We start from the raw sequence: 144,179 nt of genomic DNA, 5'->3' as shown, positions 1-144,179 counted from the left end.
TCCAACCAATCAAATCGGTTAAACTGATGAACCAATAATTTGACTAATTCAATCATCAGTTCAATTCTAAAAACCTTGGTCCTACATGGCATCCATGGACTATAAAAGGAAAGGTGATTGGGCATTGTGGGAATATAATTTTTTGAGAGGATATGGAGATGAATAGTTACATGTATTGGTCTTCCATATATTGAGATATGTTGTTCAAGATCAAAAGGAATTAAAAGAGCAAAAAAAAAATACAATCATGGGTCAAAACCCTATTTTCTTTCTGGGCTGAATTATCTTCTTAATTATCTCTTTAACACACTCTTAAACACTTACCTAATTTTTTTTAAAAAAAAAACCCAACTTATCTACGTGATATTGTGCTTAGTGATTCTTCTTCCATTTGATTAAAGAATTGCCCCAATGGGCTTTTTATTGAAGATATATATATACTCTTGATCAATGTAGTTTGGTATCATTATCGGATATTGAGTAGTTAAGTCTGAATCTCACTTAGAGATGATAATAGAGTAGGGTGGGGGTGATTTTGTTAAATCTATCATCGTTCCTTAGCGGACATGTTTTACTCCACTACTAATTATGTTTCACTATTAATGTATAATCTTGATAATTATTACCACTTTCATGATTTTTTTATAATACATTAGTACGTTTTTACTATCTTAATAATTATATATATAAAGATAAAAAAAGGTAATTTTATATAGTGAAACGAGATGGGACAAACAATTATTATAATCGCTCTATACCCACTGTCCAAAAAAATATTCAACAAAAAATTTCACTCCATTCAAAACGAATCGGATCAAAATCAATCGAGCTATTTTGATTTTGTCATCCCTAAATTGTTTGTAGTCTAATTCATGTAGTTCCATGTTTTACCATTAGCTAGTACTTCCGCATGACTATGAGCCTTAAGCCGAAAAAGGACTTAATTTTGGACATAAAATGGATCCTCAAGAGATTGTTAGATGGGCCTTGGACATGGTTCTTGTATAAAATTTAATTTCTTCATCAATAAGGTCCTTAATATATTTATTTATAAAGTTTTAATTTAATACCGGTTAAGTATTAGTTCGATTTATATAGGTATTATCATCAATATAGGAGGACATGGTTTTGAATGCGTTGAAACGCATTATCCTCTTATTTAAGAGTTAGGATAGACTGTGAAAAATAATTTTTTTCCTTTTTTTTGATAAAAATGTAAAATATTTGTAGAACCATGTTTATTTAGTATTATTTTTATTTTAATAATTTGTTTTTAAGTCTTTTTGTGTCATTTCTAAAATGGATTAATTACACTCAATGTCACTAAATTATTAGTAAGTTTACATTTTAGTCACTCAACTTCAAAAAGTTACAAAATGGCCACTGAATTATTCGAAAGTTTTCATCTAAGTCATTGGACAATTAAAATTGTTGATGTATGACCTTTGCTCGCACCGCCTACACTAATAAAAAGTTATCCTTCCCCTTTTCTTTTACAGTCCAATTTTTTTCATGAAACAACTTTGAATGTCACGAATCTACGAATTAAAATTTAAACAACTTTCTTCTCCAATCTTCAATAATAGTTGTCAAATCGATTGGTACAAATCCATCGTACTAGTTGTTGAATAATTGCTTGGAGCTAGGTAGTTGTACTTAAAAAAAAACTTAACAGCCCAACAACTTAAATAAAAATATTCTTATTGTTCAATTACTTAAATGAAAACTTTTGAATAATTAAATGACCATTTTATAACATTTTAAAGTTGAGTGATCAAAATATAAACTTAATTTAAAGAAACAAATTTAAACACAATTTAATTTTTATTTTATTTTATTTTTAAAAAATGAAAAAGAAGATAATAAAATCCAATGGCATTGTTGATAATAGATGGTAAAGTAGTGGGCAATAGTTGAGAAAACCATAACCGAGGCATCCATTCATTCTATTCCATTCCCCAGTGGGACCCACACTTGCTGCTATCTTTTTCTACTTTAGAGCCGAAAGTCTTTCTTTTTCGCTTTTCCCCAAAAACCAAAATTCTCTACACCCGGGGGCCCGGCCCGGTAACAAAACATTTTCAAACTCGAAAAAGAATTTAAAAATCATTAAAATAAAAATATTTTATATTTTTTTATTAAATTTAAATTTTAAAAATATTTTTTATTGTTTAAATTGAACACAGGTCGAGTCAAGACATTAAAATCTGTTCAAACTTAACAAACTACCCAACCTATGAATAAATTTAATTTTAATTATTTACGAATTTCTAATTGGATTCAATCCCTACTTAGTATTTGTGTATTATGAATAAAAAATATATTTTTTGAATTTGAAAAGATAGTCAAATAATTCAGGGCATAATTCTATATTTGATTAGTCTATCGGATTTTAATTAAATAAATTATTAAAAAATATTAAAATAGTATAAAATTTTATTTAATTAACTTAACTATCGGTGCAATTAATTTACGAATTAATTAATTTTTATCCCTACTTTGGATCAATCGATTTAATCGATCAAATTTATCTGATTTCAACAACCTTTAAAAAAGAGTAAAATCTTCTTCTTCGTTTTTGTGAACCACTTTTTGGTAGTAAAGGATAAATCAAGAAAAGGTTCCTTATTATTCTTACATGAAAGAACAAAGTTCTTCCTAACTTTGGTTTTTGTTGGTATTGATTAAAATAAAAGACAAATATTAGTGTTATCTAATCATAATCGAGTTGAGAATTGATTATGGTATCGGTTTTGGGAGAAGGGACGAAGGTAAGGGCTAGAAATAAATAAAAAATTTATCTATCTAGCCCCTTGTTTTTTCCCCTGTTGGAGAGTGACAAAAAAAAAAGTTGACCCCTGAATCGGTATAAATCGATTAAACCAAGCTAAAAATTAGTTGAACTGAATTTTATTTATTTTTTAATAATTTACTTAACTAGATAGATCGATCGGATTAAAAGTTGGTGGTCTGATCAGTTTCAGCACTAACCGACTCCAAAAACATTGATTTTGATTGTCACCAAACTAACTATAATTACGGCAAAGGCAAGCGCACCTATCGAACAATAGTATAGCTATGGTGAGAAGGGAATATCGTATCCACGAGAACTACAAGTACTAGTAATTATTGTTTTTTCTATTATTTAGCCGATAAATTTGAGGAATTGTTTTAATCTAAATTTACTAATCTAAATTAACTAAGAACGCAATAGAGAGTGAATTGGAAAAAAATAAACGAAGATAACCAATGAGATAGACAATAGCCAGGAAAGAATCCACCTATTCTTCACTTATTAATCTGAATCTGAATTAAACGATTTATTCACTTGCGCCTTGATCCGTAGAAATCCCTAAATTATGTTAATATCTCTTTTGAGAATAAGAACAACTGACTTTAGTTTGATTAATTGAAATCTCTTTCTAATTAAAACTCCTATTGTCGCATTAACTCGATCTATGGATTCCCCTATTAGATTTGACTCTAATCCGATAGATTTATGTCGTACTATTTCTAAGATTGCATGCAACTCCACTCAATTATGCTAGATCTACTCTTAAATAGAGACTTTTACTCCACTGAAATAAGCACATTAAACATGAATTAATATCCTTAGATTATTAAAACATGAAATAAGCATACATAATTGAGAACAAAAATCAAGTATTTTTCATGTAAATCAAAAATCAAATAATAAGATTCATCATAGGTTTCATCTTCCTTAGGTATCTAGGGAGTTTAGTTCATAATCCTAAATAGAAACATCTTAGAGTTAAGATAACAACAAAACATAAAGAAACTCAAATAAGCTTCAAAAGAAATTAAATGGAGATTTTCAATCTTGAAGGAGATCCGCTTTCGAGATGATTCTGATGGCGTTCTTCGAGTCTTTTCTTAAATGTTCTCTGTCTGCCCGCTTAGGTCCTCTTCTAATATGTATTTATAAACTTTAGAATGCTCAAAAACCCTAAAATTTGGATTTTTCCACATAAAAGAGAAGCAATGAGCGAAATCGACACGAGCTGACACATGGGCGTGTGGCCAGCTTGTGTGGCTCACACAGGCGTGTGCCCAGCCCGTGTGGAAATGCCCAGGCCGTGTGGATCCTGAAAACAACTCCTTTTGTCCGATTTTGACTGTTTTTTGCTCTTTTCACTTCCCTATGATCACCTAAGTATAGAAACATGAATTTAAAGGATTATGAGCATCAAATTCACTAATTTACATAATAAATCATCCAAAAACGCGTCAAGAATGAGATTAAAAACATGTTACTTTTATGGTTTATCAAATTTTTATATGCACAAAAAAGAGAGATTGTTTGTGTGTTAGATGGTTAAATTGGACCAATTATATTTGTTGAATCAAGTAGGGTTTTTAAACAAAGTAAACAATTTTCTTAATTATTTAAAGGTTATCGAACTCTTTATCATAATTAATTTAACAAAATAAGAGGATAATATATATTTAAGCGCATTCAAACCCACATATTAATTATTACAACAACATCTCTGTCAATCAAACTTAGACTATTTACTATTTTTATTTTTATTTGTAAAATTAAGGAAAAAAAATTTTCCATGAGCAAACAAATAAATACAAATTTGTTAGTATTCCATCAATCATGCATGTGATTGCAATCACCTTTTTTCTTCTTCTATTTTGCTGACTTTTAAGATGCAAGGGGCATGATTTTCATTAAAATTGCATTTTAAAGACACGCAAATCTCATTACAATATTCAAATTATTGGTATCAGTATTGTTGTCAATTCAGTAGGACGTGGGTTTGAATGCGTTAAAATGCATTATCCTCCTATTTAAGGGTTGGAGAGGGACTATGTGTAGTTTTAAACATTATATAAAAAAAACGGATATGATAAGAACCTATAACGAGATTAATGTTCAAACAATTTAAGAAATAAGCTTACGTGATATAGTTATTTGATTGACGAGTGAATACCCTATATGGTAAGGGGTTCATAAAATAATTTCTCTTATTTTTGATATGTTCATAATTAATATATTTTAAAAGTATTAAATTGATAAAAAAATTTTAAAGCAAATTGATGAATCTCTTAATTTAGTATTAAAATAAAAAAGTCAAGATTTCATTTATTTATGTTTATTTAGTAAATTTAGTAAATTTTTTTATTTAATAAATTATTCTCATCAAATTCACATAAACATAAAATGCGAATTAGTTTATACTTTTTTAAATAGCTTTACTTTTGGTAAAATATATTTACTTTAATAATAAAATAAAGGGCTTTTATGAGTAAAAATCATAGATTAAGAGCTTATTTAACTACAAAAATAGGTTAAGGGCTTGTTTATTAAATAAAAAAGTGAGTTGAAGGGGAATAAAAAGAAAATAATAAATAAGGAGGGCTTAGAAGGCAATTAGCTAAGTTTCAACTTTATTGCCGCCACACAGGCGGCACCAATTCACTTTCAAAATTCAAAATGATAAATTTGCATATCAGGTCCTTAAAACTTTAGATCATTACATTTTAGTCATGTGCCGTCTATGAGAAAGTCACCTTTGGTGCCGCCAATGGGATACCCTCCTCCAGGGTGTTTTTTTATTTTTATTTTCGTAAATAAAAAAATATAATATTTTGGTATTTTTTTTATTTTTTTAATAATATTTTAGGAAAAATCTCGTCTTTTGATGCATACGATTGTGTAATTTCTCGATGTTTTTTATTGTTTAGAATTCTAACACGTCATATCCCTAAAATCCTGGATAGAAAGCATAAAGCTAAACAATGAGATGGAGATAGGATACAAGCATAAATAATATTAAAATTATCATTAAAAAAAATACAGTTGGAAGTTCTCCCAATATGTTTCAGGATTACTAACCAGAAATTTCTTAATTGTAGCAGAAAAACTCTGCAAAGCCTCGTCCACAAGGGATGATAGCTTTTGAGCAACTTCTTTTGACTCTTGGGCTTCATAAATAAGATTCCACATGGTTTTGGTTTCTTCATTTGAGGTACGGAGAGAAAGGAAAAAAAAGTATTTTGAAATAATTCTTTAGTCAAAAAAAAAAGTGTCACGTATCATCATTTAATTGGCTAATGTGCCACATCAACAATCCATTAGTGGATTAACGAAGTTTTTAACGATAATGATCAATTCGAACAATACTTTAATTAGAGTGACTAAATTGACAAAAAAATTACAGTGACCAAAATAGAAATGATGCTATAGAGTGACCTGCGGTGTAGTTTACCCTATATCTAATCGTATATATAATATAAAAAGAAGCTACGGAAGCATATATGAAAACATTGAGTTTTAGGATAATTCTTTGAGTTCCAAATATTTCCTTTTTTTAGTTATATTTAAAGTGGGTCCTATTTTTTAAATTAAATTTTAAATATGATTAAATGGGTCCTATTTTTAATATATATATACACAAAATATAATAGAAAGAACGAAATTACACGTGGAAACGTTAAGTTTCGAGTAATCAAGTTAGTTCTTTGAATTACAAAACACTTCTTTTTTTAGCTATATTTAAAGTGAATCCCATTTTTTGAATTAATTTTTAATAATAAATGTTGTAGGCCAATTTTAGCCCATTTACATCAAAACCCAATTTAGTCTTACCTAACCCACCAAAATTAAACCCAAAACCCAAAATCTTAACTACCCAAAGCCCAATTTACATCAAAACCCCAATGGCCCAAACCCTAAGCCCAAATCAAAATAAAAAACCTAGCCCACAACTTAAACTTTTCTCAACTAGCCACACCTTTTCCACCACCAACTCCACTAGCCACACCTTTTCCACCACCAACTCCACTAGCCACACCTTCTCCACCACCAAATCCACTAGCCACACTTGCTCCATTACCTACTCCACTAACCACACTTGCTCCACCACCACTTGTACCTACAAATGAAGACATAAACAATAAAAAAAATATTTTGTAAATGGCTATATAAGCCTTCTCATATTTTGTATATGGGGGAGATTTTTTTTGGAGAGTTTTTGGGAGAGAAAGTTATTGTAAATAATTTTTGGAGAGGTTTCTTTTTAAAGTAATCAAGGAGAAGAGTTGTTGTGAAGGCTAGTTTTTGGAGAAGCTAGTTTTTTTGGAGATTAATAAAAAATCAAAGCAAAAGAGGTTTCTTTGTCTATTCTCATTTTAAGTTCTTTGTTTACTTATTGTTTTCCTTTCAATCTTATTTTGTTTCTTTTATACGAAAGTAAAAAAAATAAAAGGAGGAAGCTTACCCATTTTTATCGAAAAAGTTTTTTTGAGGTCCGGCTGCCTTGTACGGTGGCGCCGGCGGCGGTCCGGCGACCGGACGATGGCTGACCTTGTGGCTGAAAATCGTCCACCCTCTCCCTCTCTCTCCTTTTTTGTTATTATTATATTTCTTAATATTATATTATATATATTCTTTTAATATATTAGGTATATTTTAAATTCTAGATTACGTATATATATATTATACTATTTTATGTATATATCTTTAATATTATATTATTTATATATATATTTTTTACATGTTATCTTATGTATATATCTTAACTATATTATGTATATTTTTAACACTATATTATGTACATATTTTTAATATTATCACGTATTTATTTTTTATATATGTACATATTGATGTAGTATTATTAATAGTATTGATTTTTAAACATCATTATTATTTCTAATATATATATATTATGTACATTTTTGTTATTTCTATTTTATTTTTTATTTGTCAATATTAATTATTATTATTCTAATGTTTTGATATTTTAATATTTTATATTTTATATATTTTATTATTCACATCATTATTCGCATTTTTTTGACAATAATATTCTTGGATTTTTTTTACTATCATTTTAAAAATTTTTTACATTTTAATTTTAAGAATAAGGTAATGTACCGATTTTAACATTAAGTCATCGATTTCATCGCTATGTTGGGTGAAATTAATCGGCTCGTGTCAAAAACGGGACCTCCTTCTAAAAAACAAAAAACTGGCAACTTCTCATTTCCTTCAATCGGATCACACTTAAATGTCAAATTGAATTCGTATTTTTGAAAATCAAGACAACATGTGTTTAATAAGATACCAATTTTGGGCGTCGCGAGGGTGCTAATACCTTCCTCGCGCGTAACCGACTCCCGAACCCTAAATTTTCTATGGATTTTAACGTAGACCTAAACTCAACCTTTTATTTGTTTTAATAAGAGATCTAATAGGTGTCTGATCACACCTAGGAAAAAGGATCGGTGGCGACTCCATGTTTATTTCAAAAATCAAACGTCAAATTTCAAACTTTTTTTCAATAAATCGCCACAATTAGCGACCAAGCTAAGCTAAAATTTTTACGTCGCTACAGCTGGCGACTCCACTGGGGAAAGCCTTTTTGAGAGTCGTGTCTGGAATTAAACACGTTTTGTCAAAATTTTCAAATTTCCTTGTTCAAAGTAAATATTTGGTCGTGATCCGAAAATCTCGTTTTCAAAATTCATGCATTTGTATCGTGCTGTAAATATTTCTTCTAACTTGCTTATTTGGTTGTTTTTCAGTTTTTAATTTTTATGGTTTTAATTTTGGTTTATTTCTTTAAGTGAAACGTAAAGGTTTATGAGTTGTTCCCCACACACCGTGCACTTGCATTTTCGCATAACATGAGCTCTCTACCTGGGCTCCGTCCGTTTAAGTGAAAGTAAGCGCTACGCCTTCGTGAGTTAACTCGTCCCTCCGCACAGGCTAGTGAATACTTTCGGGTTACATATGATTTATGCTTTCGTGAGTTAACTTGTCCCTCCGCATAGGCATAAGTAAATGTAACCCCTCGAATTGAACTCGTGAGCCTGTGATAGGCTATGACCGAGGCTCCGTGTTAATCTTAGTAGATGATAGTACGGGCAATTCGAGTACCTATCTAGAACCAAAACCGCATATAATAAACCATACGAGCCACCTAACTAGAGCCATGCTGAACCTCCGTCCGTTTAGTAGTCACCAAAATAAGTGCACGGGAGGAACGCCTCTTACCTTTTGCACTTTCGCTTTCTATGCAAGGGAATCGAGTCTATTGGACCAAGTAGCTTAATTTATTAGATTTTCCACAATTTTTCTCTGATCATATGTGTTTTGCTAACCAATGTTGTTTGTCTGTATTTCTATTTTTCATCATGCATCATATACATCTTGTTATGAAAGGGTTGATTAGATATTGGTTGCCAAAAAGGGGTTTCTGATAGAGGAGTCAATTACACGAGTGACCGAAACGTTGTGTAATAGACTCTTTTGATTGAGGAAATGCCTAAATAGGGGCTATCTTGAAATTAACACCAATTTCTTGCATTTCTTTCATGACTAACAGTCATTTGACATTCATGCATTCATTCATTCATTGCATATTCCATACTCGTTCGCTGAGGTTAAAACATACAATTCGCTAGTTGTGCATACCATACGGGAAACCAGGGACATTCCACGAAAAACTGCCTAGCCTTTAAGAGAAGAGTTCAAGGACTCATTGATACAGGTATCCTACGATTCGATAGTGCCATTAATGCAACTGGGAACCCATTCCCTAACCATATCGAAAGGGATGTGAGCATAGTGGGGAAAGTGGACGAATGGAAAGTCAGAAGATGTGTTTCGGAAATAAGGACGCCTCTGCAGAAAATCTGGGAGGTACTGGTTAAGAAAGGATTGCTTTGTCACCCCGATAGAATTCTCGGAGAAGAAGGTCAAAGTTTTTGCAATTTCCATGGAATTGTGGGACACGGCATTCAGTCGTATGAGGAATTTAAAAGGTTGCTTCAAGACCGGATGGATAATAAGGAGATTAAGATCCTTAACAAAAGGGAAGAGACCAATGAAAGAGAAGTATGCGCCTCTGATAGCCAGTCATCAGGTCCCCCTTATAGTGCTGATCGATCGTTGGTAATTTATTACGACGCGATGAGAGAGCCATTGAAACCACAGATGGTAATTGAAGTACCATCTCCTTTCCCGTATAAGGACAACAAAACAGTACCGTAGAGATATGATGTTAATATCGTTACACCGGAAGTTGAAAAGTCCAAAGCCATAACTGAAGATGTTAGGGAGGTAGGTCATTTTACTCGAAGTGGACGATGCTATTCTAAAGAAGTTGAACCGGTAAAGAAAAGTAGCGACTCGAAGCAAAAAGGGAAAGCAGTGATGCACGAGGTCGGAGTCGAGCAAGAAATTCCACCCGTGCAAGAAACTAAAAAGCCTGTGAATGAGGAAGAAGCTCAAGAATTCTTGAAATTTATTAAGCACAGCGAATATAGTGTGGTGGAACAATTGAGCAAGCAGCCAGCACGAACCTCAGTTCTATCTCTACTGTTAAATTCAGAGCCACACCGGAACGTTTTATTGAAGGTGTTAAATCAAGCTTACGTGGCCAACAACATATCTGTCGAAAAGCTTGATAGGTGGGTAAACAATCTGGATGCGGACAACTTCATCTCTTTTAGCGATGATGAGATACCTGTAAATGGTAGAGGTTCGGTGAAAGTGCTGCATATCACGACCCGCTGCAAGGGCTACATAATATCGAACGTACTCATCGATAATAGGTCAGCGTTAAATGTTATGCCATTGGCTACGCTTTCCAGAATACCGATGGATTTGTCCTACTTAAAGCCCTGTCATTCCATGGTAAGGGCATTCGACGGGACGAAGCGCGAAGTCACGGGAAAGATCGAAATCCCTTTGGAAGTGGGTCCCTACATATATGATGTCGAGCTCCAAGTCATGGACATTACATCCTCATATAACTGCCTTTTGGGAAGTCCCTGGATCTATTCTGCTGGAGCGGTCCCATCATCCCTCCATCAAAAGGTGAAATTTATCATGGATGGCTGTTTGGTCACTGTCGAGTGAGAAGAAGACATTGTCGCATCTATCTCTGCTGATGCGCCATACCTTGAATTGAGCAAGGACGTAGTGGAACGCTCCTTCCGATCCCTTGAATTCGTCAATGCCACATTCTTCACTGAGGGAAACAAAATTCCCGTACCTAAATTGTCGAGAAATACTAGAATGGGTGTCAAGTTGACTGTAGGAAGGGGAGCTCGTGCGAGAAGAGGTTTAGAGAGACATCTGCAAGGAATAGTGAGGGCTTTAAAGCCAGTGCAGCACAAGGCCCGATACGGTTTGGGGTTTCAGCCTGACATGCGCCAAAGAAGAAGACAGTGGAAGAAGGATCAAGAGAGAATAATTGCAAGAACTTTGGGCCGAGAACCAGAATGAGAACCAATAGAGTACCCTCCTTTGTCAAAAACATTTACATCTGCGGGAATGATGTACCCTGGACAAGATGATCAACGAAACATGCTGGGATTAATTGAAAGGAATTTTCAGAATGTCAGTATAAATGTCATTGACAAAGAAGCTGGTGCAAGTAAAGATGTCTCAAGGATACGCCCTTGCCCTCCTGGTTTTATGTTGAACAATTGGATGGCTGAGGAGCTTCTTGTAGTTTATAAGCCTTCAGAGTAATGCTAAACATCAACCTTCTATTGTGTCCTTAGATATAATAGAATTCTTTTGTAAGAGTTTGCATTCGCCCTTTATCGTTTAAATGAATATCAATGAAGATGCATTTTGTCACGATTTTTCGCATTATCACTAATTTCATAATCATTTTCTCATCCTTACATTTGCCTCATTGCCATGACATAACATTTGTTTGTTGTTTCCAATACTTGGATGTCCCCCTATAGCTTCCTTTTCCATTCAACTTTCAGGTGCTCAGATATTGACGACATGAATAAGCCCGTTACGAATCTTGAAATTGATTTTGAGAAGGCTGTTTGCTTAGGAGAATTTGAAGCCGAAGAAAATGCTGAAGATTATGTCTCGTCTTCTGAATTGTTAAGGATGGTGGAACAAGAGGATAAACAGGTTCTGCCTCATGAAGAATCTGTGGAAACAATAAATTTGGGCACTGAAGAGAGGAAACAAGAAGTGAAGATTGGGACTTCTATTTCAGAAAGTACCAGGCATAGTTTGATCACTTTACTCCGCGAATACAAAGATGTTTTCGCGTGGTCATACCAGGACATGCCAGGGCTAGATGAAGATTTAATGGTCCATAAGCTCCCATTAAAGCCAGAATGCAAGCCCATCCAGCAAAAATTAAGACGGATGAGGCCCGAAATGCTGTTGAAAATAAAAGAGGAAGTTAAGAAGCAATTTGACGCTGGCTTCCTACAAGCCTCCAAATATCCAGAATGGGTGGCTAACATAGTCCCGGTACCAAAGAAAGATAGAAAAGTACGAATGTGCGTGGATTATCGTGACCTGAATCGAGCAAGCCCAAAAGATAATTTTCCCTTGCCACATATTGACACGTTGGTGGACAACACAGCAAAACATTCATTGTTTTCTTTCATGGATGGATTCTCGGGGTATAATCAGATCAAGATGGCCCCTGAGGATATGGAGAAAACTACCTTCATAACAATGTGGGAAACGTTCTGCTACAAGGTGATGCCATTCGGGTTAAAGAATGCTGGGGCAACATATCAGAGGGCTATGGTGACATTATTCCATGACATGATGCATAAGGAAATAGAGGTCTACGTCGATGATATGATTGCTAAATCTCGAGGAGAAGAAGAACATGTGATGAACCTCAAGAAGTTGTTCGAAAGGCTGAGAAAGTTTCAGCTAAAGCTTAATCCAGCCAAATGTACATTCGGGGCTACCTCAGGAAAATTGCTAGGCTTCATTGTTAGTGAAAGAGGTATCGAAGTTGATCTAGATAAAATAAAAGCCATCCAAGAATTACCTCCCCCGCGCACACAAAAGGAAGTCAGGGGATTTTTAGGGAGGTTGAATTATATTGCTCGATTCATTGCTCAACTTACCAATCAGTGCGACCCAATTTTTTGACTCTTTTGAAAACATAACCCGGGAGAATGGAACGAGGAGTGCCAAGTGGCCTTCGATAAGATAAAACGGTATTTGTCTAATCCTCCTGTGCTAGTACCACCGACCCTTAGAAAACCCTTAATTTTGTACCTGACCGTGTTTGAAAACTCAATGGGTTGCGTACTGGGGCAACATGATGAGTCAGGGAGAAAAGAAAAGGCGATCTACTACCTCAGCAAAAAGTTCACTGAATATGAGGCAAAATATTCGTCCATTGAGAAATATTGTTGCGCTCTGGTTTGGGTAGCTCGGAGACTCAGACAATATATGTTGTATCACACGACATGGCTAATTTCAAACTTGGACCCAATAAAATACATGATGGAATCGCCGGCACTATCAGGAAGAATGGCACGATGGCAGCTCCTCCTTTCGGAATATAACATTGCCTATGTAAGTCAGAAGTCAATAAAAGGGAGCGCAATAGCTGACTTCTTAGCAACTCGAACGACAGAGGAATATGAGCCTTTAAGATTCGATTTCCCAGACGAAGACTTAATGTGCATCACAAAAATAGAATCCGAGTCATCAAAAGAGAAGTCATGGAAGATGTGCTTTGATGGTGCGTCAAATGCTTTAGGGCATGGAATTGGAGCAATCCTGGTACCACCAGACGGGAATCATTATCCGTTCACTGCAAGACTGAACTTCTTCTGTACCAATAATATCGCAGAATATGAGGCCTGTATCATGGGGCTTCGTGCAGCTATCGAACGAAACATCGAGATCTTGGAGGTGTACGGGGACTCAGCCCTAGTGATTTACCAAATCCGTGGAGAATGGGAAGTGAGGGACTCAAAATTGATTAAGTACAGCGATTTAGTGGCTGGATTGATCAAGGAATTCAAAGAAATAACTTTTCATTACTTCCCACGAGAAGAGAACCAACTGGCTGATGCCCTAGCCACTTTGGCTTCAATGTTCAAAGCAAGTAGAGAAGCAGAAATAATGCCCCTCAAAATGAGCATATACGAGGTCCCTGCACACTGTTGTAGCATTGAGAAAGAAGTAGACGGACGGCATTGGTTCCATGATATCTTAGAATATATCAAGAATCAAAGGTATCCCGAACAAGCGAATGAGAATGATAAAAGAACAATTAGAAGAATGGCAGCGGGATTTGTTCTTGATGGGGATATCCTGTATAAAAGAGGAAAGGATCAGATGCTTTTGAGATGTGTGGATGATGTTGAAGCCAAAAAAATACTTGAAGAGGTCCATGAGGGAATTTGCGGAACGCATGCTAATGGTTTCAATATGGCCAGAAAGATCATGAGACTCGGTTATTATTGGCTGACAATGGAAAGTGACTGCATCAATTTTGCCAGAAAATGTCACAAATGTCAAATCTACGGCGATAAAATTCATGTATCCCATTCACCCCTTCATATCATGACTTCTCCGTGGCCTTTTTCTATGTGGGGCATGGATGTCATAGGACCAATTTCTCCAAAAGCTTCAAATGGACATCGATTCATTTTTTTGGTTATCGATTACTTCACAAAATGGATTGAAGTCGCTTCGTTTGCCAATGTGACGAAGACTGCAGTGTGTAAATTTTTGAAAAAGGAAATCATTTGCCGATATGGTTTGCCTCAAAGAATCATTTCAGATAATACCATGAATCTGAACAATAAAATGATGGAAGAAGTGTGCGAGCAATTCCAAATAAAGCATCATAACTCCTCGCCCTATCGTCCAAAGACGAACGGGGCTGTTGAAGCAGCTAACAAGAACATTAAGAGGATAATTGGGAAAATGACTGAGACATATAAAGATTGGCACGAGAAACTTCCATTTGCTTTGTTTGCATATCGCACATCTGTGCGAACATCTACAGGAGCAACTCCTTTCTCTCTAGTCTATGGAATGGAAGCTGTGCTACCTATCGAGGTTGAGATCCCCTCTCTGCGGGTATTGATGGAATCAAAGTTAGAAGAAGCAGAATGGGTTCGACTCGATATGATCAGTTGAACCTCATTGAAGAAAAACGTCTAAGGGCAATTTGTCATGGGCAAATGTACCAAAAGAGAATGATCGCAGCCCATGACAAGAAGGTACGACCAAGAGAGTTCCATGAAGGAGAACTCGTTCTGAGAAAGATTCACCCAATACAAAAAGACCTGCGAGGAAAATGGGCACCAAATTGGGAATGACCATACGTTGTAAAAAAGGCATTCTCAAGAGGAACTTTAATCCTTACCGAGATGGATGGGAAGGAGTTACCGAATCCAGTGAATTCAGATACGGTGAAGAAATATTATGCTTAAGATGAAAACCTGAAAAGGGCATCTTAAAAAAAAAGGGATCAGGGCGAAAACCCGAAAAGGGCGTCTTGATTAGTACAAAAAGATTAGGATAAAAACCCGAGAGGGCGTCCTAATGAAACAAACCTGGCGGTCGAATGATAGGTCAAGTAGTGAGACTACAGTATTTGAAGCACTTCTGAAAGCTCGAAATTTTCTACGCAAGAAGCCATGCTCGAAAAGATTATTGATTGAGGAACGTGGAAGAGTTCATGTGTTGAATATCTAGAGCATTTGTATCCGTTGAATACGACCTTTTCTTTCTTTTTGACATTTTTACTCTCATTGGTTAACTTTCTTTGTTTGCCACATTTGAAATAAAGGAATATGAGATATCCTTTTTATCCCTACCTGACCATTTTCATGCATCTCATTATGTGTTTATTTAATGATAAATAGTGAAATGACATACTCTAAACAAAAGAAATGTCAAGCATTACCCGGATAAGAATTCGATAAGTGCAAGATCTTCAAAGCAAGAACAAAGTTTAACCAAGGGCAAAAGGGTGATATCTGAGAAACGTCGATTACTCGTAAAGCTCGAAGACAGGTATGAGGCCTGAAGAGAAGGTCGAGAATCAAAGCAATGAACGCAGATCCTCAACAATCATGGCGAAAATGACATACGACCAATATGCTTAAGGAGCACTGCATAATCATGTAGGCATAAAGGCATTTAAGACAAACATGTGCATATCATGATGACATCATGCATGGCATATACAGGTAATCCAGTAAAGCAAGAAATCTTGAATGAGAGTCGCACTGAATCAAAGGAAAAGATACCCGAGTTCTACCAAAGGACTGGTTTTGGTATTTTGATGTTTAATATTCATGCTTTCCAAGGAAAATCAACTCATATTGCGAGAGATGAGTTGAGCCTCAAGACACGTTGAGGTATTTTTAATTTTTTTTTCAAAATCAACTCATATTGCGAGAAGTGAGTTGAGCATCGGGGCACGCCGAGGTATTTTTAGTTTATGTTTTAAATTGACTCATATTGCGAGAGGTGAGTTAAGCCTTTTAATTTTTGTTTTTCAAAATCAACTCATATTGCTAGAGGTGAGTTGAGCCTCAGGACACGCTGAGGTAATTTCAATTTCTGTTGTTAAAAAAAAATCAACTCATATTGCAAGAAATGAGTTGAGCCTCAGGACACGCTGAGGTAATTTCAATTTCTGTTTTCAAAATTCAACTTATATTGCGAGAAATGAGTTGAGCCTCAAGACACGTTGAGGTATTTTCAATTTCTGTTTTAAAAAAAATCAACTTATATTTGCGAGAGGTGAGTTGAGCCTCGGTTTACATGCTGAGGTATTTTTAATTTCTGTTTTTTTTAAAAAATCAACTCATATTGCGAGAGGTGAGTTGAGCTTCAGATTACACACTGTGGTATTTTTTTCAATTTATATTGCGAGAGGTGAGTTGAGCCTCAGGACACGATGAGGTAATTTCAATTTCTGTTGTTAAAAAAAAATCAACTCATATTGCGAGAGGTGAGTTGAGCCTCAGGACACGCTGAGGTATTTTTAAATTTCTGTTTTTCAAAAATCAACTCATATTGCGAGATGTGAGTTGAGCCTTGGGTTCACATGTCGAGGTATTTTCAAAATCTACTTTTGCGAGAGGTGAGTTGAGCCTTGGCTCACGTGCTGAGCTATTTTCAATTTCTGTTTTTAATGTCTAGTTTTGCAGAGTCAATTCATATTGCGAGAAATAAGTTGAGCTCAGGATCACATGCCGAGTAAAGAATCAATATTAGAGCTGATTGAAGACACCAGATTTTGTCTCCCTGAAGTTGCAGTGGAGTTGATCGAGGATATCAGATCTTGCCTTTCTAAAGTGGCAGAAGAGAATACCCAAAACCTTATCTCACTGAAGCGATAGAAGAGCATATTGAATTACATTGGAACAGATTGAAGCTATAAGGCATATCTCCGAATTTGCAGTGGATTGAACCAAAGCTACAAGATGCGATGGACTGGAAAGGGACTACCTGGATGAGAAGAGCACCAAAGAAGTCCATACTTAGCAAGACCGGGCAAAATTGGCCGTTCTTTATATCTTTGCTCTATTCTCGTTACACGATAATAAGCAAAGAGGGGCAGCTGTTGTAGGCCAATTTTAGCCCATTTACATCAAAACCCAATTTAGCCTTACCTAACCCACCAAAATTAAACCCAAAACCCAAAATCTTAACTACCCAAAGCCCAATTTACATTAAAACCCCAATGGCCCAAACCCTAAGCCCAAATCAAAATAAAAAAACCTAGCCCACAACTTAAACTTTTCTCAACTAGCCACACCTTTTCCACCACCAACTCCACTAGCCACACCTTTTCCACCACCAACTCCACTAGCCACTCCTTTTCCACCACCAACTCCACTAGCCACACCTTCTCCACCACCAAATCCACTAGCCACACTTGCTCCATTATCTACTCCACTAACCACACTTGCTCCACCACCACTTGTACCTACAAATGAAGACATAAACAATAAAAAAAATATTTTGTAAATGGCTATATAAGCCTTCTCATATTTTGTATATGGGGGAGATTTTTTTTGGAGAGTTTTTGGGAGAGAAAGTTATTGTAAAGGATTTTTGGAGAGGTTTCTTTTTAAAGTAATCAAGGAGAAGAGTTATTGTGAAGGCTAGTTTTTGGAGAAGCTAGTTTTTTTGGAGATTAATAAAAAATCAAAGCAAAAGAGGTTTATTTGTCTATTCTCATTTTAAGTTCTTTGTTTACTTATTGTTTTCCTTTCAATCTTATTTTGTTTCTTTTATACGAAAGTAAAAAAAAATAAAAGGAGGAAGCTTACCCATTTTTATCGAAAAAGTTTTTTTGAGGTCCGGCTGCCGTGTACGGTGGCGCCGGCGGCGGTCCGGCGACCGGACGATGGCCGACCTTGTGGCTGAAAATCGTCCACCCTCTCCCTCTCTCCCCTTTTTTGTTATTATTATATTTCTTAATATTATATTATATATATTCTTTTAATATATTAGGTATATTTTAAATTCTAGATTACGTATATATATTATACTATTTTATGTATATATCTTTAATATTATATTATTTATATATATATATTTTACATGTTATCTTATGTATATATCTTAACTATATTATGTATATTTTTAACACTATATTATGTACATATTTTTAATATTATCACGTATTTATTTTTTTATATATGTACATATTGATGTAGTATTATTAATAGTATTGATTTTTAAACATCATTATTATTTCTAATATATATATTATGTACATTTTTGTTATTTCTATTTTATTTTTTATTTGTCAATATTAATTATTATTATTCTAATGTTTTGATATTTTAATATTTTATATTTTATATATTTTATTATTCACATCATTATTCGCATTTTTTTGACAATAATATTCTTGGATTTTTTTTTACTATCATTTTAAAAACTTTTTACATTTTAATTTTAAGAATAAGGTAATGTACCGATTTTAACATTAAGTCATCGATTTCATCGCTATGTTGGGTGAAATTAATCGGCTCGTGTCAAAAACGGGACCTCCTTCTAAAAAACAAAAAACTGGCAACTTCATTTCCTTCAATCGGATCACACTTAAATGTCAAATTGAATTCGTATTTTTTAAAAATCAAGACAACATGTGTTTAATAAGATACCAATTTTGGGCGTCGCGAGGGTGCTAATACCTTCCTCGCGCGTAACCGACTCCCGAACCCTAAATTTTATCTGGATTTTAACGTAGACCTAAACTCAACCTTTTATTTGTTTTAATAAGAGATCTAATAGGTGTCCGATCACACCTAGGAAAAAGGATTGGTGGCGACTCCCTGTTTATTTCAAAAATCAAACGTCAAATTTCAAACTTTTTTTCAATAAATCGCCACAATTAGCGACCAAGCTAAGCTAAAATTTTTACGTCGCTACAATAAATTATATTAATTAATAAATGTAATAAAATAAATATTATTTTTTGGTATTATTCATGTTTGTTTTACGGTCTAGAGTTTATAGTTGCCACTTTTAATAATGTCATCTTCAAAATTCGAACCCACGTCTCTTTGGGATTGCAATGTGCGTTACCATTGACATTTTCTAAAACAAACACATATATTATTTTATCTCGTTTTAGTTAAGAAAAAAAAATAGTGCAATTTTTGATAAAAACAAAAATTGTTGCCTCTCTATTTCATTTTTGCTAATTTACAATATCAAAATGATAAAATATATAATATTATATTATTATCTTAGGGAAATAAAAGTATTTTAAAAATTATTTAATTGAAATTCGAGTTAAGTTAGAAAAAAAATTAATTGATACATATTTAATAGGCCTTTTAATTTTTTACATTTATTTTAATTAAATCAATAAAATTTAATTATTCAATATACATTCACTTTTAATTTATTTTCATATTTATTTTAATTTAATTTATGGATTTATGGAATAAAAATAGTATTACTTTTGTTTATTTAGGTTATAAAGTTTTTATCTATTTCATATTGCAATAATATTTTTGAATTTTTTTATCAACATACTAATTTATATTTTATTTTTTAATTATTTTAATATTATATATTCAAACTAATGAAATGAATAATTTATGTTTTTGTGTTTTTTTATTATAAAAATTTAAGTAAATCACTTTAATTTAAAAAAATATTTTAATATATTTTAATTAATTCATATGATTAGCTCGTGCATTACATGGGTAAAACAAAATTACAATAACAAGGTAAAGCCTAAACAATAAACATAACTAGTGCGATTCAAACCCAAGCTACACCTAAGGTAATGAACACCCTTAACCATCAAACTATCACACGAGGTTATCTATATATCTATATACCTATATAAAAAAGGAAGCTCAAAAGACCTTCCTTGATTAGCACGTGGTACATAAACATTAGGTATATAATGTTAATTAGTCTAAATAGTTAATAACGGTAAGTTTTATCTATATATTTATAATGTTATTAATTAGTCTAAATAGTTAATAACGGTAAGCTTTTTTGATCAAAACATTAGGTGGTTATATATAATTTGAATATCGCAAGAGTCTTAGAGATTGATATGTGACATTCCTTTTAGGTTTGTCATTTTTTGACATTATAAGACAATGGTCAAATTTCAATTTTGACCCTTAAGAAACTTGAGATTTAATTTATATACTTTAATTTACGATACATTCGGTCATTCACTTTTATAGTGTCATTAATTAGTTTAAATAGTTAATATTGTTAACTATTTCAATTAAAATGATGGTATCAAATATTTACAAGAAAACTATTCCAACAAGAAAAAATTATCATGGTGATTTTGAATGAGTGTTTTTAGGGGAAAATCTTAATCAATATTTTCACGTTATTTTTATTGTTATATGGCTATCAAGTAAATATTCTTTAAATTTCAAAATATCGCACCAAAAAATTTAAGAATAATTTTAATAGTGGTGATAACTGGACGTGAATTTTTAAATTTAAAAAGTAAAAGATTATATTCTTAAAAAATAAAAAGCAGAGAGACTAAATTTTAAATGTAAAAAATGTATAAGTGTATAGGGACTTACAACATATTCTAACATTTAAATTTTTTACATTATAATTTGACACAAACAGATAATAAACCTAGCGGGAAGCGTAAGTTATGTCCAAATCAATAAGATCTTTATCTCTATATTTAATTTTTGACATAATTTATTAAATTTCAATAGTTATTTATATAATGCCAATAACCTCTTGCCATGTGGCAAGAACATTGCGGGTAATTGTATATATAATTTATCACAGTAATTCTACACTGATAAATATATTTTATTACTTAATTTATTATTTTATTTTAAAATTATATTATAAAGTGATTGATGTACTTATATTATGAAGTGATTAATTCGCCTACAGAACCGCGTGTCATGTTTTAATTTTATTACATTATATTTTTAATTTCAAATTATTTCATATTTTGCTAATTTATCTTAATTTAAATCTAAATTTATTTTCATAAAATATTAAAGATATAAAATAATTTTTTAATTGAATTTTTTTAAAGGCATTTAAATTGAAGATTATTCGGTATAATTAAAACTTTTATTTTTAATTAATTATTTAAACTCCCAACGTAGTGGGTATACAATCTAGTAATAATTAAATACACCTAGATTTTGTTCGTTTGGGTCAGAAAGGTTTAATCATGCTCCAGTCCTTGTATTCTTTAGACTTTTGAAAATTAATCCCTCTGCTTTTAATTTAATGAATTTAATCTGTTTGATTTAAAAATAAAAGTCCAATTAATAACTAAGGGCGAAGCCAAATTTTTTAGTTTGGGGAGTTGGGATAAAATTAAAAACATGGGGGGAACTTAAATAAAATTATTAATTTTTAAGAGGTGCCAAAATTGAAAATTTTTTGTTTAACAAACAGGGTATAAAGGATTAAATTGAATTATTATGGTTTATGGGGATAAAAATGCAATCAAACTATTTAACAAAGCAAGTGCAACACTAGAGGGAGTCAAAGGCCTAACCCCATAAAATGGAAAAATTATGCTTTAGATCCTTTAAAATCTAGAAAATTATAAATTAATACATGATAAAATATCATTTTGCTCTCCTAAATGATAAAGCTATGATTTAACCCTTCCGAAATTGATAAAGTTACAAGCTTACAAATGAAACAAATTGCATTTTGACTTTAATAAAAAATTATAATTTAATATTTGGTCAAATAAGCTGTTTTTTTCAAGATTTAGGGAAATAAGCCGATATTGGAGAGAGTGTGTGAAAACGCGTTTAGCTGGAAGAGTTTTCTACTGACATGTTAGGGAAAGCGCGCCTAGCTGGACGCGTCTTCTTTGGAATTTTTAGAAAACACTTCTACCTGGGCACAATTTCTCGACATGTCAGTAGAAAACTTGCCCAACTAAATACGCTTTCACACACATTCTCTAAAATCGATTTATTTCTTTAAATCTTCAAAAAAAACCTATTTAACCAATTAAAAAAATCGACATATATTACCTATCTAGCCATTATATCAGGCAAATAGAAAGGTCAAATCCCTAAAACTAAAAGTGGACTAAATTTCAAAATTCCATAAAGTATAGGGACCGACGACGGCAGAATTAAACCGATCAGAAAATAAAGCTACGTGGCACTATCGTAATAAAGCGAAAACATGAAGGGTAAACATTCTGACAAGTTGATATTCGTTGTCCTCCTTTATCTCACTTTATCAGTAACTTCTCCAACATGACACTTTCTATTTATTTTATTTTATTTTAATTTTCATTTTCCAATTTTGTCCTTCACTTGACTTTTGTCTTTTTGACCGTTGCTTTAATCTTTTTTTTTTCCACAACGTCTCTCTCTCTCGTTGCCCTCTGATCAGACCCCCAAAAAATCAAAACAAAACAGAGCAAAGCAAAAAAACTTCATCTTATTCCCGCCTACATTTCTTCCCAGGTACATTATCAATAATTTTTAATTTTTTTTTCAAAATTATAATATGAACACTCTTCATTCAACAATGAAATGTTTAAAACCCATTTTTTTGTTTGTTTTTTGGTTTAGTTTTTCATTCTTTTTGCTGCACTTTGTCCACACAGTATATGTTTTCTTTTTGGCAAAAGAAAGTTTTGTTTTACTGTAGAATTTTGCTGTGGGGTTTTTTTTAATGATGAATTTTCAGTTTTTCATTAGTTTTCGAATGATTTTTCTATTATTTTTCACTTCATTTTACAAGGATTTTCTTTTTGGAGTTCCTTCTTCTTTAAGGAAAAAAAAACTAATGTTTTTAAATTTTTTTGGTTATTTTTTTCCCTTTAATTACTTTTTCTTTTCTTTTTTGTTCCAAACCTTTAATTATCTTTTTTTTTTTTACATTTTCTCTATTTTATTGTATTTTTTAAATATTACATTTTAGTATTGTTTTCATTTTCATTTGTTCAATATCCCTTTGTTCATGTATCATAATCTGTGTTAAACCATAAGTTCTTTACATGTATGTATGTATGTATGTATGTATGTATGTATGTATGTAAGTATGTATGTATGTATGTATGTATGTATGTATGTATGGTGCACGCAAGTTTGATATGTTCTAAGGCTTGAAGTTTAAGGAAAACACAATAGCTTTGTATACTTGTTTCCTTTGTATATTAGCTAAAGAATCCATTGATAATGATTTCATTAAATTGGTTCAAGTTGTTGTTGAACTGATCTGTTTTTTTATGAACAGTTTGGGGATAATCCGTTGGAATCTGGTTGGAAAAATTCGGGAACACGTTTTTAGCTTTGGGTTTTCGTTCACATTGTTGAACTGATAAGTAAAAGAGCGGATCATGGGATGTTCTACATCGAAATTAGACGATGAAGAGGCGGTTCAGCTTTGTAAAGATAGGAAGAATTTCATTAAGCAAGCAGTAGAGCAAAGAACAAGATTTGCTACAGGGCATTTAGCTTATATTCAATCCTTAAAACGAGTTTCGGCAGCTCTTCGGGGTTATGTCGAAGGAGATGAGTGTCATGAGTTCTTGTTAGATTCGTTTATAACCCCCCCTTTTACGCCTGTTAAGAAAGGGAGTCCCGGTTTCATATCGATTCAATCTAATCCTAAGTCCACATTGAAGGTGAGTTATTTGAGATCAGGTGGTAACCCTGCTGTTGCAGTTGAGGAGAGACCTCAATCGCCCGAAACTGTTCGGGTTCAAGCTTACTCTCCAGTGCATCATTATGGCATGGATGGTATTTTCGCAATGCAATCTTCTCCAATGAATAATTCCTCATTTTTTACTTATTCTCCGAACAATAGGCCGAATATACTTCCCCCTTCACCTCAATCGTCGCAATGGGACTTTTTTTGGAATCCGTTTTCGTCTTTAGATTACTACGGTTATCCCAACCGAAGTAGTCTCGATCAGGCAGTCGTGGACGATGATGTTAGAGGACTAAGGCAGGTAAGGGAAGAAGAAGGAATTCCCGATTTAGAAGAAGATGAAACTGAACATGAAGAATCCGAAAGTAAGGTGAATTCAGTAGAAGAGAAGGCTAAAATACATACAAACTATAATAGAGAAGAAGTTACGGTCGAGGATGTTGATGAGGATGACGAGGATGAGGAGGAAATAGATATGGCTGAAACCGAGCACGATGTAAAAGATGTACAGCCACAACGGAAAGTGAGTGTAGAAGTAGTACGATCACAAACTGCTGGACAAGTAGAAGTTAGTAACAAAGAAACGGTAGTTGGAAGTAGCGAAGCTAAAGAAGAAACACCCGGTTTTACGGTTTATGTAAACCGAAGGCCAACGAGTATGGCGGAAGTTATCAATGATCTCGATGCTCAATTCATGGTAGCTTGTGATGCAGCGAGTGAAGTGTCGGGAATGTTAGAGGCTAGTAGAGCTCAGTACTCATCGACCTCGAATGAGCTTACAGGTCGAACCTCATACATGGCCAATAATAGGTATTTCTTGTCATTTAAATTTCAGCATACTGATCTTGAGCGTTCATTCTTGCAGGCATGAAAATGTTGAATCCGGTAGCTTTGTTGCGGTCTGCTTCATCACGGTCGTCCTCGTCGAGATTCTTAATGAATTCTTCGAGTTCCCGAGAGGCAGGTTATGAAAGCAGCAGCTCCGTATCTGAAGAATCCTGCATGTTCCATGGTAGTCACCAATCGACATTGGATCGATTGTATGCCTGGGAGAAGAAACTTTACGAGGAAGTCAAGGTATATATACTGCTCGAATATATATACATATATATTCACCTCGTGCTGACATTGTTCTTACATTTCCGAACAGTCCGGAGAAAAGACTCGAATTGCTTACGAGAAGAAAAGTAGGCAGCTGAGGAACCAAGATGTAAAGGGTGATGACCCGTCCGTAGTAGATAAAACGAGAGCAGCAATTAGGGATCTGCACACACAGATGAAGGTTTCAATACATTCAGTTGAAGCTATTTCGAAGAGAATTGAAACTCTAAGGGACGAGGAGTTGCAACCGCAACTTCTGGAATTGGTGCACGGGTACGCCGGTTCTTGACATATAATGTATCCTATTGTTTCAAACTAAAAACTTCAATTTGTAAACAAACAGGTTAGCTAGGATGTGGAAAGTGATGGCGGAGTGTCACCAGGCTCAAAAACGGACCTTAGATGAAGCTAAGCTTTTACTAGCTGGAGCACCTTCGAAGCTGGAAGCAAAACGACAGTCTTCTATCTCAGCTGCTGCAAGTCTCGAAGCCGAGTTAAGGAATTGGAGAGCTTGTTTCGAGTCTTGGATCGTTTCTCAACGGTCCTATTTACGTGCTTTAAGTGGTTGGCTCCTCCGTTGTTTGAGGTCAGACCCTGATACATCCAAGTTACCGTTTTCCCCTCGCCGGTCCAGTGGGACACTTGTAATATTCGGACTTTGCATCCAATGGTCAAGGTTCCTTGATGCAACTCGTGAGACACCAGTCCTCGACGGGATAGATTTTTTTGCAGCGGGAATGGGGTCACTCTATTCACAACAGCTAAGAGAGGAGTGTCGAGTCGGGTCTAAGAGGTTTGCATCAGGGGAAAATATGGAGTTGGTAAATATTGATGAAGTCGGAGATGTTATGACGACGGAGAAATTAAGCGATGTTGCTGTAAGGGTACTTTGTGCCGGAATGTCTGTTGCGATGAGTTCACTAAGCGAGTTTGCGATCAGTTCAGCTGATGGCTATGCTGAACTTGTATCTAAGTTGCCACAAACTTCAAATGGTTCCAGGATGTGATTGAATTTTGTGCTACGAGAATGAATGTAAGTAGAAATGTTGTGTAACCCCTATCACAAGGTAGCCGGGACCGAACTCGATCTCAGCCAACATGAACAAGCAAAAGAGAATTCTTCAAAGCCTTGCAAGGGATAGGGGGGAATATGCAATAGTCAAAAGATTTTTAAGGAGTTTTTTTTATAACTTAATGTAAATGCAGTTAGTATGGTTAACAAATATATACACATTGCAATGATTTTTGTGCAATTTAGTCCCATTGTTATGAAAGTTTAGTAATCTTATATAAAGGCTTAATATATAATTTGGTACTCGAGTTTGACATTTTTTTATAATGTGATATTTGTATTTAACAAAAGTTATGCATTTTAATACTTAAAGGTAACAACTAACAATACTAATTTTTTAGTGTTTAATTCGAATTTTAGAATTAATTTTATGCACATTCATAATTCGGGATCCAACACTAACTGGTGGATGATATGTAAAAAGGAGAAACACAAGGGCCTAACATCAAGCCCCACCTTAATTTTTTTTCCCTAGAGCAGATTAGTAATGCATGAATCATGGCCGGTGACTCGCTATTTTCGGGCCATTCCCTTTCAATTTTTTTTCTTAATTTAGTAATATTTTTATTCTATTAATTTTTTTATCAAGTAAAATATAAAATTTTTTATTTAATTAAAAAAGAACAAAAAAAAAGGAGTTGCAAAACAAGAAATTTTGTTTTTCTGAGATCACCATTAACAACAATTCTATCTGTAAAGCAAATTAAAAAAATCATTAAGAAAGGTAAATGAGTAATGACCCTTTTATTTGTTTTATTACTTCATTTCCATTTCATTTTTTTAGCATTTTACTATTCTTTATTGTTGATTATACTGAAAAAAACCATTATTGTAATCTAGTACTATGCGAGTAAGTTTAATCAAAACTTAGTATGTTATATTATGTATCATGTGCGTGTTCTGTTTAGATTTATTTTAGCTTAATTTCGTCTTGCTCGGTGTTATTCTTATCTAGATTGTCTAATTTTTACTTTTTAATGGATTAATTTTGCTTGTAGTGTTTTGGATGTATTAAAATAGATTTTTTTAATGGAAATTTACCATGAGGAATAAGGTGGAATATGGGTTCTGTCATCTCCTTGTTTGATTTTTTTTTTAGGTTTAATTAAAGTATTCTATATGTTTGTTTTATTGTCTATGAATATTTTTTTGAGTTCGTAGTTGTTTTTCTCAACAATGTGATATTTACTTTGATATAATAAATTCGGTCACCTTTTCAACAACAAATACCATGAACAGTGTGTGGAAGTCTTGTTGTTGTTGTACCTTTAGATTCTCTTACATGCAATAATTTACTCAATTAATGGTGCTAATTATGTTTCAGGTTAAATACTACATATACTTCTGGGCCTCAGCTTAACACTTGAAGGTCAAAAACATTATATTGAAAGCTTCATAATGAGTCTTGCAGTTTCCATGAGAAATTTAGATCAAGCTTTCCAAGGAGCCGGGCAGAAAGCGTATCCTTTCACGTCGGAAACAACATTTCATGTATCATCATAGTTGAAAATCATCATTTTTTGTTGTACATTTTTGTGCAAACATTTCATGTTTGGTTTTGAATGAGTTATTCTCCTTAACAATGTACAGTGGAATCGAAGTTTGGCGCATCGAGAACTCTCGGCCGGTTTCTCTTCCGACTTCGTCATATGGAAAATTTTTCACAGGGGACTCTTATATTATTTTGAAGGCAAGTATTGAGTCGGTTTCTTGCATGTTAAGTAAATGTTAAAGCTTTTAGGACTAATGCATTTGGCTGATGTAGTTGCTGCATTTCTATTCGTAATATTTAACTAGATTATGCTTATGGTTCTAGGGTCCAATATGTGTTGTTGTCTGTAACATTACTATTTGTTTGGCGCAGACATTTGCCTCGAAAAGTGGTGTGTTACGTCACGATATTCACTACTGGCTTGGTAAAGATACAAGCCAGGTAAACCTTTGCTGCCATGAATTTATATTACTTTCAGAAAGTAATAGATTGAATTTGGAAACGGAAAAAGAAGAAGCTTTAGATCAATTTGTGACCGCAAGTCGTTTAACATAGGATGAAGCAGGTGCTGCTGCAGTCAAAACTATTGAACTTGATGCTGTTCTTGGAGGGCGGGCTGTCCAATATCGTGAGGTGCAGGACCAAGAAACAAACAAGTTTCTTTCCCTTTTCAAGCCATGTATCATGCCCCGGGAAGGTGGAGTTGCAACTGGATTCAAACAAGTTGATGAAGACGAATATAAGACACGTTTGCTTGTTTGCAAAGGAAAACAATGTGTCCAAGTAAAAGAGGCAAGTCTTTAGACCTTATTGATCTTTTTCAAGGACTAATAAATTATCATTTGGAGTGTGATTAAATCGAAGTTTTCGACATGTATTATGGCAGGTTCCTTTTGCTCGATCCACACTCAACCATGAAAACATCTTTATACTGGATACCCAGTCTAAAATCTTTCAATTTAATGGTTCCAATACATCCATTCAAGAGAGAGCAAAAGCACTAGAAGTTGTCCAATACATTAGAGATACTTACCATGATGGGAAATGTGATATAGCTACCATTGGTGAGTGAATTAACTGATTGGATCACGAAAGGATAAGATGAATGAAGTAATAAGTGGCTAATTGTATAGTCTAATGGTTTCGGTCTAATTACTCTATGCAGAGGATGGAAAGTTAATGGCTGATGCCGACGGTGGAGAGTTTTGGGCATTATTTGGTGGCTTTGCTCCACTTCCAAGGAAGACTGCTGCTCGTGGTGAGGACACAACTACTGATTCTCATCCAACCAAGAAACTACTACGGTAAAAATTTGTCTCTCTTTTGCTTTTTTGGAACTATAGTTTTGTAATTCAAAAAACATCCTCATGGGTTATGTTTGCTTGTCAAGTGTCGAGAAGGGGAAGGCAGATCCTATTGAGGTCGATTCCTTGACAAGAGAGTTGTTAGACACAGATAAATGCTATATTTTGGATTGTGGGTTAGAAGTCTATGTATGGATGGGAAGGAATACTTCTCTTGATAAAAGGAAGAGTGCGAGTAGTGTGGCTGAGGTAATCGCAAGTGCTTTCTGATGAGGTTTAGACCAAGCTTTTTTATTTGGATTTCTCATGTACTTCTGTTTGTGGCACTAAACAGGAGTTACTTCGAGATTCCGATCGACCAAAATCTCACTTAATTCGTGTAATAGGAGGATTTGAGACCGTTACATTTCGGTCAAAGTTTGAGTCATGGCCCCAGACCACCAATGCTACTGTTACAGAGGAGGGTAGAGGCAAAGTAGCCGGTTAGTAATTGTAATATCTTGAAATGTTCTTTGTGTTTGTAGTATGAGTCGTCCTCGAGATTTTTACCATTTTAGCTATCAAATACAATCACTTGACAATGTTATCATTAATATATCATTAATGGTTTTTGTAGCACTTTTACAACGACAGGGGCTGAATGTCAAGGGTCTTTTAAAAGCTGCTCCTGAGAAGGAAGAGCCCCAAGCACATATTGATTGCACTGGAAATTTGCAGGTAACTTGAAATCTAATTATTATTAAACGGTATATGATTAGAGGACAATTAAATTTTCAGTTATATCTCTCTATGTGTATATATGTATTACTATATATGCTAACTATGATTGAATTCAGTTGCACTAAAGCTCTTCTCCATGCTATATGCATAATATATGCAGCAATATTGACCTCGAGTTTGACGCGAGTTTACTGATGATAGCATTGACTTGAGTACACAGGTTTGGCGTGTGAATGGCCAGAACAAAGTTCTCCTTTCAGCTGCTGACCAGTCGAAATTTTACAGCGGGGATTGTTATATTTTTCAGTATTCTTATACCGAAGAAGACAAAGAAGAGCATCTTATAGGAACATGGTTTGGAAAGCAGAGCGTTGAGGTGATTAACCTTTCTTTTTCACTATTTCTTGCTCTCCATTCCATTAAATGATGACCGCTATAATGCTTTCAACTGTAATCTTGGGGACTATCCTCACGAAATATCATTCGAAAAATGTTAGAATAGTTACATTTACCCGTGGTTTTGTAGTAGAATACTATCATCTTTATAGGCTAATTCGCTAGAATGACTAAAGACCGCAACCATTGCACAATTAGCTGTAAGAGTAAGAGAAGAAGAGCTAATGCTAGCTTGAACATATATTTATCTTGCTACTTTTTCTTACAATGCCTATGATCATTCATTTTTGCTACAGGAAGAAAGAGCTTCTGCTGTTTCTTTGGCAAGCAAAATGGTTGAATCGATGAAGTTCATGGTTGCACAAGTAGTTTACCTATACCATTGCTGTTCTTTTTATCGAAGTTGTTGTATGCATTCTTTTCGAATTTTATTCTCATTGTATCTTATCTTATTATTAGACTTGCATCCATGAAGGAAGTGAACCCGTTCTATTCTTTTTAATTTTCCAGAGCTTTATCTTGTTCAAGGTTTGGGGAGTTTTTAATTCGTAAAACATTTACTTCAATGGATCCTCGTACTTATATTGAGATTTTCTCTAATGACCAGTTTGATTATTAACATTCATCAGGGTGGTCTTAGTGATGGATACAGGAAGTACATCGCCGAGAAGGAAATCCCGGATGAGACTTACACTGAAGATGGTGTCGCACTGTTTCGAGTTCAGGGTTCTGGACCCGAAAATATGCAAGCGATACAAGTTGAAGCAGTATGTCCCCAATTTTCAACTTTTCACCTACTATATTTCAGTTCAGAACTCAAAACAAGTGTAATCATGTGTAAAACCATGAGACTACAAAACAAGTTTTTGATCCAATAGGTTGTTGCTTTTGTAATTTTAGTTTTTGATCCAATTACTTGTTGTTTACAAGATGGACTAATGTTGCTCATTCTTTTTCTTTACTTGTATCAGGTCACACCGTCTTTGAACTCTTCCTACTGTTACATATTACATAGTGGTTCCAACGTCTTTACGTGGGCCGGAGGCCTAACTTCCCCGGATGACCAGGACCTCGTCGAGAGACAGCTAGATCTCATAAAGGTTTGATGTGTGTGTTTTAAGCAACTTCCTTATCAGAACTCGATTTAGGCTTGATATAATGGAATGTCTAAATTGTTTGGAGCACTTTTATTTTGTTCTTATGATGTACTTTTCATCTCTCTAGCCCGATTTACAAACCAAGCCACAAAAGGAAGGATCGGAGTCTGACGAGTTCTGGGAGTTGCTAGGAGGAAAAACTGAATACCCAAGCCAAAAGATCTCAAGTGTACCTGAAGGTGATCCTCATTTATTCTCTTGCACGTACTCGAAAGGTATTAGTTGGTTACAAGGTTTTTCTTTCATAGTCTTTCGATTTTAGGAATGTAAAATGTTAATTTCTAATCCCTTATCTTTCTTCATTGTCATGGTTAATCGCTAATTGCGCTCAAATCTGCAGGAACTCTGAAGGTGCGTATCTGCTTTCATTTACTTTCTGAACACGCAATATAGGCTGTGCTTTATGTTGTTTGAGCCAAATTTATCGTGCAGGTGATGGAGATATATAACTTCACCCAGGACGATCTGATGACCGAAGATATATTCATCCTAGATTGTCACTCGGACATCTTCGTTTGGGTAGGACAACTAGTTGATACCAAGAGTAAATTGCAGGCCTTAACAATCGGTGAGGTAAGAACAACTGGTTGCATAGGAGGTTGCACTCGTAGAACTTCTAAAAAATGTGAACTTACATGTTCCTCATGGTTGGTCGTGTTCGGTTCGATATCGATTTAAGAATTTTGGAACGATTTGTGACAGGTTTTGCTAGATGTGCTCTGACTTCTTTTTTTCTTTTTGGTTGTCGTACAGAAATTTCTCAAGCAAGATTTTCTCTTTGAAAATTTATCTTGTGAAACTCCGATATACATAGTCATGGAAGGGAGTGAGCCGCCCTTCTTCACTCGTTTTTTTACGTGGGACTCTGCGAAGTCCAATGTGAGTATCTTTGCTGTTGCATGAAAAGTGATCATGGTTGATTTTACTTTGCAAGGATTTTAGTGTTTTTACCTTGCTTGCAGATGCATGGGAACTCATTTCAAAGGAAGCTTACTATAATGAAACACGGGGGTACACCAATAACAGATGTAAGGCTGTAGTTTACTCTTTTGAAATAGTTGAACTTTCTATGTCCTTAGTGTCGAGTTATCTATATCCAAACTTGTTGAGTGTTTGTTTCTCTGTGTCCTCTTCAGAGTGACTCATTGTCATATATATATATATACACGAAGCAAGTTCCACTAATATGTCGTGTTAGGGATAACTAGACTACACGCGTGATGACACGCACGTGTCCTAGTAAAGGGCTTGCCAGACCATAGGCGAGCTGTTGGGGAGCTATCTAGGTTGGTAGCGAGCAAGACCCTGGCTAGCCGAACCATACCTCACCAACTAGGAAGAGTGGTGAGCACACGTGTTGAGCAAGCAGGGTTTACATGGCATGCTTTATATTATTTGTATAACAAAGCCTAACTCGTAATTCACGAAATGCATCATTACTTCTACGATATACATGATAGATTTTGAAATAGAAACCATGTACACTACCTCGACATGTAGATATCATATTACGTATCCACTCTTAACTCATTTGTTCTTGTTAAAGACTTTTAACTATCCTCTTTAGTATTAATTCTCCGGTTTCACATTTGATTTGATGCTTAGAAACCGAAGCGGAGAGGGACTGCATCGATTGGAGGAAGATCTAGTGGTGCACCAGAAAAACCGCAACGTTCGAGAAGTGTGTCCTTCAGCCCTGACCGACCTCGTGTGAGGGGCAGGTCTCCTGCTTTCAATGCACTTGCATCTAGATTCGAGAATCCTAGTAGTAGGAACCTTTCTACTCCACCCCCAATGGTTAGAAAAGTATACCCGAAATCCGGGACTCCGGATTCAGGGACGAAGGCTGCAGCTATAGCAGCTCTTACTGAAAGTTTTGATCGCCCATCAGCTCGAGAGACTCTCATGCCTAGAATTATGAAGAAGGGTATGCATTTTCTTTTTCAATGTTTGGGTAAGTTCATGTTATTTTTCATATTCACGTGACATTATGTTTCTTCATCACGAAGCGGCAAGCCCAGCAGCAGCCAAGACAACATCACCAGAGCCTAAGACAAAGGAGAATTCCATGAGCAGCAGACTAGAATCCCTCACTATACAAGAAGATGTGAAAGAAGGCGAGACCGAAGATGAGGAAGGCCTTCCGATACACCCTTACGAACGTCTTACAACGTCATCAACAGATCCCGTCACCGATATAGACGTGACCAAACGAGAGGTATGATTTTTAACATGGTATTGGCTTATCACAAGGTTGTACCGTTGCTTCTCTGATATATTTCCGTGTTCGATACATGTAGACTTACCTATCAGCCACCGAGTTCAAGGAGAAGTTCGGGATGAAAAGGGTTGAATTCTACAAGTTGCCTAAATGGAAACAAAACAAGCTCAAAATGGGTCTTCAACTGTTTTAACTCCCCCTTTCCTTCGTGCATTTGCTTTTTCTTCAGATCCAAGCAAACAAGGTTGCAGGTTGAAGAAGACTTGCTTGCAAAATCTGTAAAAATTCTTTCTTTTCCATCAAGAAAGTTCGTTTTTTCTTAAGTAATACAACATTTAGTCCTTAAACTTCACAACTTTTTCCAATTTTGATCCATGTGATAACATGACCCTTTGATACCATGACACAATTTCAAAGTGCCACATCTTCCCATGAACAAAAATTGGAAAAAATTACCAAGTTCAAAGACTAATGTGGAGCAAAAAAGAAAAGTTTAGGACCAAATTGGAAAAAGGTTACCAGGTTAAGGGACTAAATATTACGTTATCCCTTTTCTTAAATAACAATTTGTGGAAAAGGGGGATAAGGCAACATTTAGTCCCTGAACTTGATAAGTTTTCTCAACTTGGTCCCTAAACTTTACAACTTTTCTCAATTTTGGTCCATGTGATTACGTGACACTTCGATATCGTGACACAATTTCAGAGTGCTGCATCTTCACATGAACAAAAATTAAGTTATTAAATTCAAAGACTAAATATTGCTTTATCCTTTTTCTTAAACAACAATTTGTGAAATCATTTTAACTAGACATTTTTCCTTCGGTTGCAGTGGGAAGTGAAAGTGATGAAGTTGGTTCAGCATGCAGCAAACTCGATAGCATGCAGGCCATGAAGACCAAGACATGCAGGAGCTGCTGATGCAAGCTTATTTTATTTATTTTGTAATTTCTAGTCAATGAAATGTAATCTTAGTTCATTTCTAACTAAGTTAGGTTGTTGACTGATGTAATTAGCTTCTGTATGAGCTGTAAACACAACTTTGTATAGGTTTACAAGCTAAAATTTCAAGTTTCCATGTAATTAGTGGGAGTAGATGATGTTTAGGTAATTATTTGCTGTTTTTGACAAGCTTAGTGCTTGGTTTATGTATTGGCATTATGCCATTATTCAATTTTCTGAATGAAGTTCAGTTTGTTCATCAATTTTTCTCTTCATTTCTCTTAGCTTTTCTTCCTTTCTCTTGCTCGAATTCTCTTGTTTGCTCAGCAAGTCTCGAGACTTGCTCGACAAGTCTGTACTGAATCTGTTAGTTTCAGTTACAGTACCAACAATTGGTATCTAGAGCCTATTTCTTAAGGGATCTGTTATACAAATACATGGCTTCATCAAGCTTTTCACCAGCTGCACCTCAAGTCTTTAATGGAGAAGGCTATCACATATGGGTGGTCAAAATGAAGACCTACCTGCAGGCATACGATCTGTGGGAGGCGGTCAACTTAGATGTTGAACCAGAACCACTTAGAGGCAATCCAACAGTGGCTCAGATCAGGCAGCATGCTGATGAGAGGACCAAGAGGCATAAAGCCATGTCTTGCATCCAGAATTCAGTGTCTGATGTGATTTTCACAAGGATTATGGCCTGTGAATCACCAAAACAGGCCTGGGACAAGTTGCAGGAAGAGTTTCAAGGGACAGAGAGGACAATGCAGCAACAGTTGCTAAACTTGAGGAGAGATTTTGAGAATTTGAAGATGAAGGAAGAAGAAACTGTCAAGCAATATTCTGACAGGATTATGGCTGTGGTTAACAGCATCAGGCTCCTTGGAGAGCAGTTCAATGAAGCTAGGATAGTGGAGAAGGTTATAGCAACTCTACCTGAGAGGTATGAGGCAAAAATCTCATCTCTCGAGGACTCAAGGGATCTGTCCACCATCTCCCTGACAGAGTTGATCAATGCTCTATATGCTCAAGAGCAGAGGAGAGCAAGCAGACTAGAGGAGCACCAAGAAAGTGCCTTTCAGGCAAGAACAAATACTGCCTACAAAGGCAAGAAGGCCTGGAGAGACAAACCAAAGAATGATGCTGCAAGGAGAGAAGGTCAGACTTGCAAGCACTGCAGAAGGGTTGGTCATCCAGAAGAAAAGTGCTGGTTTAATCCAGAAGCTGTATGTCAGTATTGTAAGAAGAAGGGTCATGTTGAGAGAGTCTGCAAGAGTAAAACCAAATCGAGGCAGAATCAGTTTCAACAGATGAAAGCAAAGGCTCGAGTAACTAAGGAGGACAGTGATCAAGAGGAGCAAGTCTTTGCTGTGTCATGCTCAGCTGCTCAGGAAAGGTCCTCATCTGGTTGGCTCCTAGACAGTGGATGCACCAACCACATGACACCTGATGCTGCAATCTTCAAGTCTTTAGACAGAAGCTGCAGAACTAAAGTCAAGATAGGAAATGGTCATTTTATTCAAGCTGAAGGCAAGGGTGATGTGCTGATATGCACCCTTACAGGTACCAAAGTGATTTCAAATGTGCTGTTGGTGCCTGAAATTGACAGAAACCTGCTCAGCATAGCTCAGTTGCTGGAAAAAGGTTATTCAGTTGTGTTTAAAGACCACCAGTGCCAAATCAGTGATCCAAGTGGATCCAAACTGATGGCAGTCCCTATGGCTGATAAGAGCTTTGTGGTTGACTGGACAAAAAAGTCAGACATTGCCTACACAGCCACTTCAGATGAATCCAAGCTGTGGCATCAAAGACTGGGACATGCCAACTTCAGATCGATGGCCCGAATGGTCAGAGAGGACCTGGCTGAAAATTTCATCAACTCGGTGGACCATGATGATGTATGTAAAGTATGTCAATTAGGAAAACAGGCCAGACTCCCATTTCCCTCGAATCAAGCCTGGAGAGCCTCTGAAAAACTCCAACTGGTGCATACTGATGTGTGTGGCCCTATGAAGACTGAGTCATTAAGTGGAAACAGGCATTTTATACTGTTCATTGATGATTTTTCAAGATATTGCTGGATTTACTTCTTAAAACAAAAATCTGAAGTGGCCTCAGTGTTTTGGAAGTTCAAGACTGCTTCTGAGACTGAAACAGGCTGTAAGCTGAAGACCATAAGGTCTGATAATGGGACTGAGTACACCTCAGCTCAGTTCCAAGCCTTCTATGATAAGGCAGGCATCAAACATCAACTTACCAACACATATACACCTCAGCAGAATGGTGTAAGTGAAAGGAAGAATAGGAGTTTGATGGATATGGCCAGGTGCTTGATGATTCAGAAGAATCTGCCTAAAGCACTATGGGCAAAAGCAGTTAACACTGCAACATACATTCAAAATAGACTTCCAACCAAGGCTTTGGATCAGAAGACTCCATTCGAGGCCTGGTTTAGCTTCAAGCCATCATTGGCTCATCTGAAGGTCTTTGGATGCATCTGTTATGCACATGTACCTGCTGTTAAAAGGGACAAATTGTCTGAAAGGGCTCAACCTGGTGTACTGGTGGGCTATAGCACTGTTAAGAAGGGCTATAGGATCTTGGATCCTTCAACAAACAAGGTGTCAATTAGCAGGGATGTGGTATTTGATGAAAGGTCATGTTGGAACTGGGAAAGACATGAACCTGAAGAAGTTTCTGAAGAACTAGTAACAGACCAAGCTGAGCCAGACCAAAATGTTCCAGAAATGGACATTGATGATGAACCAGTTAGAGGAACAAGGCCATTGACTGAGATTTATGAAAGGGCTCATGTAGCCATAGCTGAACCAAGCAACTTTGAAGAGGCTGAGGCTCAGCAAGGGTGGAAGCAGGTAATGGCTGAGGAGATCAGCATGATTGAGAAGAACCAGACCTGGGAATTGGTTGAAAGGCCAGTCAAAAGGAAGGTGATTGGGGTGAAATGGGTGTACAAAGTCAAGCACAATGCTGATGGAACCTTGAACAAACTGAAAGCAAGGCTAGTTGTCAAGGGGTTCAGTCAGAGGTATGGCCTGGACTACCTGGAGACCTTTGCACCAGTGGCCAGGCTCGACACCATCAGACTGCTAATTGCCTTAGCAGCACAGCTCGAATGGAAAATCCATCAACTTGATGTGAAATCAGCCTTTCTGAATGGTTTCTTAGATGAAGACATCTATGTTGAACAACCACAAGGGTTTGAAATAGCTGGCAGAGAGCATATGGTCTACAAACTGAAGAAGGCCCTATATGGATTAAAACAGGCTCCAAGGGCTTGGTACAGCAGAATCGATGGCTACTTGACTGATCTGGGATTCGATTGAAGCAAGAGTGAGCCAACACTGTATGTCAAAAAACAAGGGACACAAATACAACTCATTGTGTCCCTGTATGTTGATGACCTTCTGGTGACAGGAGAAGATCGAGTAGTGCTGGCTGATTTCAAGACCAAGATGCAGGAAGTGTTTGAAATGTCTGATCTTGGGGAGATGTCCTATTTTCTTGGAATGGAGGTGTCTCAAGTACAGAATGAGATATTTCTAAGCTAGAGAAGCTTTGCCACAAAGATTCTGACCAAGTTCTCCATGCAAAACAGCAAGGCAACTAAAACACCTGTTGCTGTTGGAGAAAAACTATCGAGCCAAGGTGATTTTGAGAAAGTATGTGAAACAACCTACAGGAGTCTAGTTGGTTGCTTGCTATACTTGACTGCCACTAGACCAGACATCATGTATGTTGTAGGATTGCTCTCAAGGTTCTTGCATTGCTGCAATGAGAAGCATTTCCAAGCTGCAAAGAGAGTGCTGAGATATGTCAAAGGCACTTTAAGCTATGGTTTGAAGTACAGCAAAGAAGGAAATCTGAAGCTGGTTGGCTACACTGATAGTGACTGGGCTGGCTCGATAGATGACATGAAAAGCACCTCAGGGTATGCTTTTAACCTTGGTTCAGCCATGTTTTGCTGGAGCTCGAAGAAGCAAAGTCTAGTGGCTCAATCTACTGCTGAAGCAGAGTATGTGGCAACAGCAAGTGCTGTCAACCAAGCCATATGGCTAAGGAAAATATTGGCTGACTTGAATGTGCATCAAGAGGAAGCTACTGAGATCTTCTGTGACAACCAATCTGCAGTAGCAATTGCTAAAAATCCAGTGTTCCATGGAAGAACAAAGCATTTTAGCATCAAGTTACATGTTGTTCGAGAAATGGAGCAAGCTCAGGAAGTAAAGCTGATCCACTGTAATTCAGAGGATCAACTTGCAGACATTTTAACGAAAGCCCTTAGTGTCACAAGGTTCGAATGTCTAAGGAAGAAGTTAGGTGTTTGCTCCATGCAAACTAAGGAGGAGTGATGAAGTTGGTTCAGCATGCAGCAAACTCGACAGCATGCAGGCCATGAAGACCAAGACATGCAGGAGCTGCTGATGCAAGCTTATTTTATTTATTTTGTAATTTTTAGTCAATGAAATGTAATCTTAGTTCATTTCTAACTAAGTTAGGTTGTTGACTGATGTAATTAGCTTATGTATGAGCTGTAAACACAACTTTGTATAGGTTTACAAGCTAAAATTTCAAGTTTCCATGTAATTAGTGGGAGTAGGTGATGTTTAGGTAATTATTTGCTGTTTTTGACAAGCTTAGTGCTTGGTTTATGTATTGGCATTATGCCATTATTCAATTTTATGAATGAAGTTCAGTTTGTTCATCAATTTTTCTCTTCATTTCTCTTAGCTTTTCTTCCTTTCTCTTGCTCGAATTCTCTTGTTTGCTCAGCAAGTCTCGAGACTTGCTCGACAAGTCTGTACTGAATCTGTTAGTTTCAGTTACAGCACCAACAGAAAGGGATAGCATCACTACATTATTAATTATTTAGCTGCTTCTCTTTCCAGGGAGCTTTGTTTCTGCATTGATGGCCATATATATCCAGATTTTTTTAATCAATTTTTTTTATTTTTTAAGAAAAATGGTTAAAATTAGAGCAACATTTAGGTGCTTGCAAATGCTGATAATTTAGGTTGTAAAAAACAAAGGATTAAAAAAGTGTGTAGAGAGCAGTGTGTAAGAACTAGTTCATTCATCATTTTGTTTTGGCAATAAAACATTATGATCATTTTTTCTGTTAAAAGTAAAATATAAAGAGAAAGAAAAGTAAATACACTAAACTAATTAATGGTGGCCAATTAGTGAGTTAGGACAAGGTTTAATAACGAAATTAACCCTCAAATTATATCGCTTTCGTTTAGATACTAAAAAAGTTTTTTTGGGTTAATATATATGGAGTAATCGAATTTAACAATTTATAGCTTTGACCCGAGGCTTTGAGAACTACCTACACCTGCACATGGAACAAATAATACGTTGAGCGATAAAGTTCAATGATACTTTCATGATTCAAGATAATATAGCATAAAATAACATTTATAGCATGTTATGATACTTATAATCTCGATGTCTACTAATACATATTTTATGTTTTAACATAAGTATATAATCAATTACATGTGAAGGTAAACAATTATCAAAGCAAACTAAATTCAATTATCATGACAAGAGAATGATCAAATCCAATTACATATACACATAATATGGGTTAGGCTCGGGTTTGAACATTCAAGGTCCGAGCTCGTCTCAACCCGTTCTAAGTTTATAATACTTTATATTATGTTATATATTATGTAATTTAGAACACATTAAAAAAATAAACATATACTAAATATATAATACTACTCTAATGTAAACATTAAAATAATGTTAAGATGACTATATAGTAATTTTAATAAATAAAAAATGTATGAAATTATTAAATATTAAAAAAATAGTTTTTTTTTTAATTTTTTTAAATAATATGGGCGGGCCTAAAAGAGGTTTGGGTTAGCCTTTTGCAAATATGGGCAAGCTTGAGCAAAATTTTATGTCAAGTTGGGCTTGGACAAACATACAGTATGTTAATATCGCTTAAGCCCGGCCCAAACTCAACCTGACCCGACCCGTTAGCACCTCTAATCATTATCATCTACTATCTACTATTTAAAAATAGTTTATTTACCATCTGACCCTTAATTACTATTTAAGTTCTCAAGTCTTTTTTTAATTAAAAATCTATAACGATTGAACTTTTACAATTTAATCCTTAACTTTAATTAACCACAATGTCGACTAAATTACTTAATCGAATTTCAATTCATTTATACACTAACTCTATAACTATCTTTATTTAATATTTACAGACTCGATTTACGAAAATGAAGTCTTGAAATTGTATTTTTCGTCACCACAAGGAATCAGATTGTTACAATATAAATTACATAATATATATAAAAAAAATTCTATTATAAACTTGTAAACAAGTCAAATTTTGCTCGAACTTTGGATATTTAAGACTATGCTCACGCTCTAATTTAACTAGGTTTAATTTTTATTTTTTTATTAATCCCATTTTTCAAGCTTCGTATTTTTGTCTAAATAAATTTCGGACGAGAGTTCAAATTTACGATTTCTTATAAATTTCACACGTGATTGTACTGTATAGTGTATATTCCAAATGCTTCCATATTAGGTATGGATACAAAACCCATTTATGCATTACCCATAACATGCAATCAACCATTTTTCTCTACTTTGATTTTTTGCTAAAAGTAAAAAGCAATTAGTGAGGACCAAATTCCCACTATATATTGTTTTCCTTTTAAGGTTAAAATATGCCGTAAGTCCCTTACTCTTTACAAATTTAAAATTTAGTCTCTGCATTTTGATTTTAAGAATTTAGTCTATCTACTTTTCAAATTTCAAAATTCAAGTCTAATTGTTAACACTGTTAAATTAATTGGTGTGACATTTTGAAATTTTAAAAAAAATACTCACTTGGTAGCAATGTAATTAAAAGGTGACATTGTAATGATCCTGAATTTAACAACATAATTTTTAACAATGTTAATTATTGGATCTGAATTTTAAAATCTAAAAAGTAGAGGGACAAAATTCCAAATTTACAAAGAAGATAGGGATTTATTACGACACTATTTTATACTTAAGACATAATCCGAATTGCATTAATTGGCTTGTGACTTTTTGAGCCATATATAATTTGAAGTCAATTATAGTATTTACTTCCTTTTTTATTTAATTTAATTTATTATTTTATTTAGTTTTTCACATAATGTTATACTATTCATGTGGACTTTATGACTTGGAAAAAAAATTCTACGTGTCGAATTTTCGTTGGTTGGTTTAGTAATTCACTAATAATATTAACATCAAATACCATAATAAAACACATATTGATAGTTCAAATATACTATATTGGACGTTTTCAAAGTATAAATATCACATTGAACATTTTATAAAAGTATAGGTACCAAATGTGATATTCTCCCTAAAATAAATAAATGAGAATATTTGAGTACACGTATTTTTTTGGCTTTTGTTGGTATTAATAGTGAAAAAGGCGCTAGCCTTAGGACGGCCTTAGTGCCTAGTAGACGTACAACCTTTTGGTTATAAGTATAATAATATTTAATTTAATTTTTTTAAATTAAATCACGTGAATTGTCATATTAGTACAATAAAAATTTTAACGATTTTTATTTAATAATAATTTGACTAAAATTTAAACATTAAAAGCTAAAATGGTTAAAAAAAACTAAATAACAAAAGAGATCAATATTAAAAACTAATTTTATTATTATACAAATAAATAAATAAAGCATTCAATACTGAAATTAAGAAATACAATGTGCCATAGGTCTTTATACTCTTCATAAATTTGGAATTTAGTTTTTATATTTTTATTTTCGAGAATTTATTCCCTCTATTTTTCAGATTTCAAAATTTTTGTCTAGCTGTTAACACTGCTATATTTTTTTGTTAAATTTATTGGTGCGACATTTAGAAATAAAAAAAAATACTTGGTAACAATGTGACCAAAAAAACGACGTTGTAATGAACTTGAATTTAACAAAATAATCTTACCAGTGTTAACAATTGAACCTAAATTTTAAAATCTAAAAATGTATAGGGACTAAATTCATATAAATAAAAGTATAGAGACTAAATTCCAAATCTATAAAAGGTACAAAGACTTGCAACATATTTTAACCAAAGAATTAATATTGCATATATTGATTTTAATATAGGGATAAATATCAAAATTATACATAAACTTCAATCCAATGTGCCATGTCATTCATGAATTTTGATTTTACACGATTTTATACATGAAATTATGATTTGATTCATTTTTTACAAATCAGTAATAATATTATCAAATTAGCGTATTTTTACATTGATATATTACATACACAAACAATTCTATTAGGCAAATATGAAAATAAATGTATGTATGCATTTCTTTAAATGTATACAATTGAATCAAAATCAAAGTTCATGTACCAATTTGCATGTTGGACCAAAATTCATGTATAAATTTAATATATATCCTTTTAATATAAGGTTAAAGCACTACTTAGGGCCAAAACTTGGCAACTTTTTTCACATTGGGGTCTGAACCTTTTTTTTTGTCCAAGTTAGGCCCCAAACTTAGCAATTGTTACCACATTGAGGTCTAAATTAGGCAATTGTTTCTACATTGGGGCTTGAGTTTTTTTTTGTCCAAGCTAGGCCTTGAACTTGGCAACAATTCCCACATTGGGGCCCGAACTTGGCAATTGTTCTCATATTTAATGTTTTCAAGGACTAATTTGGACCAAAAAAAAGTTCAAACCCCAATGTAAAAAGAATTGCCAAGTTTATGGCCTAACTTGGATACAAAAAAGTTCATGCCCCAAATGTGAGAAGAATTACCAAATTCAGGGCTTAAACTTGGATCAAAAAAAATTTTAGGTCCTAATGTAGGAAAAATTGTCAAGTGTAAGTCTCAAAGAGTAATTTAACACTTTAATAAATAGAATAATAAATTATTATTTTGTATCTGATATTGTGAGGTCCATAGTTAGAAAGAATTAGAGTATGATGGGATTGGAGGGAAGAAAATAAAGAGAGAAAGTAAGTACAAAGGGGAGAGTCATGTGAGGGCATTTATAGTGGGGATTTAGTGTTGGTTTTGTAGGATAGTGGCACATGGGATGAGAGAAGAGTCCCTTCTTTAGGTATAAGGTGTACAAAAGGCAAATTTGTAACATGTGAGACCATGTGCTCATTATCAAGTGTCAACAGCCCCCCTCCCCCACACTCTCCTCCCCCTTTCAATTTATTTCATTTCACATGAATCATTGGTGTTTTTATGTGCTTATTAGTGTAAATCTCATGTGCAGCTGTAAGATATATTATATTTTAAAAAGAGAATTCGAGTTTGAATATTAGAGACAGTATTGTTGAGAAAGTCGGATAGTAAAATTTTCAGAATCAAATCGATTTGTCTGCTTCTTAAATAAATCACTAAAACTTTTTTTTTTAAAATACTAAAAAGATAAATAAAAAAACAAAATAAAATCTATCCAACCAGTTTTTGTCTGGTTCAACCAATTCGTATTGATTCTTGAATCAATCGATATAATGACCTTCTTTGAATTGATACCCCGATAAATTTCCAATTTAATCGGTCTGACCAACCGGTCCAGTCCAATTCAAATATCATTATCTGGGCGACAATTGGGCCAAGATCTTCCCAAAATTTTGTTTTGGAAGTTCTCATTAGACCATTAATTTTTTCAAAACTTTAATTTTGGTCTCAATGTAGATTCTCAAGCCTTTCGAAATTTTAATTACACTTCACAATTTTTGTAAATTCACATTAAATCCCGCAAAAATTTTAAAATTTTTAGTTAGACTTTTTCAAAACTTAATGTCAAGATTGTAAAATAGACATGGAGGATATATTGATTCCAAAAAAGAAGAAGAAAAAAAAACTTTCCATCCTTCTCTTCTTATTACTACAATAGTAAATGAGTGAAAACGGATTGGTGATTGAACCAATAAGATTATTAGTTTTTGGTTTAAACTGTTAGTTGAAGGATTCAAATTTTAAAAAAATTATAAAAAAAATCTAAAATTTTCAAGAAAAAATCATAAAAATAAAGGGAAAAAATAAATACAAGTAAATGATAATAGAAACACAAACATTCATTTTACAAATTATAAAGTTAAAATTAAAAATTTTAAACTAATTTAAATTCAATTCAACCGATTTTTTACCAGTTCAATTTTCTTTTCAATATTTGGTACCAATTGAACTGAATTGAACTACCGAACTATTTTATCTGATTTCGACAATCATATTATTAATATTTGATATACCGATAATTTATAATATTAATGCAATAGAATCCTCATTAATTATACCTTTAGCTTCCGCAATCAACTCCTTAGTTTTGGCCCCTCTATTTTACGAACACTCAAATTATTTAGTGGGGGCTGATGAGTCCTTATGTCAAAGTAGGTTTGGTAAGAGCATTCAACCTTTTTTTGGTTAAAATACTTTAAAGGTCCCTGTATTATAAGAAACGGATCACATTAGCTTCATTATTATTAAATGGATTAATTTATTTTTTATTTACTATACAAAAAATGTCTTAAAAATAATTTTTTCAATTGTAGTTCAATTTCAAGCGAAAGGTTTGATTTACATAACCATAAAAAGTTTAAAAATTATTAACTCTGTTAAACAGTAAATGTTAACTCTATTCCGATTTGATCTTGTTTTATTTTTTTAATAGTAAAGAGACTAAATTAATGAGGTCCCTATAATAGAGGGACCTCTCAGATACATTCACCTTTTATTTTTCTTTTAGATGTATGTGTAGTGTGACTCACTTCAACTCAAATAAGAGAATCTAGTCATGAATTTCGATTTTCCGTTATATCGATATACATGATAATATTTTGTTACATTTACAATCACGATAAATGAAATATCCACCAATGACCAATCCGTTTTGTTTATAAATATATATATATATATAAACCCTATACCTACATGCTTAAGCTGTACATCCTAGTTTTCTGCAAACAGGTAAACAAAAAAATTTATACAAATAAAATTCCTTGATAGATTTGATTCTCATAAGAAGCATTATTTAACTTATTTTTGATTTAATGTTTATAGGTTGGGATGAAAAGCTACGAACGGAAACGTACTTATCCTATGAAATCCAGTAAAGTAATCCATTCAACCACTTTTACAACGAAATACGCAAGCTACTTGGTTCCAGCTCTAACAAACATCGGCAGGTCACGAGCATCGTGCGACGTCGATGAAGAAACGAAGAAGATGGTTAGGTATGAAGTGGACATGGCATTGGCTTTATCGGCCAAAGGGTTCGCTTGGAGCCGTGCCTTGAAACACAAGCTTCGACTGAACTACAAGGACGATGATCGTGTAGGAGATGGTCATGGTGAGCCCGTAACGAAGAAACCGAAAACCGAACACGAAGAGGAAGAGAGGATGATGTGTTTGAGGAAGCTTATACCAGGAGGGAAAGAGATGATGGCTGATGATGAAATGTTGTTGAGTGAATTGGGAAGCTATGTTTCATGTCTTGAATTACAGGTGAATATTCTTAGATCAATGCTTCAAAATAATTAATTTTTTTTTTAATTTTGGAAGTTAATTTCTATTGAGGCATGCAATATTCAATGTGTGGAAATTGCTGGCCCCATATATTGGCTCATTTTGTTTCCTAGGTCAAATTTTGTTATTAGTCCCTATACTATGTCTAGGTTGTTAATTTAGTACTTGTACTCTAGTTTGATCAAATTTTAGTCCGTGTACTTTTTGAATGTTGAAGTTTAAGTCTTCGCCCAATCAGTAATAGTTAAAACCATTTGGTTAAATTTTGTTATTAGTCTCTATACTATGTGCAAATTGCAAATTTAGTCCATGTACTCTAAGTTAGCCAGTGTACTTTTTGAATTTGAGTTTAAATCTTGACCTAAACGGTAATAGTTAAATTTGCTCGGTCAAATTCTATTATTAATCTTGTACTATTCGTAACTTGTGGATTTAATCTTTATTCTCTAATAATTTTTGTTAGTAGTCCCTATACTATGGCTAGGTTGTTAGTTTAGTCTTTATGCTCTAATTTGGTCAATTTTAGTCTATGTAATTTTTTTAATATTGAAGTTTAAGTCTTGACCCAAACGGCAATAATTAAATTCGTCTGGTTAAATTTTGTTATTAGACCATGTACTATATGTAGGCTGCGAATTTAATCATTCTATTCTAATTTGATTTATTTTAGTTTCTGTATTTTTTGAATTCTGGAGTTTAAGTCTTGATTTAAATGGTAATAGTTAAATTTATTCAGTTAAATTTTGTTATTAGTCTCGTATTATGCATAAATTGTGGAGTTAGTCTTGATCCTCTAATTTGAACATTTTAGTCTCTATAATTTTTGAATTTTGAAATTCCAGTTCTAACTCAAACAGTAATAATTAAATCCAATAAAAAAACTGACTTTTTTTGTGAGTATGTACAAATAGTGAAGCTAGCATGACATTATAAAATCTCAGAAATAGTAAAATTTAACAACTATTACTTGAGTTATTAAATGAAATTTTGAAATTCGAAAAGCTTGGACTAAAAATGACTCAATTAGAATCATAGATTAAAACCGCAACGTACGAATGGTACGATAACTAATCGCACTTATGTTACAAGTATACATCAGAGCAATCACAAAGTGTAGAATCAAACAATTATAACAAAGTTAATTATACCAAACTATCAATAAGGTCATTTAATTACTAACAAAATAAAGACAGGAATAATCCATATTATAATTGATTAACTGAATTAAAGCTCACATATGGTGAGATTCAGAAATTCACACATATGATTGAGTATGATAGATCTTGAACTTGAATATTCAATACTTAAACTTTCAATAAAGCCTTATTTGCGGAAAGGCGATATTCTCTTATTTATTAAGTGCCATTTATATATATATATATTATAAAGATACTAAGAAACAAATGTTTGGTTGAATGAACGCTCAAAGGAAGCATCAAATCAGACAAGTCTATTGCTGGAAAAGTACTTGTTGGCTCTTAGTGACCAAACAAAACACCAATGAAAGAGATAGTAGACCCTGATCGAGTCTAATCTATCCTTTTCTATGCAGCCAATTCTTTCAATGGTCTTTTCTTTTCATTTAGCAACTATTGAAGCTGGTTGATCGAATTTTTAAAAGAAAATTTAGTGACTTAAATAAAAATTTTCGAATTATTCAATATCTATTTTATAACTTCTAAATTAATGAATAATTTTGGGTGGCCAAATAGGAACAAGTTTTGAATCAAATTTGCCATGCAGCCAACATGTTATATTGAAGATAACAAGGTTCATGAGGGGAAAGTATACCACACCAAGATATTGAACTTTTATGTCTTCTATCCATATTTCCAATAGTCTATTAAGAATGTAAATCCCCCTACATTTACTTCATCCCATTGTCAAACCATACCGAGTACTCATAGGCACCGCACGGTACGATCAAATCTACAACCCAATATCGTTATTTATACAGTTCTGGGTCTTGCATTCCGATGGCATCTGTCGATCTTTACTTTCGGATGTAACCATTTGTATCAAATGCTTCACTACTCATCTTATAAGTGGTATAAGGAAGTACTCGGCATAAAAGAGCTGCAAGAAAGTAAGCAAATTTATAGTTATTGAAGATGAAGAACAAAATTTTCAAGCATGGGTATGTTTAGTACACGTATCTGTATTTAAACAGCTAATACAAGGAAAAAGAATACGAGAGACAATATGCACACACAAATAATCCTCTCAAGGAGCAATACTTCCTAAGGCACAAGCATGGGGGAAAGATACTCAAATTATAGAGAGAACGATATGATCTTTATCAAGTTAAAGCACCTGGGAGGTCCCTGTATTATAGGGACTGGATCAAATTAGTTCCTCTATCACTAAATAGATCAATTTAGTCATTATACTATTAAAAAGAATAAAAAAAGTTCAAATTTTTAATAGAGTTAACGTTTACTGTATAAAAAATGTCTAGAATTTTTTTTTAAAACCATAAAAACTTTAAAAATATTAACTCTGTTAAACAATAAATGATTTTTTTAAACAATAAATGTTGAATCTATTCTAATTTGGTCTTATTTGATTTTTTTTAATAGTGCAAGAATTAAATTGATCCATTTAATAGTAGAGGGACCTCTCAAGTACATTCACTGATCTTATACTATTATAAATTCAATTCCTTGATTGAGTATGATTTCACAAGTAAACTACACCAACTCGATCAATGAAATTACACAAAAACAAAGATAATTTAAAAAAAAAATTAACATGAAGATTATAATTTTCCCAAACAAGCAAGTGGAAAAACCAAACCTTGGATTCCATTATATGAATCCAATACCTTGTATTTAATAAGGTTAGTCCATATATGCCACACATATAATATTTAAGCACAAAATTCTTGTTTGAAGTGAAGTTAGAAACTGTGAAGATATTGCCATAATATTTTAGAAACAAAATAATAATTTCATAAGGCCAAGATAGAAGATTACCTTCCAAATAAGCATATAACATGATGTTATTGCAGCTTTGCTCTTCAAGTCGATGGATTTGGCACGGATCCATAAAATCGAAGCTAAGACAGAATGACCCAAAACCTAACCCCGGTTGAAGGAGAAGCAATCATATATCAGTCATTGCTCAAATACTACTTATTCAATTAATTAGACACAAGTAATCATCTATCAAAAGGCTTATCCAACATCGTTTGCCATGAATAACATATATACTGACAATAAAACAATCAAAGATTCTCGATAAAATAATGATCTTTTCCGACATCCTTTTTCGGTTTTCTTCTGGCATGACGCAATTGTGTATGTCATTCTTTCATATTCACCAAGGTAAAGGAATGGTAAACACAGGGCCTACTTTGGTAAAAGTACCATGGAGGCCCTTGTACTAGGAGCTAGATTGCATTTTGCTCCCTCTACTAAAAATATAAGCAAATTAGTCCCTGTACATTAGATTGAAGAGCAAACTGGTTTTTCTGTTAAAAATTTCATTTATTTATACTGTTAAAAATTGTAGTTAACAAAACAACCAAACAGTTATACGTGATGTGTTGTGTGTACCTCATGCTAATGTACAGAGACTAGTTTTTAACAGTAGAAATGGATGAAATTTTTAACAAAAAAGACTAATTTGCTCTTTACTCTAATATAAAATTACTTTTTTGAGTAAAAGAGGCAAAATGCAATCTGACTCCTAATACCATAGTACTTTTACCAGCCTACTTTCTAGTAAGGGACGCGAAACTGTAAGTGACTCGTAATATTATATGAAACACCCAATTTTTCAGGCTTGGGTAAACATTTACTGCCATATATTTCTTTAAAGAAGAAAAAGGAAGAAAGCAATCTAGAAACATTCAACAAGTAATGATTCTAATGAATATCTTAATTACATACAGTGATGACTTTGCTCCAGGTGTAGGGTGATGTTGCTCCGACCAAAATAGAAACACCGTACGCCATTTCAAGAAGCGAAATACAAGTCCAAAACACCTGTTGAAGTTAAATTAATACGGTCAAAGAATAATAAAAGCTTCAAATGGGAGAGCTCTCGTGTATGAAACGTTTATGCGCTTAAACCAACCTTTTCTTGACCCAGACGTACTGTGTAAGATTTGATTCCAAATATTTTATCTCCTTCAATATCAGGAATGTCCTGCACCATATTCATCACAAACATAGAATGGAAATTACTGCTTTTACCATGAAATATTAAATGAGCTAATGGACTAAAATCAAATGCAAAAAAGGAGATACAGCAATTCATTAATATACAGAGGGCAACATTTACCTTAAATAGTGCTATAACTACTGAGAAGAAGCTCATGAATGCAGTAGCAAAAATTAGAGGCTTTGAAATGACAGCTGGTCTGCTGAATACATGGGTCTGAAACATCACATTAAAGATTAAATCACTTTAATTGATCAGACCATTAAGAAGAAGCATCGACCTTTAAAATAAGATTTCTGTAGGTGAATAGAGGCAAACATGCTCGTCGTAAACATTTTTGGACAACGAAATGTATGTATAAGTTTTGAACATTTTTTATTGTATTATGCCCCATTGGGCTTCGATTACACAAGGGAATAGAGACAACTTCAATGTTCCACAGTCAAGTCTCAAATTGTAACTGCTGCTACGCCCTTTAGAGACCAATTTCAAGCATATTGAGGACCCTCTTGGAGTTCTCAAACATCAAAATTGGGCAAAAGTACCATGGAGGCCCTTGTACTATGAGCTGAATTACATTTTGTCCCCTTCTAAAAAAATGAGCAAATTAGTCCTTATACATTAAATCAAAGAGTAAATTGGTCTTTCTGTTAAAAACTGGTCCTTGTACGTTAGCATGAGGTACATATAGCACACCACATGTCATTGATTATTCAGTCAACCATGCCAGTTTTTAAAAGTAAAAATGAATGAATTTTTTAACAGAAAAGACCAGTTTTCTTTTTGATCTAATCTATAGGGGCTAATTTGCCCATTTTATGAGTAGAGAGGACAAAAAGCAATCTGACACCTAGTACAGGGGCCTTCATAGTATTTTTACCTCAAAATCGGGAACTATGCTTTTCACCCATTTTACAATATTGATCAGTTGGGCGTTAAATATTGTTTTTGTCACTGATTTGGTGGAACCAATACGAGCTAAGATATGCTTTGGCTATATCAATTTCAATGTACCTATGTATATAATCATGGCATACCTCAATCAAGAGGCCATGTATCTAACATGACAATTGAGAAGCAAAGATGGTTTTATTTAACTCTAGGGAAAAGTGAGAAAAGAAAGAAACAAAAAGAAGAGAAAAAGAGCAACCTGTATGTGAAGATAAAAAGCAAGTTGAACAATCACGGCTCTGACAGCTAGGATGCACATTGCTGCAACCAATGCAAACCGTTTCCATCGTAATAGTGGCAACTGAAATTACAGAAAGTTTTACTGTATCATTAAAAAAACTGTTAAATATCATAAAGTCAGACCGTTGTGATAATTTTTGTATATTACTATAGCATTTTTATAGGGTTTAGCCAAGAAGTTAGGAACTATGCTTGTATTATCTTTATTGATGCAATGTATTTCTTATTCCCCTAGTTCAAGGAAACTAAGAATAGGCATCAACATGGACCGATTCTTTACAAAGGAGGGAAGCTGGCACAGAGGAATAGTGACCTATGTAGAGCAAGAACTTCCCACCTATTCCTTCTCCATCCCTATTATGAATCTAAAATTGTTTGACAAAGCATTGTACTCATAACAGAAGTATGCCTTATCTAGCAATCATGAGAAGAACGTTGTACGGCTACTTGCAAAAGAATTTGAACCAAAGAGGTGCAAGAATAAACTATACACTTGCTGCCATAATGTATGATAGTATTTTTGCTTCATGTACATATGTGATGGAAAACCCAAAGTCCAACTCACATTGATTGAATATGCAGTCCCAAGCACAAAACTGACAAAAAGTGCCCAAAACAATGGCCATGAACCAACAACCCATCCAAGCCAAAAGCTCTGAAAGTAAAGAATATAACAAGCTCGTAGTTATGAATCCAGATTGGTCAGCTTAAACATTAAAAATAAATAGCTCAGGATGATCTGACAAAATATATATTCACCACAATACAAGAAGAAAGATTTGCATAGAATAGATTACAAATACCGTGATGGAAAATGATGTGACAATCATGATGCCGGTAAGTGTTGAATACTCTCCCGATGCCAATGGAAGATAAGGCTTGTTAACCTGCAAAGAAACATATCCGAGGTTAGAAAATTCATGTACTCATCCACTCTAACATGATCCAAGTAAACTGAGTGCATAAATCTCTTGTTAACAAACTAGGATGCACGAAAGAGCAAGGAATAAGAAGGGCATCGAGACTATTTGATCGGTCAAATATTGTCAAGAGCACATTCAAATAAAGCAAGACATAGACCAGATTATTTCATTTTTATTTAAATACAAGAACTTGTACCGACCGTATTTTCGTATCAAGCTACCTTGTCAATCTCAACGTCTGACAACTGATTCAGACCAACGATATAAATATTCATGAAAAGAGCAGCAACTACAGCCTGAAAAGATATAATAGACGTGTAAGCATTGTAACTACTGATAAGTTCATAAAAATTATACAGATGTTCAGCATGATCACCTCTAATACCCCAATAAAGAACAGGGGAGAAATATCCGATAACTTCTCGACAGCAAGGAGAGAAACTGAAATGATGCTGAGTGCCTACCGGGACAAATGCAAATGAGTTTACTTTTTTAGACAAATCCACATAAAATTTCTATGTAACTACAATCAAACCAAAAAACTTAACTGTGCCTATAACGGTATGGGGCCGTGAAAACCTGTAAAAAGCATCCAATGCATTTTTAGCAGAATTCCATGGGGTATTGGGGTAAGCTTTGGGTTCTGATTCAAGCGGATGACCAGAAGTGGCATTCACTAGAAACTTTGTATTACTTTTCTGGAAGACTGTAGATGTTTCCAGAATACCTCTTGCACGATGCTGAATCCTTTTAGTATAAAAGTTTCCAACGAGGTTATATGACTTGTATGTTGGCACTTGCACTCGTATAGAAGAATCTATAGTCGAGGGATCGTAATAATATCAAATAACATACATCTACATCAGTTGTAAGACATACAGAAGTATGAAGAAAAAATTTAAACACAATAAACAGAAATGAAGTTCAAATTGAACCTTATCCAACATAAACTAAAATAACATATACATATGAAATATTACCTACGGGTGATACATATTCTCTAATAGACCAATAACATGAAAATAATGGACAAAAAGCTTGTACTGAGGAACAAATTTTATGCAATAATTAATGGATTATATACCAAACTCCAGCTAAAATATTCAACTTCCTTGTTATCAACTGATGGTGTTTGACTTCAATTGTATTTATTTTTTAATAAACGTAAGTAAAACCTTCCCCAAATTCACCATATACACAATCTAAAATCCATAATCATTTGGGGTTCAGATTTATTTTTTTAAAAGGGAAAAAGAAAAAGAATTAACAAAATAGAAAAAGAAAAAGCAAAATGCAAGTAATAACAATAAAAATAAAAAAAGGATAAACCCAAATTACGAAATCAACCAAAACTGTTAAAAACTATCACAAATATACCTCTCAAGTCAAGCACAGCACTCAAGTGGATATGAGTTGAACCAGCAAAATTCATTACTTTCAAGAAAATAGTTGAAGAAGTAGTTCATTTAAACATTAATTAACAATTCGTACATTAGCAATTCAAAGCCCTTAATTTCTCGTTTTTATGTCAAAATAAAAATGTACTGAAACATGTGAATGATTATAAAAAGACAAAAACAAAGCAGGGGAGAAAAAAGAAAATACTACTTGGAAAATGGACAGCCTTCAAGTCTTTACTCCTCCAGCTACTCCTTCCTAGTTTATGTTCATTCCATGAATCAAATAAAAACAGTCAGCCAAGAAAGAACATGAAATGGAAAAAAAATATATATGAAAGATTAATTAGCTAAAAGAGAGAGAGAGAGAAACCAGAGATGAACAAAGATAGTCCTCCAGTAGAGGACCCAAGAATTAAAGCATCCATTGGAAATGTTGAGAACCCTCCTAAAAGGCTAAAACCCCTTTCTTACTTCAGTCACACAATTAAAAACCAAATAAGTATATATTTTTTAAAAGCGGGTGTTTTAGAAAAGAAAAGATTGAGCAAAAAAAATGCAAAAAAGGTGGGAAATGGAGGCGTGGCTACTCTCAACCCTTCTTTATATTCACAAACAGAAGGCTACAGTTATGTTAAACCCTCCTTGCATGTATTAGACGGTATCTGTCATATCTCTGACACCAATTACACGCGTGTTCTAAATAATAAATAGGGTAAATTACTATCAAGGTCATTAAGATATTTGTAAGTTTACATTTTGGTCATTCAATTTCAAAAAGTTACAAAATGGTCATCGAATTATTTGAAACTTTTCATTTAAGTCGTTAAACTATTCAAAAAAAATTATTTAAGTCTCTGGGTTGTGGAGTTTTGTTTCAAAAAAAGTTCCAGTTAGCGAGCTCCAAGTGACGATTAGACAATCGGTACGGTAGATCAGTACCCATCAACTAGGAGAATAACATTCATTATATCCAAGTTGATCTAACAGTCAATATTTATGATTGAAGAAGAAAGTTTTTTAGATTTTGGTTTATAAATTCGTGACATTCAAAATTGTTTTAGGAAAAAAATTGAACTATAAAATAAAAGGAAAATGAGAACTTTTGATTGTTGCAGACAATGCGAACATATAAGGCAATATAAGAGTGATTTTCATAACCCAATAACTTAAATAAAAACTTTCGAATAATTTAATAATCATTTTGTAATTTTTTAAAGTTAATTAACTAAAAGTAAACTTAATAATAGTTTTCTGACCTAAGATGTAGTTTACCCATAAAATATTTGTCCAAAAAAAATAAAAATATAACATATGATAAATAATAATACAAACAAACATTTTTGAGACAATGGCTTTGTTTTTTAAGGTAGCAATGTTTTTAGAACAAGGTGATTTAGTTTTAATTAAATAAAATATTATAAATTTATTAAAATTATAAAATTAGATTCAATCGTCAGTTTAACTCAGTTTACAAAACAAACAATTTTTTCTATTGCTCCAAATTTGTGTACCAATTCATTAAACATACTGAAAAAAAAATTCATTTTATAGGAGTGGAAAGTTTTATGAAAATATAACACATGCACAAATGCTACGTCTACGAAATACTCTCAAAAGAGAAGGACAAACTAACAATAACCGCAACAATGAAATATTTCAGAAGCAAATCAAAGATACATCTCATTGATCAATGAGCTAAATATTGCATCATAGCCCCGTCATCTTTAGACCAACTTGAAGATGAATTCTAATCAATAAATAATCACCGCCAAGAGCCTAAATAAGCCCACTGCATTACTGATGCACAAAGGGTCGAGTCTCATGTAGTGTATCCTCCTCCATATTAAACCCTTTGAAAGTTGTTGCCAATAAATTTATCAGATCCCTTGACTTGATAAATTAACCCGAAGGTCGGTACCAACAAACCTAAGATTTGGTTTGAGAAAATTGATCGTCTAGGATTTTTTTCCTAAAAAAAAAAGAGGTTATATTAGAATAATTTTAAAAGTGGATTTTTTTTTTACAAAAAAGTGAAAAACTAAATGATATAATTATTTTATGCACCGATACTAAGATTTTAATAAATCTTAATTCAATTTAAAAATTACTAATACACATTTTTTAATGGAATAATATTATGATTGTATTTGAATTTGGGACACATAACACTTAAATTTTCACCTTAATCATTTTAACCAAACCTTCATTTAATTTTAATATAATTTTTTATAAACTGGGGTGTGATAAAATCTAATATATTATTATTTAAGTAATTTATTTTATGAAATGAGAAAAATATTAAATATAATAATATAATAAAATATACAAAGTGAATAAAACAAATATGCGGGCCATATCTTTTCCTGTATTGATGGTTCACTCTCAAAAGAGAAAAATATAATGTCTGGCTATCTACTGAGTTTGGCCCCTCGTTCTGATTTTTAGGTAAACTATTAGTAAATTTACATTTTAATCACTCAACTTTAAAATATTATAAAACAGTCATTGAACTATTTGAAAATTTTTTATTTAAATCCTTGAATTATTCAAAAGTTTTTATTTAAGTTATTGTGTTTTTATGTTTCTTTTTTTAAAAAAAAAGCTCGACTAGCAAGAACCAAGTAGAATAACATACTTTAGATCAATGTTGGAGATCGGAAAAAAAATTTGTTTAGATTTGGTTCGCAGATCATGATCTTCAAAGCTATTTCACGAATGAAAATTGGATTGTAGAAGAGAGAGGGGAAAGAGAGGTTCCAACCGGTGTGGATAGTGTGAACAGAAAATACCATAAAACAATAATTCTAACAACCTAATGACTTAAATAAAAACTGGAATAGTTCAATGGCTATTTTGTAATTTTTTGAAGTTGAGTGACTAAAACATAAACTTATTAATGATTTAGTGACCATGGTGCAATTTACCCTTTTAAAAGTTTTTTCCCCCTAAATATTCCTTTTTCGCTTCTCCTTCATCGCTGAAAGTAAGTTTACACTCAAGCACGTGAGTGGTTTTTTATATTATTTTACTCTACATTACCATATTATATATATATTTATCTTTTTATATAATTTTTATATAAAATAATAAATTTAGTATATAATGAATTTTCAAACATTTAATTTTAACATTTCAAAAATATGCATAATTTTTTATCTGATTGCAATTTTATACGTAGATTTTGATTTTGTACAATTTTCTACATGAACTTTTGATTTGATCCAATTCTCACAAATTATTGATATAGCATCATTTATGTTTACGTAATGCATACACGTATATTTATTTCTTTAAATATGTACGATTGAATCAAAATTAAAGTTTTATGTATACATTTGAACCATAATTAAAATATTATGTGTATAATTGCACTAAGTTAAAATTCATATATAATTTTAAGATTTATCTCGAGATTTATATACATTTTTATTTATTAGTTATATTTTTTTTTCACTCATCGTGAATATGGTATATTTATAGACTTCTATTTCAGAATTTTGTAAGGGTCATAAATCATGAGGACTTATATTATAATTAAAAGAAACTAGAAAACCATCTAAGAAAATTACAAAAACACAGGGACTTATAAAACAAATTAACCCAATTGTTTACTGTATTAGCTTCCATGCAAATTTATTAATTATTACCATTTTCAGGTTTTCTTTTAATTCTGATTTTAAGTTTTTTTTTTGGCAAAATAAATAAAATTATAAGTCAATGATGGGTTTTGCCAATAATGGAGCACCTAGTTTTGTTTAAGCATTAGGGGTCCACTAGCCATCTCTATTGTACTTGACTATTGTTTTGTTTGAATATTTATAGATGTGAGATATAATTAAAATAAAATAACGGATTGAATTTTAATTTGATTGGCATCGACATTGTTATTAGTGCAGGAGGATGTGAGTTCGAGTGCATTGAAGTGCATTATGCTCCTATTTAAGGGTTAGAGAGGAGCTACGGGTAGTTCTAGACATTATATTTAAAAAAAACAGATATGATAATAATTTATAATGAGATTAATGTTCCAAAAATAAATAGAAGTAATATATTATTTGGTTCTTGAGTTTGGTTTCAAAATTCAAATTGGTGTAATATACACATGAAACTTTACTTTTGATTCAATCATACACGTTCAAAGAAATAAATACGTCAATTTATTTTTATATTGAATAAATATAATTATTTCTGTATGCGAATATATAAACATAAAATGATGCTACATCAATAATTGTGTACTTAATAATTTGTGAGAATTGAATCAAATAAAAAATTCATGTATACAATTACGTATTGAATTAAAATTCATATATAGTTTTGAAAAATATCCCTAAAATTGTAAAAGTTTATTTTTTTAAAAAAAATTAAAAAATCCAATAAATTACCTTTTGATTATAATTTTATTATTTATGTAAAAATAATAATAATTAAGTGTAAATAAAGTTAAGAAAGGTGTTGATGTTGACTTTGATTTTAATTTTGACTCAAACCCATATTTATCCTTTCAAAGTTGCAATTTTCAGAGCCACCAATCACAATTAAAAATGTCCTTTTTAGAAACATAGATTGGCTAACCAAATAATACAAAGCTTTGAATAGTCTCTCATCAAAAATGATTTTTTTTAAAGGACAATGCAAAATTACTCGATATTGTGGAGTTACGCTTCACATCTTCATATTAAACGGTGTGTGACGTTATAACGAGGAAGTATTTTTCGTCCCAACGACGTGTTTCTCAAATTTTTCAGTTTTTTTCTCTTAGTTAAACTTTGTTTTTAATTTTCCATTTGTGCTTTGATTAATCTAGGAATATTCTAATCATACATGCTACGAAATTCAGCCCATAAATAGGCTTTAGTTGCTCTAGGTTTATATAACAGAAATATTGAGATTGAGAGAATTCTGTTATTTGTTTTGAAGGGTTTTTTATTTCGGGCTTTCCTTTGATTGTCTTCATCTTTTGTACTCTCTCATTTTATTATAGTGAAATCTCCTTTTGTTTATGGTTTTTTATCATCTTTTGAGGAATTTTTTCACGTAAATTTTGCATGTTCGATACTGTCAATTTTACTTTATTTACTTGTCTGTTGCATACACAGGCTATTTCCCTACAAAATATTATTGGTTGCAGAGTTTTTTAACTCCATAAACGAGATTAGGAATGGCAAAATTTTAATCACGTGATGGATTTTGAATCAGTTCATTTTGAATGGAGTAGGTTTTTTGTGTTTAAGAAGTGGATGCAAGATGGGGCAGTTTTAATAGTACAAATGGATAAATTGTTTAACAAAAAAAGATAAACTTGCTCTTTCATTACAATGAGTGATTTACTTATTTTTTAAGTATAAAGAGATAAAATGTAATTTGACTCCTAATAAAAAGATCTCTATAGTACTTTTACCATTGTCATGCCTTTGCAATAAACGCGAACAACTGTAAATATCTAATTTTTTACGAAGGCCTTTCAATCCAGTTCTCGAGTGATTGTTTTAACCGATCTAGACGAAGTTAAAAGGCCCAATTTGAGTCCAAGTCTAGTGTTGAACCATTTGGGTCACTATGTGTGGCTAAATACCCAAATTCTGTTGGGTTTGGGACCAAATTAGAAAAGAGATCAAACTTGGGTTTGGCTTAAATCATAAAAAACCCAAAATTGCTTCTTCATCTACATTTATTCCGTTAAGTTAGTTTGTTTAATTTTTTAATTATTTAATTTAAGGTTTGTATACAAGTTTTAATTCAATTTTTTAGTCAAAATACAATAAATGTAAATTCCTTCCAACAAGTTTGCTTCTTAATATTCGAATTCTTTTTTATCGGGGCAAGGTTGCAACTAGACTTTTTACGGGTTGAATCATTTATTTAAGCTTAAAAGTTCATTCGAAATTTAAAAGGGCCTGAACAAAAATATTAAGTTCAAAAATTGGATTTGGCAAAAAAGTTAAACCCATTTACAATATGGGTTGAGCTCAACTCAAACATTTAAAGCCTGAGCCAACTCGACTCAGCTCATTTTCTATGTTTATAATATATAAAAATCAAATCTATTGTAATATAATATTATGATGTAAAAAATTTAAAAATGTTTAAAACGCCTATATCTAAAATTATTAAATATTAAAACTAATATAAATATTTTTTTAAAAAATCAAAAGAAAATAATATAGATAGGCCTAAAATAGTCTTGGGTTAGCCATTTACAAATGTGAACAGATTTGGACAAAATTTTAGGCCAATATTTTCGGCTGGGTTGCAATTGAGCAAGCATAAAGCTTATCAATAACATATGTAAGCTTGATTTGACACGTAAATACCTCTAGTTACAGCCATATCAACCAACTGTTTTGGAGCTGGTTGCTCCTCCCAAATTAGTAAATCGACTATTTAAATCATATAAAATTTTATAAAATTACTAGAAAAATAATAAATTTACACTTTGATCCTTCAAAAATTTATCATTCTATCTCTAATTCCCATAAACCAAGTTTTTTGACTTCACTCTGCTACTGTGGGTATGATTCAATTTTTTTATTATGTATTTGTAACTTTTTTTTGTAAAATTAATATCCATAATTTATATGAATAAAACACGACGTACAATAATTGTATTAAGAAAAATTAAATTAGTTTTGTAAGTATACATTTTCGTACATTATATTGCAAACTATTTATAGATTTTGTTAAAATACAACTTCAGATAATAAATAAAAACATAAATTTCCAGTTTTTATAAATTAACAACATACGTATATGATAACATCGTCACCTAGACCTCGAAACACGAACAAGGAACGACGCAAAATTCAACGGACCACAACCGTAATGTTGGTTAAACGACGAGTCCCTCGACGGAGTACTCGATGATCCGAAAGAGAACGACGATGAAGACGAGCTCGATACACATGGTGAACCCACGAATTCCTCGTCATCATCCGAACTACACGTCTCGTAATTTGAGTACTTATCCGATTGATGATCATCAATCTTCTTCTTGTTGTCATTCTTTTTGCCGTGTTTCCAAAACTTGAACACCTTCAGTTTCGAAACCTTACTTTCTTTGACAACATCAATACGTGGTTTAGGTAAACCGAGGCTAAGCAATGCCGGAGGTGGACTAATTGGAGGTAGAACATCTTCCTTCTGCGGTTCTTTCGGTGTCCCAGGTTGCATTTCCCAATTAAAAGGTATACCTTCGGAACTTCGGTAATAATAAATCCGAGAAGAACAACCAACCGAAGAATCTCTAGAGATGATTCGATGGAAGAACATTTGGTCATCTTGAATCAAAGATACCCCTCTCTTACGATCATAATCCATTTTTTCTTCTTCTTCTTCTTCTTCAATAATGTAAGTTGATGATTGTTGAACAAGTTGATGAGCTAGAAATGATAGATTATGGAGGAATATATATAGAAGGCATTAAGATCCTAAATTAACGGTATATGTGGAAAATGATAGAGAAGAGGGGCACATGGTCCTATATTGTCTTAGTTGACTAAGCATGCGTTTAATTTTTTTTAATTATGATTAATAATATAATTTGTGTAATCAGTGGTCGAGGGTTTAATCTTCGCTCTGAGTATGGAGCAATTTTAAAATTCGTGGCCAGCATCTATCTCTTTAATGGGTCTATAAAATGCGAAAAAGTAATTACTGGGCTCGCTCCGATAAATATATTAAGAAATAAATAATAATAATAATAATAAAACTTATGTTTTTAGTGATTAATAATAATATACTTTTTGAGGAAAGATTAAAAAGGAGAAGGATAATTTCTTTGTCCCTAAGATTGTAATAATTTTAGGGCGGTTTGAAGAGCATGTGCAGTAACCAATGCCTTAAGACACCACCTAACTTTTCTTTCTATTTACTCTTACAATTTGGTCCTTTCTTACTAATTTTCCATCTTAGGTTATTTTGTTGGATTTCTAGAGAAATCACAACGTGGTACGATTTTTTTTTCTAGGTTAAAATATGGGATAAAGTTGTTATATTCTTCGTAAATTTAGAATTTAGTCACGGTAGTTTTATTTTTTGAAATTTAGTTTTTTATTATTATTATTTAGATTTCGATTTTAGGTTCAATTGTTAATAATGTTGAAATTACTTTATTAAATTCATGTTTATTATAACGTTATCTTTTCTTGATATATGGTTATCGGGTAAGTTTTTTTTTAATTTCAAAATATCACGTTAACAAATTTAACAACAACAAAAAATATTAACGATGTTAATAATTGGACCTGAATTTTAAATTTTGAAAAATAGAATGAAATTCCAAGTTTTATTGTTTAATCCTTTAAGAAACTGTAAAATTCTACGTTATTATAGTAATAAAAATGCATTTTAACCCTCTCAAAATTTTACAATTTAAAACCAACATTCACAAAAAAAAGAAGATTTTTGGCTGTGCCCTTGCACCTATTGTAATTATAAATAAAACCTTTTTATAGCAATCTTCGAACCAATCCGATATGTCTATCATATCGATTTAAAATAGTGTATATATTAACATTTAGAGTAAACTACGCTCAAGGTCAGTAAACTATTAGTAAATTTATTTTTTGGTCACTCAACTTCAAAAAGTTACAAAATAGTCATTGAACTATTTGAAAGTTTTTATTTAAGTTATTGAGTTGTTAAAGTTTTTTTAAAAGTCTAACTAGTGAGTTCCAAGCGACGATTCGACGATTGATATGGCGGATTAGTACCCCTCGACAAGTAGAAGAACATACCTTAGATCGGAGAAGAAAGTTGTTTGAATTTTAGTTCACAAATTAATGACATTCAAAGTTGTTTCATGAAAAAAAGTTTGAACTATAGAATGGAAGGGGAAGGAAAGCTTTCGATTGGTACAGACAGTATGAACAGAGAAAGCCATACAACAACGATTTTAACAACCCAATAAAGTAAATAAAAACTTTCGAATGGTTCATCGACCAGAACATAAATTTATTAATAGTTTAGTAACCTTGGACGTGGTTTACCCTAATATATATTATCACCAATATGCCACAATAGCATGAACTTCAATTTTGGTCCTTTTTAAGTTTGTCTCAAAATGAAGGTTAAAATTACCCTAAGACTTGGACCAAAATGGGAACAAGATGGCCGGGTAGCCGGAGCAAATCGAGGGCCTTTCTCATGGCTAAGGAACCACCATTTTTAGGGTAATAAATTGAGATTGATTCAATGTATATGAATATTATATATACATCTAAGTTTGAACCCCCCAAAACTATTACATATAAGAATTTATGTATGTATTTGACTTTCAAAGCTTTTATTCTGGCATACATGTGAAGTTGACTACACGAAAGAGGTCTACTTTTATTATGCTAATGGGAAAGATGAAGATGGTTGTTAACCAAATCATTGAAATATAAATTATTTATTTTTATCTTTGGGGTTTAGATTTTAAAATAAGAATTTATTATTATTTTTTATGTCAAGTATTATTGGAACTAAAAAGTTTGCACTTTTGTAGAGTTCATATAATGATTGATTTAGTTAGTGTTTTTATTCTCGAGTTGAGTTTAGAAATTTTTTTAATTCATGTTTGGGTTGAATTGAATTTCAAGGCTCAAATCAATTAAATAGGATTAATTTCAATTAATAAATTTTAGACATAGAATTGAGCTGCTGTTTTGATTGAACAGACGATTACAAATAGCTTGACAATAAATCTCATGTCGAAATTGATTAATGTGGACCTTTTTTCACATCCAAAAGAGTAAATTCTAGCTTAGAAGTGTTTATGGGCCGAGCTGGGTTCTAGACCAACTTATGTATGATTTTAATACATTATATATTTGCTCAAAATTGACTTGTCGCAAAAAATGAACCTAAATTTTTATTAAACTCGCTTTTACGAATGACGAACCCAAACCTATTTTAATTATACATATTATTCTTACAATATATACTTAATATTTAATAGTTCAGTTATTTTATTAAAATTTTAAATACATGCAACCTTAACATTTTTTTTAAATTTACATAATAATATAAAGTATATAATATATAAAAACATAAAAAATGTATAGAATACTCTCGAACATTGAATGTTGAAACTTAAATCTAACCCGTATTTTAAACAAGTCTAATTTCTTTTTATCCGAATCCATTTTCCAAACATCATATTTTTATCTACGGATATCACAACAGGTAACTTTACTCGTTTTAAAATTCCCAATTTCTTGGGTTTTTTGCCTGGGTTGATTAGGGTACGGAGCCAATGGGGGCACTTGGTTTAGGGTATAAGAACAAAACCAGTTCGTAAGGAGAAAGAAAATAAACTTAAGATTTTGGGAACTTGATGGAGATGAAAATCTAACCGTCCATTACTCTTTTTTATAGTAATGATCTACTAATTGCTTTAACTCCATTTGACTTAAAATTTAAGGCTGTTTGCTGCTACTACTCGCTTCTTCGTACGTAACCAAAACCCTAAACATTCTTCATGCTTCGTCCGTACCCCAACAAGTATATTGTAATTAAAAAATAAGAATGAATCAATGATATTTGGAATATAAGTGACACATCTTAACTGATAGTAGTTGCTCCTTATTTGATGAAAATACAATATTATAACATGATTTAAAAGTGTAACTCGATTGGTATGGATATTATTGTTAATATAATATGTAGATTTGATTGCGCAGAAATACAGATATAATCAAAATATATAATAAAATTATTAAAAAAAAAGTGTTACATCAATTTTTATTTCTGGTTAGACTCGGAAGAAAGTTGAATCAAATGATTGGATTTACGTAAAAATGTATTTGTTTTCTGTCTGTCAGTCACTAAGATTAAAGCATACATCAGTTGCATGATAATTGTACAGGAATATGAACTTGGAATGGGACCATTTGATTTTGTGTATCAATTATTAAAGTTTTTTCTTTTTAAGCTTAATATTTTTATTCAAATTCTTTTAAATATTGAGCCATATGAGCTAAAATAAGCTTCGAAACCACTTGACACTGCAAGTGCCATAGAAAGGAATGAAGCAACTGGATCCAAGATTCCATCCATTGGGTGAAGCAATGGCCTAATGCATGCTTTTCTAAAGATGGTAAAACCCGAACTAACCCGATGGATTCCAACTGATTTGAAACCACTTGACACTGCAAGTGCCATGGAAAGGAATGGAGCAACTGGATCCAAGATTCCACCCCACTAGGGAAAGCAATAGATTAAATATATGCCTTTCTAAATATGGCAAAACCTGAACTGCTGGATGGATACTAACCTGCTCCGAATGATGAGGTGGGGTGGATTTTTCTTTGGATTGTGGAAAATATCTCCATGGCCACATAGCTTACAGCCTTTTTGTACAACAAATACCTGAAACGACTTTGGTCACACACTTAATGCATTAGAAAAAAAAATCAGTCAACAAGGCAAGGGAGGGGAAGGGACCCCTTAATAGAAACTCAAATAATCAAGTACACAAACCAAAGGTAAAAGAAAAGTATATAAATAAGGGAATTGAAAATAAACAGCTTACTGTACAGGAAACTGTACAAGAGATTCCCCATGGTGTCGCTAGTTTTTCTCTAGCATTCATGGAGTTCTAGTAACTTCCAAAACCAGTCGGAAATGAGAGCCTTTCCACTTAAAAATGAAAAATAGACTTCGTATCTATTCTTCTTCTTCTTCTTCTTCTAGCTCAACTATCTGTGCCCGTCTCTCAGCAGCTTTCTTTCGGATAAAGAATCCCCATCTCATTGCGGCCTTAATCTTCAACCACCCTACAACAGCTTTGCCAGAACGTGAACGGTCTTCGTCTACAAAGTTTGGCATTGGGGATGGTATGTAATTTGGGAACCCGTACCCACTGTCTTCTGTCATATTAATGGAAGCATTACCTCCCATATTGAAAAGACGGAGAAGGTGCTGCATTTCTTCATTCTCGAGCATTTCATTACTTCTTACGCGAATCTCTTCCTCTGATAAAAAGTCCTCAACTCCCTTATCGTGGTTCTTCGTCCAATCGTTGAAAGGATTAAGATTTGATGGCTGCATTGAAGAACCAATATTTTGGAACCCTATGATAGATGATTGTGGAGGACCAAGAGCCAGCCCAACAACATTGGTATCGTTTTTTGAGCTTTGTGGTTGCTGAGAATTGTCAATTAGCTGGTCTTGTGGCACAAATTGCGTGTTGCCAAATTGATTATGAGAATTTGGATTCATAATCTGGGACTGCCCTGAATATCCGGCCGACTGATTATCATTATACCCTGAGAAAAGGGAAAAAGGTGGTTATAAACATGAACACTATACCAAGACACTAAGATATCAAACAATAATAGAATGAGATATTTCCAACTAAAACGAAAGCAACTTTCGTTTCATCAGAAAGGCCACAATTATAATTAGGTATATATTTCCTTCAGTGTGTTCGAGAAACAAAGTGTATCAGATGCTCAAACAAAAGGCATAATTTCCAACACCGAGGTACATCAATATTTGGTTTTAAGCAACACATTACCACATCTTGTTTACGGCAAGGCATTATCGACTGGATCTCTATAACTAGCCAAATTTCACTATATAATAATTGTTATCTAGAAGAAAGTCACTTTGATACCAAAGAATTCCTTCCTTCAACCAATTTCAATGACAGCATGATGTTGAAGTATCTATCTATAATTATATTTTAAAACAATAGACAAAGATCAAACCATCAATTTACAATCTCAGCTAGCACCATGTTGCTGATCCTTGTGCTACAAATGTTCAGTGTTGGTGTGTATCTAGGTGTCTAACTCAATAATTGCCCTAATATAAGAAATAGTGTACAACAGAAAACGGTCCAACGATATTTGTTATCAGAAATGGTACATTCTACATTTACTTCAATATCAGATATTACTGAGTTATATGGATTTTACGAGTTTGAATATGAGTGTAAGTTTGGGTTAAACAAAGCAATACATGACTTAAATGAAAACTCCTTAAAGCTACATATTTACAGTACTCTGCAAACTTACCTCCAACTTGTAGGCCTGAGTGAACTTGCTCAGTAGGAACTGGAACTGGCACCCGTGGTAACTGCATCTGATTATCTACAGAACTTGTGTAATCTAGTTCACCTATCTGAAATTCATTCCGGGCACTTGACCACCTATTTTGCTTGAAGTTCAACAGTGACTTGCCATCATACTCTATGACTTGATTCCAATTGTCATAGGCTTTCTTTACCAGTGAATCTACATAAACCTGCAGAAATTTTGTTTCTATTGTTAAATAATTGAAACTATTTTACTAAAATAGAAAAAGAAATTAAAAATAAAGCTGACCCCAAGCTTCAGCAGTTGGGAACAAGCCACAACTCAATCAAGGCCTACCTATTAGGTGAAAAAAGCAAAGTACTACATTTGGAAGAAAATCAAAGCAACTGCATGGTATCTGATAAATTTAAATTTAATATCAAGCAGTGAAGTTCACAATGACTCTATTTATCGAAATAAAGAAATTTAGTTGAATCTGAACCATATATGATAATTCATGAAGCAGGCACTGCTTAATTAAACTGCCACTTCCACCATAGAGCAGAACCAGAAAATAGAAGGTTATTATCCAAAATGACAAACCAGAAACAAGGAGAAAGTCTCAGATCAGCCTCCTCATACTCTGAAACCTGCAGGCCAGCAGCATCAAAATCAAGCTGCCCCGGCCTGATGTTAGAAACTGCCAGTAAGTAACGAATTTTCAGAGACAGAATGATTCTGCCCTGCACTCAGAAAACTTTACTCATTCCTTCAAGCTACCAACATTTTCTAAATTGTTTTATTTTAATTGGTGCCACAGAATAATATCTATTTCCCACAAAAATACAACACTAATTCTTTTACTTATTCATTTCTTTAGTTTCTACTTTTAATTGATCTGAACAAATCTGCAGTACAATAATAGAGAAAATTTGACATTTATCTATTGGTTACTCATCATCTCAAACTGATATGCAGTTAAGTAAACCAACACAAAACAGCCTAACCAAATCCCTTTCAGCATGATTTGTCACTTTATATTAGATCAATGCACATCTCACCTATTCTGTAGGCTCCCATAGATGCATAAATTATTATCCAAGGCATCCTAATCTATCAAACCATGAAAGCATCCACATAATCCACAGTTTTGTCATCTTTCTTTCTTCTTGGTTCATCTGGGTTATAAGTCCTAGGCTGGCCTGCCTTCCAGCCAGCCAGCCAGTACCCCTCTACTCAGACCAAATAAAAATAAAATACACCACCTCTAAATGAAGCAGATGATCATTATTATATATAATACAACCTGAAATGGGAAAAGATTGTTTTTTAGCACATAAGATGAAGTTAAATTGCAAAGAACAGTCCTATATTATGTTACTTGGACTTGGGTATGCATATTGGATACAGCTATGCAGGGACACATGTATGTTCATTTGTTCTAAGTTTTTCCATGTATTTGGGGGGGTCCTTGTAAGGTTTATCCCCATACCCTTATCTGAATACAAGTCAGACACCGATGAGACGAACCAATATGCTCAAAAAATTATATTATATATCAACTATATATATATAGTTCATATGAAATTGGGCTAAAATATATGAAGCACTGCAAAAAGAAATATCTTTGAAGGCATAGATAACATTGCTTCTACTGCATCCCACATAGTAACCTTTGAAGAGCAAAGAAGTGTGGTAGATGTTGCAGTTCATTAGAAACTGAAAACAGTGTATATCATACCCACCTTCTGACTATCAGATAGAGAATCAGCAGGAAAATACTGTTCCCCGGAAATAAGGCCATTCAACTCATAGATATTATTGAAAACAACACCACTGTTCCTTGAATCATCAGTATAGTAAACATAAAGCTTCCCACTCAGCACACAAGTCTTTGCATGATCTAATAGAGCTTCCCACATCTTATTTGACATGCCACTTCCCAGAATCTACAAACATGCAGAAATAGAAATATCAGAAAGCAACTATAAAGGAATAGCCTTTTCATTTCAGAACCAAAATCCAAACTCACATTTCGTAGCTTTTGTTGATCCCTGACAACAAGCCGCAAAAAGTCTTCAACAGTGAATATTCCTTCAGCACTAAGCCTCTTGTGAAATGACCCATCTTTCCCAATCTTTTCCAATCTCCATACTTCATCATTCAGTGCAGGTGGGTAGTGCTTCTTATACACTGCCAAGCAAGTAAAAAATTTTCAAAAAAAATCCACAAATGAAATAGATATAGTAAAAAGTATGAACTCACATTCCCCTCTGTGATCCTTGACAGTAAAAGCCTCTGTCTTAGCTTCCCGAACACGTATACCCTCACAGTATCCAGAAGCAACCTTCAAGCCAAGCCTGAATTTCCTGCTTCTTATCCAACTTGAATTGTCAGTAAAAGTGAGGTCTCCTAGTGTTCCAACCCCCTCTTTCAGGGTCACTTGCAAGTCACCCGTCAGCAGTGGTCTTTTTCCTGGACGCTCTTTTACCAAATGGCTATCAAATTCCTCCTGTGTCCAATCTTCATCATCCTCATTGCTAAAATCACCTTCAAGCACCACAACATCTAGCTTCATAGAGGCTTCAGGTCCGGTTGTTACAACACGCGCAGTGTTGGAGTCAACTAGAACAATATGGATAGCAGCTCCCTGCTCCCCTTCTACCTTTCCTCCTGTGTAAAGAGGGAGAGACAACCTGGACCTGAAGCGGAGCTGTAAGCTCCCTCCGCCTGGACCTTCAAGACATTTTGGAGAAGACCTGAAAACCAAAAATATTAGAAGATTCTCCACATTAAAAAAGTAAAAGATGTTGCTTAGAGAACACATAACCTTAATGCTAAAGAAGAGCTGGTTCTTTGTAAAGAAAAAACAACAAAAGGAAAACCAACTACACACAATTCCACTAGGTGATCAACCTTATTCAAGAAAGTCTAATACCTATCAACCAGCCAAAAACCTAATAAAAGTTATTGTAAAACCAAGCATATTGTGCGACTTTCATCAAGCACACATTCTTGCATTAATAATGCTTAAGTTCATCTAAAATTAAGCGATTTCTTAACCAATACAACCCTACAAAGCAAGAACAAGAAAATAATTAAGCCAAAGAGCACTTAAAGATCTTTCAGAATTCATCCCAGCCCTTTAATTTTTATGCACAATGTTCTTTAAATATTGGCTACTTGATCAGCCAAGACCAAACACAAACTATTAGCTTTGATAGACACCCTTGTCACTACTCATAGTAATAAAATAGCAGTCCGTTTAAGTCATGTAAGGTGTGATTATTCCCTATTTGATTCCATGCTGTTAAGCATTGCAATCCCATTGGCAATTGGTGGAGGAAGAACAAGCTGATTTGAGGTTACCACAAATCCCAAGCCAAAACTGATAGGGATTTAACACCACCTATCATGCATCATTGTCCATGTCTTATAATTAACAGTTTTTCTTTTCTTTTTTTGTTTAAAAAAACCAGAGATTACAAACATAAAATTCAACCATGCAACCATATATGCTCAGACATTAATTATTTACCTTCCATTAAGCCTAGGGGGGGCTAATTTTGCCAAAGCTCTTTCCACCTCTTCACTTACCTGCAAAACATCGATTGCGGATATAATAAGAGACATGAGGAAAAGAACATAATCCAAAGGGGAGAATAACAGAATACACAACAGATTCGTTTTAAATTGCACTAAAATAGAGATTCTAAATTGATCTCATATATGCAATACAAAAAAAGCTCATTTTGGTGTCATCCAACAAAATTTTTGCAATAACTTTGAGCATATATGTTACATGGATGCAGAGCAGATGTGCACCACAGATACCCTTTTCCACGAGTGTCTAGGATGCAAAAAACCTAGAAAAACAAAATCACCCTCAAAAGGTGGGCATGGGGCACCTGAGCGTTAACAAGTGATCACTTTGAAAAAATAAAGGTCAAAGTTAAAATATTTTTTACATCAATTAACCTTTTAACAGAACCCTGGAGAAGGAAGAACCAATAACATCCAAAAAGGCATGGTCATAGTTAAAGATGGTGCCAAATGTAATACAAGATCATCTAAAAGATCTAATCATGAATCTATCTCACAACATTATTAATCTAGGATTATGAGTCTAACTAAAAATATATTGAAGAATCATGCAATTTGTGACAGTGCCAACAGATGGCCAATCGCACCAAATTCTGATCATATGACCTACCTCCAAACCTAACAAGATAACATTGAGGTGAGAGTTGGAATACTCCAAAAACAAAATGAAAGGAGGAAAGCCTTATATGTAGCACGTAGTGTCTACGAGAAAAGATATGAACAAGTTACACACGACAATCAGCATTCTTCATTCAAATCACAGAAATGTACAGGATTTACTCCAATCCCATAAGAAATCAAAACCTTCAATAATGATGATTGCCATACATTTTAAGAAAGATTTGTTTGTGTAGTGTACACAAACAGGTAACCAGGTGTAAAAGCACAGTAGATGCATGTCTAAGTGTAAGCATATATCTGCAATACATGCAAGGCTCTATTTCAGAACTAAAACTCCAATCAGCAAAAGAACAATGCTTCCCAAGAACATCGCCATACAATTTAACAGTCTTTAAATTTGCATATAAGAGAATTGCACTAATCAAACCTATACCAAAAGAATAAAAAGAAAGAAGATCCATTGATGGTGCATAGACCTTAAGAAAACCTCCACAACAAAAGAATTGATTGCAAAGAGTAGGAAATAGGTCTTACAACTCTACGAAGAATGGGTTCCAAAGATGAACAAAGTTTCTGCAAGCTGTCCACCTTAAGAGCTTCAACAATCACACTGCATAACATATACACGTAAATTTTTGAGAAAAAAACACTAGGTCAACCATATAGAAAGAGAAGACCTCCATTTCTTAACCATAATATTAAGATTTTAAACTCCTCCAGTGTGTCAACAGAATCAAAATCCTTCGCGTTGAAAATTTCACTAAGCAGAATACAAAAAATACATATATTTTTTGCTTTCGCCAGTTGACTGAAAACGAACAAACATATAACTAAAATTAACATACAAGTTTTACAAAAAATTCAAAGTCATACAATTATTGAAAAACAATTTTTACTTTTAGTTATCCAGAAATACTATTGTCTTTCATATCCAACCGCACTTTTTGCCTTCCTTCTTTTTCCTTCTTTGATGAACAAAAAATATAAAAGTCAACAACTAGGATAACACACAACACAAATCCAAGCAAGCGAAGGAAAGCGTGCCGATAATACCTAGCTAAAGCAGGACGTTTTGGCTCCGGCTGCTGGTCTTCATCTCCTTCCAAACTCCGTTTCCCTCTAACCATACTATTAGTCCTCGTCATATACCGCGTTTGCCTTTGCATTCTCTAAGTACCAGATCTGCAATCAAAACAAAATCAAAGTCACTGATTTAAATGAAAACTTCAAATTCACTAAAAAAAAATCCATATCTAATCTTCCTTTTTAAACAGAGAACAGGAATGATAAAATAAACTGAAAGAAATTTAAAAATAAAAATAAAAATTAGGTTCTTACTCTTAACAGTCGAGGTCTCAAATATATTTAAACGAACAATTAATAAACAGAGATTTTTTTTTTTTAAAGGAAAGAAAAATCTGAGAGAAAATCCTTTTGCAGTGAGTGTTTGTGTATTTGGTTTTTTTTTTTTTCTTTTTAGTATCTTAGCAGACAAAAAGTGATGCGGAGAATAATCTGGTACACCAAGATTCAGGGTAATGCGATGACGATTAACGTAAAATTGAGGGCGGGCGAGTGAGGGATTTGGTGAAAGGGAGTTTTAGGGTGGATACTGATGCAGGGGATTTTTGCTAGTGGATTGGGATTTGGATGTTTGTCGGATGATGAGTCAACCACGTCAGTTTTTAAATATTCAATAGTTATTATAGCGGGGGTAAGTGGTTTTGGTAGGACACATGTCGTTTTCTGAGCCGTTCAAATTGTAAGATTTGCAACGACGTTACAGGCTCACAGGCTCACCTTACCACTCTATAAATATATTTTTGTTCCTTAAAACCACAAAAAGAATAATGCTCAAATGAATATATTCCCAATTGATATATATATTTTTTTAGTATCTCAACTTGGTAGTAAAAATATTCAATCGGTTAACCGACCAGTTAACTAATTCAAACTACCATTAATCGAATTAGTCAACCTTTTTAAATCTTTAACCGTTAATCAAATTAAATTTTTTTAGTTAATTCGGTCTATTAACCGAATTAATCAAAATTTGTATATATTTTTATTTTTAATTAAAATAAATATAAAACATATAAAAATTAACCGACTGATTAATTTATATTTCTAAAAAATTAACCGAACCACCCGACCACCAACCAAATATTTATATATTATAATATTATTTATTAAATTCAGTTAATTTAATTAACCAACCGATTTCAAATCAAATTAACCGTTAATCAAACTTCTAAAAATTTATTAACCGACCCGACCGAATTAATTCAGCTTTACCCAAAATTTACGCCACCCTACTTGATTTGCCAAATTACTTGATAGCCAAATTTGGCAAAAAATAAAAGATTGGTGTTTGTTTATATTAGATTCTAATTTAAATTGAATTATGTGGTAACACATTTATAAAATTACATTTTGTAAATATTTTTGGCTGACATCCAACTCTATCATTAATATACTTACAATTACATATATGAACTCTTTGCCATCCCTAAAATTAAATTAACTTTGTTCACTTAATTTCAAAAAGTTATAAATTAATCATTAAACTATTAAAAAAAATTATTTAAGTCATTAAATTATTTAAAAAATTTTATTTAAGTTATCAAGATGTTAATTTTTTTTTAAATCCAAGTAATAAATTCTTGGTAACAATTTAATGATTGATACAATAAATCAATACCATCAACAAGTAAAACATAATTTAGATTCAAGTCAATATGATAATCAATGTCGAAAATTGAAAAGCAAAACTATTGAAATTTTAATTCGTAAATTTATGACGTTTAAAACTATTCTATGAAAAAATTGAGCTATAGAAGAAAATAAAAAAATAATAACTTTTAATAGATGCAAGCAGTCAAATAAAGATGACCATGCAACAACAATTTTAACAACTTAAGCAATTTAAATGAAAACTTTTAAATAATTAGTGATCATTTTGTAATTTTTTTAAGTTAAATGACCAAAACATAATAATTTAGTGCCCTTGGATTGGATTTACCCAAAGATATATGTCATCCACTAACTTCGTAAAAAGTTTTTATTGACAATGAAAAGATTAGACACTTGCATTAAAATGTACGAGTACGAAGGCTCAAATGGGACCACTAATGGGATAAATATCACCAGATCAATATATTAATAACATCAACAGAATGTGTCAGACCAAATTTATCTAACCCAAAATGGCTTTTTTCCAAATTAGAGAAAAAGTTCACTTGGTAATCATAAATTCATAATAAGAAAGGCCTACGTAAAGCAAAGGAAAAAAAGAGAGAAAAGTAGGATACCAGTTAATTGATATTCATCTTTGTTTTGACTAGGGTGAACTCTTCAAGCTTTGTGTAAAGTTTGAGGAGTTGTAGAGTGCACACTTTTGGGGATGTGCAAGGACCACACATGACATAGATGACATTTCCTAAGGGTCGGGTGTAGATACCATCTTCCCGGAGCATCTGAACCAGAGACCTTGCATATAGAGATGCATACCTGTTTAAAAAAAAAAAAAAGGATCAGCACGCCATAGATCATGGAACTTTGAGACTTGCCAGTCGAACTCAAGTAGGTCCGAAGGCTCAGCATACCACTCAATCATCAATGTCATAAATTTGAGTTTTCCAGGATGGTCTTCATTTACTAGGGAAAAATCTTTTGGACTATTGTTGGTCACTAATTGCACGTTTCATTTATTTCTTATACTGCTATTCATAGCATGGAAAGTGCAGTACTGTCGCCTGTACATGATGGATTAAGGTCTTGCCTTTCAAGGAAAACAGTTTTGCATTCAAAAGGTTTGAAGCATTTGACGGAAAAAATTACCAGTCTTAAAGAAATAGAAGGTACGCAACTAGGATGGTGGTTCCAGAGAACTATATGACAGAGAAAGAAGTAAATATACCCCGCGTCAGACTCATCTGCTTGTAGTTCTAGCGCAAAAAGAGTTCCTAATGTGACCACCCTTGAGACAGAAGGATGTGATGAGATTTGTTGCACAAGTTCTGCATCCCATAACTGCAGGAATTGAAGTGTGAGAGCATATGATTAGGAAACAGCAATGTGTCTCTGTATTTTCATGACAGGCAGTTGGAATAAAATCGTTGCTATAAACTTTAATTTTTTAAGAAAATTTGATTTCAGTTTAACCAGATTGATTTATCCAAGACTGGATCCTTCTTGTTTCTTTGGGGAAAAAACCAAAAGAAAGATGTCATTTAAAAGCCTTATAAAATCAATAGAGTAAAAGACAGCTAATATGAACTGCCAACCAGAAGAGGATAGCATAACATTCTACCCTGTTGGAAAGTTTTACACCTCAAGTTCTCGTCTTAGAATAGAGATAGGTAAGGAAACTAAAATTGTAGAAGGTGAAAAGGGAAAAGTACAATTTTAACATACCTCCCTAAGCAACATTTTCTGAGATTTTTCAGATGTGATGTTAAGGTTTGTATATGGATCTTTGAACCATTTAATAGATTTGGCAGCTGCTGTGCACCCCATTGCATGTGCAGAATATGAATGTCCGTGCAAAAGAGCTTTAAGCTGAAAGCAGCAAACCACATATATGTAAGTAATTTATTTATGTTTTATAATGCAAATAAATAGATGGATTATGGATAAATGCAGGTGCCTTGAGATACAACTAGTGTTTCTCCCACAAGAAACAATCTGAATCCGCAAAGTACAAAAATTCCAAACAATAGTTCTAAAGACAATGAATAACAATATAACACCTTTGAATCTCCAGTAAATGAATCGAATATAGCATCAGTTGCCATTGTCGCAGCTAATGGGATGATCCCTCCAGTCATGAGCTTTGCAAAGCAAGCTATATCTGGTACACAACCAAGCAGTTCTGCTGCAGACTGCCACGAAATAAAGATTAGTGAACTTCCAATAAATCTCAGCAAAATAATTTTCCAATGAAAAAGAACTGACAAATCCTATTAAAAGCAACAAACCTCTACTCCTAAACGCCAGAAACCTGTAAAAACCTCATCAAAGATTACTGGAATTCTACAGTGCCGACACTCATTGACAAGCATACGCTGGAAAAGTGGATCAACCATGTGCATTCCTCCAGCACCTTGGATAACTATAAAATAATCCATCCACCAGATGAGGTTAAACATCAGATAAACAATTTAGCAATTCTCTTAGGAGCAATCCAGAAGTCGATACAAGCAAGTGGAAGTGTAGCAAGAAGCTTTCAAGTAAAAAGAAAGGAACAGGGGTTTGCAGAATAAGGTTAGCCACAATCATCTATTAGAAACATCCAAGCCAGTCAAAAACAACATTTCTGATCTGGATCACTTCCTAGAATCAGTGAAATTTATTTGAGACCACGTGACAGTATACAGAACAGACACTTACTATAGTTCAAAACAGTAGTTGTATAGATAAAAATGGAACTTTAATTCCAAACTCATGAGAAAATAAAACCTAGTCATGCAAAAAGTAATACCATCAAATAATAAAATTAAAGAAATTTAGTTCTTACTTGGTTCCATAATTAAGGCTCCTATTTGCTTATTAGTCTCAGATAATGTTGAATACTGAGATAATTGCTGAGAAACATACAATGAGTACAAGCCAGCAAGATTCGATTTGTCCCTGCTCTTAAGAAATATTTCATCACGAGCCCTGAAGGCTGCCACAACCACAATATATATTGAGAAAATAATACCTTAGAAATTATGATGATGATAACTCAACACTTCCCACCCCCACCTTTTTTTTTTAAGGTAAGGGAAACGGGTGTGGGGGACCAAGTTCACTTACTAGTATCTTCTGGTTTCAGAGTTGCAGAATGAAACACTTCAGGAAGTGAAACAGTCCATTTGCCATTATGCATAAACACAGTTGGAGGGTCTAGAAAAAGCCCTCTTCCTGTATACCTGTTGAATTCAGAATATTACTTCTTTAGCTGCATTAGTTCGCAAGTGTTATATTGACTTAATTCTATGCAGTAGTTCACAAGTGTTATATCACTGGTCTCAAAGTTTAGAGGATCTATTGTAAACATTTTAAAGAAATTGTTAAAGTCAATGAACTGAATTTTGGGAGATACATAAGGAATGTTTCTAGTTCAAATCTATTCCCGTGTGGTTCACTGCCTTTTTGCAGTGTCGGCAAATGTGCAATATTGACATTCTGAATGCACAGTCTCAAAAACTAAAATGGCCATATAGGTTTCAATAGAAAAATGGTCCAAGCATGAAAAGGTACTGGAAGTCTGGAACTTCAATTCAAGTTCAGGGAGTCGGACATGCATGCATACACGGAAATTAAGTGGACATTTTCTGCCTGGTCTTTGCCGCAAACTGAAAAGATTAAAATAGATCATATCTTTCCACCCTTAAGTATTATTATTAGCCAACTCTCTGTCAGAGAGAGTATGGAAATGGGAGTAGCTTTTTCACTAGGTAGAGATTAAAACAGACAGTGACTCTCACCAATTAATCTCATCTTATTCTTAGCTAAAGTAATAAAATGTAATTCTGAATAACATACTTTAATCCACACATCATAGGGAACAAGGAATATCCTAAATGTGACTTTGCAGTCATGAAATCCTATGATAAGATAAATTCCCCTGCATCACCCATCAAAATACAATACTTCAATAAATTCCCTTGCACCATTTGTCAAAATACAATACATCAAATCCACACAATCTAAGGAAGAATTAAAGATTCAGGCAACGGAAGTAATCTTCTTAAAGAATAATGCATTCATGAATGAATAATCCATACCATGGCTGCTGCAAAAATCCAGTAAAAGACGATGGTGCCTGTGCTTCCATTGCACCTAAAGTATCACCATGATAAGATCCCTTAAGAGCTAGGACCTGAAATAAAGAGGCCATTTTTGTTACTATTTCTGCAACAAGAAAAAATAATGTAACTCTTGTACATTTTGTGTAAGAACATGTGATTTAATGGCAAAACCTTGATGTGTTACTAGTCTCAATCAAGATACGATCCTAAATATAGAACAAAAATATAGTTGACTCACATAACTGACTCCATGTAGTGGAAAAGCTGTGTTTTACATATATCTACAGAATGCAGCTATTGCCAAAAGAATTACCATCACGCTACATGAAGCACTTTGAAAAGATTAAGAGCTGTCCAAACATTTTTTTAGCCCTTGTTTGCAAAAGTTTCAGCATCACATGCAAGAATGCATTGAAAATACAGCTGTGGTGAAGAACAATATAGCCACTGTTTTTTCCAAATGATTGATTAACACAAACAGGCACGTATAACATAACCCCAGAGTCTACTTGTTGTTCAGGTGCTTCTGCAATTGAGTTTATCAATTGACAATGCACTCATGAATGCATAGATACCCACATATGGGCAGACATATGAATGTAGGCAAAATGTATATGGCACATGCATGCAATGCATACAACAGATACAAACCATATTGACAGATCCAGACGCATAAACTCATGCATTGGCACATATTGTGTGCACATTCATGCAAAAATGCAGTACTTACAGAGTTCAAAAAAAAAGGAACACAACCACATTGAATACTCCCCTTTTATAACAAACAAATTCACCTCCCATCGTGCTTAGAATCAGCCAAATAACCCTTTTCAACTAGAGATTTCCCATTCTAATATTTTAAATTTTTTAATTTAGACAAGGGCATTTTACATTGTCTATCATGAACCTCAAACTTTTTAAAAATATATAAGCATTAATAGAAGGCCCTACAAGCAGCAAACCAAAAGAAATAAAAAATACACGATAGGGAAGAGAAGGGGAGAATGCTCAAGACATGAACTAAAATATATTCAGAGGGATAAAAATATTATTTCACTCTGCATGTTAGAAGCTATTTTAACATTAGCTATTGGAAAAATGCATGAAATATGTAGTCAAGGCACCAAAAGATAGATAAGGCCCACCATTAGTTCGATACAACTTTCTGTTGGGTTATTCTTCAATAACTCTGGTAAAATTCCATGATCAGAAGAAAACTTTCGAAATGCCATCTTCAGAGCAATTTCAATTGCTGTAGAACCATTATCTGAAAAGTACACCCGAGTGGCCCAACCTACACAAAAGAATCCTAACTCCTAAAAATTTATTGCAATTAAATAAAAAACTAGTATTCAAACATAATTAAAGAGATATAAATCATCCATGGACCAAATTCTCATACCTTTATCAAACCAAAGAAAAGAATTTAACAAAAATGAGCTCTTTACAAAAGGATCAATATTGACAGCCATCATCAGCTTTTTCCTTTACGTTATTGTTTTCATTTTTCCAAGAAAAGAACGTGGAAAGTGACAGCCAATGTTCTCAGATGAACCAAGAATCAATGAGACGAGAATCAAAGCTAATATATATCTAAAGAGAAACAGAATACGTACCTTTCCCCACACCATCAAGCAAAAGCTCTGCACATTCTAAAGCTGGCTCATAAACATTCTCAGGGAACATTACATGCCCAAATCGTGCAGCAGCATAACCCATGTCTCTTGCAAGTTCAGTCTGAAACCACCTAAATGAATTACCGCATTAAAAAAAATTCAGACAACTGACAGCTGCAAAGTAGGTAAAGTAAATTATAACTCATGGCAATGCGAAAGAGTCAAGCTATGTTACTCAAGCTCAGGTGTTAGTGTTGGATACAAGTATGTGTCTAGTACGAGTTGTTCAACTTTTCTAAGTTTTTCCATGTATTTGGAGGATCCTTGAACAGTCATATCTCCATATCAGCAAAAACATGCTGATAATGAACTTTAAGAATTAAATATGGATATGTCAACATGAGGTTTTCAGTATTCATACGTAATGCCTACTTTCGAGCATTCTGTATCTTGAGATGAATATGTGAAGGAAAAGTTTCAATTTATAGGCTGGATCAAAACTAACACTATATCTGCAAAGAGCTGTCAACTGCAACGTAGGCATAGAAGTGGGAAAACTATCTCAGCAATTGTAAATTATAAATAGTGATACCACCTTTTTTTCTTATCAATCAAACAAAACTGTTAAATCTTAACATGTAATTCAACTATCCACCAAGTGCCTAAAACTTCCCAAATATAGCTTTCAAGTAGTATAATTTCATGCTCAGCTCCTTGTATCTCCCATTTTGTCCATTGCCATCAAATAGTTCCACAAACCTATTTAAGGGTGCCCCTGGATGTCAAAATCCCAATATCAATTTGCAACTAAACTACAAAGCAGATTAAGCCACTGGTAAGAGAGTAAGAAACTTTGTTCCATAGTCCTGTCCAAAAGACAGATAATTGCATTAAGTCCTCTATGTCAAAATCTTTAAGCATTTTAGAAGTATGTCCTGTCCAAAACAACAGCCCAACCGCCCCCGCCCCCGCCCCCGCCCCCCCCCCAAGACAACCTGAAAAGGGCATAAAAAGAAACTCTCTATTCCAATATAAAGTTTGTTTGGCCAAGGTTCAGCAACATGCTATGTAGCTACAAACCATGTGTTAGGCCAGCGTTTGAAACAATTTACAATTAGCTAGACTAAGTAGACAAACAAATAAAATAAGATTAGACCATCAGAGAAAAAGAGAGAGGGGTAGAAAGAGAGTAGAAAACATAAAGATGACCTGTAAAGTTGCATCAGGTCCTTGAGTCCACCAACTAGCACAGGCATCAAATTGTTGAGTTATGTACTCTTTGTTCTGAACCTGTAATTTAATGTAGAAATAAAGACAGGTAATTAATTTTCACATCAAAACCTGACAACTAACATTTAGAAAGAAAGACAAAAAGAACTTGGTATGCAACATTGTAAAAGTAGAGTATAAAACAGAAGATAGAAGTGAGTTAGGCTATTGTTCATCTTATATTATTTGAAATACACAAACCTTGTACACTGAAAAGTTTTCACCACAGCGTGAATCAATGACTGTAACAGCAGAAGGTGGTACAAGTTTGTGCTGAGTAAATGGCCACCAGAAAACATCTCCAGCTTTTCTCGGCATTTCATTAAGTCTCCGCATTCTTTCTAAATAAGCTTCCAGCATTATGTCTTTCAAAGAATTAAATACATTGCAAGATTCATCAAACCATTCCATTAGATCATTTGATGGATCTTGTGGAATGGGTGGCAGCACAAACACAGGCACTCTGGAAAGAATAAAATAATAAGTTAATAGTAACCCATTATAATAGTAACCCATTATATAGCATGGCCAAGGGTGATATTGCCCCAAAAGCTTCTACTGAGGACAAACAGAAAAAGTAAAGGATCTAGACCCCAATGAAGACAACAAAAAAGATGGTTAAGAAAACTTACCTACCTACTACGCAAATATGACTTTAATGGTATTTCATTTATAAGGCCGTGATCTTCAATAACAATAGCAACAACATCATAACCTCGTAGTTTCAAACTCTCATAAGCTGAAATAGTTCCAGATATACCACCCAACCGGCCATCTCCAACAAGAACACCAGGAAAGCGCAAGGGCCTGGTTACACATTTAACAAAAAGGGCATCAGGAATAGATTATATAAGCAAAAAAAGTTAGCATTTACAGACATCAACCAAAATATATGATCTTATTTTCCAACAAAACATAAAAACTATGATTTGCTAAACTTTCAGCGATGATTCTTAAGTTCACAATAAAATACAAATCTGCCAACGGTAATTTTCAAAATGACAACATTCTAAAAGACATTAAAGGTCTAATTATGAATTCCATGCCTTGCCTTTACAAAATTGAGAAATTAGTCCCTCTACTTCTATTTGTCAGAATTGGATCCTCGTACTTTACTAAAATCGAAAAGTTAGTCTAATTGGGTAAACACTATTAAACCTTGTCATTAAATGGCAAACCCAAAAATCAACAATTCTGAAATTTATATGCAAGAAATTAGTAAAATTTTAGCAATTCAATAATTTATGTGCGATAAGTTAGAAAAAATTAACCCTTCAACTACATGTGTTGTGTTTATGAATAACTGGCCTAAATTCTTAGTTTTCTTAAAGTACTCACAAATTAAAGTAGAATGACTAACTTCTCAATTTTTATAAAGTAAAGAGATGAAATTCATAATTAAGCCGATATTAAATTAGTTAATTCCAATCAACTAAGAACCAAAAAAGAATAGTTGCATTAGAACACAACACTAACGGAAACAATGCAAGCATAAGAAAAGAATAACCCACAAACTAATAAAGATCACATTAGAGCATAACCCTTAATTTTGTTCAAGGAAACAATTAAATTGACTTAAATAATTGTACATAATCATAGAATAGGAAAATTTCCAATCAGTTGGGAATCCTGAAAGTACCTGAACACAAGATGAAAGCAGGTACTGTTGCTTGTTTCTTTTGTTGTTAGTGTAAAATTTACGATTGACTAAAAAGGAATAAATAACTAAAAAGGGACACGGATTCTAACATGTGAAATCTAGATTATGTCACACTCACGCATGTAATTGGAAGAATATATAAGTTTTAAAATATAAAAGGAAAGAAAAAAAAAGTGTTCCTTTCATGTGTGAATATTTTATTTTAAAATTTAATTAAAATATTTAAATCTCATACTAAAATGACATTTCTATCTTTTTTTGTTTATAAATGTACTATAATCTTATCATCCCATTGTCTCTCCATTTTCAGTGCAAAAATAGGCAAACAGGATCGAAGGAAATGAACAAGAAGCATTAGAGAAGAAATAAACCAGATACCGATAAAGATCACATTGAAGCGTCCCAGAGGGTCCAGGACTGGCAACCCCACCGGCAGTCTCCACCACACAAAACCCATCCAACTTTCCCCTCTCAACACCACCTTCCAACAATCCTTCCTTCAAAAGTGTCTCCAATCTCTTAACCAGTTCAGAATCCTCCACCGCTCCGCCTTCCCTTTCCGCAGCCAAATGTGGAGACAATGCGCCCTCCCAAGCGTATATCGTCTCCGAAACAAGCTCCGGAGCCACCCTTCCCGCTTCCAAAACCTTCTTTTCCTCATAAAACCCCAATTCACACATCTCCCGCGACTCATTTAAAGAGAATTCGTTTGGCTTAAACGATTTGGCAGCCGGGAGGGAAGAAAGGAGAATAGAATGGGAGGAAAAGAGGGGGAGATTGCGGCGGAGAGAAAGAGAAGGGAGTTTTTGAAAGAGGAAGCGGGAATCGGAGTCGGAGGGGAAGCCGGTTTGGAGAGGTTTGAGGTAGAGGAATTTTTGGAGGAGGAGGAGGAGGAGGGGGAGAGGAGGAAGGAGGAGGAAAGGCCGGTGGAAACTAGGGTTTTGCCGAGGGAGGTGTTGGAGGACCAGATTATGTAGGTTGGGTGGGAAAGTGGGATGGTGAGAGTGGAAAAGGACTGGGATTGGTGGTGGTGGTGGTGGTGGTGGAGGAGAAGGAGACGGAGGCGGAAGAGACGGTGGTGGTGATGACGGCGGAGGAGCATGGTGGGAAAGAGTGAGAGGGAAAGTGTAGTAAGCAAGTGAAATGTTTGGAAAAGGGAGGGGAAAGGACAGTGCGCGTTCCAGCTGAGTGGGGATAAAAATATTAAATTCGTAAAATAAATTTAAATAATTTCCAATTTTTCAATATTTTTTTTGGTGCGAAATTTTTTCAAATTTGGCTCTATTTTCTAAGGTTAAAATATGTTACTAGTCCCTTTACTTTTTATAAATTTAAAATTCAGTCTCAATATGTTTATTTTTAACAATTTAGTCTTTCTACTTTTTAAGATTCAAAATTCAGATCCAACTGTTAACCCTGTTAAATTTAAGTTCATTACAATTTCATTTTTAATTACATGGCTGCTAAGTAGGGACGAAGCCAAAAAAAATTTTTAGGAGGTCGAAATAATTTATATTCTTATAAGGGTTTTTTTTTCATTTTACTTTTATTAATAAAACCGACATAAATTTTGCATATATTAGATAGAATAATATCTTTCATGTCTCATATTCGCAACATGTCATTAACATTTATACTAAGATAATGTTTACCAAGTATCAAATGAGGATATATGCCCATGCATAGTCTTTAGGACATAACGTTAAGAACACAATTGATCATAGTGTTTTTAAATGATTCTAGCGTGGCTGTAGTGCTGAGTTGAAAATAGAGGACAAACTTGTTCCAGTAAATCATGTTGTATAGATGTTATATAAGTGGTGTTGTTTATTTTCGCGTGCATTTTTATTATTAATTTATGACTGGTTAAACAAGTCATTATAAATATGCGTGACACAAAATAATATTATCGGGCAGGATTATCGATTGTGGTAAGAGACTCATCGAAGTATTTTGCATGGGAACTACAATGTACATTTTGATTTGAAATGGTAAAAATGAGAGATCCACGCCATCCTTTATGCTAGGTATGTTGTCTTATAATTTTTCAATTTGGGTTAAATTAAATTATTAGTTTCTTGAAGGGGCTAAAAATGAATTTCTCTCGTCTAATTAAAAAACTAAAAGGGATTAAATTGAGTTATTTAATTTATAAGAAAGATCGAAAAAAAATTATACCTTTCAATTAAGGGAGGCCAAATCCCTATTGTGAGCATCTCGTTACGTTCAAAAACACCATCATGGTTTTTCATGAACATTAACAAGACCGTGAGAGGCCTAGGGCCTCAAAATTTTTTTGGAAATTTTCTTTTTTTTCCTTGAAATTTGTTGAAAATTTTAATTTGGTCCCTCAAATTTTTGAAAATTTTCATTGACTTATAATTTTTTGAAGATCTTAATTAACCTCTTCTATTTTTTTTAATTCTCATTAATCTCTCACATTTTTTAAAAATTTTAATTAAACCCCCAATGTTTTGAAAATATCTCATTAAACTTCTAAATATTTTGAAATTTGTAGTTAGGCACCCTGAAGTTTAGTCCCAAGATCCACCACTGTTAAAATTGTTGATATTTTGAATGAAATCAAGTTTTTTTTTCTTTTAAAACAATTTGCAATCTAGTGTTGCATAGAGACCCTACAAAGCAAGGAGTGAAATAAGCTCGTTCGAGGGCTCAAAACCTAATCATTAAGAATACAACTAGTTCTAACATATTTAGCAATCCAATCTGCTACCTTGTTTCCTTCTACAACAACAAAAGAAAAAAAAATCCTAAAAACAAGAGGACGAGTTTTCAACGGAATAACTATTCCAAGACTCATACGACAAAGCTAATTTAACACGGTTGACAACATTCCGACAATCAAATTCAATAATAATTTTGATCCACCCTTTTCCTTTTGCATGTAAATAAGCATGACGAAGAGCAATTGTCATACAATATCAACAACCTCAACCTAACCATCAATCCCCTTTCCACAATGATTTCGATAGACACCTCTAATGCCAAATTCATCGAACCGTTGGAGGCATCATACTTTCCTTCAACAAATGAGGGAGGAGGAGCCGTCCAGTTTACAATACAACGTTTTCTTATTAACATTCTCACCGAGTTTTTAACAAGATCGTCTAGTGAAGTGGAATCATAAAAAGTATCATGTCAAACTCTAAAGACGGAGTCTGGAGTATGATATTAGGAGCACCAAAATTAAATTTTAAAAGTTTGAGGGGGGCAAATGTTAAAAAAATGCTTAAAAATACTTAAATTAAATAATTCGTAACTACAATAGACTAAATTTATTATTTTACCCCTCGACTGAGGAAGGACTAAAACCATTACCTGCCACTGGCTACCAACATAGATGCGTATTATATCATATGAATATCATTTTAACAAAAAAAAATGTATGAATCAATTAAAATAAAATATCGAGTTTATTTAAAATATTAATTTACAATGTTACATAGAAGAATTTCTATCCTCCAATTTAAAAAAAAAAACACACACACACAAAATCAAAAGGTATCCAAATTGGTTGATAATTTGTGCTCTATGTGTCCCCACATTCACTCACCAAGGTTATTGTTGTGATATACACCAACTAAATAATTAAAAAAAGATTACATAACTTTTGTCTCTAAACTTGACAATTAGGTTTATATCGACATCCATATTTTTTTTGTCCACTTTAGCACTTAAACTTGATAATTAAGTCATTTTTGAAGTCTAAACTTAAAAAATATAAAATTTTGACGGTCTATACATGTAGTACTTTGATATTGTGTCACATCATCATTTGAAAATTTAAAAATTTATATAAAATTTAAGGTGACGATGTGGTACAATATCATAGTATCACATTGAACAAGTTAGATCAATGGTTCATGATTCAACCAGTTCAACCGCTAGACCAAAAAAAAACTAAAAATCCATAAAAGTTAAAAATATATATTAAATCAGTTCAATTTATTCACTGTCGATTTTTATCTCGATTTTTTACTTTTACTAATTTCAAGTAATTTATGAATAATCGAACAAAATGCGAAAATAAAAAAGGGAATTGATGTTCAAAGATTTTATTGACTGGATATGAATTGGGATATTTAATGGGAGGTATGGAGGGCAAAGTCAAATAGTGTGACTTCATCCTCTCCAACCCCCCATTGCCTTTCCTCTATGCAACTCCTTACTTTGCTTCTATTATCGTTTTCTCATACACCTAACACATGGAAAACAAAAAAAGTACCTTTTGGTTTTCAAGTCAAAGTTTTCATGTGCCATTCACTTCTCAAATTTTGTTACGCTTATTATATTGTTGACATAATATAATTTTTGTAAGTTTATTTTACTACTGTATTTTTTTTCTATTTTAATTTTTAAATTTGACAATTAAATCTATTTTGGTCTTTCAATTTAGATTTTATTAAGATTTAATGATGTGACCAATATTATTATAATCAGACAGAATCGAAAGGATTGAGAATCGATTGATTTAATAGTTTGAAAAAAAGTTGAGCCAATTGACTTGAAAGCTGATGGAAACTGGTAAAAAAAAGGACAAAGTTGAACCAATTTATTATTTTTTAAAGATTTTCATGATTTTTTAATTATTTATTCAATTATTGTTGGTCCGACGGTCGAACTGGTTGAATTGGAAACCAGTGGTCTGATCTGTTCAACGACCAATTTAAAATTTAATATAATTTTTTATTTTTCAAGTGATGATGTGGCATAATTTCAAAGCGTCAAAGTGCACAAAAAAAGTACAAATAGCAAAGTGGACATAGTGCAAAGTTCACAGGCCAAAAATTTTATTAGCCCTATGTTATTTGGTACCCAAGTTTGACACTTTTTTTTTCTAATGTGACATCTATATTATTTTTGGTCTAATGTGTACATGTATTTAGCAAACGTTATATATTTTGGTACCCAAACGTAACAATGTTGACATTTTAGTATTTAATTCGGGTATATAATTGATTTAATGAAAGTTAATTGCTACTATTATTAAGTTTGAATTCTCATTATTTTGTTAATAGAATAAATTTAGTATTAATTGTGATTTTATTTAATTTTGTGTTTAATTTGTCAGATACAACGTGACGACTTTGATTTTTGGAGAGTTTTAAGGTTGATTTGACGAAAGTTAATTGATAATATTATTAGTTAATTATGAATTTACATCACATCAACTATAAAACCCAAAATAAACACTAAAAAGTTAACTTTAGGTACAAAATGTATAACTTTTGCAAAATACATGTATCACATTGAACAAAAAAATAATGCAAGTACTATATTAGAAAAAAATGTCGAACTCAGGTACCAAATATGTATTAAGCCAATTTTTCGATTTGATATTTAAAAATCAATTAAAAAGTTTTTTTTTATGTTTATATAGGTTTAAAATAGTGTTTATTCATTTAAAATTAAAAACCCTTCCTTTTTATTTTTTTATTTTACAAAATATTTTCAGTGAAAATAATATATTTTTTGTTTTTTTAAATTTTACATTATTTTTAAAATTTTCAACCAAGCATTATTTCTTTAATATTTTTTATATTTTACGAAAACGAAAATAAATTTTTTTTATCTCGAGTTTTTTTTTTGGTTGAATCTGGTGAAGAAGAAGAAAAGAAAAGTAGAAAGGAGCCTAATTTTGTAGTTATATGGTGACTATTCAAACAAGTGTGATGCAATGTTAGAGGCATTTTTCATTGAAATTTAACCATGCATCATCTCCATAAGTCATTAACCATAGAAGAAACTAACAGAAATATACAAGAAAGGGGAATGATTTTGTCTTGAAACTCAGTCAGTCTTCCATTTGACTCCATCCTGTGGAATTTTTCTTTTCTCAAGGATATAACAAAATTCCACAACTATATACAATCATATTTGTTTTTCTTTTAAGGAGGTGTTTTGGTATTTGTTAGTTACATCACGTCTCGATTAAATATAAAGTTGAATCGAATGAGATTTAAGTAGAATTTTGTTAATTTTATTCTTTTTCATTCACAATACTCGAACTCAAAACTTTACTTAAAAATTATTGAATTTCTTATCACAGAAATCAATAAATCTTTAGAACAAAAAGTAGTAAGACTTGATAGTTGTTGGTAACTTGAAAGGAGGGATAAAGATAGGGGACCAATTATTTGAGCTCAACAACTTCACTCCAACACGACAATATTGTTTCCCCTCTTATTTTATCAGAAGGAAAGCGCATTAACCACGAATGTTAGGTGAGATGGTAGGAGTATCTTCTAAATTGACAAGTGGTCAAGGGTTCGAATAATAATAATAATAATAATAATAATAATGTTAACACCGTTAGTTTTAGTTTCCAATATAAGAGAACGTGGGTTCGAGTGCGCTGAAGCGTATTATCCTCTTATTTATGGGTTGGGGAGGGACTATAGATAATTTCAAACATCGTATAAAAAAATACAAATATAATCAAAATCTATAACGAGATAACTAAAAGTATATTATGGTGTGAAAGTCAACAAATTGCATGCATGATTGTCAACTTAGCTGACAATTATAATTTAACGATGTCTCTGACTTATTTATGTTTTGTTCTTAATCTCTGGGAATTAAATCCAATCTTATCTTAATCTTTGGGGTATTAAAATAAGAAATAAAATTCGAATCTAAAAATGACAGGTGGCTTTAAAATATCAATCATTAAAAATAATTAATGATTAAAATAAACATACTTTGTTTGAACTAAGGCATTTGTCCTTTAATATCATGCCTAATATTCAGCTTAGCACTAGCCAACCCTCTCCTTTTTCAAACATACAAGACAATAATAAAATAATTACCATTACATTATTATTTTTCAACCCTTTAAACTCCATTAAATTTAAATATTATCCTTATATTAGAGAAACACAAAATTGCAATTAGATTCTACTAGACATTCTTAAATTCATCTCCAAATGTTTTGATTCGGGACTAATTTAGAATCAATGTTATATTTTGAAGATCTATGGTGCAATTAATTCTTTTTCCTTTAGGTGTTTTTGTAAAGGGGAAATTAGCTTGCATTGTTCGCATCTTGGGTTTGCACGTGAGGTGTTCGCATATTTTCATGAGCTCGCACGAGGTGAGTTCGCACCAAAAAACAGGTGTTAATCTTATAATAAGGTACGTGTTGATATGCATGGGAATTTACTTACGACGTCATATAATCTGGAACCGTATTATATAAATAGAAAAAACTAAAAGATCTTAGTCAATTATTTGTTGATTAAGAATTTAGAATAATTTTGATTTTGATAGTTTCCTCTTGTTATTTTCATGTAGTTAAGATTCTAAAAACACTTTTATTTCTTCTCATACCTTATTAAATATATTAATCAAAGGAAATAAGGTCAACAATGAGTTGTTCTACTTGCTTCTATAAGAAAAAAAGAAAAAGAAAAAAGGAGTAGGACATAAACTATCACTAAATACGAATAAAAAAAATTACAGATCGCTACATCTAACATAAACCAGGAGCGAATCTAAAGGGAAGGTAGAAATCTTGGTCCCACCCTTCAAATGAAAAATTACCATATAAATTCCTATTAAATGACTAAATTAAAAATTAATTTATCATAAATTCCACTTTGACCCTAAAAATGAAGAAAACTAAATTATGAAATTATGAAATTACGTTTTGATCTCTTGAAAGTTTATTATTCAATTTCGGTCCTCTAGAAAAAAATCGATTCGGCCCCTGATTGTGACTATTTGTTTCTTATCAGTTTAGCGAAATGTTGGCCAATAAAACATGTGGAATTAATTTGGATTCAAGTTAACTGGGTATTCGAATCAACATTTACAAATTTAATCCATGATTATTGGAATTGGACCGAATTGATTAAATCGAGAGCCATATATTAACCCACTTGAAACCAGTTAAATCAGTTTTATAAAATTTATAATTTATTTAATTAAAATCGAATTAAATGATCTAATTGATTCGATTATTCATCTGATTTTTAAAACCATTTTCTTCTAGATCATTTTCAGTGTACAATTCAATGCTAGTAACCTACTTAGTTGTTTTTCTATGACCATATGATCATGATGTGCAATTTATACTTCTTTTTTACCATAATTGAAAATTTGACAATAATAAGAGAAAAAAAGCATTACGATGACATGGTTAGTAGGTCACTTAATACAAGTAGGTCAAATGTAGAGCCATTTTTACTTCATTTTAGTTACAAAATTACTTTCCCTAATACGTAACTGGTTTTTCTTAATAGCATAGCAGGGGTGAGGATGAGGTGACAGAATTTGAAAAACTCGAGTTAGACAATAACTAAAAAGAGTTCACGTCAGCTTTCCGTCATGTATTGAATGGCAACTAATAGGAGAGTGACTAAAATATTTAGTTTCGAAAAGTTAAGTAATTAATCAAAAAAACAAATAATTAAGTGACCAAAATAGAATCAAAGTATATTATTGGATGACTATTTTTGTAGTTTGTCTTTCTTTTTAATTTAGGTAACTTTTGTTTACCGTTAGTAGAATAAAAAAATTCGCAAGTAGGTTTGGGAGGGTAATATGTGTTATTTTTAAAAATTTTAAGGGTTAATATTTGATACATTATACGTAGAAAATTTTATTCTACGAGTAAGAATATAATATTCAAATAATATCATGTATCCTAATTTTTTAAAATATTTAATTTTTTTAAAAAAAGGTATGTGTCACCCCTTACTCTTAATTTTACAATGACCTATATATTAAGGGGTCAATATAACTTTTAGTTCCAGAATTTGATAATTAGATTCACTTTAATATTTGAATTCGACAATTATGCTCATTTTGATCCTTAAATTTAGAAAATATAAAAAAATGATGACGTGACTCTAAAACTAAAAAAATATATCAACCTTGTGTAATATTAAAAAAATAACAACATCCTAAATCAAAATGAACTTAATTATCAAATTCATAAATATTTTTGGTTTCCAAATATCCTCAAATAGTCATTGGCCGAGAAAAGAAAAGAAAAAGTAGCCATTGAAGAAATTAGGGATGAGTAAAACTCGATTCGATTCGAAAAAATCGAAAAAGAAATTTGAATTTTGAGTTAATCGAGCCAACTCAAATAAGTAATTCGAGTTTCGAGTTCGAGTCGAATTAAATTTCACAATTCGAATAATTCGAATAACAGATTGGTGTAAATACTCATTTAGTCCTCGACAATTTTGAAAATGAGTAAATTGGTCTCTCTGAACAAAAATTACAAAAAGAAAATAAAAATATTTATCAAAATTCCAAAATTTATATTTAAAAAAATATAAAAAAATTCTAAAGAATATATAAAGAAAGTTAAAAATTTTCTAAAATAATAATTTTGGGACCTAAATAAATTAACTAATGATTCAAGTTTAACATTCAAAAGTATCTTATTGTTTTTTTATTATTTACTTTGAAAATTTTTTCAAATTGATGTACTTTAACATTAAATTAATTATACTGTAACAAGATTTTAATTTGACATGTTTAATATTTTAATTTAACTTGAACAATTCCACTCAATTTGAAAAAATATCAAATCGAGTTAGAATGATAAAATAAGATTTTTCAACTTGATTAACACAAAATCTTTTCACCCAATTCGATCGGAATGTTAAATGTAGTTTTCCAACATACATATCTTAATCAAGGTATGAATTCATAATATACCTTTTGATCACATATTCTATCAGTACTGTAGTGTCATTCCAAGAAACTTCCTCTATGAAAATTATATACCATTAAATTGAACATATTTACCAGTCAAAGCTGTGTTTGCATTGTTTCAAAAAAGAAAAGAAAAAGAAGTTGTATTTGCATTAAATTATTCTCCATTACATACAATAATACTCTAAGCATATATATAATTTCATATAGTCTAATTAATTAAGTTTTAAGCTTAGGTTAATAATGGAACAATGCGTCGATTAAATCTTAGTTTGATAGACATGGGTATTATTGTTAACATAGGAAAACGTAGGTTCGAGTGAGCTGAAGTGCATTATCCTCCTATTTATGGGTTAGGGAAGAGATTATGAATAATACAGATATAATTAAAACTTATAATGAGATTATTCAAAAAAAAACAAAACAAAACAAAGATAGAAAAGACAAATGAGAGAAGATAAGGTGTGTGTCTTTTTTTTTTTTCATAACAAGTCCTTGTACCTGTACACATTTGGTCCAATTCCCTAATATTAAATTAAACTAAAGGAGATTAATTTAAAATGCAAAAGAAGAAGAAAAGTTGTGGTATACTTTGTCTAGTTCTATGCATAGATTAATCAGATAATCAAACTAATCCAAAAAGTAAGATAAAAATATTGTTGGTTGAGATGGTAGTAATCTCGTCTTTTTTAATATTGAAAATACAAGTTTAAATTTTTAAAAACATGCTTGTAATGAGGGTTTTATTTGAAAGGGGTATTTGATTTGTAAAATCTTATATTCTCGATAGTAATGAAAGATTTTGGGAACGAGACTACCTAGTTTGGATTTCAAACATTCTCATGAGTTAGTAGTCTCACGTTCTCGATGGTGTCAAGATTTTGAAACATAGGAAGTAATCCTCCATACAACCTCTTCCTTAAATAATCTCACCGTCCATCTAGAATCTTAATTTTTAGACATTTTTACCCTTCATGTACATAAAATATAAATATAATTAATGTTGCTTTTAATTATTATAATAATGATTTAAGAGTTTATTTCAACACCACATATTTACTTATTAATAAATATTGTAATAAAAGCTACAAAAATTGTTATGATTTTATAAAAATTGAGATTAAAAAAATTAAAAGAAGAGTTAAAAGAGAAACAAATTGTATTAAAAATATAATTGAATAAAATGTGCCAACTAAACACTCAAAATTTTATCTTTCAACCAATTGAACCAAATAGAATAACGTAACATATTCGATAATGTGTTAAGTCATCGTATTCGGATTTGTAATAATAAGATGGTAGAGAAGAAAGAGAAGAATAGGGTTGACTAATGAAGGTAATGTGTTGGACTTTTTTGTCCACATAGATACCTTCGTCAGTGGACGTCACCCCACTACTAAATTCATACCTATAAATCAAGGTCTTTCATTCACCCAAGTTTCCCAGCATCTAACCAGCTTTTCCCCTTTGGCTAATTTTGAATAAAGAGATGGGTCGAGCACCTTGCTGTGACAAAGCCAATGTGAAGAAAGGACCATGGTCACCCGAAGAGGATGCTAAGCTCAAGGCTTATATAGAGAAGCATGGCACTCGTGGTGGCAATTGGATTGCTCTTCCTCACAAAATTGGTATACCCTATATACAAACCTTAAGTAATATATATATGTGTGTTTGTATAAGATATAGTTGATGAAGTTGACCTTGTGAACAGGTTTGAAGAGATGTGGGAAGAGTTGCAGGCTGAGATGGCTGAATTATTTGAGACCAAACATTAAACATGGTGGTTTCTCTGAAGAAGAAGACAACATCATCTGCAACCTCTATTTGAGTATTGGAAGCAGGTATCTTGTTGTTGTTTTTTTAAATTACATTAAATCTTAATTAAATTTAGAGTTATACCTTAAATGAAGATCCAAATTTTTCTTTTTTCTTTTTTTACTTTAACCTAACAAGCGAGGATTGTCTTTTTATTCTTTGTTTTTAGTATTTTACAAAAATTATAAGAATAAAGTAACATTTAGTACTTAAATTTTATAATTTTTTTCTCAATTCGATTATTGAACTTCTTTGGGTATACATTAGCTTTGGAATTTGAGAATTTTTTTAATTAAATTTTTTAATCTGAATTTCATTAAATTGTGATAATGTGTTACATCATCACATTATTATAAAAATTTTAAAAATTAAAAAAAATTAAGTGATGACGTAACAAAATTTTAAAAGTATCGCGTTATCATATTTTAAGAGAATTCAAATATGAGTCAAATCGAGAAAAATTATCAAATTCTAAAACTAATATAAAAAACGATAATAAAAAATTATGATTGAGAGACTAAAAATTACATTTATCTGAAAATTATATCCAAGACCCCAAAACTTTAAGCGTCAAATATATATGTATACATTTTTCATAGGATTTTGACCAACTGATAATGTGCTTTGTTTTGTCTTAGGTGGTCCATAATTGCAGCACAGCTACCTGGAAGAACAGACAATGATATAAAAAACTACTGGAACACCAAACTGAAGAAGAAACTACTTGGGAGGCACAAACAATCCGACATCAATACCAACTTGTCGGACCATAGTAATAATAATAATAATCAGTTCCCACAGGGTTTAACAAACTCAGCCATGGAACGTTTACAACTCCATCTTCAACTTCAAGCTCTTCAAAATCCAATCTTCTCCTTCTACAACAATCCAGCTCTATGGCCTAATATTCTTCCATTGCAACAAAAAGTAACCATCCAAGGTGCCTCCAATGGCAGTACCCCTAACATTGTTATGGAGCCTGCTGCAGCTGCTACAACACCCTTAACCGGAGATACTTTGGTGGACTCGAAACCGGTGGCAATGGGACCACTGGTTTCGAGTTTCCGGCAGGCTGAGGTGGTGGATGAGTTTGTTGGTGTACAAGAAGGTGGTGAAATGGCTGAAGTTGATGGGTTTGATGGTTTAAAGGACAACATGGTTTGGTGGTCTAATGGGTTTGATGCAAAAGTAGGGTCTTCTAACTGTTGGGATTCGGCTTCTTCTGTTGTTCAGTTCAATGAAATGTTCAAAGATTATGAATTGGGGTTCAATATGTAGGAAAAGTACAAAAGAAGGAGAAAAACAAGTTTGGGGGATTGGTATGTAAGGGGTTTAAGCTTTATTTTGGTATAGAAAGTGGACATCTAAGGTTGGATTTCAGACTGAGATAGATGTAAATTTTTGTGAATAATAATCTTTTCATCGTATTTATCTGTTCTTTTTTTACACAATACTTAAATAGGAGGATAATGTGTTTCAGTGCACTTAAAACCATGTCCTCCTACATTGACAACAATGTCTATATTAAAGGTCGTGGTTAATAGTGGCGTTTTCGGGGAAAGTGCCGCTAAAGGTCTTGGTCTTTAGCGGCGTTTTTTTTCTAAAAACGCCGCTAAAATTAGCGACGCGTTCTTTAGCGGCATTTTTTGGCGCTTCGATACTTTTCAGCGCCGCTAAAAGCTTGTTTTGGTATACTGTTTCCTTCTAACCATACTTTGGAACCACTTTATATATGATATACCTTTTCTCGAGTTTCGTAGCTATTCATCTAAAGTCTTTAAAATTATAAGTTAATTTAATACTAAAAATACATTTTGATCTTCAAAGACTTGCTATATTCAAAAATAAAATTGTACTTTGACCCTTTTAAAATTTTAAAATTTATTTTTGACTCTTCAAAGATAAACTTATAACTTCGTTTATAATGTAATGCGCCTTACCACTACAACCAATATTTGTTGGTAAAATAAATAATTTCTTAAAATATATATTAGTATTGGTCAATGGGTCTCCTACGTGTAGATTTCTTAGGCAAAGCAGCTTGGAGCATGGGAATCCATTAGGTTAATCATCTTGTTATTTTCACATGTTACTCACTACAAATTTAGTTAACGAATTCACGATTGTTTTTTACCTCAAGATTGAACTTTCAAAATCCGCAACTTAGAATGATCCGATTGAAAACTTTGTACTAAATCTATAATTGTATATACAATACAGGTCTAGTAATTAAATGTAAACAAATAAATTTAACAGCTACTGTTTAGGTTAGGACTAAAATTTTAAAATTCGAAAAGTATAAGGACTAAAAGTGACCAATTTAAAAAGTAGAGAGACTAAAATTGATCAGGTTAAAGTCTAGGGACTAAATTCATAACTTTTTTAAAGTATAAAGACTAATAGCAAAATAAAATTGTGATAGCCACTTCTTTGGTGCTCCCATAAAGTTCACATTTGGAATCTGTAAGCCCATTCAACAATATTATATGTTGACAAAAACTTGCAATTTTTTCATTAATTCATGCTTTTAAATCTAGAATAATTATCTTTGGTGTAGGTTTTCTTCTTGCCACTATCTAATTAGTCACTGAACTTTTTGTGTGTTTCTATTTTGATCATAGAACTATGAAAATTTTTAATTTGATCACTAATTCATTGTTTTTAGTCACTGTGTCGTCATGTCTGAAACAGCTGGATGATGTGACCATTATAAACTACACTAATAATCGCTCAACTATGAGAGTGTTTTTATTTTGGTCACCTAACTATAAATTTTCTTTTTACTTAGTCACTAAATTTTTTAAATTAGTTTTTTGGTCACCATGCCGTTAAGTTGATAACGGAAGTTTGACGTGACATTTTTTTATTGGCCTAATATTTATAAGAACTAGTCTTAATTCTTTTAAAAAAAATCAACAAATTTGGTCCTAAACATCCTTACTAGTAATTTGCACTAGAAAGTTTTAAATAATTTTTTTAATTTCATGCTAGTAAGATTAAAGTAAAAAAATTATAAAAAATTTCCAATGACTTATGATCTATTTGGCACCAAAAACTAAAAGCTTTTGAGTTTTTTAGTGTCGAAGAAGCACCGTTTAATGTAGATTGTTAAAAAGTTTTACTAGCAACTTATGATCTTTCTAGATAGGAAGTTGGAGACCTTTGAGTTTACCTGCATTGAATACCACCAACTAAGAGCATAAAAGATTAGGCAGAGAGAAAAAAAAAACTAATAATTAGGATTATATTGACAAAATTTAAAAATGTTGAGAGCTAAATTTATTGGTTTTAGAATTAAGACTAAATTGATAAAATGTATAAATATTAAAGGGCTAAATTTATTATTAGGCAAATAAAAAAATCACGTCAAACTTTCGATACCAGCTTAATCTAATTTAAAAGACTTCAGTAATTAAATAAAAAAATTATAATAATTGAGTGACCATTCATGTAGTTTATAATAATTACGTTATCTAGCCTTTTCAAATTTAATGGCATAGTGACTAAAAAATGAGTTCGAATAGTTTAGTGATTAAATTAATAATTACAAACACACAAAAAAGTTGAGTGACTAATTAAGTAATTTGCCATTATATATAAGGCATCCAACCCTTTAAATGACAAAATTTTGAAGCAACTTGCACCTTTTGTTTTGCTACTATAAATATAGAGAATAGCAATGGAAGAAATTGTTTGGACCTTTATGCATATTTTGTATTTTTAAAAAAAATTTCAGTCAAATTTATCACAATATTATAAACTAAAAAATCTAAATCTGGGTTTTAGTGCACTAGATTTCCACAATTTAATTTTAAATTCATATTTTTAAATGGGAAATAAAAAAACATTGACCGATTTATAAACCGTCCAAATATTTTGATTAGTTTTTTATTTTTAAATAATTTTATTATAAATTCTGATCGTATCAGTTCTTTTTGACACAATACCTAGAATTGTTCATAGTTTCTCCTCAACTCATAAATAGAAGAATAATGTGCTTTAATACATTCGTACCCACATCCTCCTATATTAATAACAAAATATATACCAATCGAGTTAAGACTTTAATCGAATAGCACTTGGTGGCAATAATGCATAACAGTACAAGTCAATCTCTTCTCTTTATGATAACATTGCACCCTATGAATTTGTTGCCCTATTAACAGCTTTCTTTGCCTGCAAATAGACAAAATAAAAATTAATATTACATATATATATCATAATATATATAGGGATAAAGTACTATTTAATACTTGAATTTTGAAAATTTTTTCAATTAGATTATTGAGTTATCTTTTGGTTCGCATTAGTTTTTAAGCTTAACAAATTTTCTCAATTTTGGTCTATATTAGGACATGACATTATAAGATTGTGCCATGTCATTATCATAATTTTTTAGATGATGACTTGATACAATATCAGAGTATCATGTTATCATATAGGCCAAAACTGAAAAAAATTGACAAATCTCTATATCAATGTGGATCGGACCGAAAAATTCAATGACTAAATATTACTTTATCCATGTATATATATATAGCAAAAGAGAGCTTTAATTACTTCTTCCTCCCATTTAATGTTTAGAGTGACTATGGCTAAACATACTGCTTGCACAAAAAGTGCCACAATTAGACCTGTCCAAAGTCCCTGTCAATGATAATCAAAACATTATTAAAATTATTATTAACAGTAAAACAAACATGAAAGATATCTATTTTAAAAATCATTGAAAGTAACTCAACTATTACCTTCCCTCCAAGATGGTAAACAAAAGCTAGTAGAACTGAACACGGGGTACCAATAAGATGATATGCACCCAGATTAATCCATGCCCCAATTTTTTGCCATCCACATCCCCTAGCAACCCCTGCAATATATATTTTTTATTCATGTACTTATTTATTTATAGGTAAACTAAATTCAAGGTCATTAAATTATTCGTAATTTTATATTTTGATCATTAAATTTTAAAAAGTTATAAAATGACCCTTAAACTATTCAAAATTTTTTATTTAAGTTATTGGACTATTAAACTTCTTGTTGTATAGCTTTCCCTATTTACACCACCTGCACCAACTAAAAGCTCTAATTCCCTTCTTTTCTATACTTCAAATTTTTTTTTATGAAACAACTTTGAACGTCACATATCTGCAAATCAAAATTCAAACAACTTTATTTTTCAACCATCGATATTGACAGTTAGATTGACTTAGATTTAAAGTATATTATTTTACTCGTCAATGGGTACTAACTCATTATGACTTAAATAAAAACTTTTGAATAGTTCAATGACTATCTTATAATTTTTTTAAGTTGAGTAATCAAAACATAAACTTATTAATAGTTTAATGAGTGGAGTTTACCCATTATTTTTTATTTTTTGGATACATTGGCATAAAGGGGTAAAACTAGTAAGTTGGGGGCACACTAACCTGTAAGTACAGATTGAATACCATCAATAAGATGGGCAGCAGCAATGAGCAGCAACATTTGTCCTACATATTTCACCACTTGCTCATCTTTGCTATAGAGATAACCCCAATATTTTCGACCCGAAATCATGACGGTGCCTATCACGGTTCCTTCAGTGACCACCATCAACAACGTAACACAGATCGCTAGTCGAGCGGCCCGCGGTCGCCCGGCTCCTAGTTCATTGGAAGCTCTTGTGCTGATCAAAGAATATAACCATAAGAGGGAAATTAATAACAAAAAGAAGCAATTAAATTGCATGAAGTTATTGAAAGCTCACCTCACTGCAGCACTGAGTCCAAGGGGTATCATATAAATTGTTGAACATGTATTAAGGCTGAAAGAGTAACAGATTCACAATTGGTCAATGATATTTGCTGACATTATTGTTGATTATAATTTAAAAGTAAAAATATTATGAAGGCTCTTGTATTTGGAGTCAGATTGCATTTTACTCACTCAACTAAAAAAATAGGTAAATTAGCCCCTATACATTAGATTAAAGAGCAAATTGATCATTTCTAGTAAAAATTCTATCCCTTTGTATTCTTATAAATTGGTGTAGCTCACAGAATAACTAGACAATGACATGTGGTGTGCTATATATACCTCAAACTGACGTACAAAGACCAGTTTTTAACAGTAAAAATAGATAAAATTTTTAATAAAAAGACCGATTTATTATTGGGTCTAACGTACAATGACTAATTTACCTATTTTTTGAATAGAGTAAACCAAAATACACTCTAATTTCTAATACAAGGGCTCCGTCATACATTTACCTAATTTAAAGGTATCGCATTTAATGGAATGGGATATAAACCTGATTGCCAAAACTGAAGTTTCAAGCTTTGGATTTGGAAGCAAACCAGATAAAAGGACCATCATCTCAAAGGACCAGATTTCCAGGCTGTTCCGAAACATGTACAGACGGAATTACAGTTACAATCAAGACATTCGTATAACTATGACCATAAACAATCATAATCACCTGAGCATTATAGCTGAAGGAATTGATAGTTTCAAGAACTTAAGGATACCATAGAAAGCTTCCATGGAGTAACCTGTCCAAGTTTTCTTACAAGAAGGAGAGGTTCTGACATACAATACTAGAAGCAGAGCATTAGTCCAGTACGAGAATGCGTTCGCCAAAGCGGCGCCTTTGTTTCCGAGACCGGACTTGAACACCAGTATCCAACAAACAAGGATGTGAAGTAATGTTGTGAATCCTGAGATTATCATCATTGGAACCACATTGTTTTGAGCTTGTAAGAACCTGATATGGCATTCCTGGATGGCGAAACCGAAGATGCTTGGCAGCATGAAACGAGCGTATTTACCGGCTTCGGCCGCTATTTCCGGGTCTTGCCCGAAGAATAAAAGGATGGAAGCAGCATTGGCCCATATAAATGCCAAGGGAATGCTGGCTGTTAGTAGAACAAGCAAGGACCCTTGCAAGTGAATACCAAGCATGTGATACTGTTTCGCTCCAAAAGACTGACCACAAAATGTATCTAATGCACTTGCCATTCCCTTCTAAACCATCACAAGGGGAAAGCATTAGAACTAGAAGGTGAAATTCTACTATTAGTCCATGTACTGCACATAAGTTATAGATTTAGTCTTTACATTTTAATTTGATAAATTTTAGTCCATAACAGTTAAATTTGTTTAGTTAAATTATGATATTAGTCCTATACTATTTGTAAAATTGTAAATTTAGTCCATGTTTTCTTAATTGGATAATTCTTAGTCACTATATTTTTTGAAGATCAAAATTTCAATTTTGATGAAAACGACTACCGTTAAATAATTGGCTTTCTGTGAGTGAAATTAGTAAACTAACGTAACATCATATATATATATATACGATAATACTGAATTTAAAGAAAAGAAAGGACAATTAAACACACTTGTGTTCAAGTGAAAAGGGTACTTACCAGCAAGCTAAAACCAGTGACAGAAGCAAAGGAAGTCGCCATTGAAGCACCAGAAAGTGGAAGGTTACCAAGATGACCCACAAACATTACTGATATAAGCTGCAAAGCAAATACCAAGAAATTGACAGATACAAGAGGGCCAGCTAACAGGAGCTGCTTTTTAACCTCGCCCAATATCTCATCTTTGGCAAATCCCTGTTGAGATTGAGGAATTAGTGGGGATTCAAGGCAGTCCCTTTGCTCTTCAAGGTTCTCCTTCTCCATGTATTTGTTTGTTCCCCAAGAAAGCTCTGGTTTTGCAGAGCTAATGTGGGAAAAAAGAATCAAAGTGATTCCATAAAAAAACAAAAATGGCTACAGATATTATGAGTAGCGAGAATCGAGCTGACTCATTCATAGCACGCTTTTCTTTTGTCCTAATTGAAAGAAATATAAATTGTTTGATAAGGTCAAAATTTGAATCGTGAATCGTGAAGCACCCAAAAAATAAAAATATTAAAATTTAGTTCAATTAATCTATATCAATTATAGCAAGATAAATTCATATTTTTAATACATTTATTTTCGGCTAATTATCGAATAAAATATTATTAAATTTGAGTTTTTTCTTATCGGGAATGAAGTTGGTGTGTTAGAATTCAAATTCTTACAAAAATAGGTTAAATTTGAATAAAAAACAAAGAGAAAGGGTAGATGGAAAGATTAAAGGTTTGAAGTTGGCTAGATAAATATTGAAGACTTAAAATTGGTTGGATAAAGATCAAATTATTTTTGATACTGTTAAAACATGTAATTAGTTCCAATTTAATCTTTAGTTTAAATTTTGATTTATCTAGTGATAAATTTTAAGGGAAACCTAGCTAGATTTTAGCACTAAAATTATGTATAGCTCACTTGGCTTTGGGAGGAATCATTTCTTTACTCTCTTTTTATTTTCCTTTTTGTGTTAGTGTTTTCTATTATGTTATTTCAAATTTCTTTTACTTTCAACATTCTTTTTTTGGTTTAATTACCAATAATGGAGGAATTCAAGAAATACTTCAAGGACAATGAGAAAAGGTGGAGATCTTTTTACGAGAACTTTCAAGTGCACTAGTAGAAAAATTAATTCTCGAGGAACCGAATGAATAACACTCAGGTCGTCGAGTTAATGAAGTTAAAGAAAAGCGCTTTTTTGGAAGACAACCCATATTTATTTCAATTTATTTAATTTTGAATTCAGTTTAATTTATGTTGAAAATAAAATAAACAAGATTATTATTTAATCTATTTTATTGTGTTGTTTTCTAGGAACGATGGTAGAGGCTGTCCTATTTCATCCAAAAATAAATTAGATTTGGACTTCTATGGTGTGGGCACGCCTTGTCAAATTTTATTGTTGTCATTTGTTGAAACATACACCCAGGATCAAACTGACCAGAACCAACCTGAACTGTCCAAATCACCCTTTGCCAAATTAACACAGGGAGTACACTTGACCTTCTATTTATTAATATTTTAATTTGCACATTGAAGGCAATATGGGCTAGGTAGGGGGGTTCGTAAGACTGTGCCATATTTTCTTCTTTACATGTATTTTGCTAATAATAATTTCTTAATTCGTTTCGGAAATAAATTTTTAATTCTTATGTTTAGTTTATTTAAATAAGTGGGTGAATCATGAATAAGTATTGACTGCTTGATCAATGAATATTTTGTATAATTGAAAATATTATGCCTTAGTCAATATTTCATGAAAATTGTTGGCTCTTTCGAATTTGCCTAATGAAAGTACTCGTTTAAATAAATGAATAAATTTGCTAATAGCTTGGTTAAGAGTAAAGATTCGTAAATGTATCCAAATTGAGTAATCGGGATGAGGTGATTGGGTTGTCATCTCATTTAGCGTCAAAAGGTTTAGTGATGAGCCAAAACTTGTAACGCTTCGCTAACTAAGCTGCCTCGAGAAAGAAGAAATAAATTGATTATGGACATGTGAAATTGAGTAACCGGAATGAGATGTTTGAGTTGTCATCTCATTTTGCGTCAAAAGGTTTGATTATGTCTCGAATTTATTAAAAAATAAATAAATAAAAAGAACGTGTCAGGTTGAGTGATTGAGGTGAGATGCTTGGGTTGTCATCTCACTTCGCCTTAAAAGACTTGACTATGTTTGAAAAATAATATAACTAAAAGTATATATTAGGTATGATGTTTCACATGTTTGATTAGGCCTAAATCTAGCGAAATAGTTAAATGTGACATTATAAAATGCTTATTGATTGAGTTTAGCAATTTTTTATTTTTTATTCATCTAATTGTTTGCAATGTGCTTGACTAGGAAAGGGGATTTTGATTTTGAAAAAGATTAACGAGTTATTTTTAGTGGATATTATGCTTAAGGACAAACATCAGCTGAGTAGGGAGAATTTGATGGCAAAATAAAATCGTACTTTTAATACATTTATTTTTGGTTAATTATTGAATAAAATATTATTAAATTTGAGTTTTTCTTGTCAAGAATGAAGTTGATGTGCTGAATTCAAATTTTTACAAAAAAAAAGGCTAAATTGGAACAAAAAGTAAAGAGGAGGGTAGATTGAAAGATTGCAGACTTAAAATTGGGTGGATAAATATCAAATTATTTTTTACATTGTTAAAATTTGTAATTAGTTTAAATTTGATGATAATTTTTAATAAAAAAATATAAAAAAGAATTGCATATGGGAGACTTGGCTTAGGGGGAATCAATTCTTTACTCTCTTTTTTCCTTTCTGTTTCAATGCTCTCAATTATGCTGTTTCAAATTTCTTTTACTTTCAACTTTTTTTTTTGTTTTATCTAGCATGATTTATTTCATGCTTAACTAAACCTCTTTTTAGCCTTAGTTTGGATACCACTCCAACAAAATAATTTTGAGATATAAACTCTTACTAAATACTTTGCGACTCGTTATTCGCTATCTTTCCGGTATATGAGATAGTACAAATTCATCCTTTAAAGTTGATTTGGTTTCAATTCAAAAAGCGTGCGTTGGGTTGAAATCGTTTGGCGTACAGTTGTGAAGTTGAGTTGGTTGTGCCGTATGCAAAATCGCGCAAACAAATTAGCATGTTCAATTGGAAAAAGTTAGTTGGATTCCGTCAAGGGAGATAGTGATCGAATTTAAACGACCCACGTGTTGAGGTCGGTAATTCGAGTTGGGCTTTTCAGATCGCAAAGTTGTTAAAGTCTTAAATTACAGGTACGCCGCATGGATAGAAGTTCGACAAGGGTCGATTTGCAGATCGTACTGGAATCGACTACGAGAGGAAGAGTTGGCGGTTTGAGGCGTCCTCGATTGCTATAACCAACTTATCGGTTGGAAGGGAAAAACTATTTTTCAAAGATCGGTTCAAGTTCGGAGTATATCGAGACTAAGATTAAGTTTTAAAAATATTTTATTTACCAATTTATTTCATTTTGTAATCACCTTTTTTTGTTTTATTTTATATACATATATATATTTCTTTTCTTTTAATATTATTATCTTTATCAACTAAAACTCATTTTTTATTTTCCAACATTGCAAAGTATAGGTCGTGGGCACAACTGTTACCACGACAGTAATTCTGGTTACGAGAAAAGACGAAATTAGATAACAAGTCCTTGTAGATTCGACTCTACTGTTCTATATTTCAATTTACTATTATTTTGTAGTAGGAATTTATATTTGGTGGTTTCGACACCCATCAATCAATTTTCAGGTCAATCGGTTTAATATTTTTCTCTGAACTGATATGTTGATTTGTTATCAATTTAAATGATCAAATTGATTCGATTCAAATAACTTTAAAAATTAGGACTCCTTATATCAAAATCTAAATCTCTATTTGACTTTAGGAAAAAGAGTCCATTTTCATTTTTATTTTTTTTGAAAAATTAAAATAAAAGTTATTGGTTGAAAGTTTTAAAAATGATTTTTGAAAAATGAAAATATGTGAAAATTAAAAAAAAAACTTTTTACTATTTTCTTTTATTTTTTAAAATAATTAAAACAAAATTTTTAACTTTAAATTAATTGGCCTTGTTTTAAAACCCGTAAAAATGATTTTTTTTGACAAATTTTCAAAAATTAAATCTGGGACTTTGGTTCCAATCCAATCCATATAAATGTAATTTCTTTTATTTTATTTCTCATCTTTTGATTATAGAAAAATAGGTACTAAACATATTTTCGTTATTTTTATTTTTAAAAAGTAAAATGTTTTCTAAAATTAAAAATGTTTTCAAAACAAACCTCCATAAATCTATATATTTTCTCTATTCAACCCCTAAATCTACAAATTTGTTGTAAAAATTAAGTAATAATATTTGGTACATTGTCAATGAAGTTTTTAGACTATACAAGCAGAGCTGGGTTGACCAAAGCCTTATAGGTACAGTAAAATATTTATAAAAAAAAACACATAACAATTTTTTAAGATTACTTGTAAAATAAAATAAAAAAAAGTACACTCCGACTATATCAAATACTAACTCAAATTTTAAATGATTTGTTAGTCATTTATGTAATTGCGTTAAATCTCTAAATTTAGTAAATTAATAAAAAAAATAAAGCCTATAATGATTTAAATATGTAAATTAGAATCCGGTTAAAATATGCTATATGTCTCTGTATTTTTTGAAAATTAGGAATTTAGTCCCTGTATTTTTTATTTCAAAGAATTGTTATGAAATTTTTGAAATAATAATAATAATAAAACTCACTCAATAACTATGTAATTAAAAAATAACTTTATAATTAACTTTAATTTAACATAAAAAAAGTATATAAACACAAACATATATATGAATAACTCAACCTACTTTTTAGGTAACTATTTCTTTATTATTTAATAAAAAAACAGCGTTAAAGATAATTTTATTTTTATTATACGGTCCAATGAACTAAGCCGAGCTAGTGTGAGATAAGTAGGGGTAAGTGTTCGGTTGAATTGAGATGAGTGAAAATACTTCGAATTGATGAATCTTATTTTATCATTCTAACTTGATTTGAAATTTTTTCGAATTGAGTCGAGCGAAATAAAATTCGAGTCGAGTTGAATCAAATCGAGAGAAATTGTTTGAGTTAAATTAAAAAATTAAAATTTTGCTACAGTATAATTAATTTCATATTAAATTACATAAATTTGAAACCATATATATTTGAAAACTTTTTTAAAGCAAAAAAAAAAGAAAGAAGAAGAAGATACTTTAGAATAATAAATTTAGACTATTAATTAACTTATTTAGGTCCATAAAATTATTATTTTAGAAATTTTTAAAATGTTAACTTCCTTTTTATATATTTTTAGAAAATTTTAAAATATAAATATTAGAATTTTTATAAATATTTTGAATTTGTATATATATATATATTTGTGAAGAAATGGAGTCAGAGTCAAAACAACTTGCCATCACATGAATGTGTCGTCGCTTTCAATGATAGGATATTTTTCTATGGAAGTATGTTTTTGTCACTAAAATATATTCTTTTATTTTTATTATTTTCATCAATCTAATAATTGGGCAGTTTACCAAAAAAAATCTATTTTTTAAAATTACCGAAATTGACCTGGTATTTTATTATTTATCGGAATGGGCCTTTCCGGCAAATCGTGTCCACGTCAAAGCGATGTCAGGGGACTGCCAGGAAATCACGGCCACGTCAGCAAAGCGCGCTAATGTGGCCGCGACTTGCCCAACGCGTGAATAGTGCAACTAATGAAATTTCATGTATATAGTTGCACTAAATTATTTAAATTATTTATAATACCTAAATTATCCCTATTTATTTGTTATATTACATAAAATACTCATTTGAAAATACAAAACATTATGATAGCTAATTTAAAATTTATTCTCCACAACTAATGAAAATCATTTAAAATACTAAAACTAGATCTGTCTGAACAAACTATAAGAAAATCCCTGGAATGCTGTGATTTCTTCGTCTTCAACGAAAGATATCGAGAAAGATCACGGTGAGGAAAGCTTGTGTTTAATGAGGAAGCAAGTTTGGACACTCGGAATCATCTAACAATTATGCAGAACAGTAGTCGTCTTTCTTCACAGCTGAAACATCATCTCGAGAGCCGACATTGATGGTTTGTCCCTTGGGCAACGTTGTTTGATCATTCCTTCCTTCGAGTGCTTTTCGACTGATCACATAATGTATTTGAGTTACTACTTCAGTGAATGCATGCTCAATATTTGTAGATTCAAGGACAGATGTTTCCATAAAGAAGCGTGTACACGTGGGCGCGACTTATCTGTTTATTTTTTCTCCAAAACCATAAACCCTAAAATCTAAAAACCTACAAGTCAGGAAATCGTGGCCACGTCAGCAAAGCGCTCTGACGTGGCCACGATTTCCTGGCACGTCCCCTGACATCGCGCTGATGTTGACGCAATTTGTCAAAAAATGGCCCATTCCGGTAAATAATAAAATACCCGGCCCATTTCGGTAAATTTATAAAAAAATAAACTTTTATTTGTAAATTAGCCAATATAATTACTTATTCATTTTATAAAAAAAATTATTTTAGTTCTTCATCTAATTTAGTACGTAAATTGCCATATGAATGCTATATCAATAGTTGATTAATTGCTTACGTGACATACACACAGATTGCCATATCAATAAAGTTAACAAACATTAATTTTTCTAGTCATTTTTAAAAAATCGAAAAATTAAATAAAATGCTAAAATGATTACTAGACACGAAAAGTAGGAAAGTTTAGACAAAAATATTGATTAAAAAGTGGGCTTGGGCAAAAATAAGGCCCGTTTAGAGAATGAGTCGGGCCTAGAGTAAAGTTTTTTTAGCTTAGGCTCAACCCGAATTTGCAAAAATGAAATATGCTATTTTGTTGGTGTTTTGTTGTTATTTCACTATTATGCTGTTATTATTTACTATTTGGATATTGTATAACTCTTATTTTATTGTTAATTTTATTATTATTTTAGAGACATTTACTTGTTAAATTGTATATATCTTAATATTAGTTAAGTATAAAGATTTTTTAAAATTTATTTTTAATTTGTTAGATAACATTTATTTTAGTATTTTTGATCTATTATTTTTTAATTTTTTTATATGTAAAAATATTAATACGTGCAAATTAGTTTAGGTTTAGATTTTAACATTTTTATCCATGCTAAAATTGAGCAAAACTCAAAATCCATTTTTTGGACCGCCCAGAGTATGTCAAACAGATCTAAAACTTTGAAAACCCTAATGTAATCTCCGCCTCGCATATTTTGAAAACCCTAAATTCAACATCCGTCGCTTTATTACCTGTGTCGCTAAGCGTCTCAAGTTTCATTTCTCTCGCTCAAACCTAATTTACCAACGCCGCCTCTCTGATTTCTCTTTCATTTTCTGTTGTTCTTTTTAAATTTCTTTAATTTCCCTAAGCCCCATGTCTCAGTTTTGCTATTGTTTTTTTCACTGTTGTTCTGGTTAATGGATTTATTGTATGAATTGAATTTGAAAAAACGGGGCAAGATTTTGGCTCTTTGGCTAAAAACCCAGATCCCTGCCATGGAGATGAATTTTGCTCCCAATATCAAATCTTGTCGCCGAAATTTGCCACGATCATCCATCGGTCGAGCAAACCTAGCGGACTTCTTTGAACAAAGCTGGTACATCTTTTTATCAAATTTTTTTTAAAAAGGACTTTGAGTAGTGATTCAGGCAACCTCCTTGCAGTGACGATGGCAATTGGAGGTGTTAAACTGCTCGGAAATCAAGTAATGCTTTTGCTCTTCAGACTTGCTGAGGTCATATCCCCATTGAAGCTGGTCTAGTAAGCCTAAGCACATTCAGAGTATAAATAAATCAATTAATTATACAATTTACATTTTTACCAATTCAAATTTTTAACTCTCCACTTTTGTCATTGTATATCCCTATTTTTTTACTTATATTTTATTTTAACAATAAATTATTTATATTATTAAATTAACATTAAAAATAATTTATCAGCATTATTATTTATAATAATAAAAATGATATTAATTAATTTGATCATATCTTTTAAAAGTTCTACATAAAAAATAATATAATATATTATTAATTAATAAAATTGTAAATTTATAAAACTATTTAATATAGTTGAATAAATTAAAAATAATAAAAATTTAAATTTTTAATTTAATATTACGTGTCTTTTTTAAATATTTTATTATATTTCTATAAGAAACTTGTCAATCCCCTTAACATTATTTATGGAGTTTAAAAACTCTACTTATAATATATCAAATAATTTCCCTAAAACTTGGATATAAAACTAAGAGATAGGTTTACATTCATAACAATTTATTAATAATTATAATTATTTTATTAATAATACTTTCATTATTAATGTGATAATTACCATCACTTAATTATACTTTAAATTCATATTGAATTACACTTATTGTTTTAGATTATTATCACTTAAATATACGTATTAGCAAAACATTTTCATTCAAATAACATTTAAAGAATTAACTGGAAAAATCATATTTTAGGGTTATGTTTCCGTCACAAAAAAATTATGATTTTAATTTATCATATGATAAGTTTAGTTATTATTATTTGATATTCGACAATTTTATTGTTATTTGATTCTAACAATACTTACATAATAGTTAATGTTTTTTTATCATTTTATTTTGAAATATTATGTTAAAGGCGATGAAATATTAAAATAAGGATTCTTTGTAAGCGAAATTTTGACTCATATTTGAAGGACAAATTATTTTAGCTGTTTCCTTAATATTTTACTATAAGTTATTTTTACTTTTATATATTCATTACTTTTAAAATATTATTTACTAAATTAAAAGTTACAGATAAAATCATGTACGACGCATGTAACATTGAAACTAATAGAAATACACATAAAACCACGTACAACGCATATAACATTATAACTAATATATATAAAAGCACGAATTTTTAAATATTTAAAAATTTTGAATCAGCTATAAATGGTTTTATGTATTATGAAACTTTTGGTCCATCTGAAAGTGGACAGATAATATTGGCCCATATCAATGCCATTAGTTGGGCTGAAAACTGATCAACATAAAAGCACTGAGCCCAGTCTTTTTTTTTAAATTTATAATTGCAATTAAAATCGTTTATTAAAAATGTTAAATTAAATATGTTTTGGCTTTTATTTTGTTTTTAACTTTTGGGTATTTTGTCGGGATTTTTTTAATAGTTTTGATCATATCTGTTATTTTTATATAATACTTAAAATTATCTATAGCCCCTCTTCCCTAACCTATAAATGTGAAGATAATGAGCTGCAGCGCACTTGAACGCACGTTCTCCTGTATTAGTAACAACACCTATATTAATCGAGTTAAGACTAAATCAGCTTGTCGGACATTGAGATTTAACTAAAATCATCAAAATTTATATAATATACTTATGGATATGATAAAAGACAAAAAAAATTACAAATACAAATATAATTATACCTATAAAGTACAATTAGGCTGAAAATGAGAATAATCTTTCTATATTTTATTATGGTTTTGTTTTTAAACCTCAAATGTTTATATCTAAAAAAACATTTATTTTTGTACTCATATCACGCACCACACCACACCATACCACATATTATATCTTACTATCAAATTTTGGATTTTTTAAAATTGATTGAGAAACATGAGAATTCTTTTTTAACTTAACAAAATCCTTGTTATAAATAAAATTTAATTTATTGGTTTGATTTAAATAAAAATGAATGCTAATACTTAATCGACACTAGAGGCAGATTATAAGAGGGTTATAGGGGCCTCGGCCTCTCAAAATTTCGGAAAATTTATATTTTTCCTTTGAAGTTTTAAAAAAAATTTAAAATTTTAAAAATTCTTAATTAAGTCCTCCAAAATTTTGAAAACTTCTAGTTTACTTTTTTTTTTCCGAAAATTTTAATTGATCTCTTTTAAAATTTTTGAAATTCTCATTGATCTCATAAAAAAATTAAAAATTTTAATTAGACCCCTAATTTTTAAAATTCCATTAAACTCGTAAAATTTTTAAAACTTATATTAAACCCTAAAATTTAATCCCAAAATCCACCATACATGAACATTCATATACAATTCCAATCATGTATTAGATATTAATATAGGAGTAAATAATTTGCATTTCTTAAATGTTTATTCACATCAAATCTAATTTTCAAACATCAACACCCTTTAAAAAAAATCAAAATGTCTAGTGGTTTTCGACGTCCTTTTCCATATGACCGCCCAAATGTTATACTTTATTTGTTTATTATATCGTAATATGTCTTTTTCTTCCCCTTTACATCAAAATTAAATCATGACTTGTTGAATTTCATGGTCAAACTCTATTGTAACGGTGATCCGAATTATTAGTAAGTTTATATTTTTTTACTTAATTTTAAAATGTTATAAAATGATCATTAAATTATTCGAAAGTTTTTATTTAAATCATCGAAATATTAAAATTACCATCGTATAGTTTTTGTTGTGTTGACATCGCCTGTACGAATAAAAAACTTTTATTCCCATTCTCTTTTACAATTTAATTTTTTTCTTCATGAAATATTTTTAAACATTACGAATCTACGAACTAATATTCAACAAACTGTTTCTTCATTCTTCGACACTGACTGTTAGATCAGATCAAATTTAATGTATGTTCTTCTATTCATTGTTGGGTGTTAATCCACTCTACTACTATTTAATCGTTGCTTATAGCTCGTTAATTAACTAGACATTTTTAAAATATACAAATAATTTAATAACTTAAATAAAAACTTTCGATTAATATATTCATCGTGTGACTTTTGAAAATTAAATCGCACTATATCAATATTTTTATTGCAATGACTTCATCTTCCTTGTCAATCCCTCTTGGGCCCAAGGTCGGCACAGACACAAAGCCATCATTTTCAATCTAACATTTAAAAATCCCCGAAATACATTTCCACGGTGTATATCGTACCACGTGTCCTTCTCTCACTCGTTATCACCTAATTTTCCCGCCTCGCTAAATGCACACAGCCTGTTGTAAAACTCCACGTTGATTCCAAAGATCTCACCCCATCAACTGAAATGGCTGCTAAGCATTGCGACATATGTAAACCAACAGCTACCGATCCAGATTTTATGTGCCTGAGTTATGATTCTTCCACCACCGTCCACGGCGGCATTGGGAGGGTGTTGATGTGCGACGTTTGCGAGCAAGCTCCGGCTGCGTTCACTTGCAAAGCCGATGCCGCCGCGCTTTGTGTGGCTTGTGATGCCGATATTCACTCCGCTAATCATTTGGCTCGTCGTCACTACCGTGTCCCGATCGACCCTTTTCTTGGTCCACAAAAAGAGGATGTAATAGTGATGGGTTCTTGGTCTTTGTTACCTGGTTTCAATCATAAACTGGTTGAAACAGAGGATTTGGGGATTTCAGAAATGGATCCGTTAATTGATTTGGAGTACCAGGATGGATATCATGTTTTACAGCATCATAATTTAGGTATGGAAAGCTTAGTTCCAGTTCAGATCGAACCGGCAACAACAGTTCCAGTGGTCAACCCTATTCACTTCTGCCAATCTCAGTCTCTCAGCCATAGTGTACGTACTTCAATCCTATTTCTCGGGTTATATCTCTATTAATATTATTCGAGTTTGATATCATGAGCGGGCTGGCGGGAAGGCCAAAACGCAAGTATTGTCCTTGACCCTCCAAAATGGTAGATTTGCTAGTTAACCCCTTAAAATTTTATGAAATTGCATATTAATATTGTGATAAAATTGTACTTTGACACTTCAAAATTTATGATTCGTCTATCGCCCCTTAATGCAATTTTTTTGACTTTGCCCATGCAAGAAAAATGGTGAAGCTAGAAATTTTTGGTTGGAGAGTCAAGATAAAAATATAAATTGTTGGGAGGCCAAAGGGTTAAATCAATTTGATAAGTTTTAGGGGGGCTAAAATTGCAATATAGTCATTTTGTTCAAGGGGCCAAAGCCTCTGCTAGCACTCTTAGATTTACACCTGATTATGAGTCAATTAGATAACAATTTACTTAGATAATGATGAAAATACCTTTATTTTACAAAGTAAATTACCTAAGGATGCTTTTATTAATTCAAATCTTATATATAAAAAAAATTACACATAATATGATTAAAACCAAATATATTTATCATATAAGTTATTTATTTTTACTTATATTAAAACCAAATATATGTATAGATTTTGATGTGGATAATTAAAAAAAAATTTCAGGTATCGTCATCCTCGGTTGAGTTAAGTGATGGGATTTCCGTATCAGATATCTCGTACCCATTAAGAGGTACCACAGTTGATCCAAGCGTACTCATATGCAACAACGAAGCAAACCAAGTTGGTACAATGGATCGAGTGGCTCGGGTTTTGAGGTACAGAGAAAAGAGAAAGAAGAGGAAATTCGTGAAAACAGTTCGTTACGCTTCACGAAAAGCCTACGCTGAATCAAGACCGAGAATCAAAGGTCGTTTCGTTAAAAGAACCCAAATCCACAACCGAGTTGACCATCTCTGTAACTCAGCAATATCACCATCAACAACAACAACAACAACAACATCCCACACGCATTACTACGGTATTGTCCCATCTTTTTTATGAAAGGGAAACGTGGAAAAATGAAACCAAAAAATTTAATTTTAGTGATGATATTGTAAAATTCATCTAGTTATGTAGCAAGTAGAGTAATAATCCCAAGTCCATTAAGATTAAGGAAGATGGTATGTAACCCAAATAACGGTGATGTTTTTGTTAGCCGTTGATTTTTGGGGCTTTTAGGGTTATACGCAAGCAGATGTTAGAGTTCTAAGAACTGATATTTTGCTTGCAGTTCTGAAAATAATGAAGCCCTTTTCACCATTTTTATTGAGAGGGGCTTCTTTTGTTGTTATGTTACTAAAGTTGGACTTGGGTTTTTCTCAACTAAATTTTTTTTATCGTTTATGTCTGTGTTACGGATTATATTTGGGATTCATGATTACTTCTCTCAACAATATTGAAATCAAGATTTGAACATTCATTTATTCTTGGGAATGCAATGCATACCTTGCTCGTCTCGACACTTTCTTCTTTTGTTCCCTCTATTTAGAGGTGATCATGAGATGGGCCACAATAGAATTTTAGACTCGAATTCAGCCCAAAAAATGAGTCTAAAATTTTGCTCAAGCTCAGCTTGGTTAAAAATGCTAAAATTGGAGTTCAGCCCGTTGATATTAATTTTTTGTATAAAAACAAAGTTAAAAAATATAATACATCAAATACATTAAAAATATTAAAATAAATATTTTCTAACAAATTGAAAATAAATTTAAAAAATTATTTGTACCTAAATAACACTAAAATAGATAAAATTTAGCAAACATAATACCTTTAAAATAGTAGCAAAATTAACAATAAAATAATAACAACAAAATAGTAGCAATATAATAGCGAAACGACACTAAATCAATGACAAAACAATAATTTTTTTTTTTGCAAATTCAAGTTGGACCAGACTAGGGCAAAAAAAAGTTTAGTGAAGCTCAACCTGTTTAGAAAACAAGTCTCATTTTTTACTTAAGCCCAATTTTTGGGTCTATATTTTTTCCTAAACCTTCTAATTTTTCAAGCGAGCCTTTAGCCCAGGCCGAGTGGCCTTAACCATGATTAGGTTTACCTCTATTATAGAGATTAAATCAAACCAGTTTATTTATTATTAAATGGATTAATTTAGTCTTATTATTATTTAAAAAATCAAATAAAACTAAATTGTAGACATCAAATTTTTAGAAAAAATTGTGATTCAACTCGATTTCATTTACAAAAATCATAAAAACTTTCACAACATTAACTTTATTAAATAGTAAATAACATTTTTTTTAAAACAAAAAATGTTAATGCTATCGAATGCTGGCTTTATTTGATTTTTTTTAAAGGAAATAGATTAAATTTACCTATTTAATAATCGAATCATAAATTTTATCAAATATTTTCACCTTGCAAATTATGGTGGGGATTACATCAATAAGATTTAAAGTCTGATTATCCAACAATGAACCTTAATTCCTGCTTCCTTATGCTGTTAACTACTCTATAAAATAAAATAAAATAAAATAAACTAATTGCATTTAAAATAAGATTTTTTTAGAATGTAGCCTTGCTTTCTCTGATTTGAACATCTATTATGGACTCTAATCTTGGGCCTACTTAAGATTCAGCTCATGGCCCATCTCCTTTTACATTTAGGGAGCTCACTCCTATAATGAAATCCAAAAAAATGAACCCCATACAAAAGTTTGGACAAAAAGTAAGGCTCGTTTTTTAAATGGGTCGGGCCTCAAGTAAACTTTTTTTAACCCGACCCGAATTTACAAAATAAAAAACTGTTGCTGTTTTTTACTGTTTTGCCACTATTTTTTATTGTTTTACTACCATTTCGCTATTATATTTGCTACTATTTTAGAGGTATTTGCTTGCTAAGTTGCTATTGTCTCAGTATTATTTAAGTTTATTTTATTTATTTATTGGGAAATATTTATTTTAATGTTTTTGATGTATTATATTTTAAATTTATTTTTATATAAAAAAAATAATACGGGCAAATCAGGCCGACTTTAGATTTTAGCATTTTTATCCTGACTAGACTTGGACAAAATTTTAAGCTTTTTTTTCGAGCTGAGTCTAAAAAACGAATCTAAAATTTTAACTTGGCCTAACCAAAACTCTGCACGGTACATGATCAGCTCTAATTAGATTGTATATATTATTTATATTTTCTTATGGAATTTAAAATCACTATTTTGATAAATGATTACTTAAAATTAAAATATTTGTGTTAACTCAAAAAAGAAAGAAAATTATAATGATGAAAGTGATAAGGAAAAATTAGACTAAATTATTTCACAAGTAAAGAACTATTGTACGACAGTTAGATTTTATATATTGTCTTTTTATCACCTTTTAAAGGAATTTTTAATTTTAATATGAACCAAAAATACTAATATATATTTTCTAATACAATATATATATATATTTATATTCATAATTTTCTTTAAACTTTTAAATAGGATTTCTTCTTTATTGTAATAGGTAACGGTGTTAATTTAATTAAAATTTAATCAATAAATATTTATATATATATCAGTGTAAAATTAAAGTAATTTTATATGAATTAATTTTGTAAACTATTTTTTCATGTAAAAAACTTTCAATCGTTTAATAAATAATATATATATATAGATTTTTTTATTCATGCATAAAAAATATAAATTATATTAATAAATTTATGGTTGAATCGTTAAAATAAACGAAAAAACTATAAAACTAATTTAATTTTATACCGATGTAAGAGATAAATTCAACCCAAGATTTAATCTTAATCAAAAGTTTGTTTGCAATTGCACCAAGAGTTTGATTTGCAGTACTGAAAAAAAAAGTTTTTGACTACTTTTTCTAATAAACACAAAATATGGCCATTCAACATAAATAGTAAATACTTTTCCCTTCCATGTTATGATGTACCAATTATGTTATTTTTGAGGATCTAAAAATATTCTAAATGTGAGAAAACTTTCACAAAATTCAAAGAATTAATCTAATATTTTTTAAATTAGATTTTGAGTTCGAGTTTTGGGAATGAATAAAATAATAATAAAATAATTTTATTTCTGTTTAGAGTCTGAATAAACGGAACTCATAAATTAATCAAATCTTAATGTGATTATTGGTCTTTAGAGATCAAGACTAATGTTTATTGGGTCGAATGATAAGGAACTCAATAACGTTGGAATCTTATAGATAGAGAAATAATGTTGAGAAAGCTTTGCTTCAATTTAAGGTGTGATTCGACTAAATTCGAAATTTAATATGATTACCGAACCAAGGGGGTCTAGCAAGGGCCCTAGTCCCCTTAAAATGTAAATTTTCACTTTTGCCCCTTTAAGCTTTACAAGATTTTAATTTTGTAAAATGTAAAATTACACTTTGACCTCTAAAAAATGATAAATTTTGATTTAATCTTTTAAAATTTATAAAGATATAAACTATAAATATAGTAAAATTATATTTTAACTCTCATAACAATATATAATTTAATTCCGCGAATTGAAGGAGGAAAGTGAAGTCTTACTTACATTCAATTTCATTAAAATTATTTACAATTATCGAAATTATTAGAAAATAGAAAAGGGACTAACATTGAGTCCTTATATTACACTTAAAAAAAGATCATTACGACCCTCTACCATGTACCGTAAAACGTACATAAAAAAAATGGAAGAGAAAGAGCCCAAAAAGCAGAAAAAAACAAAAGGAAAACTGAAAAAGCTAAAGCTAACATCAATGGAGCATGCAATTGCAAGCTGAAAAATAAAAAGCTAAATATACAGACCGACAACACAACCACCGCCACCCATCCTTCAAAAGAACCCCCACCTTGAAATACTCAATATCTGATCTTATATCATCCTAAATTTTCTTTCTTTTTTTTTTCCTTCAATTTTTTCTTTTACAAAATCAATGATCATCACTTGAAGATTGTTGGGTCACCGTAGTTTCAGCTCCACCGTCACCACCACCATCACCACCACGGCAGACCTCTTTCTCATCTTGCTTGCCTTCCTCTCCCTTTTGATCACTACAGCAACATCGCTTTTCACTATTTCACCGAAATAATACGACCCGTTAGAACCAATTGGGGTGGCCAAGAACGTCGGCTTTTTTTCTCCCGCCATTATAACAAGAACCTTTGGTTCCATAACCGGCCGACCAGCTTCTCCTTTACCTTCTCCGGCTTCTAAGTCTCTCTCCGTTCCCCCTTCACCGTCGTTCTCGTTGTAACCCAATAGTTTCCAATAAGAACATGCAAGGACGAGAAGCGCAAACGCTATAAGACCCAACATGGCAGCTAACCCGCCGAACAAGTAGGGTACCGGCGAATGCCAGGGAGACGTGTGGAGTTCACTGTTTACGCCTGAATGTGTCCTTGCCGTCGCATTATGTGGCTCTCTTGCTTCCATTTTTGCTTGAAATAAAAAAAGAAAGCTGAGTTGTTCTTTTTTTTTTTTTGGTGAGCTTTAGGTTAATGCTTGGAGCATGTGAAGGGATTTATATAAGGAAAAAGAAGAAGAGAAGTAAAGAGAAATATGGCGTCATTTTTGTACTAAATTTGAAGGGACCCACAAAGTGGGGCCACTCAGGAGTTCTTTGAGAATTTCTAAACGAAACAGTGTATGGGGAAACGCACTTACGAGAACAAACAAATCAGCTTTAAAAAGTTCAATGAATTTTCTTTTTATATATTTCTATTTCTATTTTATCATTTAATTTATGTAACATTTCATTTCTATTTTTTTCAATTTGATTTTAATTTTTTTAATTATCATATAAAATTGTATCACATCATCATTTAAAATTTTATATAAAATTTAAAAAATACATACTATTTTTTGAAAACAATTTTTTTAAAATTTTCAGATGATGTGATCGCATCACCATACCTTAATGATATCTAAATTCAGGGATTAATTTAGGAACACGGGAGAGCTGGAACTAACGTGGACAAAAAGAAATTTAAATCCCAAAGTGAGAAATGTTTCAAAGCTCAAAGACTAAATGTTCAATCATCTATAACGATAATCAACTCGTTACAAAGTATAGGATTGAAAATTAAAATATATCTAAATCAGAATAAATATGAACAGAGCTTACATATAGTGAGATTTAAATTGGGAATAATTTGAGAGAGGAGTCACATATAACACTTGTAAATGATGAAACTCGAATATATATGAACTTTTAAAGTCTTAAATTCTTTGATTTATGATAATAGCTCAATTAAAATATTAAAAATAATATAAATATAATTTTAGATACTTTTTATTATAAAGTAAAATTTAAAACACGTAAACCATGGTCCTTCTTCTTAGTCATACGTGGATTGCACTTTGAAAAATTATAAGTGAGGGTCTTCTTCACGATTGTTACATTCATCGTTATATAATATTAAATTGTTAATGATAATGTAATTATGCTATTTTTTACGGATTGAATTTTAGTTCGACTGGTATGGGTATTGTTGTCAATGTAAGAGGGCATAGGTTCGAATGCGCTTAAATGCATTATCCTCCTATTTATAGGTTCAGAAGGGGCTATGAATAGTTTTAAGTATTGTCTAAAAAAATTAGATATAACCAGAACCTATGATAAAATTGTTCAAAAGAAATTATGTTATTTTCAATTTTGGTTAACAATTGGCCATGTTATGAAATTTCATGATCCAATATATGTATGAGTAGATAATGAGAATTTGGTATGATTGATAAATATGAGAGGTTAGAGTTTAAGTATATGGATTCACGCTTTATTTTATGTAAATTATGTATTGATTTTGTTTAAATTTATATTTGATTTAAATTTCATTATATGTATAGGGTCAAGTTAGAAGATTGTTTTAGAGTGACAAAAATGAATACTTTTTTAGAAGGGTCAAAATGTAATTTTATTATTACACTAATTCGCGCTATCCTAAAAATTAAAACTATATAGTGAAAATTTTTATTTTCTTCATTGTTATATATATACGGATTTTGTCTAGAGTTTTTTGGTCCACGGTAGGTTATGTCTAAGTTTTTCTTAAATTTGTAAGCATAAAATTTTTTTGAACAATCACATTGTAGATTTTGATTATATCTGTTTTTTTTTTGACACAATGCCTAGAATTACCCATAGCCCCTCCCCAACCCATAAATAGGAGGGTAATTCACTTTAGCACACTCGAACCCACGTCCTTCTGCATTGACAATAACGCTCACACCAATCGAGCTGGTAAGACTCAATCGGCAAAATGTACTTAAACTTTAAACCTCTTATTTAAAGACAACATTAAAGTGATATTGCAATATTATATGTTAATAGATTAACTGATTAATTTAAGTCTTAATTAACTGAACCTATAAATAAATTTAATTGAATGTAATGTTTAATAAAAGATGTCCACAAAAGACATACAATTCAAATACAAGTGCATGCACCATACAATTTCAATCAACCATAGGCTTTTATCCATTGAATTTGAGTATTTAAAGTTAAAGTTGTAAGTCCAATCATAATAATTTTACAATGGGTTTGTTTATTCGTGCTTATTCATCTTTTATTTTTGATTGAGTCTTAGCTCAGTTAGTATTAGTATTGGTGTCAGTGCAGGAGAACGTGAGTTTGACTGTGCTGGAGCGCATTTATCCTCCTATTTAAGAGTTGGGATGAATTATGAGTAGTTTTAAGTATTGTATCAACTTCAAAACTTTCAAATACTTTTACAATCGAATTAGATTTTTTTTTTAAAATGTATTGCTAAACATTTAAATTATTTATATTTTTACTTATAACATATAACTTTTTCAAAAAGGAAAAAAAAAGGAAAGAAATCTTGTTGTGGGATTGGACTCTTTCAAGGAGAAATTTTTGAAGTGTTTTCTGTTGGGAATCAACGAGCCTTTTAACAGTGGAGATATTGTGCTGGGAGTGTCTATATTCAATTTTATCCTCGGATTTTGTTTCCCAACTTTGCGAAGAGCACTCGACGAGTTCATGGAGTGGAAAAAGTGGCACCATTCTTACCACCAATGCTAAAAGCTCATATTTCCTTAGTTGACAAAGCATAATCTACTCCGTGAACTCGCCATGGGCTATCTACAAAGACAAGAGACAAAACTTAGGGATAAACCAGGCACGGATACTTCGAGCAAAATATTTCCATCTATGAAAAGTCCGTTAACTATCAATGTAGGATACCTCAAAATTTTCTCCAAATAAAAAATATATACTCCCCTCGACAACCTCACTTGCAATTAATTTTGAAAAGAATTTGATGTCAATTTAGTTACTCAATTCGTTCATTAATTGTCGTAAATTTTAACTCAAAAAAGATAAAAATTGTTGAGCTAAAATTGGTCCAATAATTTCAACTAATTTTTGGCATTATTTGCTGTTATGATGCTTCAAATGTACATTACTTTTAAGCTTTGATCATTATAATTATATTTTCAACAATTTATCATCTTGCAAATCAAATAAATATTTTCTTTGTCTTTTATATTTTTAGAGTTAATTATTAATTAATTGTTCATGCTCAATCCATTATATGAGTAAAAGAAATAAAAAATGCATTGCTTATCTTCATACTATCTAAATTTGGCAACTCATTAGGTTTTACATGCATATATAGGCATTGTTCAAAATTTCAAGTTTTTTTTTTTTTGGAATAGATGAGAATAAAGTTATTCGGTGATTGACTTGAAAAATAAATCTTTCATAGTTTTTACTTGTGATGTACAAACAGAGTGAATGTTCTTCTACAGTGAAGTTTTTTTTTTCTTCTTAATGCACAGTATTAATAGAAGTCAAGATGAAAGTTAAGATGGAGGAGGATGGTCTTCTCGTTCAGAAAACAGAGTGGGAGTCTCCTTTTTCAAATGAAGTGCCTGAAGTTACTTAAACTGCGAGTATGTTGGGTGAGATCCCGGATCAGATCTCAAATTAAATTATTATATATTTTACTATAATTATATAATAAATTAGTTTTTTCCCTTCATTTTCTGTGTTTTTTAAGTTAGTACAATTTTTTTAATGGAAAACACAATTGATAGTCCAAGAGGTTATTTTGTATTTTATGATTATCATTAATGGACATTTTGTAGGTTTTAATTAATTTTAAAAACATGGAATGAAATTAATTACAAAGATATTTAATAATGCATTATATGTGAATGATGTATTGGTTTAATAATAAAATTAAAACTCAAATTTATTTGTACTTGTTACTTTTTTTCCTTATAATTAAAGATGAAATACATATATTCAAGTTAATTTTATTTTGAATCGATTAAAAGGTTAAATTAACATTTTTTTTAAATTTATCAAATAAGTCGTTTTTTTTAAGATTTAGGGAAATAGGTTAATTTTAGAGAAAGAATATGAAAAGCGCGCTTTCTGCAAAATTGGCAGGAAAGCTCGCCCACCAACTGGGCGAGCTTTCCGCACAATTCCTAAGAAAACGCATCTAGTTGGGCAAGCTTTCTGCACATTTGGTAGGAAAGCACATCCAGCTGGACGAGCTTTTGCTGACATGTTAGGGAAAGCGCACCCAACTGGACGCGTTTCCTTTGGAATTTTCAGAAAACGTTTTCAGCTGTGCGTGCTTTCCTGACATGTCAGCAAAAGCTTGTTCAGTTAGACTCGCTTTCATACTTTTTCCAAAATCGATCTATTTTCCTAAATCTCAAAAAAAAAACCCGGACATACATGCACAATTTAGCCGGATTTAAATTTAAATTTAAAATTTTAAGAATTCCATTTCATTTTTTTCCATATTTGCTAAATAATAAATCAAAGGAAATATGATAAAATTGAAGAAGAAATAACAAATCAAATAAAGGCTCAATTACCTATCATATACTTCACAGTTCACACTTGTGCTTTATTTCTTTTTTAAAATTTAAAATTCAGAATCATAAAAAAAATTAAAAATAAAATAAAAAAACTTAAAAAGAATAGGATAAGGGTCCCACCAAATAGTTGTCTCTCCAAATGGTGTTGTGGGACCCACTTAAGTTGTCAGCTTCCATCACGAAATGACACGTGGAGTTTTGTTTCATATTCCGTTGTTCAACATAAATTTGGTAACATAATCATATAATCACTTTTCACACATTTTTAATGTACATGTGTATAAAAATTTAATTAAAATAAAATATAAAATTATATAAACATAATTATTCAAAATTTATTTAATATTAGTTATTAACATGTTATAATTTATAAAAATATAAAAAATAAATATAATCGTATATATAATTCATTTAGAATGTAAATTACCCAAAGATACATACATATAATTTATTAAAAAATAGAAAATTTAGACTTTATAAAAATTATATATCGTTTTAGGAGGTAAAAGTATCATGAATAGAAAAATTAGTCCACTAATATACATTCGATTATTCTATACGTCATAAATGAAATTTAGGTTTGATGTATTACCATTCAAATTAGTTCTTATATATATACGAGGTATGTCACGTTCACTATTTGATTATTCTATCGGTCACATCAGTTTTTAACAATACGAATAGATAATTTTTTAATAGGAATGACCAATTTGTTATTTATTTAATGTATAAGAACTAACTTGTCCATTTATTTTTTTGGTCGAATGAGCGAAGTGTTATCTAACTTTTAATATAGGAACTTTTACGATACTTTTACCCATATTAAAGTGTAATGAAAGTTAACAACATAATAACACATGTGACAGTATCTTTACTTAAATACTAACCCTTATTATTATTTTTTTCAATCACCCCACCTCAACTGATAAATGAGAAGATAATGTATTTCAGCGCACTCAAATTCATGTCATTCTACATTGACAACAATACACATAGCAATTGAGTTAAGACTCAATCGACGATCACCTTTATTTTTTATTCCAAATTTGTTAATTATTCCACTAATATTGCTTATTATCTTTAAAGATAGGTTAGAGAAAATAATGACAAGACGTAAGGAATAAATCCATACCAAATCCCACTCATGAGCAATGAACATATTTAAGTGACCCTATCTCCTTTGCTGCCAATAGGATAAAAAAGCTTTAATTTACTTTTAATTTTAAAATTAATTTTTTGGGTCTTTTTTTAAATGGGAAATTTGGCATCTAGGTTGACAATTAGTCTCCTAAAGTTGGAATATATATAATATATTTTATGTGTTTTACTTTATTTTATTTTTGGGTCATTTTAATTGTTATGATATCATCAATTTGAGTATAGAACTCTCCATGAATCATATTCTGCTCCTACTTCATTTTTTTTTATGTTAGCTAATATTTTGTCTACACGATTTCACTTATAGAATTTTCTCAAATAACTTCACACTAGAGTTATACCATCTTTTTCATTTTGCAAATATCGGTATAGAGTTCACGTATGATTAGACTTAAATCAGAATAAATATGCATTAAAAGTTCAAATATAATTTTCACAATTCAACTTTGGAACCTTCAAGCTTTCGCCTAAACTTAAATGGCAATAAGATAAAAAGGATGAGATAAGACATTGTTTTTTTACATACAATGCCTAGATTTATCCATATTTCTTCTCTAACTTTTATATAAGAGGATAAATGTGCTGGAAATAACGAATATTTCAACCGAGATAAGCGTCAATCGATAAGATGAGACATTGTTTAATACTAAAAGGCATAACGGGGGCAATAAACCTCAATGTATCTACCAGAACGAGTTCGATAACTAATTCTCCGCATTCTGTAAGCTTATTAAATAGATAGATACCGATAAAAAAAAATCCAATTATACATTGTAACGAGAGCATGCACATTAGCAAGAGCGTAGATATATGGCCTCCAATACTATAAATTGATTTGATTGATGTCATAAATTAAAATTATCTTAGTTCCTTAGACAGAAACGTACGGCTTTGATTCCCTTACGTTAGCAGGCACTAATTTCTTTGATGCTGTACGTAATGGAATTTGTATAATGTGGATTAAGGATGGAATTTGTTTAAGAGATGGAACCTTGTTAGTAATTAAAATATAACTTAAGTGGGATTGCCACCACCTTCATTTAGAAGGGGAGCCATGATTACTTTGGTGGGCTATACTCTTATTATATTCTTTAATCATAATTATGGAATAATTATGATTAATAATTAATTAATACATATGGTACAAGACAGCATTATTTGGATAAGCTTTAGTTGGATAATCTCAATGTATCATATCATCAGACCTTAATGGATTTCATGGATTAAATTACAAAAGCGGCTAAATTCTCAAACTAATGTGAATAGAAAGAGAATCTAGGGATTGAAGTAATTTTTTGTTGTTTGAGTGGGATAACGTGGGAATCTAGGGTCACCCTCTTTTATTTCCCCAATAGAATACATAAAATAATTAATTATGCACCCTTAATGTGCATGAATTAATGAAGAAAGAGATCCTCCCATGGGACATGAAATGTATGGAAGATATATTAAAATAAAGCAAAAACTTTAGCATGTGAATTGAGATGATGTATTCGGTATACAGATATATACAAGTATGTTTAATTTTGTTGACGGGAATCGACATATATTTAGGAGAAGTCGTTTTATCTCCGGCCTCCATGGAGAGTTGTGTACGATTCACGGAGGGGGCGCTTCGATCAATGGAGGCAAGTATCTGCAATACTTGAGATAGGTGTTAGTATTGAGCATATGAATGATTATGGAGATACTTGGACTAGTCGTAATTTGAACCACCAAACTTGGTCTTATATGCACCTTAAATGTAAACCCAGTACCACTTGAGCTACATTGATGGTTTGAGCTGCAATGCGCCCAGGTACTTTTGTAATTATTCACACGCTCAATACTAACACTTATCCTAAGTTTTACAGGTATCAATCTCCATCAATTGAGGTGTCCCACTCTATGAACCGTACACAACTCTTCAAAGAGGCCGAGAACAAAATCCTTACACGAGAGCAATACCTTTAATTATAAAATTCAAGTTAACTGTCCAGAAAGCAACACTTTAAAAATAAAACTTCTTTCGGAAAAATTGATTCCCTTTTTGAAATTTAAAAAGAATCATGTATTTGTTTTAAAACCATGTTTGAACATATGTTACACATGAGGTTGAAAACAAATAATTAAGGGAAATAAAAAATGGGAACAAAGACATAAATTTGATATGGAAGCTATAAAGTGAAAAATAGGATATATATTAACAAGTAAAGAAACACATTAAGCTAAGTATAAGAAAGGAAAAAGATGACGAGGGTATAATGATATTAATTAGTTAACTAATTAATACAACATAAAGTTAGGGGGCCACTTGGGAAGCCCTTAAAAAGAGGGATACTGACAATAGTCCCACTTAAAAAAATTGCGTTTCAACACGCTCAAACTCACGTCTTTCTGTACTAACAATAATATCAATACCAATCGAGTTAAGACTCAATCGGTAAAATAGTAGAATAATTTTTTTTTGCATAAGAATGAATGAAGTAATTATTTAAAGGGTCAAAAAGTTCACTATATTACATGTAGGTTTCAACTTTAGATAATATTGTTGAGAGGAATAGTTATAAACTATGAACCTCGAATATGATTGGTAAAACAAATATAAAATATATTAAAAAATGTGATTACATGTTGTAAGAGAAAAACACTTGAATTAGTTCTAGCTATTGTTTTTAGAAGTGAATTGGCCTAGCTAATCAAATCAGTTGGATTGGGAGCTGCTCAGAGTATCAATTCGGAATAAGGGGTTGGAACTATTTTTTAATTCTTAGAAATAAAAGTATAGGAACTAAATTCTAAATTTACAAAGAGTATAGGGACCTATAACATATTTTAATCTAAATTGTTTTTGCAGAAGAATGATTGGTGAAGTCTTTAAAGGACTAAAAAGGTAATTTACATATAGGGATGTAATTGAGCCGAGCTGAGCCTGAATACTAGTATGCTCGAGCTCAACTTGAAATTTGAAGCTCAATACTTGGCTCAAGCTCGATTGAACATATGTTTTTAAGCTCAAGTTTGGCTCGAGCTCGATTAAGCTCATTTACCAATTTTTACACTCAAGCTTAAGCTCGGCTCGATAATTAAACTTAGGGTTAATAACCTATATTAAGAGTAATAACATAATTTAGTAATTCAAACATATGAAAAGCTCAAGCTCAACTGCTTGAATTCAGTTTTATCGATAACTCAAGCTCAAGTCGATAATTACCGAATCAAATAAAAAAAATTTAAATTAAACTCAAATAATTTACGAACACCAAAATTTCATTAACATCCTAAAAGTAAAAACAGTTAGAATTAATTGTAGAGAAGATTGATTAAGACCCAGAGATACTGAAAACTGAAAAACAAAACTAATGTGCATGGTCACCACCACCTCTCAATTAGATACAAAGGAAAAACCAAGAGAGAACTTGACACCACCTAGTAACCTAAACACCTTATTAAAGTTGTTAGGTGGGTTTGATGGATCCATCCCCCAATCTCTCTCTCTCTCTCTCTCTCCTTCATCCATTTCTTCAATAGTAAGAAATTGCATATAGATTGGGTTTAATTTCCATGCAACACAATATTTTAAAATAAGATTAATTCAAATCCCAACATTAATTATGTATCTAATATTTGATTTTATTTAAATTCATTCCAATATATATAAGGATTGAGAGTATTAAATATGTAGGAGCATAATTAGAATTGTCCATGAGTCGGGTCATTCGACTCGGCCTAAAAATTTATTCAAAAAATAAAAAAAATCAGGTTATTCGTCGGTTGTTGTTATGCAGAATGAAAAAAAGAGAGAAAAGCGGAGAAAGAGCACGGACAACTTTTTAATCAAGAGCAAGGACAACTTTTTAATCTTTTTCAATTTCATCCTTACGCACGCATACATCTCAAATCAATCACTTCTTTAAAGTACACACAATTATTGGATTAGCTATATTTGCCGTGAAAGAAATGAAATCATTTATAGCAACAAATTTAGTTGGAAAGTTGTGAGCCAAAATTCGTCTCATCGCCGCTAATTAATACTCAAAAATCACTATATGAGTCGGTCGAGATTTAGGTCGATTGGTATAGATATTGTTATCAATGCAGAATAACGTGGTTTGAGTGCACTGAAACGTATTATCCTCCTATTTATGGTTTGGGGATGAGCTATTAGTAGTTCTAGGTTTTATGTCAAAAAGAGTAGATATGATCAGAACCTATAATGAGATTGGTAAAAAATGAATATATATTATTTTTAATTTTATAAAAATTATCATGTGTTTTGTGTTTACTTTTCTTTTTTTTAATATCTATTAACAATACATTGATTTTTTAAACTTTGTTAATAAATTTTTAAAAAAAAATTATATTGTTAGTGTACTATATATTTGAAGTTACAATGGTTCCAATGTAATTAATTATTACAAGTATTCATCATAAGTATTGAATTGAATAATTAACTCAACAATTAAATCAAACTAACTAGTAGGGGCAAGCCGAGCCCTTAATTGAAAATTTACAGTTCTAACTCCTCTATAAATAATCAAATTATAAATTAATATATGAAAAAATTGTCAATTAATGCGCTTAAATAGGAGGATAATGCGTTTTAGAATTGTCGATTGAGTCTTAGTTCGATTGACATAGACATTGTTGCTAATGTAGGAGGACATGGGTTCGGTGTGTTAAAGCACATTATTCTCTTATTAATGGGTTGGGGAGAGGGTATGGGTAATTCTAGATATTATGTCAAAAATAACAGATATGATCAGAATCTATAACGAGAAAAAATGAAAATAATTCAGAATTGAAGGAAAATAATTGAATTCCGTATGTGTACTTTGTAAAAAGCTGAAGCTGTTCCTCGAGGAAAAGGAGCAATAATTAGCAATTGTTTCAACCACTACTTGTTTGATAATAATGTATTAAGTTAATTGCAAAAAAGGGGGGAGCAGAGAAACGGATAATGGTGGAAAAATGATGATGTTTTCCAAAAAGATCTGATTAGGTTTCAATTATTAATTACTACAATATAAAGAAAACCCTAAAAAGGTGATAACGATGGTTGATCTTTTAAGAAGAAAACCCTAAAAATAATTTGTTTTATTATTCATGATGTTTCATTGTCAATTGTAAAGATAAATATAAACCCATAATCATACCCCAAAAAAAACAGAAGGAAAAAAAGATATTTCTTGTATTAAAAATTTTGAAATATGGTTTTAATAGAATAAGAAATTTTTAAAAATTGTGTGGATTTAATCTTTTTTTCCGAAAGATCTCAAGCATGCATTGTCTCGTATTGTTTGGTGTATTCGAATTATTATAAGTGACAAAATACATTGTACTCTTAAGGAGACAATATTAGTTCAAATATTGGAGGTGACATTGTTGGAAGGTGTAGCCATAAATCTTAAACATAGACCGTAAAATAGACATGAAACATATTTTAAAAAAATGAAGAAAAGAAAAAGAAATTTCACTTTTTAACAACTAAATTAGAACCCTTTATGGGATGAGGCTTTGAGTTTTGTCATGCATGATTATCGGGTGTGAGTTCTGTTCAATTATATTTTAATGATTTAGTTTTATTTAGATGGGATGAAAGTAGATTGATTAGTTTTAGAGTTTATGTTCTAATGCTCTACTGTTACTTCTATTGATTAAAGAGAGAACAAAATAAGCAATGTGTTTTTTAGTTGAATTGATGTAAGAAAAAGATAACTTGAAGATTTTGAAGTGTGACCAACATTTTCCTTAAAAGCGTAGTCATGTCTTTAGAGTATATCACAATTATAAAATGTTTGAAAAACAAATCCAAAATTTTATTCTGCACTCGCAAAGAATCAAAGTATACCCAAAATTTTAACTAAACTATAAGATATTTTTGTAACCTTAGAATGTTGATATAAATAGCAAAATTTGCCAAAACAAAATCATGCATATATAGAGAGAGAGAGAGTTGAGTCTTAATTCGATTGCTATGGGTATTGTTGTCAATGCAAGGGAATGTGAGTTTGAGGACGCTGAAGTCCTCCTATTTATAGATTGAAGAAAGGCTATGTTTAATTTTAAGTATCGTGTAAAAAAATAGACATGATCAGAATTTATAATGAAATTGATAAAAAGTATAGAGAATGAGTGAGAGCCATATGCAAAATAACTATGAATTTGTGTTAATTGAAAGGAGCATGTGGAATGCACGTTTAATAGTGTACCTATGAATGATGATGAACACTGTTCTCAATTATTGGATACGTGGCATTCCCAATCAATTGAATTTTCATTTTCTAGTCTAAAAAGTTAGAATACATGAGGCCACCCAAGAAGCGACACCGACCAACGTTTTTTCAGCAAATGGTCCAGTCTGCTAAAATTATTTTCGGAACTCTTGCTTCTTCTGCGTTTTCTAAAAAGTTAGATGATTCATCTCATTTGATTAAATAAATTATTAAAATAATTCAATCTATCCAACCAATCCTCGATTCCAGTCCGCCAATCCAATTATGAACACAATGCTTTTCTCACCTAAATTTTTCTTTTCATGATTATTGTTCTCTCTTCAAATACCCAACACATTAATCCAATTTGATTAAATAAATCTTTTAAAAAAGCATACGATTTAATCAATCCAATCACTTTCTCCGGGTAATTCCGACAACCATGGTGTTCACAAAACTGCACAGAGCTATCTGAGCCAAGTACACTGATCTCACATGCACAACACTACTCATACATATATGCCCAAGAATTTGGCTAAGGATTTAAACAAAAACAAATGTCAAAAGGATACACCACTTGAAATAATTAATAAATATATAAAATACACTATGGAATTGACTCCGCAAATGAATTTTGGTACAACAGATTTGTCTCTTCTCAGTGCCCCATGTTCTAGGCAATGTGGGAAAACAAATATAATCTACAAGCCCTTTTGGGGGATGACAGACCAAGCTTTACCTCGATCCCGGCTTTATGCCGATATCATTCTCTATTGATCATTAGAGACTGATAAGGCACACTCTTAATTTCGAGAAACGTCGAATACTCCGAGCTCATGGGCTGTTTCCATGGTTCCCCATCCATCTGCATAAATACATCTTTCCACTCTCCGCCCCGTATCTCCAGTCTAATCGATGAAGCCTGCAAAGCAATCCATAAAACTTGTCAAACATACCAAATTTTCAGACGATTGCAGCGACACTCAGAACTACCCATACAAGAACTGGTGCACAGTAGAGCAACTTTCGAAAGGTCTGGATCATAGTTTCTATTTTCTTTCTCTTTGGCTAACTACCAAGGACAATTTTTACACCAGTTGATTTGTTAGGATAGAAATTAAACAAGTTCCAGTACCTGTGCAATGTGTTTTGCAGATATGAGTTCAACCATTACGAATGATGCATGCCATCCTTGCTTTAAACCAAAAATTTCTAGGAGACCATCATCGGCATGGGCCTCGACAAAGCCTCTCTGAAAAATAAATAAAGACAAATTGAAGACAAACATGGATTTCAATCAAGGCTGTCAACAAGCTCAATATTTACACATAAAGACCGAGTACCAACAAGCTTAGTATTTCCACATAAAGACCGATTAACTTCCAACTCTCTGTCATAACAGACATTGATCTTACACCGTAAGCTTGGGCCATAAGAAAGCATTTAAGTTTCCATTATCTTTCAGAATACTGAAACCTAAATACGTATTCCACAAAACATGCAATTCCTTGTGACCAAGTTTTAACTTGACTACACGTTATGTAGTGATCATATAGAAACATGCATTTTCAGTAAAATAATGCTGACTAAGAACCATCAGAATCAAGACAATATTTCAAAGACCTATGCATCAAATGATCACAAATTGCCTCGTTTTCATAGATTTTGACCCTTGATAGAGTTTATTCCTGATATCTGGATCATATTAGACATGATAGTTGACATTTTCAGTGTCAATTATACGTGTGCAAATACCATTTGGTTAAACTGACATGCTGGAAAAGAACATTGGCCAAAACAATTTCATTTCTTAAGTAGGTTCAAAGCTCCGATCATGGAAGTGAACCAAGCTGAAATGGTTTTCAATTGCAAAATCAAGCAGAAAATATTTTAGGCCCGGTACAACGCCCAAACAAATTATATTCCTCAGCTTTTTGCAATCCCAATTCAAACATCAAGCACAAGCAAACAGTTTGATACGTGAACAGATAGTCTTTTTTCTGTAAATGAATGAACATTAGATAACTTGAAATGCATCATACCTTTTCCAAATACTCTGGTTTTAGCTTACCCCATGGATTTCGCCCACTTCCGTAATTATGAAGATTTAAAGCAACAATTGCCCTCACACTAAAACAAAGTATTATAAAATTAGAGTGTGATTAAATCATTCGCCATACCATGAGAAAATGCTTGTCATGCAAATTTACTACTTTAGCAATATAGTTCATTAAGCAAAAGGTTCAATAGAAAGAAATACTACAGATGTAAAGATATCTAGTGAACATTAAAAGGTTAAATAAGAATGATGAAAGCTAATACATAAGATAACGACGACTGCCAAAAAAAAAGATCCTAGAACAAATAAGATGCCCATGTATTACAAGGTAGAGGTAAATAGTTAGGGATGTACCTTCTAGGGACGGGAATTTGCTCCCATTCCGAGCACCTGGCCTTTTTAATATATATCCTTAAAATATTCTTCAGTCCCCTGCATTTAGAAATATATTTTAAACATATTCACCTCGAAAAGAAAGGTTGTTCACTCAAACTACAATTAACAAGAAAGACACCTTCTCCATAGGCTTCATGGAATATTTATTCTCAACAAAAGAAAATAGGTATCAACTAAGAACTTGTCGATTAAATAGAACAAGCATTTCAAAGAATGTGCATTTTAATTAAAATGATTGTTTTATTAATTTTAAAAAAATAAAGGCACAACACAATGTGGCTGAAGGAGACACCCTCCAGAAACTAGAACTTTTATGATTTCTACAGCACAAGAGCAAAAAGGCATTTGCTTGCGAAAAGCAAGGTGCTGAGATAATATAATGCTAAATACCATTTTTGTCTAAGCATACTAATATTGTCAAGTCAACTTAGACTTTAAAATTATAGAAGAATACTTGATGCCTAACAGAGGCATGTCAATTGTCAACCCTTGTCTTTCAAAGCAATGCATGCATAAAGACTTCTGATTGGTAAAGCAAATTCAGCCTTGGCCTCAGCACCAAGACCACTGCCTGGGACACACTGTCTACAATGAATAAAAACCAAATCAGAGGTCAATCCGGTGTGACCTATGGACTGATTCAACTGGTCCAAACAGTTGAACCAAATTATTCAATTAAATGTTAATTATATGATTTTAATATTAGACAAGTATTTAACTAGTAATTAATTAATGAAAACAAGTATTTTATTTAATGGGATTTAGAAGTTAAAAGTTCATCTTATCACTTGCAAAATTAATTTTAATAAAAAAATCCAAAAAACATTTTTTTATCAGCTTAAATCCAGTTTTTTACTGATCCACTTTCCTACTGATTCATTGGTTTCACAGTTCTTAGATATGAACCAGACCTATTGGGTCACTGGTTCAATCACCTGACCCAGCCCCCTGTTTCCAACATTGACCGCCTATGTAATAATCATAAATTTAAAGCAGTCTTTTCTTGCGGTTTATCTTGGCACCAAGGCCTATACCGTTTAAGCAAAAGTCAAACCTAACCACATGCTTACTAGACACAGACACAAAATATTGTTATTTAGAAAATCCAATGTCCATAATAGGTTTAAGATGCAGCTAAACAACTATCATAAATAATATCTAACCTTAAACTTGGATCACTCACACAAGGTGTGAGAAACCAGCCCTGAGTGCAACTGTAACTGGAGTAGATAATCTGCCACAAAATTCAATATTAGTTTTCTCAAAGCAAATCATAGACCAGAAAATACTAAGCTGCACACTGTAATTTAATTTAACTTTCGCAAAACTAGTGTTATCTTTTGGGCAAATCCTGCCAAAAATTGCGGGAGAAACAATAAAAGATACTGCATAAACCAAAATTACAACTAAGATGTTTATAAGATAAATCAGAACAGAAAGTTTAAGTCTAAACATCCCAGCATATGCACTAATATTGGATACTTCTACAGAAGAACTCCAGATCTCTTTTATTAAAAGGAAAGCAGAAGGTGAAAAATGGGACAACATGAATGTTCCCACATAAGAAACGTACAAGACTTTCCTACCAGTTTCATGTAGATTCATTTTACTTCTATATCTTTTCACGAATCCTCCTCATCTCATGTCAAAGTATTATGAGCAGAAAATATTTAAAATATAGGTATTACAAGACTGAAATGCAAAATTTAGTCACAAAAATAATAAAATTGAGATTTTAATAAGCAAGAAAATGTGGTAGTCACTAATATCATCTGGACATATAATCTATAGATGATATCCCTGTACGTTAGGCAGATGGGCTTATTACCATTAAGCAACTTTAAAAATAAAATATGTACATTTGATAGACGGTATAGCGCTAAGGGATTACAACAAAACAATCTTCAAGTTATGGTCAATAAGTAAAATAAAAAGAAGACCTAATACCTTATTTGTAATAGGACCTTGCGCAAGGTAAGGTTTCTCATTACGTAAATGATGGAATCCATAAGCAACTTGCGCATCCATTCCTGAATGCAAAACAATAATGAGAACAAAACATCATAAGCAAGGATTTAATGAGTTGTCCTAAGTCTTAAGTGTCATATGCCCCCCCCCCAAAAAAAAAAATCTAGCTTTTTTTTCTATAGAATAGATGAGAGGGAATCATTATAAAAGCTCACTCATCCATGGAATCTATTAAGGATTTGGTTAAAAAGCTGAAACCCTATTCAGTTTCTCCTAAAATAAATTAGCAGCTAACTTACCAAATTTAAGATTATTAAGCTTCTACATGATGGTAGAGCTCCTCAACAAGTGAATTTACACATGCATGAAGTTAAACCAACCAGGATGAGTATACTATACCTATGCTAAAGTAATTATAGAATACTCCTCCATAGCAGTTCACTTTGTCAGGAATGCCCCCATCAATCTCCAAAGTCTGCAGTCACAGACAAGAATTTTTCATTCGAATTTGAAATTCCACATCATAAAATCACAATCAAGAGAAAAAAGATTTAAAAAAAAAAAAAAAAACACTAATTTTCAAGTTTAAGTAACAGATAGTAAATCAACGCACTAGGCTTAGAAGGAAGAGGTTTTAGTTATATGATGTCATAGTTCATTTGATAATGTGCAATATATTGGATCAAATCATTAGAGCATACACTGATCTATGACCTAAAAGGTACATTTTTCTTTAAAAAAACTTGTCTGTATAATTTTACTAACAAGCAAAAATAGACAGATAAAACGTCCTTACATAATTATATGATGTTATCCACAAATGATATTTGGTGAACTCCAATAATACCAAATTAAGTCGCTTAACAACCAAAGTCTACAAACTCAAAACAGACAACTTAAACACTATCCAAAGGACTCAATTTCGCATCAATCCTTGGTAATATAGCCATGCAAGTAAAACAGAGGGTTTAAAGCATAGAGGTTACTACCTGATCAAAATGACACTCTTCGGTAGCCTTCAAAGAATGGGGAGGATCAATAACTTCTCCACCAGGCATTTGCAGTACAACATGCCAACTGATCCATCAAAGAAGCAATCAGAGGCATAACAACAAACTAAGATATATATATATGTATATAAAAATAATTTCTTATGCTAACTCATTTTCAATAATAAGAAACTGATGTATACACCAAAGTCCTTAATAGTGGATAATCAAACTTATAAATAGAATGCAATCAACTAAAGACCATCAGTATGCAAAAGCAAAACAGAGTACAAATCAATATCATGTGATAAATGTATGCTCACCTATCTAAACGACAAATTGGACCAGTAGTAGCTTGGTGCAAAGTTCTTTTAATTGCCGATTTCCAAGCAAAAGGAAATGAACCTCCCTGCAGTAACATTCATGGCACTAGTCAACAAAACGAGAGAAACAAACAAGCAAACAACATCAAAACTTAAAAATTTTAAAGTATCTTACCCAACCATAACTTCTAGACAAGTCATTGCCAGTACCAAGTGGAATCACAGCTACTGGAGGAACCGGGTCTCGACCTTTTTGATGAAGTTCTCCGAGACATCCAAGAACCCAACCAACTGTACCATCACCTCCAGCAACCTGCACAGTCATACAGAGTGGTATAACATCAGTTTGCGATGTTTTATTAACATCTAACCAATGAGTAACATACAAGTAAACCACCAATTTTAACATAAAGGTTATGCATAAAAGTAAAAATCAAGTACTTTATCCCTCAAAAGAAATGAAAAGAATTTTTTTTTTAATTTAATACTTAAAAAAATTACTTTTAAAACTTAATAATAATTGAACTGTAACTGAGGCACAGACACAGAGTATAGGGGAAAACAAGTTGTACGTTGGTAGAAACATACTACAACTCTAATGTTCCGTCGTGTCTCTTTCGCACAGATATCTCCATTGTTAGCCCACTTCTCAAGGCAAGCCAATCCATACCTTACAAATTCATGAGGTTTCACGTCGAGGAGGTCGAACACCTACATTTACATAACTATAAATTCTTTAACTAACATACATAAAAATAAAGTCTCTAAAGAATTAAAGGAAATCATAAAAAAAAAGAACAAAAGTTACCTGCTCTTCGCTGATTAACTGCTGGAGACGCTCTTTAAGGACAGGACCATGGCGACCGCCGCTGCGAGAGTTAATAAAAACAACGATAGGAGATTGAGGAACAGTACCATCGTAGTCGGAAGAACGCGAACGGAAATGTTCATCGCCGCCGTCGACGTCTTTTTTCTTAATGGAATCTAACATAGCAAGGCGTAGATACTGAGGCATCGAAAGCCTTCGTCTGAGTTCTTCTTTATCGATCTTCATACCGGCTAATCCCGACAAGCCACAAGCTCTTATCCAGTCCATCATCGAAGAACGAGCCACGATCCGTGTCGGCGACGATGAATCCCTTGCCGTCGTCGGCGAATTCATAATTCTTTTTCCAGAATCTTCTTTTTTGTATTTTTTTTTTGGGAGTGAAGGTGGGAGTACTTTTATCTATATTTGAGGACATACAAAATATAGTCACCGAGGAAATTAAGGAAAATGAGAATTTTTTTTTTAAATTAAGCGTTTGGATTTTGAATTTCAGAGGAGAGATTTTTAAATGCTTTTTGCTTTATACTTTATTTTGGTTTGTTTGGAGTGACTGAAACTGTAATGAAATACCGTTTTGGGGATTCTTTAATTACTTAACTGCCAGTTGTGTTTTCTTTCAAAGGTTTTTTTTTGGTTTAATATATCATTTAGTACCCTAAATTATTTTTTATTCCAATTTGGTACCTAATTTTTTGTTTCAATATTTAATTTGGCATCTAGAACAAGCGAGCTAATGAATGTTTCACACATAATTTCTAGCAAGGTTGCTTTAACCAAATTAAACTGGCCAGTTAGACCACTTGGATCGAGAATCGAATGGTGTATCGGTCAGTAGAAGGGTACTAAACAGGTTGATTTTGAAATCAATACGAACCGCTTGAGCCGATTTTTTTATATTTTTAAATATTTTTTATTAATTTTATATTAATTTATTTAATTGAATCGATTGGACCAATAAACCGGTGACCTAACTGATTTGACCATCAATTTGGTTTCGAATACCATGAAATTTAGTAAATAAAATGTAAGTGCTTAATTAGAACAAAAAAAACTTATGTACTAAATTAAACATTAAATTCAAACTCGTATATTTATATAAGATAAAAAAACACAAGTATTAAATTATCTCATGATATTGCTAGCCATTAGACAAGGACGAAGTCAAAAATCGTTTTGAGTGGGTAAGACTTTTCTTTTCCTAAAATGACATAGTTTTTTTAAAGGGCAAAAATATAATTTCATAATTAATCGCAGAGCTAGAATATTTAAATTAAAAATTTTATTATTATTAAGAGTTAAAATTATAATTATTTATATCTGTTCTTTTTTAAACAATATTTAAGATTATTTATGGTTCCTCCCAAACTATAAATAAGAGGATAATACATTTCAAGATACTCGAAATCACGTCCTAATAACAATACTCATATTAATCGAGTTAAAATAATATTTTTAATTAGTTATGTTTTACCTATTTGTTTCAACAATTAATTAATAATACTTAGAATAAATAATTTGTCTTTCTCTTAAAAATCAAAGGACATTTCATTCATTCACACGAATTTTCCACGCGGGAATGACAAGAAAAAGAACGAGGGAACGAGAGAAGAGACAAACTAAAGAAATTTTGTGTTGGTTCATATTCTAGGGTTTATTATATTATTTGGTACCTGAGTTTAGTTTTAATATTCAATTTGGTATTTAAGGGATTTTTTTTGTCTCAATTCAATATTTGCACGTGGATTCAATTTCAATTTGATCACCAAACCAATTTGCATAAATGACATATGTGTTCAAGTAAAATAAGCATGGGTACTTAATTGGGAAGGAAAAAAACTTAAATACTAAATTGAATATTAAAGCCAAGCTCAAGTACTAAATTGAGAAAAAGTTGAGTACCAAATTGAATATTGAAATAAAATTCAAGTGCCAAATAGTATATTAACCATATATTTTAGAGCGTGTGGATTTTTCAGTCTAGTTGCTTATTAATTTGGTTAACCGTGTTTACCACACTAAGAAAAAGAAAGCTGGACCAATCATAGTGGCTGTTTGATTCCAATTATATTTAATTTTCTTTATAAAATTAATTTTATATTTAAATTATTTATTAATATTATTGATGGTTGATAGTTTTTTTTTTGAATAATCTCGATCCTAATCATATCTATTTTTATTTTTTTATAGAATGCTTAAACCTATTCATAACCTCTTCCTAATTCATAAATAGGAGAACAATACGTTTTAACGCACTCAAACTCACGTCTTCCTACGTTGATAACAATTCTCATACAAATCAAGTTAAGACTCAATCGGTTTAGTTTAAATTTTGCCCCTGATCTAGATTTGTGAATCTCAAGCAGCCTCCAAAAACCCCAGAAAATTAACCCCGTGTTATTAGCAGACGAAGAAAACGTGCTATCAGCAAACAAGTAATTTAAATAAAAATTCTTAATGTTTATATTTTTTTGTTAATCTTCATGATATTAAAAAATTATCTAAAATATTTTATAAAATTTAAATTAGTTTCAAATATATTTGCAGAAAGTTAAATTTATTATTATATCAATTAAATTATATAAAATTAATATAAAACATTAATGTCGTAATTAGTTATATTTAAATACTCAATTTCGAAATTAATTAATATTAAATTATTTTTATCTTTTTAAAATGAATGAAATTACTCAAAATTGAAATAAATTCAAAATAAGTGAAACTTGCTAATAACCTATCACATGTGTCAGCATTAAAGATTTTTGAACTTGACATTTGTAGGACATGCACTTGTATTTTTGTTGTGAAGTTGACACATTTTTATTTTATTTTTTATATGATGTTTTAAAGAGATTGATAGTTGATTTTAGGGTAAATTAGGGTAGGAGTAACTCAATTATATATTTCTTTTGTCTCTTAATTATGAAAAGTTACAAAATGGTAATTTAATTATTTAGTTTTGTCTTTTTTTATCATCAACTGGTTAACATAAAAGTAGAAATACTCAAAACTTCAAAATAATTGGCTGATTAAAAAGGATAAAATTGAATAGTAAAGTGACCATTTTGTAACTTTTCAGAGTTTGGTGACTGAAAAAAAGAAAATTACTAATAATTGAATGATCATTTTGTAACTTTTTAGAATTTGGTGATAAAAACAAACCATAGTTTGGCTGATAGGAAGATAACTCGACAAATTTTAAAATTGGTATAATAGTAATATTAACCCTCAATATTTATATATTGTGTCAATTTAATATTCGATTCTAAAAAAAATAATGCTCAATATTTATACATTGTGTAATTTTATCATTTTTTTATATTTTTTATTTTGTTTGTGACATTAAGGGTCAATTTAAAAAAAGAAGAAGAGATGAGAATTGTTTTTTTGGATTTTTGGGTATTTCTATTTTTTGGTATCGTTCCAATCAAATTTAGTTGATAAATTTATTATTTTAACTTTTTAGGTGAAAGGGTCACAAAGAAGTAAATTTACGAAAAATACCAAATTACACAATGCATAAAATATTGAGGGTTACATTTTTTAAAATCAAGATCAAATTGACATAATCTATAAATTTTAAGGGTTAAAATTACTATTATGCTAAATTTTAAAAGTTGTCACATCATGTTAACGATCGATGACCAAAAAGACAAAATCAAGTAGTTGATTAACCATTTTGTAACTTTTCATAGTTAAATAAGAAAAAAAATACTAACAACGGGGTGACTACCAATATAATTTACCCTAAAATAAATGATTTCGAACACTAAACTAAATAACTAACTCAATTCAAATTAATTACTCATAATAAATAAATAAAAATCAAAACTTAAAATTTTGTAATTTTTGTAACTTCAAACTTGTGAACCAAAATTTCATTTTCCCATACAATTATAAAAGTGACGTGTAGAATTTGGTAGCACATGGAAGATGATAACTTAACAAATAGAATTTAATGAGACAGTTGGGATCTAATTGAAAACCCCACTTCCTTTCTGGTCATAACAACAACTCTCCATTAATTTATTTTTTCTTTTAATGATTAATGTTTTAATTTTTTTTACCTTTCAATCTAATTTTTTATTATCGTCTACTTTTTAAAATGTATTTTTTAACAATTTAATTATATTTGTTCTTTTTATTTAATGTTTAGAATTATTTATATATTTCCCCAGCAGATAAATAGGAATATAACGTGTTTCAGTGCAGCTAAAACTGCATCTTCTTGTATTGATAAAAATACTCATATCGATCGAGCTAAAACTCAATTGACAAAAGAATTAATGAAGTGTTTAAAACTTTGTTGTTGTTTTTTTGGGGGGATTGCAATTTTGGAGATAATATTATAGATTTAGTAGTTGGGTATTTTGATATTTGAGTGTGCTAGAAATTTACTGTCTAATCATTTTGAGAATCGAATTTATTCTTCAATCATTAGCCACAAGAATCCAATTTTAGGAATTTTTTTAAGTTTTACAAATTAAATGCAAATACGTAAAAAATATTTGGAATAATTATAAATTAGCACTTAATATCGCTACATAAATAGATTAAGAATTGGTACTATTTAAATTAAAATCGATAAATTGTACTAAAACTTATATATGATGGAACGCGGAGACTTACTGATATAATTGTGCATGGTGAATATTGAACTTAAATCTTTAAAATCCAAGGCTTATACATTTGCCATATGTGCTCAAGTCTAGTTGGCTTGACTTAAAATGATAATAAATGAGTTTTAAATAAATAATGTAAAAACGAAATTTAAAGTCAACTATATACAAAACAATTTAAAAATATTATATATGAAAAAATTGAAAATAAATAATGCATATGTACATATAAAAGCGTAAAATAAGGAATATATAAAAAAATCTTAAAATGGATAATAAATAAAACATTTAAAAAAAATAGTAGAGTTGAAAAATGTACAAAACAATTTTAAAATAATTAGCATATATAAAATATTTTAACATAAGATAAAATAATATATAAAGTACTTAATGTATAGAAACTTAAAATAAACAAAAATAAAACAGTTTTGAAATAAACAATATAAAGAAATAAACAATATAAACAATTTAAATTACATAGTACATATAAATTTAAAATGGGTAAGGTATATACATATATTGGAAATGAATAACATATATAAAAACTTGAAATAAATAATAATAAACCTAAAACAGTTTAAAATAAAGTAATACATAAAAGAAAATCCTAAATGACAACAACAAAAAATACAAATACAATTTAGAGAAATATATATATATATAAACAATGGGATAAAAGGTCAGGGGTGTGATTGAAATCAGAATGAAATTAAAGGGGCATAATTAGAAATTGCAAAAAGGCATAAAGGACTAATTCGCAACGCGCTGAAAATATCAGGGAGCGAAAGAGCAAATGTCCCAGGCCCCTTGCGCAGCATTTTATCGGAGGGCCACAATGACACACAAATAAACTCATGGGGCAAATTTAAAAGAATAAAAAAAACAAAATGGAACCAAAATAATAAAACAGAAAAGGCAGAAGGACTGAAATGGATATTCTCCCATCTTAAAAGAGAAAACGCGGATCCCTGGGTGCGGGTCGGGTCGCGCAAAACGACGCCGTTTTGGCTATAAGACCCCCCAGGTGAAACGACGTCATTTTATATGTGCTATAAAAGCCAAAATTTATTCAAAATTTCTCATTTTCCCCTTCTTTAAAACAAAAAAAAAATCAGAAAAACCTCTATAGCCCCCATTCACTCCCCAGAGCCCGACGACCGGCCACCGCGTCAGCCGTCAGCCACCGGCGACAGCATCGCCGTACGTGGTGGCCGAAAAAGGGGAAAACGTTAGATCTAGCCTTTTCTAACCTCCTAAGCCCGAATTCGTGTTTAAAATCCCCAAAAAATTAACTAAAATGCCCCAAAAGCTCGAGAAACCTTTCAGTTTTCGGCTGCCTATCCTCGGAGGCGACTTCCTCGGTTGTCCATGGCGTCTGAGACCTGAATTTAGGTTAGTTTATGACTCTTTTCCCCTTTTTTTATTTTCGTATGTAAAAAAATGAAAAAAGTAGAATTACATAAAATAAAAACTTAAAACGAAAGTAAAAGTAAAAACCTTCAGAAATTTTTTTGTTTTCGATTGATATTCGTCTAGAAAAAATACAAGGTGAGTGTTTTTGGCTTTTATAGCCGTATTACAAACTATTTGTCCCTATTTTTTTATTTTTTTCCCGTTGTTTTTACTGCTTGTTGGCGTGCCTGTTGTGTGTTCTTGCTTTCTGCCACTGTTGTTGCTGTCATTTTTATTATTTCTCGCAGGTTAGGCGTGGTCAACAGAGGGAGGCCAGACCTCGGGACGAGGCGCGGGAGGTGCGCCCAAGGAGGAGCGGCGTACATGGGGACTAGGGTTTGAGGGAGGCAACTAGGTTTTGCTGAAAATTTTTGTTGGGCTAGGGTTTGGTTAGATTTGGTCCATGTTAGGCTTTCTGCCACTGTTGTTGCTGCCATTTTTATTATTTCTTTGCAGGTTAGGCGTGGTCAACAGAGGGAGGTCAGACCTCGGGATGAGGTGCGGGTGGTGCGCCCAAGGAGGAGCAACGTACATGGGGACTAGGGTTTGGGGGAGGCAACTAGGTTTTGCTGAAAATTTTTGTTGGGCTAGAGTTTGGTTAGATTTGGGCCATGTTAGGCTTTTGGCCAATGATGTAATTGGGTCAATCTATTTATTTTTATTTGTAACTGGGTTTGTATTGGTTTTGGGCCTCCGGCAGAAATTGGGTCCTACAATGTAAGTTTTGAAATATGTTTTTTTATCAAGGTTTGCGATGTATTAAATTTTCACGAGTTTGTATCTTTAGTTGGCAAGAAAAGTACTAATAAAGTAGGATTCAGGGATCTAAACCCTAATGGTTGTAAAGGTTTTTGTATTACATGAGGGTGGTCAGAAATTATGGGCAATAAATACCATAATCAATATTATGACTGGACCTCGACAACTATGAGTGTTGTAAGATTCCTTACTATAAATACCCTCACCTCATTTTCTTTTGTTTTCATGGGAAATCCTTTCCGAAACACCATAAACCTCTCTCATCTAGTAAAAAAGCTCTAAATTTTTTACCTTAATAATTTTTTAAGACTTCAAGAAAAACATACAACTTACCATGCAGTAAATTCGATAAGATTACTCACTCGATTTTTTAAATTGTGTTATTTATTGAATTTTGTTGCAATTATAATCTATTATTATGAAAAAAATCAGATTTAATTAAAATATAGAACTATTTGTGCTCAACATAATCTTAGATTCTTCGAGATGGATTAACATATGGAAGACCACTTAACAAGCGTTGGTTTATTAACAACATCTAAAATAGTTAAGTTTTATATGGTGTTGGAGTTGCTTGGCACCTTATTGGAAAATTGGAGGCAAAAAAACTCATACATTTCATTTTCCATTCAAGAGAGCAACTATAACACTAAAAAAATCGTTTTAATGATCAACTTTCCAATTAATGGACAAGCGGTAACAAAAGATAATAATAACAAGCTATTGTTGTTTTGTCATTAATTGCTAGGTGTTTGGTTGATCGATGAGCAGAATGAATGAAATGGTAAAGGAGAATTTCACTTGGTTGAAGAAACTTGTCAATTTGGCACCTTTAGCTAATGCAATAGTTGAGCGGATAGACTTAAGATTGGAAGCTTTGGATAATAGGATGAGTACTATTTCGAAACAACAAGCCATGCATTTGTATCTATTGTGAAT

The 144,179-nt window shown here is 32.0% G+C and overlaps 12 protein-coding genes, 1 long non-coding RNA gene and 1 other non-coding gene across 22 annotated transcripts; 6 read left to right on the top strand and 8 right to left on the bottom strand.

Moving 5' to 3' along the window:
- Positions 1-22,568: 22,568 nt before the first annotated feature.
- On the top strand, positions 22,569-26,312 carry LOC121225295 (nitrate regulatory gene2 protein). The gene is made up of 5 exons (XM_041109541.1): positions 22,569-22,725; positions 23,501-24,699; positions 24,783-24,994; positions 25,068-25,291; positions 25,362-26,312. Exons 2-5 carry the CDS (start codon positions 23,604-23,606, stop codon positions 26,023-26,025), a joined length of 2,196 nt encoding a protein of 731 aa, XP_040965475.1. The 5' UTR covers positions 22,569-22,725; positions 23,501-23,603; the 3' UTR covers positions 26,026-26,312.
- A 389-nt stretch (positions 26,313-26,701) lies between these two features.
- Positions 26,702-34,584, top strand: LOC107944182 (villin-4). The gene is made up of 24 exons (XM_041109540.1): positions 26,702-26,814; positions 27,415-27,550; positions 27,681-27,780; positions 27,955-28,023; positions 28,138-28,374; positions 28,469-28,646; positions 28,748-28,886; positions 28,973-29,135; positions 29,221-29,368; positions 29,503-29,603; positions 29,827-29,982; positions 30,299-30,367; positions 30,462-30,530; positions 30,632-30,769; positions 30,974-31,102; positions 31,227-31,374; positions 31,500-31,510; positions 31,592-31,732; positions 31,913-32,038; positions 32,122-32,187; positions 32,765-33,086; positions 33,169-33,377; positions 33,460-33,658; positions 34,212-34,584. The coding sequence occupies exons 2-23, from the start codon at positions 27,489-27,491 to the stop codon at positions 33,571-33,573; spliced, it is 2,895 nt and encodes a 964-aa protein (XP_040965474.1). The 5' UTR covers positions 26,702-26,814; positions 27,415-27,488; the 3' UTR covers positions 33,574-33,658; positions 34,212-34,584.
- A 10,489-nt stretch (positions 34,585-45,073) lies between these two features.
- LOC121225294 (transcription factor bHLH146) lies at positions 45,074-46,126 on the top strand. The gene is made up of 2 exons (XM_041109539.1): positions 45,074-45,305; positions 45,399-46,126. Exons 1-2 carry the CDS (start codon positions 45,270-45,272, stop codon positions 45,876-45,878), a joined length of 516 nt encoding a protein of 171 aa, XP_040965473.1. The 5' UTR covers positions 45,074-45,269; the 3' UTR covers positions 45,879-46,126.
- A 1,456-nt stretch (positions 46,127-47,582) lies between these two features.
- On the bottom strand, positions 47,583-54,188 carry LOC121225293 (homogentisate phytyltransferase 1, chloroplastic). 2 transcript variants are annotated; one of them, XM_041109537.1, is made up of 13 exons: positions 53,915-54,188; positions 53,753-53,800; positions 52,693-52,961; positions 52,521-52,604; positions 52,366-52,440; positions 52,025-52,108; positions 51,787-51,876; positions 51,181-51,282; positions 50,151-50,246; positions 49,944-50,015; positions 49,757-49,852; positions 48,839-48,943; positions 47,583-47,939 (listed from the first exon to the last, which is right to left on the bottom strand). In XM_041109537.1, exons 1-13 carry the CDS (start codon positions 53,967-53,969, stop codon positions 47,898-47,900), a joined length of 1,218 nt encoding a protein of 405 aa, XP_040965471.1. In that variant the 5' UTR covers positions 53,970-54,188; the 3' UTR covers positions 47,583-47,897. The 2 variants fall into 2 exon arrangements, with proteins under 2 accessions (XP_040965471.1, XP_040965472.1); XM_041109538.1 differs by lacking the exons at positions 53,753-53,800; positions 53,915-54,188 and adding an exon at positions 53,522-53,662.
- Positions 54,189-60,140: 5,952 nt separating this feature from the next.
- LOC121225291 (uncharacterized) lies at positions 60,141-60,988 on the bottom strand. The gene has a single exon (XM_041109536.1). The coding sequence runs from the start codon at positions 60,859-60,861 to the stop codon at positions 60,307-60,309; it is 555 nt and encodes a 184-aa protein (XP_040965470.1). The 5' UTR covers positions 60,862-60,988; the 3' UTR covers positions 60,141-60,306.
- Positions 60,989-64,292: 3,304 nt separating this feature from the next.
- On the bottom strand, positions 64,293-74,213 carry LOC121225289 (calmodulin-binding protein 60 C). 5 transcript variants are annotated; one of them, XR_005923166.1, is made up of 11 exons: positions 72,111-72,426; positions 71,826-71,954; positions 71,307-71,382; positions 70,087-70,145; positions 68,814-69,307; positions 68,581-68,741; positions 68,294-68,497; positions 66,549-66,777; positions 65,060-65,795; positions 64,802-64,905; positions 64,293-64,728 (listed from the first exon to the last, which is right to left on the bottom strand). XR_005923166.1 is itself a non-coding variant. In XM_041109535.1 (9 exons), the coding sequence occupies exons 2-9, from the start codon at positions 71,936-71,938 to the stop codon at positions 65,194-65,196; spliced, it is 1,938 nt and encodes a 645-aa protein (XP_040965469.1). In that variant the 5' UTR covers positions 71,939-71,954; positions 74,084-74,213; the 3' UTR covers positions 65,012-65,193. The 5 variants fall into 5 exon arrangements, 3 of the variants coding, with proteins under 3 accessions (XP_040965469.1, XP_040965467.1, XP_040965468.1); XR_005923165.1 differs by having other exon boundaries at positions 64,802-64,896; XM_041109535.1 differs by lacking the exons at positions 64,293-64,728; positions 64,802-64,905; positions 72,111-72,426 and adding an exon at positions 74,084-74,213 and having other exon boundaries at positions 65,012-65,795.
- LOC121225290 (uncharacterized) lies at positions 71,405-71,819 on the bottom strand. Its single transcript, XR_005923167.1, has 2 exons — positions 71,669-71,819; positions 71,405-71,580 (listed from the first exon to the last, which is right to left on the bottom strand). It is a non-coding gene; the product is annotated as an uncharacterized lncRNA (long non-coding RNA).
- On the bottom strand, positions 73,905-83,309 carry LOC107944094 (bifunctional dethiobiotin synthetase/7,8-diamino-pelargonic acid aminotransferase, mitochondrial). Its single transcript, XM_016877912.2, is given in 15 exon segments — positions 73,905-74,282; positions 74,692-74,804; positions 75,189-75,332; positions 75,524-75,655; positions 75,752-75,885; positions 76,291-76,440; positions 76,572-76,687; positions 77,546-77,640; positions 78,715-78,863; positions 79,186-79,306; positions 80,395-80,475; positions 80,656-80,917; positions 81,091-81,261; positions 82,493-82,989; positions 82,992-83,309. Coding segments are annotated over 15 exon segments (2,586 nt in total). The 5' UTR covers positions 83,217-83,309; the 3' UTR covers positions 73,905-74,086.
- Positions 83,310-93,257: 9,948 nt separating this feature from the next.
- On the top strand, positions 93,258-95,049 carry LOC107944093 (transcription factor MYB36). Its single transcript, XM_016877911.2, has 3 exons — positions 93,258-93,435; positions 93,519-93,648; positions 94,261-95,049. Exons 1-3 carry the CDS (start codon positions 93,297-93,299, stop codon positions 94,898-94,900), a joined length of 909 nt encoding a protein of 302 aa, XP_016733400.1. The 5' UTR covers positions 93,258-93,296; the 3' UTR covers positions 94,901-95,049.
- A 2,428-nt stretch (positions 95,050-97,477) lies between these two features.
- Positions 97,478-101,444, bottom strand: LOC121225287 (protein DETOXIFICATION 16). 4 transcript variants are annotated; one of them, XM_041109530.1, is made up of 8 exons: positions 101,035-101,441; positions 100,086-100,627; positions 99,918-100,004; positions 99,375-99,431; positions 99,055-99,293; positions 98,371-98,489; positions 98,183-98,269; positions 97,478-97,798 (listed from the first exon to the last, which is right to left on the bottom strand). In XM_041109530.1, the coding sequence occupies exons 1-8, from the start codon at positions 101,296-101,298 to the stop codon at positions 97,763-97,765; spliced, it is 1,431 nt and encodes a 476-aa protein (XP_040965464.1). In that variant the 5' UTR covers positions 101,299-101,441; the 3' UTR covers positions 97,478-97,762. The 4 variants fall into 4 exon arrangements, with proteins under 4 accessions (XP_040965464.1, XP_040965463.1, XP_040965466.1 ...); XM_041109529.1 differs by having other exon boundaries at positions 100,086-100,630; positions 101,035-101,439; XM_041109532.1 differs by lacking the exon at positions 99,918-100,004 and having other exon boundaries at positions 101,035-101,444.
- Positions 101,445-108,732: 7,288 nt separating this feature from the next.
- Positions 108,733-108,863, top strand: LOC121226053 (small nucleolar RNA snoR77). Its single transcript, XR_005923950.1, has one exon. It is a non-coding gene; the product is annotated as a small nucleolar RNA snoR77 (small nucleolar RNA).
- A 3,114-nt stretch (positions 108,864-111,977) lies between these two features.
- On the top strand, positions 111,978-114,017 carry LOC121225286 (zinc finger protein CONSTANS-LIKE 5). The gene is made up of 2 exons (XM_041109528.1): positions 111,978-112,639; positions 113,298-114,017. The coding sequence occupies exons 1-2, from the start codon at positions 112,124-112,126 to the stop codon at positions 113,673-113,675; spliced, it is 894 nt and encodes a 297-aa protein (XP_040965462.1). The 5' UTR covers positions 111,978-112,123; the 3' UTR covers positions 113,676-114,017.
- Positions 114,018-117,543: 3,526 nt separating this feature from the next.
- LOC121225285 (protein GLUTAMINE DUMPER 3) lies at positions 117,544-118,175 on the bottom strand. The gene has a single exon (XM_041109527.1). It carries the CDS (start codon positions 118,067-118,069, stop codon positions 117,596-117,598), a length of 474 nt encoding a protein of 157 aa, XP_040965461.1. The 5' UTR covers positions 118,070-118,175; the 3' UTR covers positions 117,544-117,595.
- A 12,251-nt stretch (positions 118,176-130,426) lies between these two features.
- On the bottom strand, positions 130,427-136,976 carry LOC107942805 (diacylglycerol kinase 7). The gene is made up of 12 exons (XM_041109526.1): positions 136,393-136,976; positions 136,173-136,295; positions 135,760-135,897; positions 135,585-135,670; positions 135,262-135,349; positions 134,672-134,747; positions 134,252-134,334; positions 133,468-133,538; positions 132,263-132,340; positions 131,892-131,979; positions 130,985-131,101; positions 130,427-130,771 (listed from the first exon to the last, which is right to left on the bottom strand). The coding sequence occupies exons 1-12, from the start codon at positions 136,744-136,746 to the stop codon at positions 130,613-130,615; spliced, it is 1,461 nt and encodes a 486-aa protein (XP_040965460.1). The 5' UTR covers positions 136,747-136,976; the 3' UTR covers positions 130,427-130,612.
- Between the last annotated feature and the right edge of the window lie 7,203 nt (positions 136,977-144,179).

Source organism: Gossypium hirsutum, chromosome D13, assembly GCF_007990345.1.
Source record: "Gossypium hirsutum isolate 1008001.06 chromosome D13, Gossypium_hirsutum_v2.1, whole genome shotgun sequence".
Classification (NCBI taxonomy): domain Eukaryota; kingdom Viridiplantae; phylum Streptophyta; class Magnoliopsida; order Malvales; family Malvaceae; genus Gossypium; species Gossypium hirsutum.
Note: the sequence above shows the minus strand (reverse complement) of the source record. Positions and strands in the feature narration are given on the sequence as shown.

What these genes read in the sequence shown, in the direction of transcription:
- LOC121225295 (XM_041109541.1), top strand. Translation starts at nt 23,604, where the DNA reads ATGGGATGTTCTACATCGAAATTAGACGATGAAGAGGCGGTTCAGCTT. An exon ending in GACCTCGAATGAGCTTACAG is followed by an intron (nt 24,700 to 24,782) that starts GTCGAACCTCAT and finishes TCATTCTTGCAG; the next exon opens with GCATGAAAATGTTGAATCCG. An exon ending in AACTTTACGAGGAAGTCAAG is followed by an intron (nt 24,995 to 25,067) that starts GTATATATACTG and finishes ATTTCCGAACAG; the next exon opens with TCCGGAGAAAAGACTCGAAT.
- LOC121225291 (XM_041109536.1), bottom strand. Translation starts at nt 60,861, where the DNA reads ATGGATTATGATCGTAAGAGAGGGGTATCTTTGATTCAAGATGACCAA.
- LOC107944182 (XM_041109540.1), top strand. Translation starts at nt 27,489, where the DNA reads ATGAGTCTTGCAGTTTCCATGAGAAATTTAGATCAAGCTTTCCAAGGA. An exon ending in CCAACCAAGAAACTACTACG is followed by an intron (nt 28,887 to 28,972) that starts GTAAAAATTTGT and finishes TTGCTTGTCAAG; the next exon opens with TGTCGAGAAGGGGAAGGCAG. An exon ending in AGGCCTTAACAATCGGTGAG is followed by an intron (nt 31,733 to 31,912) that starts GTAAGAACAACT and finishes GTTGTCGTACAG; the next exon opens with AAATTTCTCAAGCAAGATTT.
- LOC107944093 (XM_016877911.2), top strand. Translation starts at nt 93,297, where the DNA reads ATGGGTCGAGCACCTTGCTGTGACAAAGCCAATGTGAAGAAAGGACCA. An exon ending in TGCTCTTCCTCACAAAATTG is followed by an intron (nt 93,436 to 93,518) that starts GTATACCCTATA and finishes CCTTGTGAACAG; the next exon opens with GTTTGAAGAGATGTGGGAAG. An exon ending in TATTTGAGTATTGGAAGCAG is followed by an intron (nt 93,649 to 94,260) that starts GTATCTTGTTGT and finishes GTTTTGTCTTAG; the next exon opens with GTGGTCCATAATTGCAGCAC.
- LOC107942805 (XM_041109526.1), bottom strand. Translation starts at nt 136,746, where the DNA reads ATGAATTCGCCGACGACGGCAAGGGATTCATCGTCGCCGACACGGATC. An exon ending in AACCAGAGTATTTGGAAAAG is followed by an intron (nt 131,102 to 131,891) that starts GTATGATGCATT and finishes TTTATTTTTCAG; the next exon opens with AGAGGCTTTGTCGAGGCCCA. An exon ending in CTGCAAAACACATTGCACAG is followed by an intron (nt 130,772 to 130,984) that starts GTACTGGAACTT and finishes ATTGCTTTGCAG; the next exon opens with GCTTCATCGATTAGACTGGA.
- LOC121225289 (XM_041109535.1), bottom strand. Translation starts at nt 71,938, where the DNA reads ATGCAAAGGCAAACGCGGTATATGACGAGGACTAATAGTATGGTTAGA. An exon ending in CTCTATCTGATAGTCAGAAG is followed by an intron (nt 66,778 to 68,293) that starts GTGGGTATGATA and finishes AAATTTCTGCAG; the next exon opens with GTTTATGTAGATTCACTGGT. An exon ending in CTCAGGCCTACAAGTTGGAG is followed by an intron (nt 65,796 to 66,548) that starts GTAAGTTTGCAG and finishes CCCTTTTCTCAG; the next exon opens with GGTATAATGATAATCAGTCG.
- LOC121225286 (XM_041109528.1), top strand. Translation starts at nt 112,124, where the DNA reads ATGGCTGCTAAGCATTGCGACATATGTAAACCAACAGCTACCGATCCA. An exon ending in CTCAGTCTCTCAGCCATAGT is followed by an intron (nt 112,640 to 113,297) that starts GTACGTACTTCA and finishes AAAAAATTTCAG; the next exon opens with GTATCGTCATCCTCGGTTGA.
- LOC121225285 (XM_041109527.1), bottom strand. Translation starts at nt 118,069, where the DNA reads ATGGAAGCAAGAGAGCCACATAATGCGACGGCAAGGACACATTCAGGC.
- LOC121225287 (XM_041109529.1), bottom strand. Translation starts at nt 101,298, where the DNA reads ATGGAGAAGGAGAACCTTGAAGAGCAAAGGGACTGCCTTGAATCCCCA. An exon ending in CCTTCAGCTATAATGCTCAG is followed by an intron (nt 100,005 to 100,085) that starts GTGATTATGATT and finishes GTTTCGGAACAG; the next exon opens with CCTGGAAATCTGGTCCTTTG. An exon ending in ACTTCAGTTTTGGCAATCAG is followed by an intron (nt 99,432 to 99,917) that starts GTTTATATCCCA and finishes TTACTCTTTCAG; the next exon opens with CCTTAATACATGTTCAACAA.
- LOC121225294 (XM_041109539.1), top strand. Translation starts at nt 45,270, where the DNA reads ATGCTTAAGCTGTACATCCTAGTTTTCTGCAAACAG. An exon ending in TCCTAGTTTTCTGCAAACAG is followed by an intron (nt 45,306 to 45,398) that starts GTAAACAAAAAA and finishes TAATGTTTATAG; the next exon opens with GTTGGGATGAAAAGCTACGA.
- LOC121225293 (XM_041109537.1), bottom strand. Translation starts at nt 53,969, where the DNA reads ATGGATGCTTTAATTCTTGGGTCCTCTACTGGAGGACTATCTTTGTTC. An exon ending in ACTATCTTTGTTCATCTCTG is followed by an intron (nt 53,801 to 53,914) that starts GTTTCTCTCTCT and finishes AACATAAACTAG; the next exon opens with GAAGGAGTAGCTGGAGGAGT. An exon ending in CCCATACCGTTATAGGCACA is followed by an intron (nt 52,605 to 52,692) that starts GTTAAGTTTTTT and finishes TTGTCCCGGTAG; the next exon opens with GCACTCAGCATCATTTCAGT.